The sequence below is a fragment of the Ursus arctos genome, unplaced genomic scaffold, assembly GCF_023065955.2.
Source record: "Ursus arctos isolate Adak ecotype North America unplaced genomic scaffold, UrsArc2.0 scaffold_2, whole genome shotgun sequence".
Classification (NCBI taxonomy): domain Eukaryota; kingdom Metazoa; phylum Chordata; class Mammalia; order Carnivora; family Ursidae; genus Ursus; species Ursus arctos.
In genome coordinates this window covers 33,412,028-33,535,440 of record NW_026622874.1, presented here as the reverse complement: position 1 = coordinate 33,535,440, position 123,413 = coordinate 33,412,028, and the positions used below count along the sequence as shown (strand labels likewise).

Sequence of the window (123,413 nt, the reverse complement as noted above, 5' to 3'; positions counted from 1 at the left end):
GTATTTACCTTACTAATTTTCATCATGGTGATTTCTTATCCTTTTAGTAGCTGCAGGATCTGTAGTGATGCTCATTCCTGATGTTGATAATTCATAGCTTCTCTCTCTCTTTTTTATTTTTCTGACCAGTATGGCTATAGGTTTATCAATTTTGTTGATCTCAAAGAACCAGCTTTTGGTTTCATCAATTTATTCTTCTCTTTACCTTTTCATTGGTTTCTGCTTTGATCTTTATTTCTTCTGCTTACTTTGGGTTTAATTGGATCTTCTTCTAATTTTTTAAAAAGATTTTATCTTTAAGGAAACTCTATGCCCAACATGAGGCTCAAACTTACAACCCCAAGATCAAGAGTTGTGTGTTCTCCCAACTGAGGCAACCAGACACCCGTTAACTGGGTCTTCTGATTCTAGTTTCTTAAGGTAGAAACTGAAGTCATTGACATAGATCTTTCTTTTTTTCTTTTCTTTTCTTTCTTTCTTTTTTTTGGGGGGGGTTGTGGAGAGAGACAGAGATGGGGGAGGCGCTGAGGGAGAGGGAGAAAGAGACTCTTAAGCAGGCTTCACGTCCAGTGCAGAGCCCAACATGGAGCTCAGTCTCACGACCCTGAGATCATGACCTGAGAGCCACCCAGGCACCCCTCTTCTTTTCTCATATAAGCAGTTAGTACTATAAATTTCTCTGTAAGAACCCCAGTACTGGCATTCCACAAATTTCAATATGTTGTGCTACAATTTCATTCAGTACAAAATACTTCCTAATTTCCTTTTCAAGCTCTTCTTTGGTCCATGGGTTATTTAGAAGTGTGTTATTTAATTTCCAAGTATTTGAAGGTCTTTTCCAAGTCTACTTTTGTATAGATGTCTAACTTAATTCTAGTGTGAACAGACAACATGCTTTGTGTGATTTGAATCCTTTCAAAATGTATACATGTTTTGTAGTTCAGAATGTGGTATCTTTCTAAATGTTCCATGTACACTTGAAAAATACTTGAGTATTTTGCTGCTGTGGAGTGGCCATTTCCTACATATGTCAGTTAGGTCAAGTTGGCTGCTGGTATAGCTCCAATCTTCTCTATCCTTGCTAATTTTCTATTTGTTTTATCAATTATTGATAGAGGGATATCAAAATTCCCAATTCTCATTGTGGATTCATCTATTTTTTCATGAAGCTTTTGGTTTTTGTTTCGTGTATTCTGAAACTCTATTATTAGGGACATCAATGTTTAGAATTTGTATGTTTTCTTGATGAATTGACCCCCTATCATTATGTAATAATCTTTATCTTTGATAATGTTTTGTTCTCAAGCATAATTTCTCTGATATTAATATAACCACTTCATCTTTATTTTTCTTAGATTAAATTCTAAAATAAATTCTGAGAACCAAAGTGAGACACTTTGGATGAATTTTTAGTAGTTACATTAAGAAAAGTAAAAATAAACAAGTGAAATTAATTTTAATAATATATTTTTTAACCCAAGGTTTGAAAAATATTCTCATTTTAACATGTAATCGATATTTTTTATTTATAACACATCTAAATTTGAACTAGCCTCATTTCAAGTGTTCAATAGCCACATATGGCTAATGGCTGCTGTATTATATAATGCAATTCTAGGCTTTCTATGTAAATGTTAACAAATATTAAAATGTGTTAATGTTTTCATATTTCTAGGGGTATATTTGACTTTTTTAAGTGTACCTTGGAATCTGGAAGACATAAAGGAGAAATATGCAGAGAACATAATGCCAGGTACAAGAAAGGAGAATATTTATCTACAAGTAGGCTATAAAATATTACAGGAATCCCAGTACCGTAAGTGAAGAGGTAATAGAAATGAAAATTACTCACTGCTCTAATTCCTCCAGCTCTTGAAAATGCACATAGTAATGGTGAGTTACCACAACTTGAAATATCGAGTTCCTGGTTCAGAATGTTGGTAAATGTGAGTGATGAACTTTTATCCCAAGTCATACAGAACAGCTGTTTAGTGCTATGAGCACCGGCACAGATTTGTGGAACTAGATGTGAGGCAGGAGCAACTTAGGCCTCTGAAGGGTTGTAGTGAGAGTGGAATGAGTGTATTGGGTGGATTCACTGTCTCTGATCAGGAAACTCTTCAGAGCAAACCTGAGGCCTGGGATGGAGACCACCTTCTTATGGCAGATGCCAAAAATAAATAAATAATAAATAAATAAATAAATAAATAAATAAATAAATAAATGGCCGTGGATGCTTTCTGTCTCTGTATTCACATCCTTAATAATCCCTCCCATTAGAGGTAGAGTCTTTCCTCATTCCTTGAGGGTTTGGGCTGCCTTTCATTTGGTTTGGCCAATGGGACAAAAGTAGCAAAAAGGATGCAGGCAGTCTCGCACATCATTGTGCGTCAGGACTTGCCCTGAGGCTGCTCTTAGAAGCCCGTGTTCTAACAATTTTCTCTATCCATGGCTACTTCCCTTCAAAACACTGTTACCTCAACAAGTCTCTTACACATTTCTCTCTCAGAGAAATTGAGAAAAGACAAAATCTAATCGTTATTTTGAGGCCTATTCTTATCTCCCTCATCGCCCTCACGCTGAACAATAGTTCTGCCAGGGGCACCACACATAATGTCTCTGAAACCCCTCGTTTCCTTCTCCCATGCTTGGCCTGGTTTGTCACAACCATGGGGAAATCCACACTCTCACGTGGGGTACGCTAGTCACACCCAGTACAGAGAGAAGCTCCTTGGTACCAGACGTTCTATAGCAGCACCAGAATAAACCTTCCATCCCACTTCCTTTCCATCCCCACTCACATCCCAAGTCCAGGTTTACCTCCATGTGATTGGAAAGAATGTGCTGGGTGAGTATCCCTTCAAGATCTGCCAGTTTTGCCCGAGTCATCTCCTGCAGAGGCCACACCAACCACCACCTCAACAAAACAACAAAAAGCAAATTATTTCATGTGTCAAAATCCCAATCAGTCTTTGTTAGCTGAATGTGTCCCATATATAATGAGCCCCATGAGATGCCTGGGGTTGATACTTGACAACTGCCAAGTTGACAACTGCAATCCCTTCTGTGCTTTAGCTTAACAAACTGCTAACAAATGACAAGGGTATTTTGATGGGCCTTTGTGGCATAACAATCCTAAAATTTAGTTCCTTAAAACAACTATTTATAAACAAGGATTCTTCTGAGTAGTCTTTCTGGTATGTCTCAGGCTCTACGGGTCTTGCTTAGACTAGCTCATTGTCTATGGTCAGTTGGTGAGTGAGCTGGGGACCAGCTAGTCCCAGGGGCTTCACTCATGTGTCTGGCAATTGGTTGACTATCAGCTGAGCAAAGAAGGGGCACCTGTCTTTCCTTACCCTGCAGGATATCAATAGAGGACTGTTTTCAAATATGATGTACTTATAAACAGTGGAATTTACTCACTCATTCACCAATATTCATAGAGTGCCTACCGTGTGCTGGGCACTGTTCTAGTCACTGAAGATAGAGTCATGAATATTAAAAAACCGTTTAAATTTAATGCAGATATTAACAAGAATGAGGTGATTTATATGTACTGATATGAAAAGATATCTAAAATATGTAAAATGAAAAAAAGCATGTTGCAGAACGGCATGTATCATATAATTCCATTCGTGTAAGATATTCTTTTATTTATTTATTTATTTGAGAGAGAGAGAGAGAGAGCATGCATGCGAGTTGGAGGAAGGGTAAAGGAAGAGAATCTTCAAGCAGACACCCCACTGATCGCAGAGCCTGAAACAGGGCTTGATCCCAGGACCCATGAGATCATGACCTGAACCAAAACCAAGAGTTGGACGCTCAACCAACTGAGCCACCCGGGCGTACCCCGTGTAAGAAATTCTTACGCATCTATATAAATTACATACATATATACACAATTTCACAGTGATTATCTCTGGGATTTGTATTTGGGAGATGTCTAGGAAGAGAAAGTATTTGGCATTTTATACTCATGTAATATGAGTGTGTTTTTATATATAATAACCATAACTTGTGTGTGTATGTGTGTGTATATATATATATATATATATGATAGAAAATACCTGTGTAATTTTAAAGATTAACAAAAATTGTATTTGGCTGCTGAAGAGAATAAACACAGAGGGCAGCAGCTGGAGTGGCACCTCAGGGTAAGGGGTTGATTGGCTGCAGGAGACAGAGGGGAGAGTAGAGGAGATTGGCACGAGAAAGCCACATGGGTTTCCTGGTAAAGCTATAGTGGATAAGATTCAAAACTCAGCTGTGGAAAATGACCTCGGATGGGAGGATGGACATCTGCACTTTAGAGGGGGAAAGGTAAAAACAGGTGTGGACACTGTTTGGTTGTATATGAGGTGTATGCTCTGGCTTCTGTTTTCCCACTTAAGCAGGAGGTAAGGACATTTTCTCCAAGGAGGTCTGCATTTCAAGAGAGGAAGAGAAGGGTTGAAAACGTCGTAGAAAGTCTTAAGAGCAACCGGGTCTAGGATGGCCATTGGAAAGGGTGCTGAGTGAGGAGAATGTCACTAGAGATATGGAGCTCAAGGAAATGAGAGGCCAGGCCCTAGCTGGGGTAATTTCCTGACCGTACATGTCCCTGTTAGGGAGCAGGGGAGGGGATAGAGTGATGACAGAGAAGATGGAGTGCATTTGGCAAGGCATAATTCAGGTATTCCTGAGTCCCTTGGGCATATGGCTATTTATTGCCATCCAAATCCCCATGTGGTCTCTAATAATGACATCCCTGGCCCTCAGGAGATCAGAACTCTCTGCCTTAGCTCCTGCCTCCTGGGACCTGAAATTCCATCATTGGTCTGGTTGATGAGTGCACCAGGTCCTCCAAAGGGGGTGGAGAGATCACATATATTTTGCTGTAAATCTATGTTTCCTTTATCACGCCATTTACTAGGTCTTGTTTGTGGCCACATTCTATTCCCTGCCCCCCCTCCAAATATGGTCCCAAGAGAGGATCAGTCCTACTCGCTCCAGGAGGTAGCAACCCTTGAGGGCTCGTTAGGCAAGGTTCTGCTGGAGATGTTTTCCCTCTCACGAGTCCTGCCTCTACAGCCTCCCAACCCTCCCAGGGCTGCCCCTATTCCAAATTTCAGAGTTTATATGGGAGGGGAATGGAAAGTCATTGTAAAGCTTCTTATGTAATTTCTATCTTTAATGAGTAATACGGGTTCTTGGGATGATTGGAAGAGATGGCATCTTTAGCGTCCCGATTGAAGGGGAAGATGGAAGAAATTAGTGGTTATGCACACGGAACCTAACGTTCTGCTCCCAGAGGTCACAGGTGGTTCTGAACACTCTCTGGGGACAAGTCTGCTTACCTAGAACCTGTCAATGGATAATCCAAGCAATGAGGGTGCACTTCCAAAATGCTGAGTTGGGCCCAGTGGGTCTCCAGTGATGTGCCTACAACTGACATCCTTCAGTTCTTCACTACCTGTGACAATGCACGCAGACCAGGAACGCATGCACCTACCCCTGCCCGTGTGTCTCAGAAGAAACTGTCACATTCGATTGCACAATAGAGCAACTCTCCTCCAGCCCACAATACCGTCTTAGTGGTATAGATATCAGAGAGGTACCTAGTAACCTCAGTACTTGGCCACAATTTGAAAATCAGCTTTGTCCTGTGGAAGGCCAAATAGCTGAATGCCTCTTACAGCACAATTTCTGGCATCCCTCAAGGCCATATCTAATCACATGTAATCCAAGTAACAGGGATGGTAATGTATAAAAAGAAAGTCATTGAAATGTATAGTCACTACTGAACATTTTCTTTTCAATATGGGTAGTAGGCATTCTGGATGCAACTTGGTGAAAAGTCTCCTATGTGCTTCGTATTAGGATTCCTTCAGTCAGTTGAAGGATATCTACTACACATGTATTATTACAAATACCTCATATATATTACCGTGATAAATCACTGTTAAACCTATTGACTGTATGTACAAAAAAAATCTTTCAATATTTAAATACGTAGGGAAATAGTGACCGTTAATATTAAATATTGACAGTGCATTATAAGGACAGCTTGAGGGAAAACATAACTTTTCAGCTAACAAACATCTAATAAAATTAAATAATTGTACGAGGCAAAATAATAATTTGCATCAAAGTGATAATTTTTATGGAATTGCTTGATATGGTAGCACTCATTGTTAAACAAAATGATCTTTCATAGCTGTATTGAGTTATTTTATTTCCTTTAGGCCACTGTGTTTTTACACAAGTCCTCTAGCAACTCACCAAAGCAGAATGGAAAGGAGAACATCAATGCTGCCATTTCAAATGTGACAAAAAGAGAAAAAAATGTCCAAATGACATGTGACATTCATGATAAAGTATCATCAATCATAATGTAATAAACTATTACAAGACATGTGAAAAAAGGAAAAATTATTAAGAAAAAATGTCATAGTTCCCAAATATCTCGCTCTTCGGACTTCATTGGAGAATGAAGATCTGGAAAGTGTCACAAAGAAGCAGTACAGCAACCATGGGAACAGCCCAGCAGCTGACAGCGCTGAGAAATTCTTGATAAATGCTTGTTCCTGCATGAGAAAAGAAACCTTAAAAGTTCGACTATTCAATTTTCATAATATATTGGTGATAATTGTTCAACTGTCTTGGTTTACCCAAAATATCTAATTTTTCTCCCTCCAGCGTCCAAATGCATTCTGTGATCCTCGTAATAAGCTTTGGCCTCCACTTTGATCAACTCTTATACTCTGGTACTTGGCCTTCTGGCACCAGGCCAAAATGTATATTCGATGCACTCTTGGAGATCCGCTGTCCTGAGTAGTACACTCCCAACCTTACAGCCAAACTTCAAGTTTTCCCAGACACAGCTCAGTCTGCTTCCGGGGGCCACCTCGCCATTTTGCATGGCTTCACCTCCCAAGACTCAACATTTATATGACAATCCCTTTTCAAAGCTCTCCTCAGAGCTCTGCACATCTGTGTTCCCTGAACAGGGTCAGGCACAGTATATCAAATCGGTGCTGGAATAATTCCTTGCAGTTACCAAGAAAGCAGACAGAGATAATTGGGTATCAATTTGCTGGCACAGTGTTTTTTTTCTACCATGGGTTGGAACTTTCAGCCCCAACCCCTGACCTCAGGGGAGAAGTGTGGGGTTAGAGATTGAGTTCAATCACCAATGGTCAATGATTTAATCAATTGTGCCTCTATAATGAAGCTGCCATAAAAAAAACCAAACAGACAAGCAAAGGGCTGGGTTCAAGAGCGTCCAGGATGGTAAACGTGTAGAGATGCAGGGAGAGTGGTGCCCAAGAAGTCATGGCACCTCCTCACCCCTTTCTACATACCTTCCATTTGGCTGTTTCTGAGTTACATCCATTTATAATAAACTGGTAATCTCATAAGTAAAATGTTTTCCTGAGTTCTACACACTAATCTAGCAAATTAATGGAACCTGAGGAGCATGTCCTAGGAACCTGCAATTTATACCCATTGGTCAGAAGGACAGGTGACAACCTGGACTTGTGATTGGCATCTAAGTGGGGGTGGGGAGCAGTCTGGTAGGACTGACCCCTTAATGTGTGGGAGCTGACGCTACTGCTGGGTGGATAGTGTCGGGATTGAGTTGAATTGTCGGGTATCCAGCTGGTGTCGCAGAATTGCCTGGTGTGTGGAAACGCCACGCATCTCGTGTCGAAAGTGAACGGTGTTGTAGTGAAGCACTGAGAAGAGGGGAGACACAGGAGGAGTGTGTTTTTCTTTAGTGGAATAAAAAAGCCTATTAGTTTCATCCTTGTGCATGTATATGCTGACGTCCTTTAGAAAGAATGAATTCACCAGCCCTTGCTGGTTGCGTCAGGTCTCTGTGGAGATGTTCGTGAGATGGGAAAGCATGTTGCTAAAAGCCGTGACTCCATCAGAAAGAACCATCTGGCTGACAATCCCTTGTATTTGGCAGTTAGAATTCTGAAACCATAGAAAGCACGACACTGTTGTCTGGAAGAAGCAATTTAGTTTATTATCTAAATTTAAACGCCCTAAATATACTTCCAAAGTAGTTTCCTAGTTTGGAAAATTACCACAACAACAGAAACAAATAAAATCTAAAGAGAGAATATAAACAGTGTCAAAGAAGGAAACACTTTCAGCAACATAAAAACCAGAAATAAAGTTTGCTAAACAGTATATGATGTTTCCATGAGTTTTCAAGCACTATTCAATGACTGTATCTGTAAAAGGGACTGCTAGCCTTTGTGAACAAGACTGATGATTTTTAAATGAAAGATAATTCCAAATAAACTGCTATGCTCCTTGCTGTGTAATGTTAAGAAAGCAGACTCTGGAATCCACTAGCCACTCAAATTCTGGGTCCTCCATCTACCTGCTGTATGTGCTAACCTCTTGCGTCTCAATTTCCTTATTCATAAAAAGAGGATTTAAAAATATTATTTCTTTCATAGAGCTCGGGCTCCTTACGAAACTGATATTAACAGAACACCTACTATGTACTTCTATAATCAGGTAGAATTTTTTTTAAAGGCTGATGCCTTGCGGAATTTATATTCTGTAAAGAAAAGACAGAAAAGGAGCAGTAGGCATAATAAACAGGTAAATAGTACCTTAGAAAGGGAACGTTGCTATGGAAAAGAAGTATAGCAGGTTAGGGTGATTAGAAATAGCAGAAGTGGGTGGGGGTGTGACTCGAAGTAAAATGGTAAGAGTAGAATTAAATAGTTTGAGGAACAAATGAAATAATGGATATAACATACTTATCACAGTATGTGATATATTGTGAACAATATTAGCTGTGATGATGAGAATGCTAAGGATGATATCATGAATCCTGAATTATAAGTTTTAACATAAGGTAACAGACATTTTTTATTACTAAAGGTCATCTTCTTCCCATTTTACTAAATAAGTACCGAACCATAGTTTAAAAAATACCAACTTAAGGTGGAGCCAGTTATTAAAACACCCACGTGTCACGCTCTGGTCCAGGATGCTCAGAGAACTCGTGGCTCTAAGAGAGTTCTGGCTACCACCCTGGTCAGATCGCATAGAGTTGGAAAGCAGTGTACCAGCTGTCCATCCCCAGATGTACTCTGTTCTTGCCACGGTTATATTGGAATTTTCATTGCATGACACTCATAGTAGAAAATACTTATGTTTCCTAAAAAGTGAAAAGTGGGCTTCCTGGGTGTGTCTGTGGAAATGTAGGGGTTTGTCAATTACCCTGGAAGATGGTGGGCAGAAGCAGGCACGCTGTATGTACATAGGGGTGTACAATATTTTGGCGTGTCTGGACTGAGAGATATGAAATTTTGGGGGTGGGACATGTCAGAAAGTTAAATTAGAACGATGCCATAATAACAGACTTCCAAGCATGTGAGAGGCTTGGAATTTACCCAATAAGTTATAGAGAATTATTAACCAATTTAAAAGTGGGAAATAATATAATCAGATACGCAATTTAGAAAGATTATTCCAGCTCCTGGTGAGAAGTTGGATTCCTTGAGACAAAAAAATGGGAGAGCAAATGTCATCATAAGAGCCATATGGACTGTGCGTTTACATTCTGGAAGTAATTAAATCAAGGCTTGGAAAGACTTTTAATGAAAATGGATGGATGGGCTTAAAGTCACAGCAGGATAGAAATTTCTCTTCTATGATAAAATAAGTAGGAGTAGACAATAGGGATTTCACAAGAAAAGGAGCTGGGCATGAAGTATTATCAAGATAGTTTGGTTTGTGGTAAGATAGGAGGGAATAAAGGCAAACCTGTTCAACAGGCCAGCCATGGGTGTGGGCTGTGGGCCTAGCAGGAAAGTCAGACGGTGCACGGCAGGGTTGGAGTCCCGCGGATTATTTTGAAGGGAAAGCAGAAGTGATGGTTTGGGTCTGGTTTTGTGTGTGTGTGTGTGTGTGTGTGTGTGTGTTTTGTTTTAGGTTGTAGGAGTAAATAGCAGGGGTGAAGGACACTGAAAGCTTAAGTATCAGGCTGGGAACAAAATTTGGCAATAGGGCCAGGAAGAATAAGCAAGAACAAATCCTATTGGTTAAGGGGGCTTGAGGTAGGTGGCAGAAAGATTCTAAGTTGATAGATGTATTCATCGTTTATTATATAGCTCATTTATTCAGAGTTTATTCCAAATAATCACTCCTGAATTTGATTAAATATTTACAGGTTGAGCAACAAATGTCTTCTAGAGCGTTTCCTTCTCCAATGAATAGAAAACACTTTGTTTTTGTCTGAATTCATGTTTATGAGTTGGTAGGATGAATAGGTCAGAAGTCCATATCCTGCTTTTTCAGGCTTCAGAGGCCAGAAGTGAGAAGTGGACCTTTTTATTTCAACTCATTCATCATTGTTTTTAAAGAGCAGGAAGTATGGGGTGCCTGGCTGGCTTAATTGGTGGAAGGTGTGGCCCTTGATCTCAGGGTTGTGAGTTTAAGCCCCACACTGGGTGTAGAGATTACTTAAAAATAAAAACTTTAAAAAAACACATAAAAAAATAAAGAGGAGGAAGCTGTTGTCATAATTTAGCAGGTTTCTTTTTCCTACTCATTAACTTTCGGACATTTGTCGTGCAGTTAGAATGGCTGAACTTACAATGACAAGCACACACCCTCAATAATGACCAAACATCTAATCTTCCATTTAGGAAGTTGTGTGTGGGGGGGGGTGGGGGATGGGGAGTTTCTTCTACTCTTCTGTGTTCTTCTAACTGATCTACTAATCAAATTGACGTGAACCCTGATCATGGAGAGAAGTAAGGGAGAGAGAGAGAGAGCAGCACACAGGGGATTGCACGACACTCTCAACTAGGAAAACAAGAAGGGCTGATTATCGTGAGTTATTACAACGAGCAGAGCTCGAAGACTGAGTGTTAGAGGTCAGTGACTTGGCTGGTATTGAGCCCAGCAGGCACTGCGCTGCTCCTGTGGAGGAGGTCAGAGGCCCGGGAGTGGAGGGTGCAATCTGAGGATCCCCTGGTATGGACTGGGAGAGCTGGTTCTCCCTTCTTAGAGTGCATCTGGGAGAGGTAGCACTGCCTCTCAGGGGACAAAAGAGCTAGCAGGTAGCATGGCACTGCCCCATTCCTGAGCACAGGGGCAGAGACACCTGGTGAGGGTGACTAACCTGGACATCAGCTCTTTGTTGTGCTTTATTCTAAACTTTAATCTCCTGCACATTGGCGCAATTGCCCTGGGACAAACCAGCACCAGCCCCAGTGAGGTGAGATCTTCCCCCAAAGGATGACCATGGGTCCACACCATGCCAGGTCCCTAAAATTTGGAGTTTTGAAATTCACCCGGCCTGCCTGAGATAAAACACAGGTGCACTGTGCTGCCGAACAGGCAGATGGCCCAGGCACAGACAGGGTGAAGGCAGGAATATGATGGATGCCTGGGATACACGAAGAGAAATTGTTCATTCTTCTGGGAGGGCTTCCCAGACAGTGTGGGGGGGTGCAATCTCCCCTCTCTGGGGATGAAGGAGAGGGCTGTTGCCATTTTTCTCCCCCATCCATCAGCACAGACTGACTTCAGTGAGCAGCGCTGTGCCAACAGCGGAGGCCAGAGCCGCTTACACCAAGCCCCGCCCCTCTGTGCTCTGCAGGTGCTTCTTTACTAGGGCAAGTGTGCCTGAGAACCAGAGCAGCAGGCTGCTACCCCAGAACACCAGTGCAAAGCCCCCCCACCACCATGTCTACTGACCACAGAGTGTGCAAAGCTTCAGCTCTATTGGAAATATCAGCAGGCCTCTTTTAACAAGCAAAACCAGAGCACACCTAGTTAAAACTCACTGCACTCTGGACAAGGTTCAAACACTACCCACTGGAGGCAGGGAGAAACTCTGCAAAGGATGGACCCGAGGGAAAGAGCAGCCAGAACACAGCAGCAGAGTGCACCCAGCATACACCAGAAACACGTCCTGAAGCATGAGGCGCTAGACAGCATATGACCTCTTCTTAGGAAAGCTATTACTCTCAGGAGCAGGAAACTTTCCTAAAACACAGGCTTTCCTAATACACAGAAGGCAAAGACCTAGACAAAAATGCCAAGATGGAGGAATTCATCCCAAAAGAAAGAATAACAAAAGGTCATGGCCAGGGATCTAATTGAAACAAATGTAAGTAATATGCTTGATCCAAAATTTAAAACAACCATGTTAAGAATACTCCTATGTTTGAGAAAAGCATAGAAGACACCAGGAAGTCTCTTACTGCAGAGATAAAAGACCTAAAAACTAGTCAGGCTGAAGTAAAAAATACTATAACTGAGATGCAAAACCAACTGGATGGAATGACCACAAGGACAGAAGAAACAGAGGAATGAAGAAATGATATAGAAGATAAAACTGTGAAAAATAAGAAAGCTGAAGAGGGAAAGAAAAATATCGAATCACAAATGTAGACTTAGGGTACTCAGCGACTCCATAAAGTATAATAACGTTTGTATCATAGGAGTCCCAGAGGAAGAGAGAGAAAATGGGGCAGAAGGCTTTCTTGAGGAAATTATAGCTGAAAACTTCCTTAATCTGTGGAAGGAAACAGACATCCAAATCTAGAGGCACAGAGAACTCCCATTAAAATTAACAAAAGCAGGCCAACACCAAAACATATCACAGTAAAATTTGCAAAATATAGAGATAAGAAAAAAATCCTGGGGCGCCTGGGTGGCACAGCGGTTAAGCGTCTGCCTTCGGCTCAGGGCGTGATCCTGGCGTTGTGGGATCGAGCCCCACATCAGGCTCCTCCACTATGAGCCTGCTTCTTCCTCTCCCACTCCCCCTGCTTGTGTTCCCTCTCTCGCTGGCTATCTCTATCTCTGTCAAATAAATAAAATAAATAAATAAAATAAAAAAAGAAAAAAAATCCTAAAAACAACAAGGGAAAATAAATCCTTAACTTACAAGAGAAGACAAATAAGGATATAGCAGCAGATCTTTCTGCAGAACTTAGCAGGCTAGAAGGCAGTAGCATAATATATTCAACGTGTGGAGTGAGAAAAATATGCAACCAAGAATACTCTATCCAGCAAGGCTGTCATTCAGAATAGGAGAGATAAAGAGTTTCCCAGACAAACAAAAACTAAAGGTGTTCGTGACCACTAAACCAGCCCTGCAAGAAATATTAAAGGGGACTCTTTGAGTGTGAAAGAAAGACCAAAAGCAACAAAGATTAGAAAGGAAAAGAGAAAATATCCGGAAATAATGACTTAACAAGTAATACAATGGCACTAAATTCATAACAATCAATGATCACTCTGGGTGTAAACGGACTAAATGCTCTAATCAAAAGACATAGGGTATCAAAATGGACAAAAAAAAATAAGATCCATCTATATGCTGCCTTCAAGAGACTCACTTTAGGGGCTCCTGGGTGGTGCAGCAGTTAAGCATCTGCCTTCGGCTCAGGGCGTGATCCCGGCGTTATGGGATCAAGCCCCACATCAGGCTCCTCCACTGTGAGCCTGCTTCTTCCTCTCCCACTCCCCCTGCTTGTGTTCCCTCTCTCGCTGGCTCTATCTCTGTTGAATAAATAAATAAAATCTTAAAAAAAAAAAAAAGAGACTCACTTTAGACCTAAAGACACCACCAAATTGAAAGTGAGGGGATGGAGAACCATTTATAATGCTAATGGATGTCAAAAGAAAGCCAGAGTAGTCATACTTATAACAGACAAACTAGATTTTAAACCAAAGACTGTAGCAAGAGGTGAAGAAGGGCACTATATCATAATAAAGGGGTCTATCCAACAAGAAGATCTAACAATTGTAAATATTTATGCCCCCAACTTGGGAACATAAATACATAAAATAATTAATAGCTAACATAAAGAAGCTCATTGATAATAATACCAAAATAGTAGGGGACTTTAACACCCCGCTTACAGCAATGGACAGATCACCTAAGCAGAAAATCAACAAGGAAACAATAGCTTTGAATGATACACTGGACCAGAAGGACTTACGGATCTGTTCAGAACATTTCAGAACATTTCACCCTAAAGCAACAGAATACACTTTTTTTTTTTTTTTTGAGTGCACATGGGACATTCTCCAGGATAGATCACATGCTAGGTCACAAATCAGACCCTAACAAATACAAAAAGATTAAGATCATACCATGCATATTTTCTGACCACAATGTTATGAAACTTGAAGTAAACCACAAGAAAAAATTTGGAAGGACTACAAATACATAGAGGTTAAAGAACATCCTACTGAAGAATGAATGGGTTAACAGGGAAATTAAAGAAGAAATAAAAAAATACCTGGAAGCAAATGAAAATGAAAACACAGCAGTCTAAAACCTTGGAGATGCAACAAAAGTGGTCCTAAGAGGGAATTATATAGCAATACAGGCCTACTTCAAGAAGCAAGAAAATCTCAAATACACAACAAAACCTTACACCCAAAGGAGCAAGAAAAAGAACAACAAATGAAGCCTAAAGCTAGAAAAAGAAGGGAAATAAAAATTAGAGCAGAAATAAATGATATAGAAACAAACAAACAAACCAAAAAGCCAGTAGAACAGATCTATGAAACTAGGAGCTGGTATTTTAAAAGAATTAATAAAATTGATAAACCCCTAGCCAGACTTACCAAAAAGAAAAGAGAAAGGAGGGGCACCTGGGTAGCTCAGTCAGTTAAGCATCCAACTCTTGATTTCAGCTCAGGTCGTGCTTTCAGGGTTGTGAGATCGAGCCCCATGTGAGGCTCCACGCCGGGCATGAAGCCTGCTTAAGATTGTCTCTCTCCCTCTCCCTCTGCCTCTCCCACCACTTACACAATCTCTCTCTCTATATATATATATAAATATATAAAATCTTAAGGAAAAAGAAAAAGAAAAGAAAAGAGAAAGGACCCAAATAAATAAAATAATGAATGAGAGAGGAATGTGATCTCTTCACAACCAACACCACAAAAATACAAACAACTATAAGAGAAAAGTATGAAAAGTTATATGCCAACAAATTGGGCAATCTGGAAGAAATGGATAAATTCCTAGAAACATATAAACTAGCAAAACTGAAATAGGAAGAAATAGGAAATTTCTTTTCTACCCATAACCAGCAAAGAAATTGAATCAGTAATCAAATCTCCCAAAAAACAAAAGTTCAGGGCCAAATGGCTCCCAGGGGAATTCTACCAAACATTTAAGGAAGAGTTAATATCTATCAATATCTAGTTAATATCTATTCTTCTTGAGCTGTTCCAAAAAATAGAAATGGAAGGAAGACTTCCAAACTCATTCTATGAGGCCAGAATTACCTTGGTTCCAAAACCAGACAAACACCCCACCAAAAAGGAGAATTACAGGCCAATATCTCTGAAGAACAAGGGTGCAAAATTCTCATCAAAATACTAGCAAATTGAATCCAACAGTACATTAAAATAATCACCCACCATGATCAAGTGGGATTTATTCCTGAGCTGCAAGGGGGGTTCAATACTTACAAATCAATTAACGTGATATACCACATTAATAAAAGAAAGGATAAGAACCATATGATCCTTTCGAAAGATACGGAAAAAGCATCGGACAAAGTACAGCATCCATTCTTGATAAAAACCCTCAACCAATGAGGAATGGAGGGAAGTGATTTCTGTCCTTTGCTAATAGATTTGGCTGTTCCTTTCCGGGCAAACCCAGACCTTTAAAGTGCAAATATCATCACAGTCTCAGGAAAGATTCATTGCTGACCTTTAGCTGTTTTTATTCCGGGATACTGGATGGCCAAACAGCTGGGTGAGATGATCTCTCCCTTTAAAAATACAACAACATTAAGTGATTTGTGCAACAATATTTTATTTTATTAATTTTATTTATTTATTTGAGAGAGAGAGCAGGAGTGGGGGGAGGGGGAGGGAGAAGCAGACTCCCCGCTGAGCAGGGAGCCCAATGTGGGGCTCAATCCCAGGACCCTGAGATCAGGACCTGAGCCGAAGGCAGACGCTTAACCAGTTGAGCCACCCAAGTGTCCTGGAGCGATTTGTTTTGAAGGTAGGAACAATAGTAGCAAACTGAACAATTCGGGACTGAGAATGCAATTGGCTTGGAGGCAGGATACGGAACAGTGGGCAGGAGAATTGCTTAGGACAAACTTTACCCAAGTCCAGGCTTCGTAGAATTGGTGATAGTTGTTTTTTTTTGACCAGATTTATTTTCAGTTTCTCAATGGCAATGACCTTCCGGATTGCAATCCAAATGACATAGGAAAAGCATCATTTAACAAGGCTGGCCATTCCCCACATTAATCATAATTTATGAAACTTCACCATATTATCTGTTCTGCTTTGTTTCCAATGACACTGTCATTGGGAAATGTGTTCTGTTCCCTCCCTTCCTCTGAAGGCTCTTGCCAGGGTGAAGAGTGAGAGCTGCAGGAACAAATCGAGTATCTCATGTTGAGACGGTCACTGGGCGGCTGTTCCCAGACGATGCCTGTCTGATTTTCCGGCAGTCAGGAGGACCGTGAAGATTAATAGCAGAACCGCACAAGCAGTTTACCAGTCGCACTCTAGGGTGTCAAATGTTGAGGGCATCAATGTAGTCTGATGGGACCGATGGAAGAGAAGGAAGGAAGAAACATTCATTAATCAAGCAAGGATGTCATGAGCGCTTAATATAGGCTTATTGAAGCAGGTGTTACTAGGAAATAAAGGGAAAGCTAAAACAAGGACTCCTCTCTCCAACAATCCCAAATCCACGTGGAGAAACAAAATATCTGAAGCAACATAACTCAGTGGAAGGTCAGAGCTGTTTTGGTCAAACCTCAGGGCCACGTACAGGAATTCGGGGCCAAGAGAGGGCATTTTAGCTGAAAGGCTTGTAGAGGAGGTGGGATTTGGTTTCGAACTTTATACTTAGTGATTGCCTCTTTCCATGGAGCATGCCTGAGAATTTTGAATAATGTAAATTTTCAAGACCCCTGGTAGTCCGATTAGGGGTGGAACAGAAGTGACACGTTACTCCCGTGGGTCAACAGGTCTGGGGGGAGGAAGATTAGCTTACATTTACAGAGTTCTGCTGATACGCCAACCTCAGAAGAAAAACAGTTTTGTTTTGTTTTTTTCAGGACAAAGCAGAACCCCGTCTTTGTGACTCTGGGAATGTATTTATGGACGACCGGAGCTTTCCAGCTCTGCTTCATCCAGCTCTAGCCTGGAGCTCAGCCGAAGCCTTTTTACAAACCCAGCAGTGTCTCTCTCCAAGGCCGGGAATTCAGATCAGACATTTCTCTCCATTCTTCCCAGGAGCCTGTCCCCATGTGAAGCTGTCGCAGGCATGAGACCTCCAAAAGCCATGCTCTTCGGGGGCTGGAAAGAAATAAACAGAAAAGGAACATTTCAACTGTGTGAGATTTCAACATGCCATGAGCACAGGGAATGGGAATTCTAAGCATGTTGAGCACAGAAGGGACTTCAAAACATGGGATGATGACTTTGTCCCGTTGAGGATGCCTGTGAATTCTCTCTTACTCCTACAGCAATGATCTCGGGTACTGGTTTCAGTGGTGTCTTAGTTCTTACCGATGCATGAGTCTCCTATCTTCCCCTTTTAGTTCTCTCTTAGCTCTAATGAAGAAACTAGGAGAGGTTTGAGGTATTCAAAAGGGGGTGATGTGCACCCTGCGTGGTACACTCTATAAGTACTTTCCCGGCAGCAATAGGTAGCTCTCGTGCTCCCTCCTCACCTTCACCTACAGGCACATATGTGTCCTGTAATATTATTGGCAAGCCCCAGAGGCCCGAGTGTGCCCAGAACGCACAACGTTTGGCCTCCACTGAGCCGCAGTGAGACACCTGCTTTAAAGGGGCCTAGCTGTTCCTGGCTGGAATCTGCCCTCCCCAGAGCTCTGCGCTTTAAATATTGTGGTAAGAGATTTCTCAGACACACAGTGAGATGGCTCCACTTGCGAGAAAATGTTAACTGAATTGGCAAAATAGAAGGATGTGGCAGTTGGTCAGGAGTTTCTTTGTGGCTTAGCGTCAAGAGCAACCAGATTCTCAGCTTTCTTTGGCAGTAAGACTGCTGATTCCAAAGAAAAGCTTCATAAAGCATTTATAACAGACACCATATGGGTGTGTTCTTTCTTTCTTTAAATTCCCTCCTACAGAGAGTTTATTTTTCCTTACTCACCCTCTTTTGGATACTGCTGAATCTGTTTAAAGAACTATAAATAAAAACCCAAATCCTCCCCATGAATTAGCCATAAAAGTTAGATATTTTTTTTCTTTTTTTCTTTTTTTGATGGGAAAGATGTTTTTTTTTCCCCAGAGACTTCTGTCTGGTTTACAAATGACAAACGACTTGCTCAGCATAATTGTCTTTGGGTAAGCTGGTTATACTCAGGGATGCCAGAGACAGGAGCAAGATATTACTTCTGCTCTGAAATATTCTGTATTTTTTTTCATTTTTTAACAAATTTAATTCCAGTATAATTAACATAGAGTGTTATATTAGTTTTGGGGGTACAATATCATAATGCAACAATTTTATACATTATTCAGTGCTCAGCATGGTAAGTGTACTCTTAATCTCCCTCACCTATTACACTCACCCAGTTCAGCTATAGTAAATAATGCTGCTTAAATATAGGGATGGATGTATCTTTTCAAATTAGTGTTTTTGTATTCTTTCATTAATACCCAGTAGTGGAATTACTGGATCATAATGTAGCTCTATTTTTAATTTTTTGAGGAAGCTTTATACTGTTTTCCACAGTGGCTGCGCCAGTTTGCATTCCCACCACCAGAGCAAGAGGGTTCCTTTTTCTCCACACCCTCACCAATGCTTGTTTCTTGTGTTGCTTATTTTATTTATTTTATTTTATTTTATTATTTTATTATTTTATTTTATTTTATTTTATTTTATTTTATTTTATTTTATTATTTTATTTGACAGAGACACAGGCAGCGAGAGAGGGAACACAAGCAAGGGGAGTGGGAGAGGGAGAAGCAGGCTCGCCGCTGAGCAGGGAGCCGGATACGGCTCATGGGGATCACGCCCTGAGCAGACACTTAAGGACTGAGTCACCCAGGCGCCCCTTGTGTTGTTGCTAATTTTAGCTATTCTGACAGCTGTTAAGTGATATCTTATTGTCGTTCTGATCTGCATTTCTCTGATGATGAGTGATGCTGAGTATCTTTTCATGTGTCTGCCGGCCATCTGTAGTCTTTGGAGAAATGTCTGTTCATGTCTTCTGTCCATTTTGTAATTGGATTATTTGTTTTTTTTGGTGTCAAGTTGTGATACTTTTTATCGGATATGTCATTTGCGTGTATCTTCTTCCATTCCGTAGGCTGTCTTTTAGTTTTGTTGATTGTTTTCTTTGTTGTACACAAGCTTTTTATTTTGATGTAGTTCCAATAGTTAATTTTTGCTTTTGTTTCCCTTGCCTCCGGAGACATATCTACAAAAATGTTGCTATGGCCGATGTTGGAGAAATTATTGCCTGTGCTCTTTTCAAGGATTTTTCTGGTTTCAGGCCTCACATTTAGGTCTCTTACCCATTTTGAGTTAATTTTTGTGTATGGTGTAAGGAAGTGGTCCAGTTTCATTCTTGTGCTTGTAGCTGTCCAGTTTCCCCAACACCATTTGTTGAAGAGATTGTCTTTTTCCCATTGCATATTCTTACCTCCTTTGTCAAAGTTTAATTGACCATATAATCATGGGTTTATATCTTGAAATATTTTGTACTTAGACCTTGCATCATCTATGCTTAAATTAATTAGAAAATGAATGTTTTACTGTCTTAGGGCCAGTAGTTTCTTTCCTGCTTTAAACTAATAATGCTTCCAGATTTTGCAACAAAATTCATTTGCAAAGCATGGGTAGATGGCCATCACCTGCTGTTTGTATAAACTGCATTTCTCTCCTTGATTAGGACTAGATGTATTTGCATATTTAGAGATGATTTCATTATCACGTTATACTATTCTGTAGTCCTAGGTCAACCAGTCATTTAACAGTGTTTCTTCTGTCCAGATGACACCCTCCTCTCAAGAAAAAATAAGTTCACTGCCAACTTTCCCATCTTTCCAGGAATATTTGGGGGTGGAGGGAATTAGATAAACTGCAGAAGTTTATAGGCCTTATTTATCCAAAGACTTTTTAGAAGATGTTAGTTAATACAGGCATTGTATCTTCCAGTGGTCTATAATAGAGGTCATTAGCTAAATGCCATAATACTGATGACTCAGGGGGGTGTTCAAATTCGTGTCAGCATTTGCCCTTGACATGGGTGCTCCAATCCCCCTGGACACTCACACGGATACAATAAAGTTTGAGTCTATGGAAGTAGTTAGAATCCACGTATGAACTTCATGTTAACTGAAGACTAAAAACCCCGCTTCTCTCCCCCTCCGGCTGCTGCTGAGCAACCTTGGGGCGTCCCAGGGGCAGAAGCAGCCAGCTGGGTTAGGCACGCCATTTGGTACCTAAACCACGGGGACTCTGTAACGCAGCACAGCCTATAATTCCCAAAGTGAGAGTCCAAGAGGGAAAGGGGAAATAAATAGATCTCACCTGAAGTACGTTCTAACCAGTCACAAGTCCCTTTGGAAGAAATCGGCTCAAAATGTCCCCGGGAGTTACCGAAGTTAGAAGAGCCCAGCGATCACCCCGTAAGAATAGGCAGACGCCAGCGGAAGGCAAAGTTTAGGTGAAACGCTCTTAACCTGGCCAAGGTCATTGCCCAAATATGCAATTATCCGGAGGAGAGTTCTACAAGTGTGGTCTGTGTGTAAATGGGGGATTTACAGTTTAGCTTTTAAAAAAATTGTTCCCAGCGGTGGCCATCTCCCGAGCCAGAATGAGGGTTACCAAGCAACAAGAGAAACAAAGGCAAGTTCCGAGAAGTTCATTAATCCTCACAGCTGCAGGGCTCTGCTTCACTATTCTCCACCCTAGTGGAGGAGACATTCCCAAGCAGAATTGATCCCTCTTCTCCCCGTCTCTGCCCTCCCCCACACCCTCATCTCCCACAGCACTCTGTTTATGCTGTTAATTTTAGCACAGAAGACTTTTGCCGTGATAACCATCGCTTTTAAGCGGTCTGTATGTTTTCCAATTAGATCACTGGCTCCTTTAAGGCAGGACACATGACTTTTTTTGTCTTACTCACTTAGTGCCCAAAACAGTATCTTCCTATACACGATAGGTTTACAATATAGTGAAAGTTAAGTACATATCAATTATTTTTGCCTATGAATGTTCCAACGTTCCTTTAAGGCTTATCTCAACAGCTCCCTCTTTCAAGAAGCCTTTTCTTATCTCCAAGGTGTTGTCATTTCCCTCTGAATTCCTTCAGAATTCCTTTACCTCTTCTGTGAAGCTTATTTTGCCCTGTAGACAGTCATTCCAGTTTGGCCTTAACTGTGTGCTCCTTCGGGATAGAAACCGTGGCTTCCTTGGCTCTATATCCTTGGATACAAACGCTTGCACAGACTTGTTCATTCACTTATTCATTCCTTCCTTCCGCGAATATAACTGAGTAGCAACTATATGGATTCTGTTCTAGAGCTAGACGGATAAATCGCATATAATAGACATGTCTCACGGAGCTTAAAGTCTCAAGGGGAATTTTGACAAGTAAAGAGAAAATTAAAGCTCAGTGGTTTGATGGGATACAGAGACATGAGATCACTTGACTCGGTTCAGGGGATTGGAGGAGACTTCCCTGAGGAAGTGACACTCATGCTGAGGTTTAAGGAATGAAGGAACTGCAGATGCAGAGACCAGGAAATGAGAGAGAGACTGATATATTTAAGATGGAGAAAAGTTTAAAAGTTCAAGCTGGCTCAAATGGAGAATGCTTGAAATTTACATCACATCTTTTTCTAGAAAACTGAAACCTACAGGAGCAAGGCATAAAAAGGAGAAACCTAAGTTCATATAGATGAATGAGCTAGCAAGAAATTCTGCCTCCCAGGTCAGCTCTCTCTCCTTTAAATATTTCTACTTCTGCATTTGTTTCAAGGCCAAGGCTCTTTTCCATCATTACCCTCATGGAAATCTATTCATGCAGAAAGTAAATACATGCAAGCATTTGATGACGCTTATGACGCCTCAGGTCATTCTACTTCCTGGTTAAACAGTGTTGGCTCTGATGGTTCATCCTTAAGAGAATAACTTGTTACAAGTTGGCAAATAAGTGCTTAGAAGTTAGAAAGTGAATATGTGGGGAACCTTTTTATAGTCTGTGAGCACATCGACCTGAATGTGACCTGGCAAAGTTGGTTTCAGGAAATCAACATCTAGATGGCTTTTGTTCTGCGGATCTACAAAGTTTCAACAGGGAAAGAGGAAATGGAACTATAAATAGACTGACCATATAATTTATCATCCCAACTGGGACACCTTCAGAGTCAAATCGAGAACGAAAAACAACTACGTATTAAGAAAACAGGGGCAAACTGGGACCACCCACATAAACTGGGGCATATAATCATTCTATCTATAACTAAAAAATTCACAGATTTAGAAATCTTCATGAGCATGGTTTCTCTCTGCTTTTATTCTAGACCACATTTTACAGAAGATACTCTGAAAATAGCTGATGTTCAAAGAATGTTAACTATATCCTAGATCACATCCCCTTCCCTCATCCATAGCAAATTGGGTCTTTCATCTCTAATTACAAAATCTCTAAAAATTACCCAACTACATAGTCAATATTTATGAGTATGAGATAATAAGCAGTATATATATTGATCTCTTCCCCTGATTCCTGCTAATAGCTGGTCTTTGACTCCAGTTCCTATGACACAGAGCCCCAAAACCTTGTAATTTCTCTAGTGATAGGAACATCTGACACAGGGCTTCTAAATCCCTTGGAATTTTGTAGGTGATAGGAGTGTCTTTTGTTCTAATGAGTCAACTCTTGGTTGGCTCTTGAATGGAGGCTGGTCACCAGAAAGACCAAGCCATGATTAGAAGCTTGAAACTTTAACCCCACCCCACCCCTCACTCTCCAGAGGAGAGAGGGGGCTAGAAATTAAGTTAATAATCAATCATGCCTACATGATGAAGCTTCCATAAAAATGCCTAAAGTGTGGGGTTCAGGGAGCTTCCAGTTTGGTGAATACATCTGTATGCAGGGAGAGTGGTGTATCCCAGCCCCACAGGACAGAATTTCCTGTGTTTAGGAGCCTTACAAACCTTGCCCTATGTATCGCTTCGTCTGGCTATTCATTTGTATCCTTTAAAATATCTTATGTAATAAATCAGCAATAGTAAGTAAATTGTTTTCTTGGTTTCTGTGGACCACCCCCCCCAGCAAATTATCAAACTCAAGGAGAAGGTTATAGGAACCTCAAATTTGCAGCCAAGTCAGATAGAAGGTATGAGCCACCTGGGGAACCACTACTTACAATGGGTGTCTAAAGTGGGGGGCAGTCTTGTGTGATTGAGCCCTTCACCTACGGAGACTATATTAACTTCACACAGCGTCTGAATGGCTTGGTACGGAAAACAAACACATCTGGTGTCAGAAGTGTTGTATGAGCAGAGGAAAACAGAGTTTTTACCAGTGAGACCCAGAACTACCTAACACTCTGGATCAGCATCGTCCCATAGAACTTTCTGCAGTGATGGCATGTTTTCTATGTACACTTTCAGTATAGTAGCCAGTAACCACGTGGACTATCGAGGAGTTGAAACATGGCTAGTATGATGGAGGAACTACGTTTTAAATTTGAATTATCATTAGTTGAAAAGTAAATGCAAACGGCTAATGTGGCTAGCAGCTGCCGTATTACATAATGCATCTCTAGATTGCCGGGAGTGAAAAGGATGACATGTGAATGGTACTAAGATAAAACCAGAACATCTTTCATTTTCTTGCCCAGTGTGTGCACACGCCACCAGGATCCTAGGAGGCCAAAGTCTCAGCCTTTCCTTTTGTTTGAGAATCAGTTTCATCTCTATTAAATATAAGAAAAGGAAAGACCTTAAAATACATAGACATCAAGAGTATTTGTGGAACAGAGCACGTATTTGCATATCCATTCTACTTGAAACACTGTGGAAAGAGTTTATACTAGTGCAAAAGATGTGACCGTGAACAAGAACTTCCTCATCCCATCCTATACGATGCTTTAAAGAAATGCACAATTTCTCGAGGAAGTCCTATTTCTGCCAGAGCCTTCTCTAACAGTATCTTAAGGCCCCAAAGCCCTCTCTCTGACATTTTATTCTTCTTCATAAAAGTGGTTGAGGCTCAAAGCAATTGATATTGGATTTCCCAATCTCATCAAATGTATCCCTCTCTTCTGTCCTCTTATTAAGCTCTTTGAACCTCCTCTGTGGCTCTTACTACTTTCTGTTTTGTGTTGGCTGTGTAAGTAATACAAACCAGTGAGAAGTGGATGCCGTGGAAGGTCGGTTCATCAGATTACCTCTCCTACTGGAGAATAAGTACTTTGAGGGCCAGGACTATTCCCTAGCATTAGGTACAGTTCCTCACGCATAGTAAGTTTGTTAGGAAATATTTGTTCGTTCATTTAGAAATTTTTCTTTGTAGATAACTCACATCTTGTAAAAATTAAGTTTCCAGAACATGAAATGAGATAAGGTAAATTCTTAACTTTGACAGCAAGCCTACTGTCAGAGTCATAGGAACTCATGAGTCCCTCCCAATTGTAGTGCCTCACAGATCAGTAATGAATATAAATAATGAATATAAATTTTAGGGTGTGGTAGACTGATGTTTTTCTCACTTTTTTTTCTTTTGAGAGAGAGAGCGAGCATATGAGCTGGGGAGTGGGGAGGGACAGAGGGAGAGGGAGAGAAAATCCAAGCAGACCCTGTGTTCAGTATGGAGCCCAACTTGGGCCTTGATCTCACGACCCTGAAATCATGACTTGATCCAAAATCAAGGGCTGTTCACTTAACTGACTGCGCCACCCAGGTGCCCCAAGACTGATGTCTTTCTCTTAAAATAGCAAGCTGGTACAAGTCTTTTGAAAAGTAATATGGAAATTTCTACCAAAAGCCTTTGATATAACAATTTTGTATTTGAGACTCATTCTTTCTTTTTTCTTATTTATCTTACAACAGGAAGTTGGTATCTCTTTAAAAATTGAAGTATAATTAACATATTGTATATATTAGTTGCAGGTATGCAGCATAATGATTCAACAATTCTATTCATTATTCAATGCTCATAGTGCTAAGTGTACTCTTAATTTCCTTTGTGTATTTCACCCATCCCTCTCTTCCCCTCTGGCAATCACTGGTTTGTTCTCTGTATTTAAGAGTCTGCTTTTTTGTTTGTATCTTTTTTTTTATTTCTTTATTTGTTTGTTTCTTAAAGAAACTCATTCTCATTGAAATAATTTTAAACCACTTTACTGAGGTATGATTGATATATCAAGGCTGTGCATATCTAACATATGCAACTTGTTCAATTTGGAGGTAAGTATACACCCATGAAATCCTCACCACAATCTATGCCATAAACACCTCCATCATCTCTAAACGTCTCCTCCCATCTTTTTCACTTATTATTAGTTTGTGTGTGTGTAATCAGATCACCTGTCATAAGATCCACCCCCCTACCAAATGTTCGAGCATACAATACGCATTATTCTTTACTATGTTGTACAGTAGAGCTCTAAGATTATTCATCTTGCATCACTAAAACTTTGCTCCCTTTGATGACTACCTTCCTGCTTTCCTCTCCTCCCAGACCTAGGCAATCACCATTCTACTCTCTATTAATATGAGTTTGATGTTTTTTAGACTCCTCAAAAAAGTGTATTATTTGTCTTCTATGTCGGCTTATTTCACTTATCTCACTTGTAATGTCCTCCAGGTTCATCGTTATTGTTGCAAATGGCAAGATTTCCTTCTTTTTTTAAGATTGAATAATATTCTATTGTATGTATAAAGATACGTCTTCTTTATCCATTCATCCGTCAGTGGACCTTTAGGTTGCTTCCATGTCTTGGCTATTGTGAATAATGCTGCAGTGAACATGGAGATCAGGTCGCTTCAGGATTATGATTTCATTTCCTTTGTGTATAAAACCTAGAAGTAGAATTGCTGGAACTTCTGGTGTACTTTTAAACTTTTTTTTTTTTAAAGATTTTTTATCTATTTATTTGAGGCGGGGGAGAGAGCAAAGAGGGAGAAGCAGACTCCCTGCTGAGCAGAGAGCCCAACACGGGGCTTGATCCCAGGACCCTTGGATCATGACCTGAGCAGAAGCAGACGCTTAACTGACCGAGCCACCCAGGTGCCCCAGTAGCTATATTTTTAATACTTGAGGAACTTCCATACTTTTTTCCATGGAGGCCATACAAATTTACATCCCCTGCAGTGCACGAAGGCTCCCTTTTCTTACCACGTTCACCAACACATGTTACTTTTCATTGTATTGAGAATAGTCGTCCCCCTAACAGGGACGAGGTGATATCTCATTGTGGTTTTGGTTTGCATTTCTCTGACCACTCGTAATGTGGAGCACCTTTTCTTATACATGCTGGCCATTTGTATGTCTTCTTTAGAGACATTTCCATTCAGGTCCTTTGTTCATTTTTAAATTTGAGTTATTTGGTTTTTTTGCTATCGAGTTATAGGAGTTTTTTTAATATATTTTGGGTATGAATCCTTTATCAGATGTACAGTTTACAAATACTTCCTCCCATTTCATAGGTTGCCTTTTCATTCTGTAGTTTCCTTGACTGTGAAGAAGGTTTTTAGTTTGATGTAATCCCATTTTCTATTTGTGCTTGTGTTGCCTTTGCTTTTGGTGGCATATCCAGAAAAATCATTGCCAAGGCCAATGGTATAAGGGTCCATCGATGAAATCATTTAAATACTGGGACACTGTATATAGAGGATGTTCATTTCTGCCTTATTTGTAATGGTGAAAAACTGGAAACCATCTAAGCATTCAACAATAGCAAAATGATGAATAAATTACTGACCAGTTATAGATGTACCGTTGTGAAACTATTTTAGAAGTTTTCATTGATATTGGAATGTTCACAATATACTATTAAGTAAAAATAATATAAGAAAAAAGTCAAGGGGAATGCACCAAGATACTGCATAATCACTTGTGATGGGTTTACCTCGATGTTTACCCCCTTTAATCCTGTATATTTTACTTAATGTCAATGATATTAAATATTTATGAGCATGTAATATGTGATTTGACATTAAGTATTTCCTCTTTTTTAGAGGTAATTCCAACTAACAGAGACTTAGGATAACAAACTTCTAGAAAGCCAAGTACTCAAAGATTATATGTTTTATTTGTTTGTTTCTTTTTTGTGAAGGTAGATGGCTTGCCATGTTTTAATCCAGCATCATGATTTTGAACAATAAGCTTAAATGCTTAATATTTTTGTGGTCTGATAAGTGAGAAATTGTCAGTAATGAGTTCCAAACTGAATAGTGACAAAAATATTAACACAAAAATAAATCTCAATTTTAATACATACTGATTTTTTATTTTTTTTGTTTTATGTATTTATTTATTTTTAAAAGATTTTATTTATTTATTCGACAGAGATAGAGACAGCCAGCGAGAGAGGGAACACAAGCAGGGGGAGTGGGAGAGGAAGAAGCAGGCTCATAGCGGAGGAGCCTGATGTGGGGCTCGATCCCATAACGCTGGGATCACGCCCTGAGCCGAAGGCAGACGCTTAACCGCTGTGCCACCCAGGCACCCCCATATTGATTTTTTTTAAATGGGTTTTGTAGGGGTGCCTGGTGACTCAGTCAGTTAGCATCTGATTCTTGGTTTTGGCTCATGTCATGATCTCACGGTTGTGGGATTGAGCCCTGCATCAGGCTGTGCACTGGGCACGGAGCCTGCCTGAGATCCTCTCTCTCCCTTCCCTCTACCCTCTTCCCTCTCCCCCTCCCTGCTCACACAAGCACTCTCTCTCTCTCTCTCTCAAAAAAAAAATGGGTTTTGTAAAATAATAAATAAAAGAATAGCTCTCTTAGGAAAACTAAAGCCAGTACAAACAATGGGATTAAATGATGGGTGTATTTTTATCATATTGTAAAGCCTCATCTTCCAGCCTAAGTCTTGCATCTTCATATCTCCCTGTGATGAATCTTGTGCTGCTTTCTGACCAGCAGATTTTTTTTAAATGGTCACTATTTGTGTAGGACATACAGTAAAAGAAAGAAACAATGGCAAATGGGAGAAAGGAAAGTGTGGGGAAGTCCGGATGTAATTGTGCAGGTGACGGTGTAGCTCTAGCAATGTCTTTGGTACCCCGAATGCCCATCAGTTCCAAGTTCACTGCACAAAGCTTTGCAGAGAGTAGACAATCAATACGTATTAAATGAATTAAAAACAGAGGGGGTTCATATTTCACCTACTTGGACCATTTGTTCTTTAGAGTTTTCTTCTGGTGAAATTTCCTCTTTCTAACAAGGTGTAATTTAAAGAGTAGGGGTTAAGAAAGAGTTAAAAATTGTAGAAAAATCTGAGAAAGGTATAAACACAGTCTTTTCCTGGAGGATTTGCCATTTAAAACTGCAGCTGTTTTAATGCCAGGTATCCTTGGTGGCCAGTGCCTCCTGAAAGCATAGAAGCTGCAGAGAACAGGGTTCAAGTGCTCCCTGAGGGCATGGCTTGTAGCTTTCCACTCATTATGGAATCCAGCCTTGAGAACCAGTGCCCTGACTGAGCCCATTGCTCGGCCCCACCAGAGAGAGACTGAAGAGGATCTGAAGAATGTAAAATGGAGGACATTTGGACATTTAAGGCATCTAAAAATTTTTAATTCATCCCTCATTTGGATATTAAAAAAAAGAGCCAGAGAACATATATTACAGGCCAGTAGCTAGGTTGAAGAAAGGGGTAGAAGATTAGATTGAACAAAATTTCCTTGGGGGTATGAGATATATTTATGGTTTTCCAGTTCTCTGACTGTTGGTTTCAATAATACCAAAAGGATCTTCTTTTTCTTTGCTTCCTCCTGATTTTTCCTACACTTTATTTCCTTGGTCCCTGAGGGAAATTCAAGGGTTGTCATAATTATGCCTAACATTTCAAAATCATGTTTAATTTAATCAAACCTATTTGCATGAACAGAAATAAGGGCTTTGGAGCCAGAGAACTTTGAATCTGGTCCCTCCTTCACTACTTCCTAACTGTGTGTTCTTGGGCAGCCACTTAACCTCTGGTTCTCAGTCTCCTTAGATGGACAAAGAAGATCAACGCTACCCACATCTAAAGATTTGTCGTGTATAGTAGCCCAGTGCCCGGTGCATTTATAGTCACTTGGTGGATTTCAGTTGTTATTATGCTCAACAAATCTGTTTCAGGCTCTCTACTATTTAATACATAACTCCTTGCCTCCAGAATCAAGATAAGATCAAAGGTAGACAAATACAGTGTAAGGAATAAGACGAGGCCATTAGAAAAAAGGAAAGGAGGAGAGAAGGGATCTGGGGAAGAAAGAGATCACAGGGATGAGCCACTCTCATACCTAGTTCATCAGACCCTCGCCACAGTTCTGTGATGGAGGTAGGAGAATGATGAATGCATTTGGCAGGATGGAAAAACTAAAACACAGAAAGGTCCCAGCTCCATTTCTGCTGCTAGAAAATGAAGTGATGTACTAAGAAAATTCTGAAGTTTCTTTCAAGGCTGTAATGCCATTATTCTTTGACTTTTTCCTAAAGTAAGCCTACTCGTCTATGAGATTTGACGCTAGAACTCACATTTCTTGATTCTCAGCCCAAGACTTTGTGCCGAGGCCAGAAGTGCTTGAGAACTAGGAGATTCTTGCTTCAGAGGAAAATGAAAATTTCAGCTGTGCAGAAATATCCATCTTTCTTTTCTCCTGGCACCGTTTTCACATGGGCTTAAAAATTCTCAGTACCATGTCCCTACCAATGTGTCTCCATGTGTGCCCATGCCTGAATAATGATTTCCAACTCCAGACGTCAGAGTCCTCGCACTCCGTTGTAATTACACCCAGTTCTTACATGCTTCTGGGGTTTGCTCGGGTCTCTGTCAGATTTCTCCACACTCATACTTCCCTCCATGCCAGAGAAAGCAACTCTTTTTTTACCTCTTGGTCGTATTTCCTTTCTTTTTAGTTGTTTATTGTCTTAAAAGAAGTCAGTCTTGCTTTCCAAAATAAATATTTAAAGTCGAAGTGCTACTCTTTTGTCAAGAGACAAAATAGACACGCTAACAGAAGAGCCTGTCACACACTGAGAAGAGTAAGAGAGGAGGCCATTTCTACTGGTGGGCGCGTGAGCACACATGTGAACGAACACTCGGCCTGTGCTGTACTTTATGGTTGGCTTCTTTAGACTCCAATTTGATCTGAAGTCCAAAGTGGCCTCAGCTCCCCAAAGACCTTAGGGCCTTATTTTGTTCCAAGCGACAATGCCATAGCAATGTCATGTTTGCCTGGTTACAAAGACTTCCACAGAGGCCAGCATATTCCTGGCAAGGTTTAGCAGGCACTGAATTTGAAATAAGTATCGGATCTCTGTAATTTGGTTCTGACTGCTTTTATTCAATGAATCTGTTAATAAGGATGTATGTAGTAAATCCCTATTATGTGGAGAAGGGGAAATAAATCCTTGACTAACTTTTTTAAATGGAGAAATTACATTTGCATTCAAGTTAAAAAAAATGACTTTTGGGTATGCTAAGTCATGTTTAAAAAAGAAAGGAATGGGGGGGTAATCAGAGGGGGGAATGAAACTTGAGAGACTATGGACTATGAGAAACAAACTGAGGGCCTCAGAGGGGAGGGAGGTGGGGGAATGGGATAGACCGGTGATGGGTAGTAAGGAGGGCACGTATTGCATGGGGCACTGGGTGTTATACACAACTAATGAATCATCGAACTTTACATCGGAAACCGGGGATGTACTGTATGGTGACTAACATAATATAATAAAAAATCATTAAAAAATAAAAATAAAAAAAAATAAAAAAGCCATTACTTTATTATACTTATGCAGTGAGAAGCACCTCAACATGTGGAACTTGTTCTTTTTGCCTTCAACCAGCACCTAAAATAGACACTGGCACCGAACAAATGCTACATGATGTGTGATCCACGTAAATGCTAAGAGCAACAGGACGTATGTATCATAAGAGAGACTATACATTGGAAAAACTAAAGGCCTTGAAGACGCATTTGGGATCTTGTAATTAACAACTTTGCAACCTGACCAAGTCATCAATATCCTTCTATGTAAAGTGGTGGTGATGAGAGCATCTTCAAAGTGTTACTGAGAAGACGTATGTGAAGATTACATGTAACTAAGGCATGGATGTGCCTAGCATAGTATCTGGCACATAATAAATGCTCAATGAAGTTTGTTAAATCAGAACTCACTGAATTTCAAAGAACGTACTGAAGAATGGGCATAATGAAAAGAAATGAGAGAGAATGTAGGTTAATAATTGGGGTGGAAGATGGATCTCAGAGATAAGCCAGGCCAGAAAGAAGAGGAAAAGAAAAGGTCCAGCGTGGCAGGAAGAAAAACTGGGTCCAGATGACAGGCTGTGGATATGGTAAGGGTGTCTTTGGGTCTTTGTGCTTGGTGAAGCCATTTTCTGACAAATTAATAAAATGATATTTACAGAAGTATATAGATGCTAATAAACTAAAGTGAATCTTAGTATTTCTGAATTTGTGGTAGCATTTTTAATCACTATATATTTTTTTAAATTAAAAGATTCTAAAAAGTAAAACCACTATTATATAAGGATCTAGATTCTGACATCCAAAAAGAGTTACAGTACTGGGTTGGAAACCACTTGTTCAGACTGAAAGTAAGGGACTATAAAACCTCATAGGTCTCACATGCTGGCCCAAGAAACTCCTTGATTCAAGTTATGCCACTGTGTGTGTTCTCCAATAGATCCGGTAGCACACTTTCATGAGAGCATGCACAAATTACATGTCAGCTTTACATATTTACATATGAAATATTAAAACTGCCCCCGTGATGATGTGAAAATGGTGTCAAGTCAATTATTATACATTATACCAATCGCACACAGGGCCCCTCGTGGAACTGAGGTCAAAAATGGTCTTTAAGTTGGAGGAGAGTTCCTGAAACTGCAGACAAACTGGATGGAGAAAGTATAATCATCTGGAAATAGAGCTATTGGAAAGTCCAAAGTCCTGAAGGGAAATCACTCTTCAAAAGGAATGATTCTTCATGTCTCTGTCTCTTACAGAGCTGGACTCAGCTAGCTTTAAGCTAAAAAGTTGTTTGCTTATTTTCACATAGGTCCTGGCGGGCCGCAGTGGGGTAGGGGGCAGTTCTGGGCTTGCAGTTAGAAGAGGCGGTCAGGAGTCAAACACTTTGGGTTCTATTTTCATTTCTTTTTTTTTTTTTTTTAAAGATTTTATTTATTTATTCGACAGAGAGAGACAGCCAGCGAGAGAGGGAACACAAGCAGGGGGAGTGGGAGAGGAAGAAGCAGGGTCCCAGCGGAGGAGCCTGATGTGGGGCTCGATCCCATAACGCCGGGATCACGCCCTGAGCCGAAGGCAGACGCTTAACCGCTGTGCCACCCAGGCGCCCCCCCTATTTTCATTTCTTACCAACTCCTTCTCTCCCTTCCCAGCCAGCTTACCTGTTGGCAAGAAATGGGTAAAAACTGCTGCCTCTCAATATTGTAAGCTTCTTTAATGAAGATGTTCTTTTAAATGATAATAAGGGGGGAGTAGTCTGCATAAATTATGAGGGATGTTAAGGATGTTAACATTAAGTTGCTGTTCCTGTTGCTAAAATAAGTATTAACTTGCCATTAAATACAGGCTCATGGGGTAAGCATCAGGAACATAGCCCCCTACAGGGATGATGGATACATGATGTAATCCACACTTATTCTGCTAGTCTTGGGTGGACGAAGAGCTTTAGGCCCAAGAATAAATGAGCAATATAGAAGGCCCAGCTGAACTCCAAAGATGTAAATGAGAGGCTAAGGAAAAGGGGACGGAGTCGAAGATTACCTGCATTTGTCAGGAGAAAATACAAGAATACCCAATGCACAACTTAGGCAAAGTCGACGTCAAGATAGTCTCTGTTTATGCCTTCGTCCTCTGTTCTCTCTTCTGTTGCCTCCAATATTTATTGAAATCTTAACTCTCTGTCAAGCTCTGGGGTAGGTCTTGTATTCAAGAGCAAGGCAGACATGGCTCTTCCCTCCTGGATCTGATAATTCATCTTTCTAGTCATTTCCTCCCATGCATTGCCCTGAGGTTGGTGAGCTGGGTCCCAGGGCCAGATCAAACCCCAAAGGGAGGGCATGGAGTTTCCCTAAATTGGGATGGGTATTCACACTGTGAGGTTTAAAGAAGCAGGACCTTTCAAGGGTAAGACTGATCTACGGCTCTAGAGGACAAGGTGGCAACGCTATTCAGTGGGGTCCATCCACCCACGAGGGCACTTCTTGTGAATAATTTCACCTTTTTTTTTTTTGTTTTCTCTTGGACTATGGTTACAATTATGTTTAGCCAAGAGTTTTTGTAGTTACTAATTTTGTTTTTGCTTGTCTTTTTAATTTCCTCTTACATCACAGGATCTCTATATGTACCCCCAACTCTTCAGAAAAAAATTGATGTATCAGGATAGCTTTGTCTGCATTTTTATATTTTATTTTTTTGTAAGTAGCCTTCATGCCCAACATGGGGCTCAAACTCAAAACCCTGAGATCAAGAGTCATGTGCTCTACCCACTGAGCCAACCAGGCTCTCCTGCATGGGGATAACTTTACATGATAATGTTGCAGGGAATAAATGGATGGAGAATTTTTTTTGGAAAGAAAAAAGGAAAGTGTGGCCTGCTGCACATTAACCCCTCTGCTAAAACCTAGCATGACTTTGAGGAGGCCGTGTCCATGTGATTTGGGCAGTGACTGTCAGCTGAGAGACGCTTTCTCTGGGTGGGCTTGGGAAAGAGGAGAAGAAGCAGCAATGCTGTGAGGCAGCCTCCAGGGCCTCAAGAGACAGAGCCTTTCTTCTAAAACACTAGCAAAGTGAACTGTGGAGGGTATGTTTGTTGGAGGAGGCTGATGCCTGCCTTAGAGCTGCTAATTAGAAGGGGAAATCCTCTACTGAAAGCGAAGAGTCAACCGGTTGGGGAGAAGGATAACTATTTGAGAAAAGTGGAAGAAGTAGGAAATAGGTGAGATTGAGGATGGCACGGAGTTGATGAAGAAACACGGTACTGGTTCTTCGGTTCAGATAGTTTGATGTCTGTTGGGTGTCTTATTTTCTCCAGAAGATCATCCGAAGAGGCAGATACAGGCAACAAGGGGGTCCACGGAGCTTTGGTGTTTGGCCAGGCAGGTACAGTGGAAGAACAACAGGGTACGAAAGTTAAGGGTGTTGGGAAAAAAAATGGAGAAGTAATGGGCCAGAGACTATCCATCAGGAAAGGAAGGAAGGAAAACAGGCAGGAGCTGAGAGGGGGTAGAAAGTAGAGGGATCAGTGAGTTGGAGGTCTCGGTGAGGACAAACAACTGTAGATTGAGAGTGATTGATTCAAGGTTATGTTCAGAGTCCAATGTCTGAAAAAAATGTTTTTGCAGCTGGAGCAATCCCAGGTGATGACAAGTCCCAGGGCGTGTCTATGGGAAGGGTGGCTGCAATAGGAGTTATTGGAAATGAATATGTGAAGGAAATAAATGTCCATCATGTCAAACATGGATATGATGTCATCCAGAAAAATGGGTGGATGTTGGATGGAGAAGAGTGTGGAATGTCAAAGTCTTCAACAAATCAAGAGCTGTGGTGAAGCGAGGTCTACAGCTGACATTGAGCAGAGGCATGGGACAGCATTGCTAAACGGAACAAACCATCGGGGCAGGGAAACGTTCTTATGTGTGGGTGGAAGAGAAATGATCTGAAACTACAGTGCAGAACAAACATGTTATTTACTAATAGAAACCACAGAATTGGTGAGGTTGGGTTGATATTTTTAACTTTTTCTTTAAGAAGAAAAATTTAAATAGAAAATGAATTAGCATGGTGTAAATGGCCTATATTTAGTTCCCTTGCCTGTGTATTTTCTTTAAGTCATGTTTTCTGCCTGTTGAGTACACCCTAGTTTGAGGCTCTCCCTTGTTCTGCTCTGTGCCCGGTAGACTGGTTTACTTGTTTGTACAGTCCTGTAATATATTACGACAAAGTATGTGATGCACTACACCCAGGTCCTTGTGACTCACGATTCTTTGGAAAGACTTAGAGACATTAAATCATTCATTTATGGCTCAGTAATCTGATATATTATGATTATAAGCCCGAGAGTTGATGGCTTCTATGTACACAAGCCCTGAAACAAAGTTCTAATGAAAGGAGAGAGAATTGAAGCAAATCTCTGTCCTTGACAGATTCACCCATTTATACATTTATTGAGTGTATCTCATACATCATGCACTGCTAGATAAAGTTACTTGCTAGGGACATAAGGGTGATTAACTCCCGATCTTTCTCCTTGAGAGGCCATGGTCTAGTGGAAGAAGTAATTACAGATCTTTGTTAAGGGCTGTGATAGAATATTGTAAAAAGCATTATGAATGTCTCCACGGAAAGGCCGTGGAGAATTTCCTGAAGCTGACAACAGTTAGCCTGCATCCTGAAGTAAGAAAATCTTAGGGAAGGGCCTAGTAGTTGAAGTAGAAAAGAGCACAGCATACAGGAAAGAACCAGGAGTTTCGCTGGGCTTTAGCATAGGCTATGTGGAGGGAAGAAGCAGGTATGGAGGGAGCCGATTCTGAGGGCCTTGAATGCCATGCTAAGGAGTCTGGCTTCTAATCTATAGAAAGTCAAGGGTATGTAGGATTTTACATAATTTTTTTAGATGGCAATGCTGGCAACATGGATTGAGAGGAGTAGGGATGAGGGTTGGGAGAACTCAAGTCCAGAAGATCAGTTAAGAGATTATTATAAAAGAAAAAAAAAAAAACACTTGTGTGGTAAAGGAAAAGAGAGAGAGGAGAATAGAGACGTTTAGAAGGTAGAACTCCTAGGACTTGGTGGCGGAAATGTACATTGAAAATGAGAGAAACATACAGGAATTCCACGATGACTGCAGGAGTCTGGCCCATGTTTACTTGGTGTTCTGTGGGGGCCATTAATTATGATGAGAAACACTGGAGGAGACACAGTTTTGGTTGCAGGATGAAGAAGAAGAGGGGAGAGTTGCTGGTTAGGGAGAAAGATGCAAACAACACTCTCAGAGGACAGATTTGAGATGATTCTGAGAAGTCCCAGCAGCGGTGGTTCTGCGAGTCTGGAACTCAGGAGACCGCAAGCATGAGACAGAGGTCAGTTCTGTCTGGTCAGTGGTTCTCCAGGCCGGGGAAGAAGATTGGCAACAGAACGCACGGGGCACGTAGATGCTCAGCCTGAGAGACCCGAGACGACCTTTGGAGCATCTGTGAAACAGACACAAATGAAATTAATTTTTCCCTTTAATTTCCTTCTTGCTACTTCTTTGTTGAAAAGAAGGAAAAGAAAAGAGAAAGTATTGTTCCCTTATCAGCATGAGTAGGATGGAAGTGGGTGCTGCTGCAGAGTCAGATAAGACACACTCCTTAGCAGATGAGAGACAGTGGGAGGGACAGAGAGCATGTATCATCAGAAGGAAACAGCCCTGTGTCACCCCTGGCAGTCTCCGTGTTGCCTAATCTTCTGACAGGTCCAGAAGGACTATAAACATGGTATTTTATGGGAAACTTCCGGATTTTAAAAACCCTGTGCATGAGTTCATTTATTCACCAATCTGTGTTGAGCACCTACTATGCGCCAGCACCATTCTAGAATCTGCAGACTTTGCAGTGAGTAGAGGAGACAAAAATCCCTTTCTTGGATGGAAGTTACATTCAAGAATGGGGACACATAAAATAAACAAAGGAAATGAGGGAAATATAGAGTATGTTAGTTGGGGACGCAAGCACGAAAGACATAGAAAGCAGGAGTGTGGGATAGGTGATGTTGGAGTGGGCTGCAATATTAAATAGGGTAGCAGAGAAAAGCCTTCCTGAGAAAGGAAGGTCTGAGTAAAAGCCTTAGGGAAGCGAAGGAGCCAGCCGCTTGGATAATTACTTTCATATTCACATGAAAGAGAACAACAATTGTCTCCAAGGTAGGACTTTGCCCAGTGAGTTCAAGGAGGCCAGTGCAGCAGACACACCGCGAGAGAGAGGAAGAGTCTGGAAAGATGAGGGGAGAAGTAAGGAGGACAGGATCCTCCTGGGTCTTTCAGCCACAGTGCGGGTCTGGGCCATTCTCCTGGGTGAGATGGGGAGTCACTGGTCCACTGGAGCTGAGGACGGACTCTGTGCTCGCTATGTTGAAAGCACTCTTCTACAGTCAGGGAAGGAGCGACTCCTTCTACTACTGCAGTAACTCTAGCTAGAAATGACACTGGTAGGGGGACACAGAGTCAGATTTGCCATGTCTTTGGAGGTAGAGACAACAGAATCTGCTACTAGAAAGATCCAACTGAGAGAAAAAGCTTATGATGCAGGCAAGTGGGGAGACAGTTGCTGCAAGAATGTCCTAGAGCAGGAGGGTAGGATGGGATCCAGGGCCGAGCGGAAGCAAGAGTGCACACGGAGCACTGGGTCCAGCCTGCAGGCTGCCGGTTTGCCATGACTGCATATTTTATCTGCTCATCCTGCAAACACACTGGACATTATGGATCCTTCACAACAGAAAAGACTTCCTTTGGGAATACTCTCCATATTCAGGTTTCTTCGTCTAAACATTGCCAAACTAAAGTTGCTACCCACAGTTTGTGGGACTTTGAAGGACTCACGCTCAGGAAATGGTCTATTGGATTTTGGCTCAAAGAAATAAAGACGAAATTGACTTCAAATTGCATCATCCCCACTAGAACTCACATTTCTTTTAAACATTTTTGTCTCGGTCCGTGAGGAATAGATAGCTACATCGTTTGAGCTACTAGATTAAAACTACTGATATTTCTCGAAGAACTTGATTTGTGAAGTATATGTTGTTATCATCCCAGAAAAATTCTTAATTTGGAACACCCTTTTGGAAGCTTAGACTCATCACATATTTGGAATGGTGTAAACTTCAACTAGAAGTAAAAACTTCAGTGCTCTATGCCCAGATCGAGCACCTCTGATCCCTGGCAACCCTTCTGGATTGGCTGCCTTAGAGAAGGAAGGCTCCCCCTGGAGCCCTATTACTTTATCCACAAGAAATACTCCCATCAAAGGGTCAGCCAGCCCAGTTCCTGGCACAAAGTGGAGTCATGATGACTAGTTGCTTAATTAATGCATAAAAAGTTAGTCCTGACTACTCCCTGAAGCACTGCTCCATTAGACCCTGGACTTCGAATTAGCATTTTTTCATATGATTTTATTGAGAAACATGGCCAGACTTCGAAGATTTTCTTCCTTTCTTTTTAAATTTTTATTTTGATTCCAGTGAATTAGTATACAGAATTATATTAAATTCAGGTGTACAATATAGTGATTTGACACTTCCGTACACCACCTTGTGCCTATCATGGTTTTCTTTTATAACTCATGAGTTAGTGGGCTTTTCAGAAGACAAACATTGATGCGTCTTGTTGCATTTTATTTATTTTTATTTATTTTATTTTTTAAATTTAAAATTAATTAGTTAACATACAGTGCATTATTAGTTTCAGAGGTAGAGTTTAGTGATTCATCAGTTGCACATAACACCCAGTGCTCGTTATGTCAAGTGCCCCCCTTAATGCCGGTCACCCAGTTATCCCATCCCCCCACCCACCTTCCCTCCAGCAACTCTCAGTTTGTTTCCTAGAGTTAAGAGTCTTTTACGGTTTGTCTCCTTCTCTGATTTGCATTTTAGGTACTATTGGGGATAAGAACAGCCCACACTCCAAGCCATTTAAAAGGAAAGAGCTAATTTACAGTTTGCCTTAGTTGCCAGATGTGGGGGTTTCTTTCCCCCTAGGGACAAAGATTTTCCAACTTATGCCTCTGTTCTGCATTTTAAATTGACATCCAGTTTTTTTTCAAAGTTCCTAGCCGGATGCTAAATAAATATTGGCTGATAAATTGCTCTCTGTTCTTTAAGTGATAATAGCATCACATGAGATGGTTAAGCTGTAAATCTATCTATCTATCTATTTATCTATCTATCTATCATCATCTATCTATCATCGACAGGGACTTCCAGTTTAAAATGATAAAAAATGAATATTCATGCTTATGTCTACTCTTTCCCCAAATTCCACTGAAATGACAGTAATTTTTTCAAAGGCATAGGAACACATGAGAATGACAATGGGTAATGAGAGGCAGGAAGGTATTCGAATGGTCACTGATTAAGCAGAGAGGAGAAACCTAACTGCCTGCATAGGGAGAAGCCTGTCTTTTATGCTGAAGAACCTCAGAAAAGCTGAGAAGTTGGAGGCACCAAGAACCTCTGAAGATGGAGGATGAGGGTTTGGACTGAAAATGGGAGACCAGGTTGAAAAGCTATGTAAAGCGGTTGGACCCCAAGGATCCTTCTCAAACACAGAGCATCCAGGTGACTACCCCATAGGAGGCAAGGGGGGTTAAATGGAAAAAATCAAATCAGAGTAATTCTCAACTCTCCAAGGAGAAAGATTTTCGAACTAGAAAGTATGGGGCAGATATTATTAAAATGCAGCTAAATTGTAAGAACTTTAAGTAGAATATCTGCTTTTTAAAAAAATAAATTCACATTACTAGATTCAAACAACTTACATCCCAGAACAATCAAATACTTCACAATTATGATCTTGAATCAGCTATAGGATTTCTTTTAAAATGAAAATAAAGATTTCTAGAATGGATAGTAATATATGCTCAATACGGGAAATAGAAAAATAAATAGAAGAAAAAGAAAACATTTCATTATCTGTTACAAAGTTATTTGTATACATGACTCTAAATAATTATACAACATCCAATAATGTGAGCATATGTCCTAAAAGGTGTTTAACCAAATATAATGGTATTTTTAAAAAAGATTTATTTATTTATTATGGGGGGAGGGGGAGGGGCAGAGGGAGAGAAAGTCAAGCAGATTCCGTCAGTGCTGAGTGTGGACCCTACTTGGGGCTCGATCCCAGGACCATGAGATCATGAACTGAGCCAAAATCAAGAGTCAGAGTCTTAACCATCTGAGCCACCCAGGTGCCCCCAAAATGTAATGGTATTTAAATACATTCTAAATTTTCTTTTTACATAGTGTAATCTTTCTGCTTAAGATCTTTTTTCTGTATGTGAATTACCTCCTTAGGCTAGTTTCCTAGATAAAAATCTTTGAGAAAAACAATGGACAATGAAATAAATGACCAGTTTAAACATAACTTCTATTTACGAGGGGATCAAATAGTTAAACAGCAAAACCTTCGTGAGGCAACAGAATGACCGTTTTTTAACCACACTGCTGCCCCTGAAGGACAACTGATAATGACTCCTGGGAAATTAACCAGAGCATAGAAAACATCTAAGGAAGCAAACTAGGGTTGGTAATTAACATCAAAAGCACACTATAGTTACACCTATATTTGTGTGTTTTTATGTTGCATTTAGATTTACATGTATCTACATTTAAATTAGCTAAGGGTGTGGACATAGTCGATTCGGAAGTATAGGTGCAATTATTCTTATCATATTGTTGTTTTAAATTCTGAATTAATAGAAACAGTAGACGTTATTAAGAAGAGATATCTGAGCCAGTTAGTAGCCCCTGATATCTGAGCCAGTTAGTAGCCCCTGGCACCGGTAGTGAAAATTCTGGTGCCAAGTGAGTACTGGTGCCTACAGGGATCATTCTGCAGGATGTTGTGAAGTGTGAGTGGCCTGAAGCTCAAAGCACCAAATCTGAGGTCAGATGATTTGGGTTCAAGTTTTGTCCCAATCACTACCAGATGTATGACTTTGGACTATTTAGGTAATGCTTGAAATTCACTTGGGAGGTGGCCCTAACATCTACCTCACAGACTGGATCTGCGGATTAACTGGGATGTCAATGAAAAATGCCCCAGAGGCCATAAAGTTTCTCCCACATATCTTAATTGTTGCTGTCATCACTTCCATCCTCCACATTATCCTGGCACAAGATTTAGTGGGGATTGGCTGAGCAAGGGAGAGGTCATTTGCAAAAGAGCCAGAAACTCTCCTCACTAGCTCTGAAAACATCACCAGCTCCTCAGATGGAGTGGTAAGAGCAGACCAGGATGGAAACCATATGGATAATGGAATCTCCTTCATTCTTATTTGGTGGAAAGTCACACTGGGAGCTCCCATGGTTGTCCTGGTAATGGTGGGCACTCTGATTTGATCCTGTGCCTCTCAGAATATAATAAACAACCAGGGTTATACCATCCAATCAAAAGGTTGATCGAACATGCTTATGATTTTTTTTTTTTTGTCCTATCAATTTTCTTGTACCTATGTAATAATTCAGTTTTTGGAAGTCAGCAAAACCCATTCATCTTGTTCCATATAGGCTAAGACTATTTCATAAGCAGGGTTAACATTACTTAAAACTGATCTACTAAATTAGAGGGCAAAAAAGGCGAAAAGTGTGTGTGATTGTGCTATCCTTGGCATAATGACTTACTTGGTTCTTTGTAGCTAAAGCCCACAAATTCCAGAACTGAAGTCTTTGAATTCATTTTGTGGTTTTTAATCAACTTTATTGAGGTGTAATTTACATAAATGGAATTACAGATTGGAATTACAAATTACAAATGGAAACATTAAATTTTTTTTTATTTGAGTATAGTTGAGACACAATGTTACATTAGTTTTAGGGGTGCAACGTAGTTATACATTATGCTATGTTCACCAGGAGTGTAGCTACTATCTGTCACCATACAGTGCTATTACAATAGCATTGACTATATTTCTTATGAATTTATTCCCATGACTCACTCATTCCATAACTAGAAGCCTGTATCTCTCACTCCCCTTCACCCATTTTGTCCATGCCCCCACCCCCACCCTTTTGACAACCATCAGTTTGTTCTCTGTATTTATAGTTCTGATTCTGCTTTTTGTTTATTCATTTTTTTAGATTCCAAAGGTGTAAGTGAAATCATATGGTATTCGTATTTCTCAGTCTGACTTATATCACTTAACATAATACCCTCTAGGTCCATCCATGTTGTCACAAAAGGCACAATCTCATCCTTTTTTATGGCTGCATAATATTCCATTGTATATCTGTACCACATCTTCTTTATCCATTCATCTATGGATGGACATTTATTCAGTTTGATGAGTTTTGATAAATGTATAGATATGTAATGTAACCCAACCCCAATCAACATATATATAAAGAACATTTTCATTGCCCCCCAAAGTTCCCTCTTGCCCTTTTGTAGTCAGTCCTCCTACCCTTTTGCACTCCCTACTCTAGACAGTCACTAATCTGATTTCTGCCACTGTAAATTAGTTTTGTACGTTCTAGAACATCACATAAATGGAATCATATAGTATATTTATTCTCATGCGTCTAGCATCTCTTGCTCAGGATGTTTTTGAGATCTGTCCATATTTTGTATATCACCAATTTGTTTCTTTATAGAGCTGAGTAGTTGTATGGAAGTTCCAGTATTTGGAAGTATAACAATCGGTTTATCTCTTCAGCTGGTGATGGACATGTGAATTGTTTTCACTTGTGGCTGTTATGAATAAAGCTGCTATAAACATTAATGTGCAAGTCTTTTGTAGACATGTTCTTACTCCCCTGGGTCAACACTCAGAAATGGAATTGTTGGGTCATAAGGTAGTTGTTTAATTTTATAAGAAGTCACCAAAGTGTTTTCCAAAATGGTTGTATCATCTTATATTCTCATCAGCAAGGAAGGAGAGTCATTTCAGTTGTTCTGTATCCTTACCCACACCTAGATTTTTTCAGTCTTTTAAATTTTTGGTTATTCTAGTGGGTGTTTAGTAGTAACTCACTGTGCTTTTGATTTGCATTTCCCTGGTGAATAATCATGTTGAGTTTTGATTCTTCCCCTGTGCTTATTTGGGCCATTCCAATATCTTCTTTTGTAAAATGTCTCAAAGCAACAGATGTGGAGGCACCGAGGTGAGGGTAGACAATGGTACCATTCTTTGAGGTAAAGCGGATTTGGCTTAGGGAGACAGGTGATGAGTATGAAAATGAGCTCACGTCCATAGATCTCCTGTATAAACTCAAAATCGTCTTATATAGGCTCTTTCCTCCTGGGAAATTCTTTCTTCTCTTTTCTACCTATTAAAATTCTGATCTGGTATACAGGTCAGGGAAGGTTTATCTAGCTATGAAGTAAGAGAGAAAGATGGCCAGAGGTCAAAATAATGTCTTCAGGGCTAATGTTAACATATCTGCAGGATTTAGTGAAGGAGTCCATAAATCCTCGGGTCATAAAGAAGATGGACTAGTAACTATAATTTAACAAACATTTATTCAGTGCCTACACTGTGCATGGTATTTCACTAGAGAGTAAAAGACACAAAGATAAATTAGACATTATACTTGCCCTCGATAAGTTCAAATCTCCCTGGGATTTAGACTTGAACCTCAATTAGCCTATACATGGCAGAATAAACAAAGAAAGTACCAGCAAGGAAAGTCCAAGGGCTTTAAAACTTGAGGATTGATGTGCAGGAGGGAGAAAGAAAGGGTATCACAGAAGTCTTAGAGGTGGAGGTGGTCTTTTCCTCCTCTTGAGGAAAAGAGTAGCATTTTCGAGACTAATTGCAATCATTGTTTGTTTGAAGTGAACTGTCTTCTTTACAGCAGCCTGTTTGGTTTTGTGTAAGAAAGTGCAATTTGTCCTAGGGAAGTGCTCGTCATTTGAGTAAATGACTTTTATTTGACAACTGAAAGAAAAGTGGTAGGAAAATTTTTACCCACTAATGAATACTCCTGAGACATATCAAGGAAACACTTAGCCTTAATTATGCACCAGCGACTATAAGGGGACACACGTAGTGGAAGGAGCATAATTTCAGAACTCCTTAGACCTGGGTTCAAATCTTGGGTTTGCTATCTACATCCTTCGGTCCAGTCGTTTTCCCTCTGAACTTCTGTTTCCTCAAGTCAAAGTGGATGTTGTAATAGTTTACTCACGGCGTCGAGGTAATGGGTAAGCAGGAAGGTTAGGTCTCAAACTAAGAGCACACAGTACGTGATCCTTAAATGCAAATTTCTTTCTTCTCTCCTCATCCTTGTGTGATTCTCATGAGTGTAATGCTGCTTCTTAATCTGAAAGATCATAAATCAAGGCAAACAAAATGCAGATGGACTACATTGGAGGGAGGGAAAGAGAACAATGTTTAAACAAATCTGGACCTTTGCAAATGACCTAATCTTTCCCAAAGAACATATTCCACAGGGTGGGGAAAGAATAAGGAGAAAAACTGAATGATCTCAACACTATTAGCATCTCTTCGGGAAATTTTCTACTTCTCTTACAGATTTTTCGGGTTCCGTGTCATGACATGTCCCTTTTTATAGATTACATGCGCAGTGGGCAAGTTCTGTTATATGAAGTGTTCATTCATGTCAGTCGTTGCTCTCCATTATTGCTAATATTTATGGTGCTAGTATTTTGTTACATGGCCAAGCCACACACCAAATGCTTACATATGTTATCTAATTTACCCTTCGCAGAAACTCTAAGAGGTAGGTAACACCATCACACCTGTTCCCCGAATGACGAGTGTGTGTGGTACGGAGCAGTTTGAAAACCGGGCCGCACAGGAAGTAAGGGAGCAATGACTGACTCATGTCAAATTAAGTCAGTTTGGCTCCCAAACCCTCCCACTCTGTCCCAGTGCTATGTTGTCTCACACACACACACACACACACTCACATTTACACACATACGTACACCACACACACACAAATACACAGACATATGGCACACACACACGCACACACACACCCCACATAATTTTTCTGGCTCCTGCCACCCCTTCCCCCACTTGGGCAAAAATTCACTACAATCTCAGGAAATTAGGGCTTGGCAAAGAAACAGTTGCTTATATGAGTCAAGCATTACACTTCCGTTGAACATTGAGCCTTTCCTCACACACAGGAGGCCGGAGGCAGGGCAGGTGAAAATGTCACATGGTAGGAGGCCACTTGACTAGGGGCTGCTAAACGTTTACTTCGTGAGAAAAACCAAACGCAGAATCTGCTGTAGTGAGCTGGCAACTTGATTAGTGAAGTCCTGGAGAATGAGCTTCCCGCACGAGAAATGGGTCTGCCGCTTTGCTTTTTAAAAATACATCACTTACATATTATATACAATGGAATATTACTCAGCCATCAGAAAGGATGAATAACACGATCTGCATTGACATGGAAGGAACTGGAGGGGTTCTTCTAAGTGAAATAAGTCAAGCAGAGAAAGACAATTATATGGTTTCACTCATCTGTGGAACATAAGGAATAGCGCGGAGGCCCACAGCGGAAGGGAGGGGAAAACTGAAGGGGAAGAAATCAGAGAGGGAGACAAACCATGAGAGACTCTGGACTCTGGGAAACAAATTGAGGGTTACAGAAGGGAGGGAGGTGGGGGGACATAATAAAAATTTTTTAAAAATAAAAAATAATAAAAAATATACCATTTATTCTGCACAGTTCACCTGCCCTCCTTTGCAGCTGCATGGCAAAATACCTCAATAAAAAGTTTTTTTGTTTTTCCTCGGCCATGTTAAGATTAGCTGGAAATCATTCTAGGCTGAGTTCTGAATGCGAATATGAAATAGGTAATCTCTTGGACTGGAGGCCTAAAGACACACGGAGTACTTTGGGTAGTGTAGAGGAAGGGACTGGGTCTGACAATGTAAGCAGGGGATGCCTGGAAGAGCCAATGCCTGAGCAGTTTAACAGGGTCTAAGATCCCAAGCCCAGCTCCACCCCCACACGCCCTGTGGTTTGGGGCTAGTTACTTAACTTCCCTAAACACCAGTTGACTCACCTACGACTAGAGTGATAATATTTAGCTCACAGTTTGGTATCCCTGGGCTTTCAGGAAATTGCACATCCTCTTCTTTTTCCACTCCCCTCTCCTTCTGCTGTAGTGTCTATACTCGAATGTGGGGGATTGCCTGTTTGCGTTTCAGTTTACACTGTCTCCCTTGGCCACATTGCCTGCAGCCCTGTCTCGTCCAGGCTCCGACTCAGTCTCCCCATAACCTACATCTGCATGCGGACACCTGCCAACACGGTTTACATTCAGCCAGTGTGCAGCCAAATTTGTTATTTCTTCCCTAAATTCCCTCTTGACTCTAGAATGGATAGTTCTTCCAAATAGGGCCCCTGGTCTCACAGACACCAAACCTCTGAGTCATCCTTAATGCTCTTTTTTTTTTTTTCTTATTCCTTATCTTATCACACAGCAAATTCTGTGGGTTCTTCCTTCAAAACTTTGATCAGAACAGACAGGAACACTTACGTGGTTATAGTAATTGTGTCAGGGGGTTCGTAGAGTAACAAGACTGTGTCTTTATTATAGATTTATTCATTTGAAAACTAAAATTAAAGGCATTTCCATTCTCCAAACTTAACAGCCTGAACTACCACAGAGTTAGGGAAATTGGGTCTCTCCTGACAGAGTTGCTCCCGTGGCAGAATCTCCCGTACAACTTCCAAGCGAACCTTGGACTTCCCTGCTTAAGATCTTCAACAGTCCCTCAGTGCTTCTGAGTCACTGGAAAGGAAGAAGCCTCACGTTTAAAGCTCTCACACCTCTTGACAGCCTATGTCTCAGCCTCTTCAACCACTTTCTTCCATTGCTCTAGTTCGCTCGCCCACGTTCTCCCTTAGGCCTCTAACTATTCTTGGAATCAACTAACCTTTTCCTGACTGCAAACACATGCTCATACCATTCTTATCACCTTTCATAGTTTTCCCCTATTGCACTGATGTTCATTCATCATGTTTAGCTGAATCACTAGGCCGTTAGCCTCCTTCACCCCAATGGCCATGGCCTTTTCTCTCTTTTTTGATCCCCTTCACTACATTGACGGTGGTATTCTCATCGCATTAATCACATAAAACCTCCCCAGTAGATTGTAGATTCTTAGACACAAGGGATGTGTTGGCACATTTTTAATGTGCCTCTGAATCCAGTGAGCTCCCCAGCTTGTTCAAAGTCTTTGATTGAGTCATTATATGGTTCCTGGGACAGGGTGAGAGCCATGTTCCTTAAGCTCTGCCAAAGTCATTGACTTATTTGCTATTTTTAAAAATATTTTTGACCTAGTTACATAAACTTATTGTTTTGGAATTGGAAAGCTCTTTAGAGACTATTTCAGCCCCATACGCTTGCTTCCTCGGTATAGGAATGGGGCCTTAAGGGGCAGAGTGACTCACTGAGAACACACGGCTGGTTTTTAGAGGATCAGTTATGAAGACTTGGGTCAAATGTTGATGCCAGAAGCAGCTGGGTTCCCAAAGCACCTCCCAAAGTCCCGAATTCAGTGTCTTCCACACAGAAGAAACTTCGCCAACTGGGTGCAATAAAAAGAATGTAGTGATGTAGATTTGGAGAAGTACAGATTTTGAAATTCGACAAATGTGGTGTAGTTTCAGGCCTGGTCACTTATTAGCTGCATGGATTTTGGAAAATTACTTGGCTTGTCAGCTTTTTTCCTCATCTATAAAATGTGGGCAATTATCTCCACTTGGTGAAGTGGTGTTGGTGGAATGGTGTCATGTGTATGAAGTGATTGGAACACAACACATGGGAGTCATTATTTAAAATAATTCTCAGTAAGTTGCAAACTTGCATATTTCATTTTTCTTAATGCAAAGAATTTCATCACAGATTTTTTTGCTAAGTCGAGTAAATGGATAGTGGATTTCTTTCTTTCCCTTTGCTCTCAGAATGTTGTAATTTTTGGGGGTGGTCATAATATTACTAAAGAGTCCCACCCAGTTGTTCTCGGAAAAGTTCCTTTTTTTTTTTTTTTTAAGTCTTATCAAGAACAAAATATTTTAGAAGGTGAGTGTGTAGAGCACTTACTGCAGCTAAACTGGGTGCTAGAGATTTTTTTTAAAAAAACACTATCCAGAGCTCATTGTTTTCCTGGATAAAAAGGTATTACATTCACTTAATAAAGACTTAGAGAGCTCTAACGGGCCTTTAAGTTAAGTCTTCAACAGCTCCATAACTGGCCTTGACCTTCAGCTCTTTTCCATAACACCACCTTGCCTTTCACACCAATTCTATGAGCTCAAGCAGGAATGAAGATGGCCTGCCTATAATGCTAGGACACACAAGAACAGTGGGTAAGGTCATGGGAGAGTAAACAAAGATCTGGTATCAATTCTAAAACACTGCTGGGCACTGACATATGTTGTGTTTTTATATCACCTACGGAAGTAAAAACAAGGTGTTTTCATATCAAATAGGAGGAACATGCTAGATAATTTTATTTTTTATTTTTTTTAAAGATTTTATCTATTTATTTGAGAGAAAGCGTGAGAGAGAGAGAGCAGAAGAGGGAGACGGAGAGGGAGAAACAGACTCCCTGTTGAGCAGGCAGCCGAAAGCAGGGCTCAATCCCAGGACCCTGGGATCATGACCTGAGCTGAAGGCAAATGCTTAACCAACTGAACCACCCAGACACCCCAATGCTAGATAATTTTAAAAGTTCCTCTACTCAGCTTCTAAACTCTAGAATGTTTTAATACTTGATAGGTTTCCATGAAAACCTATAGGAGTTCCTTTCTCAGAATCCCTATACAATTGGCTCCAGGACTGGGTAACACACGGTTCATTCAGTTCACTACAGTAAGCATGAGCCAGAGAAACCGAGAAATCTGTTGTTTTCCTTCTTATAAAGCTCTAACTGAAAAAGAGTGATCAAAAACATTTAGGAAAGAAGATCATGACTGGATGCCACAAATACCCCCACATCTGATCCATGGACCAAAGCGTATTTCCAAGTCAAGGATTTCATTTAACCAGGGAAGGTTAAGAGGGGATAAGAAACCCAGGATGGACTCGGCTAACCGGACTCAGGTGAATTACTAAAGGGAAGTGTTCTTGGAGTTACTGTCCATGGAGATGAGTAACTGGACTTTCTATCAATGTCCTTTTGTGTTTTTGACAGGGACAGTGCCAGCCTGAGGGGGAGGGGAGACCTTTACTCTGACCAGTCCCATATAGATTTGTGCTGCCCAGTGTCATCACCTGGAAGGCTTTAATAATCCTGCTGTCCCATTCCCATCCCCAGAGATTCTTATCTAACTAGTCTGAGGTGTAGCTTGAACATCAGGATTTTTTTTTTTTTTTAAAGCTCCCCCTAATGTGTGGCTAGTCTTGCAAACCACTGGAATATGCTTAAGGTCTTCTAACAAACCTTCCTCTTAAAACCACCACCCGATCATTTAGTTTTCTGGCGTTTGGTTTTTGTTTTGGCATTTTTCTCCCCTCCCATCACACACTTACTCTCCACAGGATGGTGTATTTCTCCCAGCAGGACTAGAATACTCCCAAAGTGGAATTCATGAGCTGTCCTTGGTAAATAAGGAGAACCCTGGCGGGGAAAGTGATTCCCACCCAAACAGAGTATGAACAATGGTCACTCCTTGCTGTATTGCTTGACCTGTTTTCTTGGGCCATTTCCCACTTGCTGTTTTCAGATTACCGAGTGTACTAGGAGACAACACACTTTTTTTCCTATTCCTTGTTGGCAGACCTCCAGCTGAAGTCACCAGGTCCCTGGGTGGGCACACTTCCTCAGTTTCCAAGGGCTACCTGGGAATCCACCGCACCTTCTGCTCAGCCTGGCAGCACCCAAGAACGCTGAATTTCCTCTTAACCTAACTTCTATCTCCGGGGAGCGAAGCCCTCGCCACTCGAGCCGCGCTCCTCTGCTCCGTTCCCCCCAGCGTTTTGTTTACTTGGAAAGCAGATATTTACATTTCCAGATGGGAGCTCCTCACAGGCCCCACCCTAGCAAAGAGAGAAAGTCCAGGAGACCGGCCAGAGAGCCCTTCTCCCGGCCCATTACCCCCTTTCCCTAGTCTAGGGTCTCTAGGGGAGGGAGCAGCCAGAGCCCCCCGCCCTCGCCCTGCCCAGCACCTGGTGCAAGCCACTCTCCTCCACCCGTCTCACCGCCCCACCCTTTGTGATTCAGAGCCCCAGCCCCGCCCAGGCGCTAATTTAACGCGCCTGGCGGAACAGCGAGGCGCTGCTGCGGCTTTCAGCTCCTTGCCGGAGCCAGCTTCCACTCACTCCGGGTCCCGGTCCCCGCGCGCCATGTGTCTCGTTGGCGGGCTGACTGCGCCGCCGCCGCCGCTGCCGCTGCTGCTGCTGCTGCTGCTGCTGTGTCCACCTGCCGTGCAGGGTGAGCGGGAGCTGGGGGGCCCAGCCCCGCTGGGTGAACCCTTAGGCTGGTGGGAGGGGCGGGATCCGTCTCTGCGACGACCGAGGAATCTGGGGACCTGGGGAGGGGAGGAATGTGGGCACGGGTAAATTGTTCCCGTAATCCTCTACCCTGAAGGCTCAGGGCTTCCTACTAGCAGGATCCCGTGGGGACAGGGAGAGGATCTCCGCTGCCAACCTGCAGTTTGGGGTCTTGCTGTGCTGGACCCCAGCTAGCAGGACTTCAGGAGTGAGGCGGGGACCGTTGAGGAAGCGCGGGCTGAGTTTGCGGAGCAGCCAAACCTGGCGAAGCCGAAGGGCAGGACTCAAAGAGTGAATTCTGAATCCCCCAACATCTCTTTAAGGGTGGGAGGCCAGAGTTGGTCCCTCTCACCTCTTAAGCAGAGTCCAGTTGTGTGCTGCCCGGGACGCTACACGTTAGCACGTCTTCGCTTCCAGGTGTAACGTTCCACGGGAGCGTCTGTCTTTACTGCGTGCTTAGTAACAGTATCAACGTGGAGATCAATTCTAAACCACTTTTTTTTTTCAATAATGAAAGGGAGGGGTTGATTCTGTCCTTATTTTAGTACTGAATTGACAAGACAGGCAGCCTAGCAACTTCTTGGTCTGTCGCTTCAGCAACTGGATGGAAATGTTACATGTGCCTCAAAAGCCTTGGCTGCTTCCCTTACTCCTCTTGCAAAAGGAATGTTGCTTTGAACTGAAAAGTGTTATTTCCTTCAGTTCTGGGTTTTTTGTTTTTTTGTTTTTGTTTTTGTTTTTCTCTCCCTAGGTGACTGCAGCCTTCCCCCAGAGGTACCTAATGCCCTACTAACTTTGGGAGGTGTCTCGAGTTTTCCTGAAGGAACCACACTAACATACAAATGTAATGAAGGCTTTGTAAAGGTTCCTGGCAAGGCCGACTCAGTGGTCTGTCTCAACAATGCATGGTCAGAGCTGGCAGAATTTTGTAACCGTAAGTTCTTCATTTTTGTATATATAAGTTACGGGAATGGACTATATCTTGCTAGTTTAATTTTATCCCTCTTTAGCATGAGTGGTAATTGATAGTTTTCAAGTATTATGAAATCCCATGGTATATACACCTGGCACTTCACACTGCAGCTAATTGACGACATTACTTCTCAGAATAGGTCCTGCTTCTTCATTAATAGGTTTGGGCATTCTGTTGTTGTTTCTCCGCAACCCCCCCCCCCCAACACTGTACCTCCTGAACTAATAGAGAAAATAAACAATAGGTACAATTTAGGGGGTGAATTATATATGAATAGGTTTGGCAATCACCTCACGACACATAACATAGGTCTTCTGTGTTCTTAAATTTCATTTTGTAAAGTAGGACTCCCCAAATAGAACTCTGTGCTAGCATTTCAAAAAGTTCTCTGTATTTCCCTCAAAATCTAGCACTAGACACATAGTCCTATATTAACTTTGACAGAGACAAGTAAAGATAAAAGATGAGACTTGGTTCCTAACTTTGGACAACCTGGAGTCACAGAAGGTACGGGAAATAGAGAAACTGCCATAAATGTTTTGTGAAATCAGCTTGAACCTTTGCGTTTTGTGTGTGCAGGATAGAAAGCAGTGGTTGAAGTACTTAAGCCTTCACGCGTATGCTGTTTTAGAGTTTATAAGGGTTCTATGTAGCTGACTCCACCCCATGAGTGGAGTCGGGACTCTTACCTCCATTTTTCAGTAAGGAAGTAGTGTCAGGGGAAATAGTTCCCCAGAAGTTAAGTAACTTCTTGAGATCAGCAGTTCTTATGCAGGAGAGCCAGGGTCCAAACTTGTCTTTGTACTATAAATCCGAAGTCCCTTCCACTGTACCATGCCTCTACACATTCACCTTTGCCTGGATGTTTACTGTTTATAAATACTTTTATGTACACCGTGGGCTCATCTGATCCGTGGCCTTCTGGGTTGTGGTGAGGATGAAATGAATTTATATGTATAAAACACATAGAAGTGTGTTGTGTGTTTGTACAAACAACAACAATAGTGCTGTTATTGTTATTGCTAATCAGAACATTAGCCCCGGGAGTCTAAGGAAATACTAGTTCTCCTCTCACCCCTGTCCTCCTCAGGGAAGGTAAGCGGCAGTGCCTGCATGTGCCTAAAATGGGTCAGATTTCCTGAATTGTGGGCAGAGTGATATCTAGGTACCAGATGTACGAAGTAGGGAACAAAAGAATAGATGTGAATATGCTTGACACACCGTAAATGTTGTAGTGATATCAATATAGTTAAATACCAAATATGTACAAAGAAGTACAGAAAAAGGGGGATGGAAGGACCAAATAATTCTGGTTAATTAAACATAGATTATCAAATAAGGTGATATTAGTTATGTTGTTGCTTTTGTTAATACTTTTAGGTAGCTGTGACGTTCCAACCAGGCTACTTTTTGCATCTCTCAAAACGTCTTTTACCAAACAGAATTATTTCCCAGAGGGTTCCATTGTGGAATATGACTGCCGTCCTGGCTACCGGAGGGACTATTCTCTCTCAGGAAAACTAACTTGCCTTCAGAATTTTACGTGGTCCAAACCAGATGAATTTTGTAAAAGTGAGTATAATTTTACAGAGTATTCGTAATCATGTGGTATTTGGGGAAACAGTAATTCTTCCTTCATTCATGCTGGAAGTCTATGTGTATCTACTATTACTTTGAATGATTCTGAAAAGAACCATTAGAGTGATTTTATAATTCTGTTTTATAAATCAGGCCAACTAAACACTTGTGAGACGGGAGTATTAATTTACTCACAGATTTCACATTTAATTAGTTTAAGGTTACCTAAAATGTAAGAAGCATATATTCTAAATATGGTGCTTTATTTGAAACTTACAAAATGCAGGCAGGATTTTACAAGTCTAAGGATTAGAATTGTCAATAGTTCAGATGATGAATTTGCATAGAAGTGCCTGATAATTTAATGAAAAAAAAATCGATTTGTGCTCTCTTCTAGGAAAATCATGTCCTAATCCTGGGGATTTAAGAAATGGTCGTGTCAGCATACCAACTGACATATTATACGGTGCGTCCATCTCCTTCTCGTGTAACGAGGGGTAAGTTTTGGCATACTATATATTTATACTCTATGTTTAACAAATGTCAAAACAGATTTAGGACTTAAGATGGAAGTTTTTAAATTTGTGGTCAGTGTTTACAAGCTAGTGTCATTAAAACAATTCCTCTGCTCAAGGATCTTTCATCATGAGCTCATCATGGTTAAATTTAATAAAATGGGGGCAAGAAAGGACAATTTCTTGTAACACCAAATTCTCTCAATTGTTAGATTTCTGTACGTATAGGATTCATTGTAAAATTTTTAATGTGATTAGTAAAGGAAAAAACTTGTAATATGTTGGCACTTACAGAAATTAAATCTTTCAAGTGTTCCAATGAAACTAATCCTTACTTTACCTAAATAATGAATTTGCATATTTTTTTCTGTATGCAAACTGCCTGTTACAAAATATTGTGTGTTAAAAACATTTACTCCTAGTGTAAAAATATCATGCTGACCTGAGGTCTTTTCTAAGTTCCCTACATAGGGAAAAGGAACTCACTCTTTGGGTATCATCAGTGTCTCAGAGACTGATGGAAATTTCATGTCCATTTTCTCATTAAATATCCGCATATTGAATTATGATATTTTACTCTGTGTGTGTGTGTGTCCCTGCTGTCTATAAAATAAAAATATCAACATCGTGCGTCTCCTGTATGAAACAGAGATGCTTAGATCATTAATATGATTATTGTCAAATCTGGGGAGTACTTTGAGCCCTTAAAATATAAATATGTTCTATTATCCTATGAAGCCTCTGTTTATCTTTTAGAATTCAGAAATATAAAATATTCAAGCATCTATATCACTTTAAAATGTTTCAAAACACTTTCCTGTTTTCGCCCAAGTAAAAAACGTTTTGCATGTCTTATACTTTTTTACCCTTTGGATATCACCTTTTTTTAATTTAATTTTTTCTTTTCCTTTAAACCGCCATGTGAACTTTGATCAACTATTGTTTTGTTTCCGTCTACTGGTGTAGTAAATATTTTAAGATGATGTTTTGGAGAATTTAAGGGAAGGCAAACAGGTGGATGGGACCTAACTTTTTTCTCCCCTTGTTGCTTCAGGTACAGGCTAGTTGGTGTTCCTTCTAGTTACTGTTCCCTTGTAGATGACGGTGTTGGGTGGAGTGATCCGTTGCCTGAATGCCAAGGTAAGACTGAAAAAAACCTAAGCACTCTAGTTGTGAGGCTGAATAGTCAATAGTAAATTACTTTCTCTCATGAAGAATTATCCAATGTAGCAATGTCTTAACTAATTTAAAGATCTCTATTAGCGATGTTTCTTAATTTATTAGCTGTGGTGATAAAGGATTAAAAAACCCCAACAAATTCCAAAACAAACAAATAAACAAACAAAACAAACAAAAAACCCCCAGCAAACAGGTGTATATTGTGGTTGGTCATTTATTACCCTACCTTTCCTTCTAACAATCAAGCAAAATAGATAACAGGGTTTTTCTTCCCCCATTATTATTAATTTTATGAATTAAAATACTCTTGATCAGAGAGTTTATATGACCTGACCCTACATCCCAAAATAAGTGGCAAGAGAAGGCCTTTAACCCAGATCTCTGGACGTCAAACCCATCATTTTTCTAGGACTCAGTGTTGCCTCTTTTAAGATTATGAACTGAGCTAATTATCTGTAAATGTTTTGAAATGGGATTGATTTTTCATGATTAGAGAAATAAGGTTGTACAACAACGAAGAAATATGATCTTTGCATTTGAGAATCTTATCTTCTCAGAGGGAGAGTAGGGCATAGAAATCGTATCATAAATGCATGTATCCAGTCAAATTTATATCCACTGGAGACATATGTCTCCTGAAAATTGAGAGGAGTAAAATATGTGCAATATATTTCTTTTTTTTCTTTTTTTCTTAAGAAAAAATGCAATGCTTAAAAATGTAAGCTTTATGATTTCTCCCATCTTTGCTAAAATTATTGCTGAGTTCAAGGTTTTGGTGTTATCAGGAGCAGAAAGCTAGACTGGACTTAGTGGATTTGACAAGTGCATCTTGATTGACGCCCTGCGGGAGGGAATGCATGGGGTCAGTTGATAGGAAGACACATAAAATGAAGTCTTGCCAAGCAAGAGCTTGCAGGGGTAAGCTGGTCACACCTAGGTACTCCTTACAGGGCACACCACCTTGAGCGCTGCCGTCCTACGTCTGCTACTTCCCTTTTTCTCATTATTAGTACTTCGAAATTTTCAGCATTACCACCCACCACCCACCTTTCCCATTTCCACCATCTAGTAAGGGATGTTGTAAGTGATGCGAAAGTGAGTTTGGACGGCAAACGTACTCGAATAGGTATCCCCTTCTGGCACTGTGAGAAGCCTCTGATGCATGCAAATACACAACTTGGACTACACACCCAAGTCATGTACCTGGGACCTTGTCCCCTCGCCCACGGCACTGAACTTTGGACTACAGGTGCACACATCAGCAGTATAGACTCTTCTCGACCATCGGGATCATGTGACACATACAGTAAAGTTGGAATGACACAGAGAAGTTTAGCGTGGTCCTTGCTCCAAGATGACACAGAAATTTATAGTGTTCCATATTTAAAAAAAAAAAAAGAATATGGACAGGGAGAAGGGACCCTTTCAGGCCCTGCAGGGGGGAATTCCGAGGGCCAGTTTCTAGAGCATGATTTACAGTGGGGTGGGGGAGAAGCTCTCCGTAAGCATACCCTCAGCCCTGCCCATACCCCACTGTCAGGGAGAAGCTCAGTCAGAGGAGGGCCACAGCATGGCCTCGTAAAGTGTGAGAACTGGGGCAGGAGTCCCACTTGCCTGAGTTCAGAGGTGACACTGATTGCAATGGCCCCCATCCTCCATTCTTGGACTCCATTAATATTTCATCCACACTCTACCCAGATTGATCCATCTGAAACACGGAAGTGACTTATCTCTTCTGCCTTAAGGCTTATACATGTCTCCTCATCACTTACAGAGTCCAAACTCCTTAGTAAAGCATACAGGGGAGCCATGGTCTACTCACTTCACGCTATGTCTTCCCTCATACTTTATGCTCTTTCCACAAAAAGCTGCCCACATCTTTCCTTCTGCTGCTGCCTCCGCCTGGAATGTCCTTCGGTCCCTTCTTTGCTTAGCTGTTCTTTTTCCTATGTTTCTTTTCTTTTCTTTTCTTTCTTTTTTTAAATTTTCTTTTTAAGGGGTTGCTCTGATAGACCTTCTAGAAGCTTTCCCTGACCTCCCTGATGGTTAACTGTTCTTCTCTCTTTCTACACCATCGTGCACACTTCTGTGATGAGTCTCACTATTTTGTATTTAAATGAAAATCTTTGAATCTTTTTTGTCACTGTATTTTATTTTATTTTATTTTATTTTAAGATTTTATTTATTTATTTGACAGAGAGCACAAGCAGTGGGAGCAGGAGAGGGAGAGGGAGAAGCAGGCTCTCCGCTAAGTGGGGAGCCCGATGCAGGCGCAGACGCTTAACCAACTGAGCCACCCAGGCACCCCCGTTACGATATTTTAAGACCTAAGACTTAATATTTTATTTAGTTTTGCAATTCTGTTTCTAGAACAATGCCTGGTATGTATTAGGTGCTCAGGAAATCTCTGAATGGCACTGATGGTGATGTGTAATTGTCATGCCCCTTAGCCCCGTGTAAAGCAGATTAATCTGCTCTTGCTCCTTGCTTTCATCAGTGGCCTAAAAGTAATTTATAGGTTTTCTAATACGCTATGGTTACTTAAGGCCACTTGATGTGACATCATTGATGTACACAAGTGATCCCATTGCTTTCCTGGCTCTAGACAATGTGGAGCTGTTGCATTTATCAGGGCTACTGCCGTGGCGGGGGGGTGGGGCTCTTTTTATAATATGACTAGAACAACTCTGCTTGCACCTGTTTTCCGAATGCACTGCTTAATACATGTACTTTAAGTGAAAGGCTGTGCTTTAATAAATGCTTAAAAAAGTTTTATCCTAAAAGTCAAAATGTAATCCTGCCACTTCTGATATTTCGCTGTGTCAGAATCATCTGTTCCTATTTCCCAAGGATGCCCCTTGACTTCTAGGGCCCTTTCACTTGGCATCATTTCCCCGTGGAATGCAGAGCAATGGCCTCTTCTCTGCTCTCTTAGCAGAAGGGTGTATCTCAGTATTAAACTCAAGTTCCATTTCCTCCTTAAAATCTCCGTCCTGCTTTCACCTCTGAACTCTGGCAGTATTTGCTTTTTCTAGCACAATTTGACATGTAATGTGTGAGGACTTCATTGTAATTTTTGCTTCACATATACGTTCTAAATCTTATTTCTATACATTGGTCTCAAAGTGAGCATTCATGTTTTATACCATTTGTATCCAAAGCTCCAAATAACATGACTCATTACTTAATAGGTATTTCTGAGCTCCCTGGTCGATAGTGCTGAATTTAGAAAAATGGTAGATTTTTTTTTTTAAGTAAGTTATTTAACATGTTTTAATCTTGCTTATTAAAGTAAGTAATTGGCAGTTTTATTAACGTAAAATATGTTGGAATTTTTTTAAAGAAATTTTTTGTCCAGAACCACCAGAAATTAACAATGGATTCATTCTGGATCTACGGGACACTTACGTGTATCAACAGGCTATCAAATATAGATGTAAGGAAGGCTTCACCCTGATCGGAGAGAACTCTATTTATTGTACCGTTAAAGGTGACCAAGGAGAATGGAGTGGCCCGCCACCTGAGTGCAAAGGTAATGAGTTTGCGTTGTTGATTTTTGTTTTATTTTTACCTTTAGGTCTATATATGGGCTACAGAGATTCTATGAACTCCCTAAGAAATGAATGGAAAATGCGGTACATATATGCATATTTGCGTTTTTCTGGGGGGCACGATTTTTCATCAGATTCTCAGAGAGGTCTATGACTTCCAAGGAAAGAGGAACCACTGATATGGAGGATATGTGGTAATATATGAATAAATAAATAAATATATACACGCACATAGCATATAGCGCCCACACATGTACACGTAACATGTCTCACGTTTTTAGTGAGTTAGCTTACATTTGCTATTTCTTACCATATCACCTTCAGTAAGTTAATATCAATACAAAAGGTATATAAAATGGTTTATTTTATTCAGTTGGGAGGGAATCTTTGACTAAACTGAGGGATCTAGATAGTGATCCCAGGAGGCGGTATTTTTTTAAGCAGTGTGATATGTGAGTGCCAGTGCGACTCGAACTCCTTTTATAATTATACTTGGAATTATGTTAGCATGAATTTCTAAATAGCAGTGCTTGTTAAAAACAGTTATTTGTTATAAATAGTATACATCAACAATGAAGTAATATTAAAACCATGCAGACAAATACGAAATGTAAAGTAAAAATCTCTCTGTCCCTAATCCTTCTCTCAGAAGTAACCATGGTTAACAAATGTTTGCATTCGATTCTAGAAAATAAACATACCTATCCATATTTATTTTTTTAATCATAGCAGTTATATGGATATATCAATTATTTAACCTATTGAGGGGAATTTAGTTTTTGATTCTAGTTTTTTAAATTATTCTTACAAAAGATGCTGTGGCAATTATTGGGCATCTGGAATCGTGCAGGTGTACATTTTGTACAATAAATTCCTTGCAGGGTAGTTACTGGAGCGAAGGCACAGCGTCCCCGTGCTGGCTCCGCACCCTTGTTGATAATGGCTATTTTGATGTGGCGATGTGACAGCTGCCTGGTGAAAATTTCATTATATTGTTAGAATTAATTTAATTATGGGAGAAGTTTGATATGTGTTTGCTTCTTAATCTGGCTATGTGATACCCTTCATATTTATTTTCCCCTGTTTTATTAAATTATCAGTTATTTAGAGCTTACAAGTCTAGGCTAGTCCCCAAGTAGGCCATGGTAGGCCAATATTTCCTTTACAATAACTACAAAATCAGGGAAGATTTTTTCCTTTTTTAAGTCCTATCTTGAAAGGCACGAGACACAAGGGTGGGAACAACCAGGCCTGAATGAATTAGAATTCCTGGGGGTGGAGCAAAGACAAGCCACTCTGGGCTGGAGATCCATCGTGACTCCCATAAAAGACCACTGCCAGGAAAGAGAGAAACTGGCAAAGCTTTTAGTGGTTGTGGTGGGCTAGAAAAATATACTGAAAATTGAGGTCCTCAATGCAGAGCCAGTTTTTCACTCCAAGGGTCATTTGCTGATTTCTGGGGCTGCAGGGGACACTGGGGAGTTAGACCCAAAGCCTCCAAAGTACAAAATGAAATCTCTCAGCTCCTTATGGTATTTGGGCAACAAATATCAGAGGAAGAAGCTTGGATCAAGCACACACTCCTGTCCCCCTTAACACATTTGTGCCCATTTTGAAGCTGTGTGGGGAAGGAGGCTAGATTGCTGGGCGGGGGACCCCCGAAGGACAGACCTGGCTCTCCCACAGTTTCTTGGGGCTGAGGAAACAAAGATTCCCAGGCTGTTGAGGAAAAGCCCAGAGGGACAACTCCCAAGGAACAGAGGCAAGAGTAGAAGTAGACTGAGTCTTACTAAGGCTGAGACCCAGCTCAGTCCCTCATGGGCTGAGGATGTGATCACCTCCAACCAGTCTGCCTATCAGAAAAGGGGACCTCTCTTGGAAGATCATACCATCTGAAGGTTTTATATACAACGTCTGTAATATAATAAAACAGTATTAGACATGGAGAGAAGCAAGAAGTTATAACCAAATCAGGGGAAAATAAATCCAATAAAAGAGATCCAGATAATTGAGTTAACAGATGAGGACTTTAAAATTATTGGTTAATATGGTTAAGGTATTAAAGGAAAAGAGAAATAGAGAATTTCAACAAAGAACTAGAATCTATAAAAATAAAGTAGACATTCTACCAATATAAAATCTAAAATGAAGAGCACAATTGTTTGAACAGTCATTGGGACGCAGTATTTGGAACAGGAAAAAAGATTCATTAATAAAGCCCAGAAGCACAAAGGGAGGCAGATGTAAAATATAGATAAAACCTTAGGAGATATTTGAGACATGTGAAACTGTTCTAACATAGGTTAGCTAAGAGGAGAGACAGAGAAAGAGAGAAAGAGGAACAGAAGTATTCCAAGAGATGACAGAATTCTCCAAAACTGATGAAATACATCAACACATTTCAAAGATTCTCAGGACTCTTAGAATAAAAATAAAACCACTTCCTGGCATGTCGTGGCAAAAATTTTGACAACTCAAAACAATGATAAAAGCACCAGGAGACAAAAAGACAGCATTATCTTCAAAGGAATAACACTAAAACTGATCACAGGCTTCTCGACAAAAATTGTGGAAGCCAAAGACAATGAGAAGAAATCCTTCAAGTTAAGGATAAGAAAATGACTGCTCACCTGGAATTCTTTACCCAATGGATATATCCTTTAAAACTGAATGCAAAATGAAGATGGTCTCATATGAAAACTAAGGGAACTTGTCACCAGCAGACCAGACCTGCCCAGAATGACAAAGTAAAAGCATTCCTTCAAGTAGAATGAAAATAATCCCAAGTAAAACATGAAAATGCAAGAGGAAATGAAGAACACTAGCCAAGGTACATGACTAGGACTGTACAAAATGATAAATGTATCGTCTTCTGGGGTTTGACGTGTACGTGCAATACAAGTGTATAATAGCAACAGAGCAAAAGGCAGGAAGAGGTAAATTGAATTTAAGGGTTACAAGGTTCTGGCAATACTAAAATGTTGTTAAAATGTTAATTTGCATAGTTGACTTATAGTCTAATATATACTGTAATCTCTAGGGCCGCCATGAAAATAATAGTGAGAGAAAGTATAAATCATAAGCTAACAAAGGAATGATAATGAACACTTTATCCAAAAGGAAACAAGAGAGGAAGGGAAACATAAACTAGATGGGTGGAAGAGCTGACTGATAGTAAAGTGTTTGCTATAAACCCAACTATATCAGTAATTACACAGAGTGTAATTTAAGTAAGGTCGTCAGACTGGATTAAAAAAAGAAAACCTATTTGCTGGCTACAGGGGACACAATTTAATGATAAGAATACTGAATGGTCAAAAGTAAAGGATGGAAAAATATACTTTGCCAACAACTACCAAAAAAAAAAAAAGCTGGTGCAGTTCTCATAATATCAAAGAATACTTTAAGATACAACAGTTCATAATGCTAAAGGGGGTCCATTCAACAGGAATCTATCACAATCTACTATCTATGAGCACTGGAAAAAAAGCTTCAATCCACATGTAGCAAAAAACAGACAGAAAGAAAAATAGATAAATCCATGATTATAGTATGAGAATTCTACGCACTTATTTCAATAGCTGTTAGAATAAGCAACCAAAAACCAATAAGAATACAGAAGCAACAGTTAAACTTCTTAAAAAATTGACATAGTAAGAGCATTGAACCCTGTAAGGACAGAAGGAAAAGTTTTTTTCAAGTGTGCATGGAACATTGCCCTTAGGCTGGGCTCTCAATCACCATGTAGTTCAGAAGATTGAAATAATCTGGAGCGCGCTGCTGGCGATGGAATTAAACTAGACACCAAACAACAAAATGGCAAAAGGAGAAAAGTGATTTCCCGGAAACTTACACCATACTAACACGCACGTCTTCTGGATCGAAAATGAGAACTAGCGTGGTAGAGCAAAGGATCAATTTCATGTGGGAGCACCTTACAGGAAAAGTCCGTGTAAATCGTATCCTAACAATACCATCTACCATTTTTTGAGGGCTCAGTCCTGCGCTACCGGCTAGGTATTTTCCGTGAGTTATCCCGTCCCCACCGTCCTCTGAGGGAGCTACAGGAACAGAAATAAATGAGGGCGTGGAGCAGGATGTGTGTGCTGGTGGCGCAGAAATGTGGCAAAATGTGTTCCTTCAGGGACAGACGTTGTGGGCAATAACCTACCTAAATTATTTCTCTCCTTCCTTACAATAAAGTTCTCAAATCTGCTTTGTTTTTATCCTCGTTGTAGAGATGAGAAAGTCACAGCTTAGCAGCATTAGAGAAATCGACAGCAGTCTCCAGTGTGGGTGAAGCCAGCAGCCCTTCTCGGTGCTGCCTTACGAGGGAGTGTGTAAGCAACCCGAAGTCTGACAGGCACTGAAGACCTAAAATTGTACTAAATTGTTAGAGTTGCGATTCTCAGAATAGGATCTTAATCAAGGTCACACTTCAGATGTTTGGTACCTGATCTGCAATCCAAAGAGGGACTAAACTAATATGTGTCACGTTGGTACCCAGCACAAGAGGAAAAAAGTTATTTTTTTCAGATTGACTGTATTACTTGAATAAAGAAGTGAAACAGAACAAGTTCCCAAGGCCACTAACATGTCCTGAAAGCATTGGGAAAAAGAACTATGTTGTGATTATCTCTGTCTGTCCAGTGGTTCTATCTGGTTCTTTGGTCTTGGCATGAGCAAAGGAAAACATTTTGTGAGAGAAAATGTCTTAATTTGGGGTGTGTCACAGAATGAGATCACTGGCAACTCTGACTTTGGTTTCTTTTCTTTATGCAGGAAACAGTTTAAGAACCTCAGTACTACTTTGGTGTAAAGTACTTTAGTTCTCTACAGGTATACTTTATATCAAAGCGAAAATAATGCAGTGTTTCAGTTCCTTGGGAAAATCATAATTAGACTTGGTTTCCTAAAAGTCATATTCATATTTAGGTATTTGTGGGGGAGAAAGAGAGAATTCATAGAGCAAGCAACTTGTTCCTAAGTCTTAACTTGACAGCATTATTAAGCTAATATTTTTTAACATTTTTCTTCCTCGTAAGGTTCTCAGATTTCTAAGGTCACACCACCAGTTCAGAAATCCACCACAGTAATTGCATCAGCTACAAAGCCCACATCAACTCCTCAGAAACCCACCACAACGAATGTTCCAAGTACCAAAGCTCCATCAACTCGGAAACCCACCACAGCGAGTGCTCCAAGTACTGAAGTTACATCAACTCAGAAACCCACGACAGTGAATGTTTCAGGTACCAAAGTCCCAACAACTCCTCAGAAACCCACCACCATAAATGCTCCAGCTACAAAGGCCCCATCAACTCTTCAGAAATCCAACACAGTAAACGTTCCAGCTACAGAAGTCCCATCAACTCCTCAGAAACCCAACACAATAAGTTCTCCAGCTACAGAAGCCCTACCAACTCCTCAGAAACCCAACACAGTACATGTTTCAGCCACAAAGTTCCCATCAACTTCTCAGAAACCCAACACAGTACATATTTCAGCTACAAAGGCCCCATCAACTCCTCAGAAACCTGACACAATAAATTCTTCAGCTACAGAAGCCCTACCAACTCCTCAGAAACCCAACACAGTAAATGTTTCAGCTACAAAGGCCCCATCAACTCCTCAGAAACTCAACACAATAAATTCTTCAGCTACAGAAGCCTTACCAACTCCTCAGAAACCTAACACAATAAATTCTTCAGCTGCAGAAGCCCTACCAACTCTTCAGAAACCCAACACAGTAAATGTTTCAGCTACAAAGACCCCATCAACTCCTCAGAAACCCAACACATTAAATGTTTCAGCTACAAAGTCCCCATCAACTACTCAGAAACCCAACACAGTACATGTTTCAGCTACAAAGACCCCATCAACTCTTCAGAAACTCACCACAGTAAAAGATTCAGCCACAGCCAAAAAATCCCCCATATCAAATGCTCAATCTACAGAGACCCCACCAGCAGCCCAGAATCCCATCATGGCAAATGTGTCTGCTACACAGGCCATGCCAGCCACCCATAGATCCACCACAGTGAAAGCTTCATTTACACAGAGTCTTCCAGCAACACGAAAGTCCACTGCTGTACATGCCCCAGTGACTAAGGGTCTCCATACAACAAAAAGATTGACCTCTGCTCATATTACAGCAAAACAGAGTTCAGCTACTCCCAGGACAACCAACGCACCTAAAGGAAAAGGGACCGTCTCTTCAGGTTAGTTGACACAACTCAGGTTTTCCTGAGTAGGGATCTAAGGTGCTATGGTGGGAAGAGTTTTCCATACTAATGCTCTTGACTTTCTTCAGAGGCAGATTGGGAGTATGCTTGGGCAAAACATTTTGCAATAATATAGAAAAAGATTGGGGCTCCATGAAAACAATGCTAAATTAAGCTTGGCAAAGAAATTCTGTTTTTTATATGAGTTTTAGGGAGTCCTTGAATTCTTCAAGACCCTTCAGAGAACCAAATATGTACCATCCTTATGGCCATTTTCTTGGTCTGGTTTATTGATAGAGACCCATCCCTTAAGTTTGCTGAAGGGTCTCTTGAGATTCCGTAGAGTTGCTAATGTGTTAAAGCATCTCAACACTGTCTTCTAAGTAACTGAAAAGACAGAAATCTTTGAAATAGTCTATATTTACACAAGGGTCTTTAAATGACAATTTTTATAAAAGTGGACTAAAATATGCTGTAGACTTCAGTAATACACATTGAGTGAATGAATGAAACTCTTCTTACCAGTTCCTGCTTCTTCAGGCTACCGTGATGTCCCCTTGTCTATTAACTTACCTAATGGATAGCCAACATTTCTATAGACATTCTTATTCTCTATTCAAGATACCTATTTTTATTTCAGTTTCTTGGAAAATCTCAACAGGACTGTGAGCCAGGAGATAATTTAAAAAAAATTTTTTTAACTTCTTAATTGAAGTCAACACACACATACACACACACACACTGCATAAAACACCCATGTATGACTCAATTACTTTTCTAAAGCAAATATTTTTGTAACCACTACAAATGTCAAGAAATCAACTATTAGCAGCCCCTCAGATTTGCCCTCTCACTTTCCAGATGCTCTGTTGATGATCTTGAACTCCATCCTCTGACTTATCCTCTTACTTAGCCAATATGACCCCTGCATTCTGCTCCCTACACTGCATGGCCTAGGACTTCACTCACGGCAAATATGCAAACCTCATTCCATACCGTTCTCCCTCTTCTGGCTTTGACCCATTTCTGCCTGTCTTCGTTTGCCCACCAGGCCTTCAAATCATGTTATGATTGCTTTTCCAGATTTTGTCCAGAGTTCATAACTGCTGTGATGAAGTCTGTTTTGCCATCATCACCCAGATAATTTTTTAAGACTTTGGAACATTACAGATATCCTTCTTGAAATTTCCTTTGTATATTTCATGATTCCCTTCCGTAAAAAGCCAAATACATGCGCATACACAAAATCTTAACCCAGCCCTCCCCGTTTTTGATCATTCTTCGATGGTATCAAATAATCATGGTGTTTTTTTTAAATAGTTTTACACATTGTGACCATATTTTCATATACTTCACAGTTGTTATCTCGAAGCCTTTTTTGCCCTTACCTGACTATTTTTAAGAATTTAAACATTACAGATATTATATGATGTACCACTTCTGTTTCTCTCCCTCTGAGGCACTGACTGCCCTGAGCTTGGTGCGTAAGCATCCTATCTATGTTTTAATTCTTATGCTGCAGGTGTGTATCCATTCCTACCTAGTACATGATATTGTTTTTTTTTTTTTTTGTAATTTACATAAGCAGTATGTTGTATATTTCATTATCTAACTTGACTTTTGGCACTCCACATCGGTTTTATAGCTTGTGTTCACACCTTTAGATCTAGTCATTACTTTAACACTTGTAGGAGGTTACTGACTTCTTCCATTTTTATGACCTGTCTGGGCCTAAAAGTTTTAGGTTGAATATACCTGATTTTTCATAGAGCAAGGCAACAAGAAAGAAGTCTTGCCCTATGTAAATTTTTTAGAGTGCTTACTTTGTTGAAATATTTCTGCAAAAAAAAGAATACAAGATAATTTAACAGATGTAAATGAAACCTGAAAAAAAATGAACTAAACCTGAATCAATAATTATGATGAAAATACAACCAATATTTGGGGTCAAATTTCTCTCTTTTATGCCATTAATTTATTCTTCAAATCTCATATACCATTTTATGCTCATGTTGAAAAAGAAAGTAATTGCTGCCACTTGCTTGCTATGCCTTATAGTTAGTTCTGTGTACCATACACTTCCCCTCCCTGGACACAAGTCCTTGAGATAACCTTGTGACATAAGCCTTTTTAGCTTCATTTTATAGACGACGAATTTAGAGACTCAGAGATTAATTTGTATGATTCATATAGTGCCCAGTTAATAGGGAGAAAGTTGGCAGTTTTAACACCTATTTACTCCAGATCCTGTGCTCTTTTCTACTGCGTAATGTCACCTGTCTCAGTGGTACTTTTGAGTAAATCCATTCACTACTTAGGAGAGCAGCATATTATATTTATTTGAAAGTAATTTTTGCAGTGCCCCATTCATAGTCCTTGAAAGGTAAAAAGTTAAGGTGCTGTGGTAATTTGAGCTTTTGATAGAGTCTGCTGAGAGAGACTTCAGTTTCTGATAGTTTCTTTTTTTTTTTTTTAAAGATTTTATTTATTTATTCAACAGGATAGAGACAGCCAGCGAGAGAGGGAACACAAGCAGGGGGAATGGGAGAGGAAGAAGCAGGCTCATAGCGGAGGAGCCTGATGTGGGGCTCGATCCCATAACGCCGGGATCACGCCCTGAGCCGAAGGCAGACGCTCAACCGCTGTGCCACCCAGGCGCCCCTCTGATAGTTTCTTGGTCATAGGATTGGATCGTGATTATTTACTACATAAGCTTTCAAACTTGTTTCTTGCCATCAAGTCCTATAACCAAATTATATGGTGTTTGTTTCAGTATTCACTAACTCTTTATCATGTTTCACGTTTTTAGTGTTGACTCTTTGAGTAGATATAGGCACTGCTGTATCTGTTGCTTAATATATAACTGTGTTCATAAATTTATTTATAATTTCTTTTAGTTATGGAAATCAGAGTTACTTTTGAACTTTCAAGTACACTGTGGATATATATGTTAAATTGCTAGCAAATCAGTGGCTTTACTTTTTTTTTTTTTCTTTCCTTTTTTTTTTTTTTTTTTGTAATTCTTTTTTCTTTTTTTTTCTTCAGATGCCGCCATCATTGCAATTGGTAAGTTTGGGTCTTCGGCAGTTAAAAAAAATTGTCATCGGTGTGGGATGTACAATCCATATTCCTGGAAGAGAATATTGTCTTTTTACTGTCTTAGGAATACTATTAAAATGAAATGTTTAAGGGTGTTGAGGAGAAGTCGGGTAAATGCAGTTTATCGACGTGTTTGGTGGACACCGTTAGGTACCCGGTATGTTCCTACGTATTCCCAACCATGTTCTTGTTCCAAGGGAATTTTAGGGCAACTTCAGATCATTTGGCCAGCCAGTCAAGTATCATTGACTGCCTATTGTCTCAAAGCATCATCATTCTAAGGGGCCAAAAACAACAAGAAGGAGGCTGTTGTCAATACAGTTTTTAAGCCTCAAATATTTTATAAGTACTCACAAACTACTCCTTGACCGTTTCTAGACTTCTATTCCAAATAAGCCAGAATGCTACCTTTGATTACATCCTCTTCCTTTTCCCTTCCCTGTCAGTGATTTAAAGCAAAGATAGCTTTAAAATTATTCTGTTGCTATGGGCATAAGGGTATATCTGTGTTGCAATTTCTTCTGCCTTTGTTCCAGTCCTTTTTTGTTGTTCATAAATATTATTTGATGTTATACATTTTAACAAGAAGATTAGTAACTCTTAAAGAAGATGGTAAGAGAAATGTTTAAGAAGCAATACAGCTTAGTTGGTATATTAATAAGGAATGCCCAATAGAAAATATACACTTATAAAAAAAAAAGTGACTATTTTTAAATTACATCCTTATAAGCTAAAGTCTCCTATCTATGCATGCATGAATGAGACAAGGGATTGAAGCTGAAAGTAGGTATTTTATTATTATTATTATTATTATTATCATTCTTTTATATTTTGAATGAACCTCTCCTTAGCTAAACTACTTATCTTGAAAGAACTGAACAGTTGGAATTCACTTTGTTTGTTTGATATTTTAATAGAAATAAATGTATTCTGAATGAAAACTTCATGATTTCATCATTTAATGTGAACAGTGATGAGTTTAGTCGATGGGCTTTTTCTCACCTGCTCAGTGGCGTCCGATGAAGGTGTGAGGTGCTTATTTTCTCTGAAATTCTTGAAGTATGTACTATATGATTTCCCAAAAACTTTCCCTTAAAGTTAGTTGCAATTCCAACTTGTGCTCAAAAATAAAGAGGAGCTCTTTCCCTCTTAAATCAGACATGTGGCAATATTTTTCTTTGGGATCTTATAGTTGCAAAATATAAACCTAAAAATTATCTTAATTTCTTCAATTTATTTTGTGAATCGGAACACTTTTCTCATTTTATTTTTATTTTATCAATTTTTAAAAAATCTGTTGTTGAGACACAATGTTGCATTAGTTTCAGGTATACAGCGTAGTAATTGGGTAAGTGTGGGCTGCGCCCACCCCAAACGTAGCGGCCTTCCGTCACCATACGATGCCATTATAATGTCATTGACTAAATTCCTTACACTGTGCAGTTTATTCCTGCCACCTGTCTTATTTTAAAGATCAGCAAACTCTACTTACAAAGAAATTGCTTTTCTTGATTACACTGCAATGTTAGTGACATAGATGATACTAGAACTTTGGAAGTATTTGAATTTTTTCCTATTCAATTCTGCTAAGAAAGAGAGACTGACTAATCTCAGAACTTCCTTATTTGCCACTAAGTGAAGACTTTATTGTGAGGCCTATAGCCACTCTTCGGCTGGCTCTGTATCAGTGTTTCTCAAAAATCTTTTTTTCATTATTGCCCTCTCCCCCTCAGGGAACTTTTCAGACTTTTTTTTTTTCCCCTAATCACCGTCCCCCCCCCACCACCCAGTGAAATTTTACTACCACAGATATACTGTAAATCTATTTACATTCTTTATGTGTTTCTATACTTTATACATAAAAGAGTAAGATTTTGTTCACCCTTTTGGGATAACGCCACTCCCATTGAGAATACATGCTCTGTATAGTTGTATTTTGTTTTTGCTTTTGTTTCTGTTTTTGTTTTTTTATGCCAGCATTTAAAGAAGACAGGCTTGTGTTTTCGAGTCAGCCAGACCTTGGTTTGAATTTTGTGGGTTCTTTTTTTTTCTTTTTTTTAATCTAGTAATTACTCAACCCAAGTGATTGAACTTAATCTTTCTGAGGCCCAGTCTTCTCATTTATGGTCCCTATTTAAAGTCTTTGAAGCTTAATGAGATAATAAATATGAAAACTCCGGCATAGTCCTAACCATTGAGTAAATATTAGCTTAAAGTAGTCATGCAGTGCAGTCACTGGCATTTTCCTGAAATGGGTTTCTGACCGTTTTATCATTCCCTCTGGCCACACCAAAGAGTAAAAATAGTCCTTTATTAAGGTAATATTTGCATTTTTGCTGTGTGGCAAGTACTCTACTGGAATTTTTATGGTTTTTTTTTTTATGATTTTTATTTATTTGTTTGACAGAGAGAGAGACAGCCAGCGAGAGAGGGAACACAGGCAGGGGGAGTGGGAGAGGAAGAAGCAGGCTCCCAGGGGAGGAGCCTGATGTGGGGCTCGGTCCCAGAACTCTGGGATCACACCCTGAACCGAAGGCAGACGCTTACCGACTGAGCCACCCAGGCGCCCCATGGAATTTTTCTGTTTTTATTTTACTTTTCAAAGGACCTTATAATGTATCTATGTCCCATTTTTAATTTTTTAAAGTTTTTTACTTTTTAAAAAAGATTTTATTTATTTGACAGAGAGAGAGAGCACAAGCAGGGGGAGTGGCAGGCAGAGGGAGAAGCAGGCTCCTCGCTGAGCAGAGCCCCCATTCAACTCTGGGCTCCATCCTAGGACCCCGGGATCACGTCCTGAGTGGAAGGCCGCTGCTTAACCAACTGAGCCACCCAGGCGCCCCTCTATGTCCCATTTTTCATCTGAAAGAATGATTTTTGCAAGATTTGCAACTTGCCCAAGGTCACACCTCTGTTAGGTGCTTCAGCAGAGGCAGGCGACTCGTTTCTCCAGCACGAGATACTTGAAACGGTAGAAAGATTCTTGTCCTATGTGAAAATCTGCACAACTCAAATTTGACAATGAATGTAGTTCTGATTCTTTACTGCCCCCCCCCCACCATCGTTGAAACCCTATTTCGTGATGTTCATAAATCTCTTATGGGGATTCATAAGTCAGTTGAAGGAATATTTAAGAAAAAATGAAAGACTACTCAGGGACATATCTAAAATGCTCTTTCTGTATCCTTCCAATACCACATGCTGATTAACTGGGGCTCTATACATCCACCAGCGTGTGGCATATGGTACTGACGAGCCCAAGTGCAGGCGTACTTTCAAGAATCTTGAATCCTCAGTAGTAATTTGAAGTGTGTCAGATACTATGATGTCAGGTCCTCACTGTGTCTTATTAAACCTGTCTCTCTGTAGGATGAACTTAAATCCCATTTTAAAGTGACTTCAATTATCTACAAGTAATTCAAAGTTAAGAAATCAGACAACATAATCATCTGATTTTTCATTGATCTGCTTAGGCTGACAAGAGAAGCATTGAAGTTCCCTCCCTTAAAAAATACAGAGGCACAGGAAATCCAGTGATCATAACAAAACCCTTCAAGGGTCCTATGGATGTTGCCGAGGAAGTGGTGTTAGATTCTGATTTGTCAATCTGAAAATTTGAGGTTTACTGAAGCACATTCTTTTTCGTTCTATAAAAGTCTCTTTCTGGTGTGACTTCACCTGTCCACAGACCTCAGTTCCTTTATTCTGTTATGTTAAGGACGATTGTAAGGAAGAACAACCTATTAACAACTTTTTTAGTTTTGCATATAAACTGCACTTCCGCTTTATTAGATGCGGAAGTGCGACCTTTTGAAGTGACTGGACAAACCCACATTTCTTCAGAAATAGAACCTTTAAATTTATACCAGATCTTATATGTGGAATTCTGATTCAGGTTCTTCAGGAATGAAGATAATACTGTGTATATTAATGTAATACCCATCTAGTATAAATTGTATTTGAACAACCTCAGGTATTTTTCTTGAACATACTATGAACAATTAAAATCGTGACCAGAACCTGGGATTAGAAACCAGTTTTTCTCTGTTGATAAACTGTTCAGTTTATCCTTTGTTGGTCTCAGTTTTCTCATCTGCAAAAAGAAGATCATTCAATGCAATTTAATAAATATTTTCTAAACACTTCCTACTATTTGCCAAGTACTGTGCTGGTTATTGGAGTGATGGGATATGAGGTGGCAAACTGCTTTACAATGTCTTAAACATTGTAAATATCATTCTATATAGTGAGAAACATTGCTAAAATACTCCTTTTAGTTGGAGAAACCCATTTCCTGAAATTATATAATTGTCCTACCTAAAAGCTCTTCAATTAACAATTAAGAGCATTGGTATCATGATTATAATTTCATTGTGACATTTATTCTGACTCGTAAGTCTTAAATTGACCTTGATTCACCCTTGGGTTGGTTTTTCCATAGGTACCAAGTGAATTTTGAGATCATAACTATTGCCTTTATACTTTAAATTCTTCTTTATTTATAACTTGGAAGGTAATACGCCTATTAGTTTACTGAAGAATCACTTATGTAGAATCCTGTTTTTTCATATTTCTGTATTTTGATCTAGCTTCCTGTGAAAACATGAGTCTCCGCGCACATTCTTCTAGAATTACATATGTGCCGATCAGTATTCTAAGAATAAGATTTTGGTTCTGCCATCAAGATACTTTAGATCACTTTAAAATTTTCTGTCTTCATTTATCATTCAAATTGAAAATGGGATGGTTTTACAACCCTTGAAAATGGTGGAGTTAATGGGAGTGGTGAAGGGAAAAGAAACCCCAAATTTTTGAGGAGCCATGATTTATTTTACGAATACAGTCTTTCCAAGCTAATGATATGGTGCTAGGGGATCAGTTAAAGAAATTGGGTAAAATACTGAAAAAATTTACCTGTGGTAGAAATAGCTGTTTTGTTCAATCATGTATCCATATGATAGTACAATTGTGTGACATGACTGTTTTGCTGATGTGGAACCAATTTGTGATTTGGTTGCTTTCCTAGTGTCATCTGTCATTTCCTTTGCAATACAGATCCAAAGACTAGAGCTCAACGACATTGCAGGGTGAGGTAGGGAGGAAGAGGGAGACCAAGAATGGTATGGAGAAAGGGCACACAGGTGGTTTGGAGAAGAAAGACTGTGTGTAAAAATCAAACTATAAAAATTATGGATGACCAACTTATTTGACCAATTATTTTTTTATCGGTCAACTCAAAATAGTGCATTTAATCTCAAAAGGAAATATTAGCTTTCCTAAATGAAATCGTATCGACAACAGACTAAACACTGAACAGCATACTCTGTAAACAACGTAAATATTTTAACCTCCATGCACGGGTGACATTACCTTCCCTGTGAGGGAGAAATGCCTACAGCTCTTATCTTTACGAGGAACCAGAGTAAATGGCTTTCCCATTAACCACATATGTAGCCCTCCCCTCGCGGAGACTCAGTTCACTCATCCACACAATGAGAGTGAACTCTAAGATACCTTCTAGTGCGAAAATTATGTAACTCAGTCATCATGTTTGAACGACGATGATCAAAGCACTTACAATTGAGCCTGGTAGGGGTTGAAACACTTCAGAAACCTCTCCAATGGGTTAAACACATTTTATTTGAGCATGGTGATACTTCAAATATTTGATTTCATTTTTCTTTGACCAAAAGCAGGATAAACAGCGTGCCATTTTTACTGTCAAACTAGTGACATACGAAAGGCACACACAAAATGTGATTCGTGTCTCCTGTTTTTCTTTAACTTGGCTCATAACCAGTGTGTTTGTCATTGTGAAACTGCGTTGTATCTGTACTTGCTTGTGTTTCTATTAACCGTGTTACCAAATTTTTTCCCCCTCAAGGACTTGTTGCTGGTACTGTAATTGGTACCCTAATTCTAGTCAAAATTTTCTGGCACTATGGAAAATCAGGGTGAGCAGAAATTCTGATGATTTAAAAAAAATGTGTTCTTAGCTTTTCTCCAGTAAAACTTGACACTCTATCAGAAGGTAACTCTCTTAGCTTAATTGTGTTTTTTGACATGCTCTCTCTTTATTCCTTTTCTCTGTCATTACTGCCCTGGGTGAACAGATAGATTTGTGTCTTTTTTGTCTTTTTTTCAATTTTTCAGTGGATTCAAGGACATTAACATGTCAAAGGAAAGTGATTTGAAAGCCACATTCTCACCTTGCAATCTGTTAATCAACTCACCTTGTTTCCCTACTCAGTCCAATTTCTGGTCATATATGTGTGTTGCGGAGAAGCAGAAACCCAGGGAAAAATCAGCCTCTAGCAGGTTTGGCAGGTTGCCTGTGATTAGGCCTTTTTTCTGAGTTGTATTTATGAAAACATACCGAAACAGATATAAACAGCCCAGGAGCCTAATTGCTTGATTTGAATCGTCCCAGGGCTGAAGTTTACGGGCTGAAGTTTACGTGCTTTGTGACAACAGGCAACTTCACTTCTCTGATGCTCCTTTTCTTAACTTGTAAATTGGGGGACATATAACACCTGCTTCAGGGGACTGTAGTAAGGATCAAATGAGCTGTCCCCTGTAAAGAAGGTAGAACATTGCTTGGCACATAGTAAGCCCTCAGAGGGTAGAATGCAGCACATAGGGAAAAAACCAGTATTATTTGAAATATCTGATCTGCATGCAATGTGCATGTTAAGTATGATGTCATAGCTGGCTCTGACCCATCCTATAGACACAGGATTATTTCAGTTCACCCTCGTCTGTTTTATAGATTTTACTGTTCAGAAAACTTATATAAACTTGAATGATTTCTAAACTGCCCTAATGCCTATTTTTTTTCACTCATTAAAAATAACTCTACTTTAATGCTGCCACTAACTGGCCTGTTTTAATTTGGGGGCTGATGTGAGCTGTCTACTTTTTACCCTCTGTAACTCTTACCTTTCTCCTTAGATTAACGGTATTATTGAAGCCTATTATAAGCTGAAGTATGTAAATGTTCTTTAAGTCACTAAGTGGTTCAGTCTTTTAGTAAAATTATCCTGCTACTGGGTCCTGGGCTTTGTGGGCTTTTAAGTAGATATTTGTTTACTGCCAATAAAGTATTCTAGATGCTATAATAGCAAATGTAGTGAAATAGAGCTTCAGATTTTTCAGAAACTTTTTAAGAATGTGGTTTAGAGTCCACCAAAAACAAACAGAATTCGAAGTCATACAAAGGGAGTTAAGTTGGTTCAAATGCTTGAGCAAAACTACTGTGGAAAAACAGTAAACCACCCCCTGGGTACTTCCTTGCCCTCGTTCTGGCTCTCCTTTTGATTTAGAGCATTATGGGTTTACCTTGCAAAGCCTGGCACAGCCTGGCAAAGCCTGGTTTCCCTGGCAAAGCCTGTGGGGCCTGGTAGGTGAGGGGGAGGGAAAGGAATGTGGAGTTCACTGGGCGCTCTCTGGGCGGTTTCAGTTTCTTTACATACTTTTCAGTAAAATATTGGCCATGATCGTTCCAGTGGGATTAAAGGTGCTGAAACATAGAGGAGGGAATATTTGTTTTGAATTTCACTGGGGTTTTGCAGTAAACCGAATTCCTCTATTTCTGAATCAGAGGACACTCATACAAACCCCTAAGAAAACACTTGCCTTTTTCATGTGCACTTAGAAAACACTCCACTTGCCTTTGTTTTGGAAGTAAAAGCTGTTGAAGTTAAGAGCTAACTTCATATGTTCCTGGTTATGCTCCTGATCTCATACTGATTTAATTAAAAATTGGATCTTAATAGGGGCAGGGAAAAGAGTTGATGAGTGGGAAGGTGATCACGTACCCTCACTTGGTGACCCTTGGCGTTTGCCCACCAAAGGATTTCCTTTCCTCTCTTAGAAATGTAGGGTTCCGTAAGTTTTAGTTAAAAGGGATGTGATTGTAAAGAAATGCTAATACTGCTTTTCGGTTGAAATTAAAATTATATAATTCAATTAGTGTTTTCCTTCTCTACTGTTCAGCTCTTATTACACTCATGAAAACGGCAAAGCATGCAAAAATAATAAGCTTTGTAATTTAACTGTGACTGGTGCTGCCTCAGAAGTAAGACGTTCTGGTAAATCAGAAAAGGTATATGGTTTAATAAAGTCACATTTCTGTGTCTTGCAAAATGTCCATCAGTACAGCTGATGTAGGTTTTATCCATGACTGTTCAAGGATAATAGGGGCTCAGACCTCTATTATTTCATCAGACTGGTTTTTCTTTCTTGAGTGAATGACTAACATACTGGATCTCTCATTAGCATGATGTGTCCTCCATTCTCCGCTCATCATCTCATCTTGTGTTTTGCATTCAGTTTCTTGAAATGATTGGCTGCTAGCAATGCCACAGATATTTGGGGGAAAAAAACGAAAGGTGGATACATTAGGGCTTAAAAGTAGGAATGCCTTCATTATGACTGTTTGCGTCATGAGATGATTGGCTTATATTATATTTGTTTCTCCTTTTTTACTTGGTGGCTTTTAGAGTTTCCAGTGTGTAGGAAATATTAAGATTTGTTTTATGGTATCTTTTGTAAGTCATGCTTATAGATCTTATATCTCCTTTACGTTATACAAAATTATGACACAAAAATAACTCAATATAAACTTATCCGTGAAGCATTCTAGGTGTCTTCCTCGAGGTGTCTTTTGATGAAACTTTTCTCTATGGCATGTGTCAGGGGTTTTCATTGACTTTTAATCTGGAAGTATCTTAACCGATTCTAACTTGGCTACTTAAATTTCAAGAAACTAAAAAAACTCAAGTGTCATATTTTAGTTGGTGTCGCTAGAACTACGACACACTAAGATCCACACTGGCTGAGGCTGGATGACTTACTAATTTTGCCTTTGTTTTGCATGGTGCACTAACTGATTAATTTCCATTGTTTATCGCATAGTAACCCAAAGATTAATGTGTATCATCAGTCAATAAAATTATTTTGATGTTGACTTTCTTTTTTAACTTTCAGGACACACATGTGTAACACTGACAGTCTTGTTTATGACGCTAGTAACCATTGGCTAGCTGATTTAGCCGAAGAAGAGTTAAGAAGAAAGTGCACACAAGTATGCAGACTATTTCTAGTTTCTTAGACCTTTCTGGAGGAGTGGACAAAATAAATGTAATAGTGTTCTTCGTTTCACATGCTATCATTGTCTTTAAGGTGCATAGGAAAATCATCGAAGCAAGGAGAAGCAAATCTGTCATGGGACACTCCCAAACCTCTTGAAAATAGAACAACTTGCAAAATTTCGAGTGATTACACTCCTCAAAATGTAGGAAAGTGTGGAGGTTCGGTCAGACTTAGAACGTGAACATGAAAAAAGGAAATGCATGATTTTTTTTCACTAGATGTGTAACATTTTTTTTTGTTTACAAAGGAAATCAAAAATTAAAAATTAAATACAGTCATTGGATACTTGGAAAGAAACCAAAAACCTAAAATCAGTCTCTTCTGAGCAAACTTGCCAAAGAGAGATGAACCATATTATAAAATAACCCTTGACTGTAGGGCGTTTTCTTTTCTTATTCCATTGAAATGAGTCTAAATGGGTTAACAAAATATTTTAAAGGAAAAACATGCTCATGACCCAAGAGCACTGATTTTCTTGGGTTAGTTGGTGGCAGAGAAGGAAGAGAGAATGAAGAAATAACTCTTTGTCACACAGTACAGGTATCCAATCAGGACTCAGCCTCTCACTTGTAAATAAAATGGATTGGCTATAATTTTGTTTAAGGACAATCTTTTTTTTTTTTCCTCTTGGAGAAGGACCCCTATGAAAGGGTGAAAAGTATCTTCATTAATTTAATGTCTCTAAAAATATCCAGAGATATTATGATATTTACACAAGAGAAGAGTCTATATTTCTGAAGTGAGATGTTCATAGCCAAATTGTAAATCTTATTCTTTTGTAATATTGACGTTAATTTATTTATATTTATTTATGTCAGTGAATGCATTGGTTTTACATGTATAGCAAGACAAGTTCAAGAAGATATGTAAAGAAAAATTTATTTTCCCTAAATAGAAATAAATAATTGATTACATTTTTTGTCTCATGTAGTATTTGAAATTTATTTTCTTAGATATAAATAATGCATTTCTAAATAAGAGATTCTTCTCCTGCCTCCCATAAGTAGTTTAGAATGCTGTCCTTTGCTTCTCCTGGTGTGAAACATTTTCATTTACTTTGAAATTTTACCCTATTGTACTTTCTCAAGCATGCCATATTCTCAGAGTTGGTCCCTTGTTCCTGGTTTACCTAAGGGCAATCACATTAACTTCTAGATTCTTATACATTCTTATCGTCTTACCAATTATGTTTAAGTGTTGGAATAGACTAGAATATTCACATAACTAAATTTAATTATTTTGTCATATTGTTTCGTCTATTTTGCTGTTGAAATATTTTAAAGTAAATTCCATATACATCATGGTATTTTGCTGTAAATGCTTCAATATGTATTTCTAATAATAAGGACATATTTTCAACCAAACCACAATCATCACAACTAACAAGATTAACAATAACTTCCTAATAGTTTCTAATATTAGGAAATTCTTTTAACTCTCCTAAAAGTTCTGTGTATAGCCACATACCCAACTACTAATTCATTTGTTTATCAATTGGGAGGGTCTCCTCTGCCTACGCTGTGACAGTCTGGTGCTTCCTAGGGTAGTAGCAAGGATAACACTGACTCAGTTTTTCAGAAAAACACCTGAGAGCCTACTCTGTGCAGGTTACCATGTGCTAGGTGTGAGCTTTTCAAGATAACTGCAATACAGTGGCTGCCTTCAATTCACTTAGAGTCTATCACAGGAAAACCCAAACTAACGCTTACTGAGAGAAAGAGTGTAGAATTACAAGTGTTATAGTCATCACCCGTACAGAAGACAGGGAGGACCTAAGCTGTCTTTGCTACATGGGTGAGTGGTGGGCAGAGAGGCATTCAAGACAGGATGTGAACTAGGGAAGGACAAATAGAGGAGATTCCCCGAGCAGGAATGGAGGCTGCAAACAATGCGGCAGTTCCAAAGGAGGAAAGGCTCGGAGAGAAGACGTGTTTAGTGTAGAAGTAAAAATTATAAGTTCCCAATATTTACTCTGCCTTGGTTAAATTTAAAGTTGGAATCAATGAACACAGGTTCATAATAGCAAGAATTTTAGACATTGGACAATACCGAACTTCAGCCGTACAATACACTGCATTAGCCTCTATAGCTTATTATTTCGATAAAGGTAAAGCTGAAAAAAATATTTAACAGTTATCTTGAAGAAAATAATATAAACAGTAGGCAGATTGTGGGTAATGGCATTTTCTTGTAGGATTTATAACTCCTTTGTGTCCTGTTGTCATGAACTCGAATAATTTTATTTTTTCCCAAGGCAAGCTCTCCTGTGAGATTATACTTTGATTTCAAAGATCGTGTTGCCTTTACTCTTGAGACTGATGCTGGTTTGTTGCGCCAACTTTTACATGCTTACCACAGAAGTTTGCCTTTTATTAGATTTAACCTACTATCACTATCAGATTTCTTGGAACACTTAAACATTAATAGTTTTTGTCTTACCACACCTTAGCTTTTTTTTTTTTTTTTTTTTTTTGGTTAATGCCAAAGTGGAAATGCCTTATTTCCTATCCCAACAACTTGAGTGTTCCCTCCACTCCCTTGTCTAAATTAAGATCAGCATCTTCCCTAAAGTCAATGCTTCCTTTGCAAACCACCCCAGTACTGGCTGGTTCATTTTCATACTCCGTGTGCCTCAGTGTTGAGAGAAGTGGTGGTATTCTTTTCCTTATTTATTTCCCATTGCATCTACTTCCGTCCATCTCAAGTTTCCGAAATATTCTTTAAAAAGAGTAACTATTCTTTCACTCTAGTAGGGCAACTTACTAAAATGCTTTCCCCTATAGTTTTCTCTTTCTCAGTTCCAAGCAGGTAGCCACATTTTGGTCTTCCTTGCTACAGGGGAACATCATGACCTGTGGAAGCAGAACCACTTAAAGACAGCTCTCTTTCTTGCTATTCTTCTCTGAAATCCTGTACTCTCATCGTGGACTAACTAAGCTGTGGGGAGGGAGGTGGAAGCAGAATCAGGAAGAGAGAAGATTCCTGTGAACCACAAAGAAGACATATGTTGCTCGAAGTCTCTGATTCAAGCATCCTGACAGTTTCTAGGGTGGGGAGGTAAAGACTCAGAGGTGAGTGATGGGAACTATAATGTCATATTTTGAAGTTGGGACTAGCAGGGTTTGTTAAAGGATAAGGTGTGCAGTTAAAAAGGAAAGAGGAATTAAGGATGACACCAAGGGTTTTAACTTGATCAACAGAAAGGCGATTGTCCCTCTTTCCTAATCTTACTTCCCTTAGGAAAGACTTCTGTAACAGAAAGATCAGGAGTTTGTTTTTATATATGGTAAGTTTGAGATGCCTTTTAGACATCAAAGTGGAGACGTTATATAAGTAGTCAAAAATACAAATCTGGAGCTCTGAAGTGGGGTCTAGGCTTGAGATATGTATTTGGGAGTCATCAATAAGAGACCATGTGGCACAGCGGTTGGGCGTCTGCCTTCGGCTCAGGGCGTGATCCCGGCGTTATGGGATCGAGCCCCACGTCGGGCTCCTCCGCTGGGAGCCTGCTTCTTCCTCTCCTACTCCCCCTGCTTGTGTTCCCTCTCTCGCTGGCTGTCTCTGTCTCTGTCAAATAAATAAATAAAATCTTAAAAAAAAAAAAAAAAGAGACCACGTTTCAACGAACCCAAATGGAAAAAGCAAGATGAAGACTTATGTTCAACTAAGGGTTTACAATATGGAGGTCATTGGTGGTCTTGAGCAAAGCTCTTTCAGTAGGGTGGTTGCAATGAAAAGCCCAGATGGAGGGGCTAAAACAGAGACTGGGATAAGAGAGATTGAAGATAGACAATACAGATAAATATGGACAACTTTTTTGAAGAGTTTTACAGAAAAGTTCAGGCAGAGAAATATTTGCTGGAACATACTGTATGCTCAAGAGAGATTTTATTTTATTTATTTATTTTTAAAGATTTTTATTTATTTATGTGACAGAGAGACAGCCAGCGAGAGAGGGAACACAGCAGGGGAGTGGGAGAGGAAGAAGCAGGCTCCCAGCGGAGGAGCCCGATGTGGGACTCGATCCCAGAATGCCGGGATCACACCCTGAGCTGAAGGCAGACGCTTAACAACTGCGCTACCCAGGCGCCCCGAGATTTTATTTTAAAATATGGGGAAAATAATATCATGTTGTATGCTGATGGATATGATGCAGGAGAAAGAAGGAAGAATTTCTAAAGCCCTTGAGATGGGGAGAGGTAATTGACTCCATCCTGAGAAGTGACATAGCTAAGTCGTTAAGAGCATGGATTTTGGAGACAGACTACCTGAGCTCAACTCAGACTCCTGCCATTTAACAACTGGGTGACTTCAGGAAAATTCCTTATCTATGTACCTTAGTTACCTATCTATAAAGTGCCTTTCTAGCTGTAAAGTGGGAATACATAGAATTGCTATGAGCATTATGAGAATTCAGTTAATAAACAAAGTGCTTAGAATAGTGCCAACCACATAGGAAGTGCTCAGTAAGTTTTAGCTCTTATTAGTGCACAAATGGAGAGGAATCTATAAATATGTAAAGTGGCACTGGAATGAGATTTGTTGTGGAATTGCCTTTCACAGCACTTGCAACTCTGCTGGCCCAAACATATCTATGTATGGAATATCGGTAAGGGTTTAGGAATCCCGTGTTCTCTGCTTTCCCTCTGATTCTTATATTCTCAGCCTCATTATAGCCAACACCCTCTGTCACAAGTATTATGGATCTGCCCCTTTTTGTTCACTTTCCTCCATGGCCATGTCAGAATGACCATGCGTGGAGGTTAGAGGCTCTGTTCTCCTTGGAGTATACAGCTGTTACAGCCCACTTACTGCCTGTGAAATTCGGGGCACCCAAAAGCTTGACCAGCCAAATGTTTTCTAAGTCCAGGATCTTAATTTCTTTGACTATACAATTCCCTCAAAAACTCAGTGGGCTTCTGATCTATTTGCTTCCAGTGCCTGCTACAGGATAGTTGCCGCTACCAAATAATTAACTAAATTGAATTCTCAATCCTGATCTGTTTCTTTACCTCCTACTCACCGTCTCATTCTTTCCCTTATTTCTGCAGGTTCTCACTCATGGGGGCTTACTTCCTTGTGTGCTCAATTGCCTTTGTACTGTCCATTCCTCTTTGCAGAATTACTTGCTGGGATTTGCTAAGGCATAGGGTGAAGATACTCTCTCCAGATATACTTTAGTTTACCATCTACCAAATTTATTTGGCAGTATCATTTGGGCACTACCTTAAACCACGTTTAGAACGTGGTCTTTCCTGACCCACCCAAGTGTTGAGAACTTGGGCTGGGAATCCTCACCATGACTGGGCAATTGCCACAAATTCTCAGGGTTACGTTTTTATGTTTCTATTCATTTTTTTATTATGTTATGTTAGTCACCATATAGTACATCATTAGTTTTGATGTAGTGTTCCATGATTCATTTTAAATTTCTTCTGCTTCATTCAACACTATGGCCACCTTCCCTACCATCTTCTGCGGTGGGGTTCGGAAAAGGCCTGGTTTACTTTTGGTTCACTCTGAACCTGAGGGTAGAGTCCTTTACCAGTCGCTGGACCAAAGAAATTAAAAGGATAAACGTAAGTTTTCTGATATCAGTAAATGACCCTAGGGCAGATTTAATTTTGTTGCTTTCTTTTCTAGGTTAGGTTTTGCAATCAGAGTTACCTCTGGCAGTCCCCATGCTATTTTGTTGGCTTATCAACGGGTTTAAGATAATTTCTAATGTTTGAAATCCAGTTACGTTGGTTGCTTCTTGGAGAGCAATTAGTCCAAATCTTAGGCCACCGCTATTGAAAAATAGAATTCCTAAGCACAATGTATGCTCTCGTCATATATTCCTATGAAAAATGAAATGTCAAAAGAAAAAAAAAAGGACACATCAGAATGATGCAATACATGTAAATTTAAAATATTAAGTCAAAGAAAAATATACACAGTTGACCCTTCCTCGAGCAACATGGGTTTGAAGTGCATAAGTCCACTTACATGTGATTTTTTTTAATAGTACAGTACTGCAAATGTATTATCTCTTCCTTTGCTTTTCTTAACATTTTTCTGACTTACTTTATTATAAAAATACAGTAAGTAAGGCATGTAACATGCAAAATGTGTATTAACTGACTATGTTATTAGTAAGGCTCCTGGTCACCACCAGGCTTTTAGTAGTTATGTTTTGGGAGAGTCAAAAGTTATACATGGATTTTCTACTATGTAGGGATTCAGTCTCTTTCCCCTGCATTGTTCAAGGTCAAATGTAACTTCAAGTGTTATAACTTGTGAATAATCAAAAACATTTCAAACTGTACAAGAAAAATTTCTCATTGATAGGGCCATCAAAGATTTTGAAAAGATTCATTAAAGACGCATAATCAGGAATTATATAGAGCATTTCAAGAGCAAAATTCTATATAAAAAGTTACATAAAGTCTACATAAGTGAGAAAGCTGAAGTTTGAAAATATTTAAAAATTTGAAAATATTTTATTTGTAAATTTCAAATACATTCAATATACAAGACCTTTCCTTATTCTTGTATTTTATTATTCTTATCATAACTATGTGATATTTCTAATGTAATGAATTTTTTCATCATGTCCTAAATAGGGGTTCCCAGATACCTTCAGTTTATCATTGGATGACATAGAAATATCACAGTTTTCTATTTGTGCCCAGATATGAAAACAGATGGAAGTATTGGGAGAGGGCGAAATCAAGACCCAAAGGAACATCTTAATTAATAAATATAGAAGGAGCTGATTTTATTATTGAGCAAAGCAACTATAATACAAATAGGAATACACGCAGGGAGCCAACAACTGGTCACAGAGCCATAGAGGATTTTCTTCTCTATTTACACAAAATTAAAGCTACAGTCACTAAACGCCGTCCTAGTTTTAGTAAGCAGTCTGCAGGGATTTATTTTGTGTCGGTGGTTACATGGAGTGGACTCTGCCACTCCAGTCTTTCCTAATTCTTTTTTTTTTTTTTTAAGATTTGTATTTAATTATTTGAGGTGGAGGAGCAAAGGGAAAGGGAGAGAGAGAATCCAGAAGCAGCAATCCCGTTGAGCACAGAGCCCAGCGCGGGGCTCACTCTCATAACCCCGAGATCACCACCTGAGCCTAAACCAGGAGTCTGGAAGCTCAACTGACTGCGCCACCCAGGGGCCCTGAATCTTTCCTAATTCTTTATCAGGCTTGTTCTGATATTCAGATCTTCATAATTCTTTATCAAAATCTTCTATGTTCGCCCCAACAGTATAACTAGTTCATCTGATTAGCCATTCTCTTCAAAATTCTTTAGTGTAGTTAGAGTAAGCTCCGTTTCCACACAAAGCACTGTGTGCAGGGCTCCGAGGAATTTTTTTTTGAGAATCCCCTGTCTATAAATGCAATTTGGCTTAAAAGCACATTACAAAATCCACGATCTTGTGTGAAGTATAGTCATTTATTGATGAAAATTTAGAATAATAGGTAGAGGAAAAGTACTTAATTTTGTGTTTATTGTTTAATCAATGTACATGAAATTATTCATAGCATCCAGGTACCATCTCTGTTGGTTTGGATCCTAGATCCCCCACATTGTTTTATTGCTAAATGTGCCTGGTGTACTACTCCTGGGTAGTTTTATATCTCCTAGTGGCGGGAAAATATGGCAACATTGTTACTACTCACAATGCCATAATTCTTTAGAAGCTATTCGTGTTGATATAGGTCTTCTTCCTTCTGTGGTTCCCTAATCCCGTTTACTCATTTTTAATCATATCATTATTCATTATAGCAATCATTCATTGTGCCACCTGGGAACATTGCTTCCAATGACATTCAAAGGTTGTTACTGTGCCTCCCTGACGATAACCACAAATGCAAGTGTTACCCATTTTCCGGACAGTGAAAATGTAAACAATACTTCATTTTCTAGTCGTGTTGTATTTACCCTCTGGAGTTTATGGTACGTGGTATATCTTAACCTATGGTGTGACTCTTTAGGTCATAATCACTGCATTCTTGGAATGGGAACTCTTTCAACGTGGACTGCATCTGTGCCTTCCACACCTTGCCATCATCTGGAAGGACAGGCAAGGGTCTGTGGATGGAGTAAAAAAAGCAGCCATTAATATAAAGATTACCCATTTTTTCCCAGCGTGGCCTAAGGCTGAGCAAGGACAGCATGGCAGCCCCACATGAATTGGAGGCAAGAAAGGACATTGAAAGGAGGGGTTATTGGCTTTGAGGAGCAATGGTCTGGAAAATTCTGAGGGGGAGATAGAAGTGGTCACCTCTGGAGATCTGCCTTCACATGGCCAGCAGAGGGAGTGGGTGACTGTTCTGGGTGCCACCGAGGGGACACAGAAGATAAAGGACATCTGCTACCGCTCTCGCCATCCGCAGGTGCCATATTCCAAGGTGCTACGGGTGGCACCACAGTTGGAAGAAATAGGTGAGAGCTGTCACAGGGGCCCACACGCACATATTTGCAAGCCCCAGGGCTGGTGGTGGTTGGTCGTCTAGAGCCTTAAACTAGAAGGATATGAATAATTTCTAGTAGATCTAATCCAAAGATAACACAAGCTCGGTTTCTTCAATGCAATTTATAAAAAGAAGTACATGAAATATATAGTTACATACAAACTACACCAAAAACAATTGGGTCTTTACTGCTTCAGGAGGAGTTGGCAGAGTGTAGCAGAGTCTCAGTGGTCATTTCATCATGGGAGTATCAAGTTATCACTTGCAAGATGGCTGCTATGGGCTGAATTGTGTCCACTCCAAATTTCATATGTCGAAGCCCTAACTCCCCAACTCTTTGGAGATTGGGCCTTTGGGAGGTAATTCGTGTCAAGAGGTCACAGGAAAGGGCCTCATGATGGGATTGGTGCCCTTATAAGAAGAGACATCAGAAAGCTAGCCCTCTCTCTCTGTCTCCCCCGCCGACCACCCCTGTATGAAGACGCAGTGAGGGGGTGGTCAGCTGTGAGCCAGGAAGAGAGCCCTCACCAAAACCAACCAAGCTGGCACTCTGATTTTAAGCTTCCAGCTTCCAGAATGGTGAGAAAATTAATTTCTGTTATGTAAACCACCCAGTCTATGGTATTTGGTTATAGTAGCTCCAGTAATGCAATAGCTAGATATAGAATTCACTATTTATTTTGTGTTTGTTTATAGAACACTAAATAATTTTACTTTCATATATTTTAAAGGGACATTTTTTTTTTAAAGATTTTATTTATTTATTTGACAGAGAGACAGCCAGCGAGAGAGGGAACACAAGCAGGGGGAGTGGGAGAGGAGGAAGCAGGCTCATAGCAGAAGAGCCTGATGTGGGGCTCGATCCCACAACGCCGGGATCACGCCCTGAGCTGAAGGCAGAAGCTCAACCGCTGTGCCACCCAGGCGCCCCTTAAAGGGACATTTTATATATTAATCTTTAAACTGAAAAGTATATCGAGATCTTTAGCAATGTGATTTTGTGCAAGATTTTTTAACCTTTCTGTTTCCTCATTTATAAATCTTCCAGTAGAACTTTATAGAATTTTTATAAGAATGAAATCTGCCAATATTTGTAGGGTGGTTAGACTAGTGCCTGGCCCAATATGCTATGTGCTTATTAAATTAAATGAAAGTAAAAATAACGAACATTTCTAATGTTATTTATATGTATATTATATTTCTAAATGTGGTGTTTTTATTATAAAAACCAAATTAGGCCTAATGCCTTCCATGTTTGTTTTTCTCCTCTGGCCTCTTCATGACTACTAATTATTGGAATGTTGCTGATTAATGTATTATTTTCTGTAGAAACACTGAGGCCTTTAAACCATAGATTTTCCTTTTCCTCACCCAAAACTCCTGAAAGGATAGAAAGCTTTTATACCAGGACAGAAAAACATTTTAATTTTTAATTTAGATTTTTCTACACAGCTAATATGTATGTATTCTATTTCTCTTCTCATCAAAGTATACTATTATCTTTAGCCAATGGTGTTAGAACATTTGAATTACCCAGTATTTTTATTTGCAAGGTAACATTTAGGAAAAAAAACATCTTAAGACTTTGTCCCTTGAATATTCATTTCTTTATTGTATATAAATAGTGGTTGTCTTTGCAAACACAGTGATTGGAAGATAGGTGCTTCCATTTTCTTCAAACTAGAGAGGTTTCTGTTGTTGTTTCATTGTTTTTGTTTTTATTCCAGAAAGAGTACATTTAAAACATTCAAAATGTTCTCTTGATTTCTTACATTTTTTTTGAAGTCTTAGAGACTCTTCTCTGATTTATACATGCATTTAGTGGTCTTTTTGTACTAATATACCGTTGCATTTGGAAAACATTATTGTCTTTCTATTAAAGAACTAGGCACATAAACGGTTCTTGATCAACGTTCCCTCCTTGCTGAACTGGGTTATATTCAGAATATATCAGGGTTGTCTTCAATATGCCCGTTTCACTTCTCAGGTAATATGCGGACCCTGAAAGCAAAGTGCTTCTAGAAGGCTGGAGACCCTGTTTAGGACTCATGAATTTCACCTGGATTCCCCACTCCCCATCTTTTAATTCATGGACTTTCATTCAGAGAAGAAAAAACAGATCATCTTTGGTAGTAGAATTTCATCAAATGCTTGGGCAACAATGTGAAGGTTTTGACCATCCTTTTTTGTCCAAAGGGAAAAAAAAAAAAAAAAAGCAAACGATGAGCCAGGGCAGGGAGAGGCTGTTCAACTCAGAGGTGCCTATCACTGCCCTGAGTGAGCCTCAGGGCAGCCGGCCATCAGAGAGCGTGTTGAGTCACCAGGGGGTGGCAGTGCTCCCTGTGTCTACAAAGCTCCCGCACTCCGCTGCTGGGGGGGGGGGGGGCACATTACAGAAACAAAACCTCCCTCTGCTGGACCCTCAGCTCGCCCTAAGAAAAAACACCTGTTTCCTCTCTTTTACCAGATCAGGGTTCCCAGTTTGATAGGTGAAGTATCAAACCAGAAATGGGGAATTAAGCAGTTTAACCATCTTTCTTTAAATTCAAAAGCTTGCAGATGTCCTCAAGTCATTAAAAAAAAAAAGATCTGAATCCTATGGATCCAACCTCAGTGACAACCAGCTGCTGGGACAGATGGCAGCAGACAGACGGTCTTCCCTCTGAGCCCCAGATGGAGGTTACTCTCACCTGTTAGCACACACTCCACGTCAGTTTAATCATTCAGTCCCCGGAGAGTTGTTAATTTAAAAGAGAAAAGAACTCTTAATTCTCTGTTTGAATAAGGAATCCAACAAGACACTGGATTTTACTTTATCTTTTGAATAATGGGGAAAAAGAAAATGTCAAAGCTCTTCCTTAAAAAGAAGGCTCACAAGTATTTATTTATTTAGAGAAGGGAGGGCAGAGGGAGAATCTTCATCAAACTCCACCATCCAGCAGGGAGCCGGGCACAGGGCTCGATCCCACGACCCTGAGATCCTGACCTGAGCTGAAAGCAAGAGTCCGATGCTTAACTGAATGAGCCACCCAAGCACCCCGGCTCACAGGTATTTGTATCTTCAACAAAAGAGATACATGATTGTAAGTATATAACCAAGGCTAATATTATTAAAGGAACCAGTTAGAAGCCCATACTTTCAGGGACTATGTTACAAACCATAGGATGACTTTTATGTAATACAGTTCTGAGACTCTTTGTTGGAGAGATTGGCAGAAATCCGTTCCAACCAGGCGAGCACACAGTTAAGCAGCCAACCCAGGCTTTCCCCTCCTGAAAGTCCCACTCGGAAACAAAGGTCTTTCTAAGTTTAGGTAATTTATAACAGGACAGTATGCCACACTGCTCTAAGAAAACAGTTATTTACTGTAAGAAAAAAAAATTCAAATCAAGACAATGGAACTATTTGTCATGGAAAGTTTATTTTTTTAAAAAAGCCCTGTGTTGGGCGCCTGGGTAGCGCAGTCGTTAAGCGTCTGCCTTCGGCTCAGGGCGTGATCCCGGCATTCCAGGATGGAGTCCCACATCGGGCTCCTCCGCTGGGAGCCTGCTTCTAAAAAAACAAAACAAAACAAAACAAAAAACCCCTGTGTTGTGTTTAGGTTTCAGGAAAACTAGGACTCACCTAGCTTGATCATGTCCCTCAGAAAGAGGAACAAGTGAAGTTGTTTATCAGCAACAACAGGAAGGCAGGAGTTAGGCTGACTTTGAGATTTACTGTGATTTCGTAATAGCCATTGTTTTATATCTCTAATTATTTGAAACAAGACTTGTCAAATTTTAAAATTAAATTAATCATGAAAGGTTTTAATACATATTTCAGAGTAGATAAGGCAATATAGTGAAATGTTTGAGTAGAGAAACAGATCTAACATCATACCAAATTTAACTTAGGATGTACTTGATATCTTTAGTCAGTAGAAGAAGAATAGAGTATTTTATAAGAATGAGGCCAGCATAAATGCATATTGTTTTGGAAGACAAAAAGATTGCTGCATCACATCATTTACTTAAGTTAAATCCAGGTAGATTAAGCATCTAAAATTTAAATGTGTATATATCATTTTATTATCTTTATGTGAAAGTGTATATATACGTGTAAATATGTGATAAGAATTGAGAATAACAATGGAATAAACTTAAACAATACCAGAAAACCAAAATTTCTAAAGAAAAATAGTTGATTACCTTCAAAACTATATATGGCGTAAATCACTATAAATGTAAGTTAGAGAGAACCAATATAATAGATAACAATTCACAACCAATATAATAGATAACAAAGTAGTATCTACTATAAAATGAATTCTGCAGTTAAAAAGATAAACACTCAAATAGGAAATTGGATAAAACAACAAATACAGAATTAGAGAGGAAAAATTGCATATACATAATAAAAATATGAACAGAAGTTCAATCTCACAGGTATTCGAAGATGTGCAAGCAAAACATTATAAATTAATTTTCATTCATCAGATCGGCAAAATTTTAGGCATTCAGTATTAAAAACATTTTGGTAAAGCAACTTACACATCAGTGATAGGAGTGTCTGTTTCAACAATTGGACAGTAATCTGTCAGTAATGATCACATTTAAATACAGATGATGTTTAACCTAGAAATCTCGCTTTTATGATCTATATCCTATAAAAAGATGCATATATTAATTTATAAAAACATATATACACATATAAGCACGTAATGTACATAAAAACACTTTCACTGTAGACAATAACTAGAGACATAATAAAGGAAGATATTTCTAGTTTGAAGATAGTCTTGAATCTACAGAGTGAAAAGAAGTTTAGGCAGAATTGATGAAGTAAATGCATCCATCTAGGCTTATTCTGAAAAAAAATTTTTTTTAATTCCATGATGGAAAGTATCACTACATAAGTTTTTATTAGATCTTTTACCATTCTTAAATAGAAAACTGGGTTCTAGACACTGTTCTAATAACTGTACATATGCAATCTGACTTCATTCTGTTTTTACAACTGACCACCTTCTGTTGTTCAGTCGCAGGGATTTGAGGTATTAATATACGGTATCTGGAAATTACGTGGAACATTTACACATGTCAAGCTTTCATATTAATGAAATAGTAAAAATTTAAACAAGTATATAAGAATGTCAAAAAATTTATCACATTGTATTACTAATGTATATGTCCCTTCCCATAGGAAGGGAGGGTGAGGGGCTTTTTTTCCTTCTTTTAAACAGGCACGTGAACTTTGATCACTTATGGTTATGTCTCCATCTAGTGGTAGAAATGAATTTCAAGTGTTTGTATAATAAGGGCAGGGTCGCACTGGGAAACACCTGAAGCGTTGAATAAATAGGAATTACTGTGGCTGCTGTTGGGTAAATGTCATCAGGGTCTCCACAGTTTATCTTGTTATGTAGGGAGGAAATATTTTCTGCTGACTGAAAACTTTATTTAAATTTTACTTTATTCAAATTAGTAGTGTCCGGTTTTTAGAATATTAACAAGATCCTTTTGTGTGAAGTCTAAAATTCTAATATAAAAACGTATATGAAAGATGCTAGTGGTGCAGCCACTTGGGAAAACAGTATGGAGGTTCCTCAAAAAGATGAAACTAGAGCTACCCTACAACCCAGCAATTGCACTACTAGGCATTTACCCCAAAGATAACAAATGTAGTGATCCGAAGGGGCACCTGCACTCCAATGTTCATAGCAGCAATATCCACAATAGCCAAACTATGGAGAGAGCCCAGATGTCCATTGACAGATGAATGAATAAAGAAGATGTGTATATATATAAAATGGAATACTCAGCCATCAAAAAATGAAATCTTGCCATTTGCAACAATGTGAATGGAACTAGAGGGTATTGTGCTAAGCAAAATCAGTCAATCACAGAAAGACAATTATCATATGATCTTACTCATATGTGGAATTTAAGAAACAAAACAGAGGATCATAGGGGAATGGAGGGAAAAATAAAACAAGATGAGGGCAGAGAGAGAGACAAGCCACAAAGACTCTAATCATTGGAAACAAACTGAGGGTTGCTGGAGGGAAGGTGGGTGGTGGGATGGGGTAACTGGGTGATGGACATTAAGGAGGGCATGTGATGTGATGAGCACTGGGTATTATATAAGACTGTGAATCACTGAACTCTGCCTCTGAAACTAAGAATATACTATATGTTAATTGAAAAAAGTTCACTTATTTGAAAGTGAAAAAAAATGAAGATGCTAGTGGTTCTTACGTCTGTGATGGAGTCAGTTAGCTATCTGACCATTTTGGCAAGCCATCCTCAAGCTAAATTTTCGAGCTAATGTTATTCACACTTACATATCGCCCTCAGACTTTTGTTTTTAAGATTTATTTATTGGAGAGAGAGAGAGTGTGTGCACAAGGAGGGGGAGGGACAGAGGGAGAGAGAATCTCCAGCAGACTCCCCGTTGAGCACAGAGCCTGACTTGTGGCTGAATCTTGTGACCCCGAAATCATGACTTGAGCCAAAATCAAGAGTGGGACACTTAACTGACTGAATTACGCAGGAGCCCCTGCCCTCAGACTTTCTTAAAAATAAAATGGTTTCAGGTATAAAATGTAGATGAAACCAGAGAAGGAGACAAACCATTAGAGACTCTTAATCATAGGAAATAAACTAAGGGTTGCTGGAGGGGAGGGGGGGTGAAGGGATGAAATAACTGGGTGATAGACATTAAGGAGGGCATGTGATGTCATGAGCACTGGGTATTATATAAGATTGATGAATCACAGGCCTATACCTCTGAAAACAATAATACATTATATGTTAATTAATTGAATTTAAATTTGAAAGATTTTTAAAAAGGTAGATATCTTTGTAATGACTCTCCTTCGTTTACTAAGTGAATCTTTCTGAGCCTTCATTTCTTTATCTGTAGCAGTATCAACATTTGAGAACCGTCCAATACTTCCTGCATTTATACACATGGTGTCTCTCAACACTTCCCACAACTTTGCCAGGAGGTAGGAAAAATGTTTATGTCTCTGTCTTCTGATGAAGGACATGTGGTGTAAAGAGGTCTTAAAACTAATCCAATCTCAATAAACAAGTAAATGTCAGAGATGGACATGTACCATAGATTTCCTGATTCCAAATTTAGTGCCTTTTATGAAACCTCCCCTCACTTGCAATTATGATAATTAAATGAGCTCATATTTGTACAACTGCTTAAATCCAATAGGAATATAAGTCACTATAAAATTACGTAATAAAGAGAACAATGAGGTTTTTGAATGTGAGAAGGTTAGCGGGAGATAAGAGAAAAATACTTCAGAAAAGTACATATATCAAGCTGAATGGAGCTGGCCATCAACATAAAAAATGTCCAGAAATTTGAGAGGCTTTATGTACATACAATTTATACGGATACATATTTTATATCTTCTCACACTTTTTCTACACCACCTTCCTAAAATACCATTGGGTTAGTTATTGCTACATTAAGATTTCTGCCATAAATTCGAAGAATGACAAAGAGAAGATGCTATGCAGTCCAACAAACAAGAAAGAAAGAAACAGGCTAAGCGTGTGTCTTTGTTAACTGTCTTTATGAGGCACCATGTGTACGGAGTGTGCATGTGCGTGGGGGCTGGAGGCCGGCTGCGAAGATGACCAATTCTGGTTCTTTTCTTTAAAAAGTTCTTATTTCTCTTGTTCTTACTTTCGATTTCCATTTCATTCTATTCCCATCAAAGGAATTGTGAGTTGAATAAAACAGTGAGACGACGGAAAGGGAAGAGAGATGGAGCTGAGTCACAGCCTTCTGTGGTCCCGTCAAGGTTCCCTACCATCTGAACAAGTCTCCCCAAGCCCACCTGGAGGTCCACTGTGCTTTCCAGTACCTTCAGAACCTGCCGTATGGACTTGTAGAGAACACATTCTGAACATACCCTACACAGAAGAGCAACTGAATTGTAACCTCGATTTCTCTTAACTTCTGTCACCTGCCCTCCCACCTCATGTGCTCCTTTCAACAATAATGAGAAGGAAAACCCAAAGATCTCATGTCAAACTTAGTCTTCCTTCTCAGACAGTACTGAACACAAAAGGGACTGGAATTACTTGTGGTTCTGATAGTCCAACCAGATGCATTCAAAACTAATCACAGATTGTTACTTTAGAATAAATATAAGGTCTTAAGTTGAGTTTGTAAACTTCCACTTTCTTCCTTCCCATCACAGGTAATAAGTACAGGCTAGCCCATATCTATTTTCCTGCCCCTGGAAAGGTTCCGTTATAGCTGAACAAGTCACTTCTCCACCTGATGTCAGTATTTCCTTAATTGTCTTTCACAGGTAAGCCGGCTCTGAGCGTGTTCTCCAGCCCAGAAGAGCTTTTGAGTTGTAATGGAAAAAACCATGAGGCTGGGTGTCAGGACATCAGATTGCAGTCCCAGCTGTCACTGAGTGGTATGACCGCCTGTGTTTCAGGACCCCAAGGCCCTCGCCTGCAAATTAAATAAGTTATACTGAAGACTAGCAAAGGTTTCTTCTAGCATGGGTAAGCGGACTCTACAGTCTCATCAAGAGCTGGAAATTAACTCCTGGCCTTGGCTTCAAAAGTCCCTGGTACAGGAATGAGTCACCTCTCTGGGCAATCCCTGCAGATGAGTAAAAATAACTGAACCAAATTAGTATAAGTTCTTCCGAGAAAGGATCCCTCCTTCCCTTTGGGTTTAATGTTCTGTCCACAGAATTAATGTTTTGTCTTAAAGTGCCTAAAGGATAGACTCAACTTGAGGGATGTCTTTACCTGTCTCTGGAGAATCTCCATTATCATTGCTGGTTTCCCTCTTAGTAAACTTTAATCTAATTTTTACAATGTCATGGAAGTCACAGATATTTGGGTGTTTTCAGCGTTTTCCAATATATAGCTTGAGTTTTTTCTTTACGGTTTCTTCTAAAAGCCCTCTAGGAGGGAGGAGTTGCCCGTGGGATGGAACACTGTCCTCAGTTTGACAATAAGGCCCATGGAGCTTGTTCTGCTCAGTGCTGAGGCCACTGGGCTCTTAAGCCTGTCCTCACCCCTTGTACTGAATCCTTCTGGAGAGAGGTTTCCCCGATATTCGGATGCAGGAAGCTGGCACCCAAATAAATCATTTCCCAGCTGTGCTCCTCAAGTGTCTCACATTGGCATCGTGCCCCCTTTCTCTCTGTGCCCCCCCCTTAGAAAAGTTTTCTAAAAGAATATCCAGAGTCCCAAGTTTTCCAAATGATTCGTTTCTTTGCAAAAGCAACGAGACGTTCCTCCTCCTTCGGGAAATCTGGGGCAATCCAGTTGCGTAAATTTCCAACTAAGGGTCTCTCAGGGATTTTCTTAAAATGAGGAGGAATGGGGTGCATCCAACTACTCCCGAAGTCTCCGGCTGAGAGGTCAACCAGAGGTCCCTCCAGTCCCCATGCTATACAGCCCTCTGGGAGACACCCCCACCCCCCGCTCCCCGTACAGCTACCAGCAGCGAGTGTGAGGGGGTTTCAGAGCTTCCTCCTTACAGAAGGAGCCCCTGCTTCCACATCTCACTCTGCTCTGGCTCCAGATCCGGAGGATGTCCCTTGGGGGTCCAATAACAGACTCCCGAGAGAGCACCACCACCCACTCCTTCCTGGCCCCCCGCATCTCCATTCGGAAGTTTTGTTTCTTACACTCTTTGCTACACATTTATGATGTCATTCTCTCTGCCTCTTTGTGTATCTGAATTACTTCATGATAACCAATAAAATTTAAAAGGATCGGAGGATCTATTTTGTCACTTCCCATTTTAGCAAATTGAAGCACTGCCTCTTTGGGGAAGTATTATTTTTTTATTGAGATTTTTTTCTAATGCTCTATTTTCTTAGCAGGTTAATAGAGGAAATCAAAAACATCTACTGGTTGAGGGATTGTCTACGTATTTAAATAGCCAAGAGTTATCTTCAGTCCAATAAAAAAAGTGAAAGTTTGTCTTACATTTTACTTTAAAGAAGTTGAACTTAATAAACACAAGTTCTTTAAAAAGTTTTAGAAATTTTCCTTCTGTTCTTTTCAACAGATACTTACTTTGCACTGCTTTAGGCTGGTGTTGCTTTAGGTGTCCCAGAGTGCAGGAACTAAAGCTCCACGTCACGTAAGGACCTTATAATCACACATCATGATATAAAAAATTCACCACTGGCACTGAGAATTCTCTCTGGAACAAAGCAGGAGATAAATAATACACTCATTAAAAGTTAAAGAGTATGATTCCAGGAACTGTATGACTCGAGAGGCAGTAAGATGTAGTTCTTAATACCACACATCCTTCAAGGCAATATGGTGGACAGGACTGATTTTTGAGGCTTCCCATCCCATGCAAAAGGCTTGGAAAAACAGGATACAATAAACCCAAATTAATTTTTAAAACAGCTGAGCTTGAAATTAAGAATGGGAAGTCCCCAGGTAAAAGAACAAATAGAATATTCAAAATCAATGCAGTGAGCAAGAGCTAAACCCGGTGACCTAGGAAGGAGCCAGAATGAAGTAAATCCCTATGGGGACCGTGGTTTTAGCACATACGAAGCTCTAGACTTGAGTCCAAAGTCCCAGGCAACATTGCCACCTAGAAATGGGCCTTTCTGTAAATCTGAGAGAATACCCAGCTCACTAAGCCAGCGAGGCAGCAAAGAAGCAAGAGGGTGGAGAAAAAAGAAATAGGAAACCTGCCTCTGAAACTCGCTCGGTGTGTTGTATGAATTTGCATTACCCTGTCTATCTGGAAAACCCCAAATGATAAGTTTTATAAAAACTGAAACCTTTGGGGCCTTGACAGATGGAGTCAAATGTGCTCCTACCACGGAGAAAACCTCCACAAATCAGTACACTTGATTCCCGTGGAACTAACTCCCACGGAAGAAGAATTCCTAATACAAATGTGTATCCCACAAGAGGAGACAAAGAACTAGGGAAGAGAGAGAGTGCAGTAAATTAGATGACTCCCATCCAAAGAAATAAGATAAGAGAAAAACACGAACATGGCTAACAGTAAGGACGTTTACAATGTTCAAAGGGAAGTAAAGAGTGGAAACCATAATATAAGAACAAGACATAATGAAAAGGATCAGATCTGTTTTTTTAAAAAAGAAGAAAACAAATTCTAAAAATTAAAAATACAGTAATTCACACTTCCAGATCTGGCCAGACAGCCTAACTGGTCCCAGATGTGCCCTGATACCATGAACAACTAGTACACCGGATAAAATGCACACAGCAAGTTTCAGATAGTAAATCACACAGAGAAAAAGAGAATCACTCTGGCTCCTAAGTGGACACATATTTTGGGTCACCACAGGGAGAGGGAAAACCCAGGCAGAACACAGTGGGCTCAAAGATTTTAAGACATAGAGACGAGTGTGCAGGGAGTCTGAAGGAGCAGGAGTTCCCGGGGGGGTAGCAGAGTGGAGAGAGCCACACACAGAAAGAGCTCCAGGAATCCCCAAGGGGTCACCCGCCCAAGACACCGTACACGAAGCAGCCCTGGACTGCGATCGTTGTGAGAAGGGAAACAGACAGGGTGAGCTTTACCGCGGGAACAGCTGGACACAGTCACCAAGCTACAGGGCAGGGCGCCAGCAGCCTCGCTGAGCCGACGGGCAGAGATTGGAGTTTGGGGGGCGTGAGGTGGCTGGAATTGCTGGGCTGAGCATCAGAGAGAAGACAAGCTGCTCAGCAATCAACAGAAGGATACTCTCAAGTATTTGGCTGAGTACTAGCTACACATGTATGAGAAATCACCCGAAGCCAGAGAAATGAGCACGGGAAGGACAAAGGCAGAAAATTCCCGAGGCTCAGCATGGCTAGGAACAACCACTGGCAAGAGTAGGGAGACCGCAATGCAGAGGGCATCAGGTAGAAACCTAAAAGGTATTGCCCTACCATGAAGGTTAACTTAACTCTAAAGACTGTTCCGAACCCACTTAATAAAACTTAAGAACACAAAAACACAAATGTGTTTTTAAGGATTTTTTTTATTGTGGTAAAACTTACCATTTTAATCACACTTAAGCATTATAATCCCGCAGCATGAATTATATTCACCATTTGTGCCCCATCACCACTGCCCATCTCCAGAACTTTTTCATCATCCCAAACTGAAATGTTGTGCTCATTGAACAAGAGCTCCCTATCCTCTCGACCTTCCAGCCCTTGGTAACCTCTGTTGTACTTTCTGCCTCTATGAAGTTGTCTATTGTAGGGACCCCACATAAGTGCAATCACACAGCATTTGTCCTTTGGTGTCTGACTTATTACATTCAGCATAGTGTCTTCTAGGTTCACCCGTGTTGTGGCATGAATCAGAATTCCATTTCTTTTTAAGGCCGAATGATATGCAATTGTATGTATATGTCACTTTTTAAAAAAATCCATTTTCTGTTGATGGACATTTGGTCTGTTTCCTCATTTGGGCTATTGTGACTAATGCTGCAGTGAACGTTGGCATACAAGTATCCACTGGAGTCCCTGCTTTAAATCTTTGGGCTATACACCAAGAAGTGAAATTGCTGGATCGTATGCTAATTCTGTGTTTAACTTTTTGAGGAGCTGCCAAACTGTTTTCCCATAGTGGCTACCATTCTACATTCCATCAGCAATGCATAAGGGTTCTGTTTTCTCCACGTTCTTTTTTTCAACCTCTTAAGTCAATTTAATTTTAATTTAATTAATTTAATTAAATTCTTCCTTCCCAGCTGATAGAAAATTCCTCTTCACTCCTTCCTGGGCCCTCCACACCCACCCCAGGGCTGTCTCAAACTCCAAGGGACAGGGTATTGGGGGTTGAGCCTTTGGTTCACGCTGGTTATCACTGAAATGTTCTTTGCCGTTGTCTGACGAATTCGGGAATGGCAACTTTCTGTTGTTTCCACACCATCTTTGAGACATGAGACATTTCTGTAAGGCAGGGAATGCAGGGTCAATAAGTTCTTCTGCCTATGCAGAGTATGCAGCCATCTCCCTGGGAAATCACACAAGACCTCAGCACTACCAGAAAGCTCGTTCTGGTCCCCTGTCCTCTGAAATGCACAGACCCCTCTCTCAGTCCCTAGAAATCACTGCTTTCTGGAGGCAAGATTCACCCCTGTCCTCCTCCTGTTTCTTCCAAACCCCCAATTTCTCTTAATAATTTTGCAAACCTTTACACACTCAAACCAAACACCGGAAATCTTGCAAAGAACTTCTGGCTTCCTGCTGACCACATACTTTCCCAGAAGCAAGGTAGCCCATTTAGTCAGTAACTTGATCAATTGAATGGGGAAGGAAATGGGGAAATTTGGGAGGGTGGGTGTCACTAATACTTCAAAATATAATCCAGATAAACAACCAATTCAATTTAAAACAAAAACAAAAATAAAAACTTACCCATGCTTATGGAGAAAATCTGAGAAATGCAATAAATATAAAGAAAAAAGAGAAATTATTTATAATCGCACCATCTAAAGGTAATGCTTTGAAATATATCCTTCTAATCTCTTCTCAGAACACAGAAATCTGCTTTGCAACTTTAAGTTCATACAACGTAAGTGTTACCGTTCAACATTTTAAGGTCACTCTTTTTTAAATAACTAAAGAAAATATTTTAAGTTTCTAATTCATGTGATTCCCAGAAATCTAGTGCCCTCTGCACTAGTGCTGAGATTTCTGAATGACACAGAACCTGCTTACTTTCTCCTGATTCTTTTTCACCCATGGTTTCAAGTTTTCTCTAGCCTGCTCTGTGCTGTCCAATATGGTAGCCATTAACCACATGTGCCTATCTGAATTCAAATTAGTTAACAATTCAGTTCCCCCGTCACATTAGCCACATTGTAAATATTCAATAGGTGCAGGGGACTAGAGGCGGCTATCATATCAGACAGGGCAGATATGGAGAATTCCATCATTGCAGAAAATTCTGGATGGTACTGTTCTGGATCCCTAAACTCATCTGACTCCTCTACAGCTTCTGTTACCATTTCTCTTATCACCTAGCTTCCACTCCAGGATTCTCCAAAACACCAAAACTACATTGCTGCTGCATCATTTAAGGGGGGGGGGAAGTATTTTATAAAGGTTTAGCAATAGCAGAGAGACATTATTGCAAAAACAAACAGGAAAATGGCTTAAAAACAAATAGCAGGTGTTACTATTGCTCAAGTTCACTAACCTCCAGGTCTAAGGTTTAAATACAACCAACTGGTTAACCAGGTGGCCCCAGTTCTACAACTGATGGGTAAAGCAACCATCATGTTTTTATCCAAATGTTAACTGATTTCTAGTATTTATCATGCTCTTCTTACTATGTAATAAACTGCAAGTTTGTAAGAGAGTAAATAAAAATTCTCATCAGGACAAAATGAAATTTTTGTAACTAAAATATATGCATATAAATATATATGATGTAAAGTTAAAAATTAAGATCAAGTATTCTTATGGAATTAGATGTTCATTTTCATTACAAAAGCAACTTTTCCTTAGTCCCTGGCACTGCTATATTGTTGACCTTCCTTTTGCTTCTCTCTTTCTGGATCTAGTGCCCCTAAACCTATCTTTTCAAGCTACCAATGCAAAAACTGAAAACTCTTGTTACATTATTCTGCTGAGCAATTTGGCTACTAATCTTCCTAAATCTCTCCCATCTAGACTGGCTGTGGCCTTCCTTTTCTGAGCTTGAGAACCCCCTTCTTCGATCCTTCCTAAAGAGAAGAACAGTTTTTCCCTAAGAAGAATTTCGTCATTCCTCTAAAATGCTGAGGCAGCCACAGTGATATTTGGTTTTATAACTGACAATTTTTTCTTTCTGCTTCATGCTGCCTTTTTTACTTCTCAACATTTCATAGATATTTGTATAATTATGTTTTGTAGCTGTTTGTAACAGTCCCTGGATATAGCCTACTTTACTTAACTATCCCTTATCACTGGAGAGTTAGGTATTTTATTGGTTCGTTTTGATCTGACTACAAATGAAGAGATTGGTAACTTTTGGATTATTTCTTTAGGACAGATTTGTAGAAGCAGAATTATTTGATCCAGAATGATTTAGGAAACATTTACTACCCTCCCACTGTAGAGGAATCCACATCCCCATATTCTCCCATTGCTGTTGGGGTTGGCCCTGAGACTTGCTTTGCTCAGCACAACCTTATCTCATTTGACATAAGCAGAAACCTCAAACACGCCTCTACATTTGGGCTTGCCCCCTCGCATTTTCATAATCTGCCACGAAAAAAGCATGCCCTCTATGGCCACTGAACTTTCGACTGTGCCTTAGAATGAAAACATCTGGGGCAGGCTTGTATCCAGAGTACAGTGTGGAGCCAAGCTCAACAGACTCTCTCTAAAGCAGAGTCACCCAGCTGAGCCCATCCTAGATCAGCCAAACTGTAGTCAACCTGCAGGAGCATGAGCATGAGAAAAAACCCTGGTTTATATGGCAGTGAGTTTTAGGATAGGTAGGTAGCTGCACAGCATTATTGTAGTGTTAGCTAACATACTTTGCTTATTAAGATTTGCATCCAGTAACAAGGTTTACAAAATATCCTTGAGTCAGGGATTCTAGCCGGAATTTATGGCTCTCTTTCCAGAAAACTCAAAAGACAAAACCTTTACGATGATGAAAGAGCTTTTAATTATACAACCGAGACCATAACCTAAGCTAAACTAAACTGAAAATATTATAACTCAAGGCATTAATTTGATAGCTTCAAAATCTGTGGAATTTAGTTTGTCAACCCTGGGCAAGAGTCACTGTGATGATTTTCAAAATCTCATGTTCTTAAATGACTTTGCCACTTGAGCAGGATAGTAACTCTGCAAGAAAACACCTGGGTAACTTTGCTACAGACTCCAGCCACGCAGCATGCCCTAGACACAACCAAACAGCTCCAAGCTTGGGAGATTTGTGAACAAGCAACATGTGCCTCATGCATCTGAGGAGGAATTAAATGTATTTCTTATTTTTGCATTGCCTATAGAGCTAATTTTGATGGAAATTAAGAGACTCTAAGGACTGTATGGTCTATTGACTGATTCCAAGTGTACTGGAGAATTTGGAGAAAGAAAAAGATAAGCTCAAGGCTTTAAATTCTCAATTCAAGGTTAGTATAGGGAAACAAGAAAAAAATGTTCAATGCCATGGAAAAAAACAAAACAAAACTATCTCTTATAGCCAAGGAGTCACAAGTTCTGAAAAACCAACGTCAAGTCAAATTCAAAGGGTAGCCAAGTTACAGCGCAATGAGAAATATTTATTTTGAAGAAGCTTTAATGAATTCTGCAAAGAAATTATGAATGCCGATCCTTACCAAGACCCACCTCAACCAGTTGTCATTTCTGCTAGACCAATGCCATTTTCAAATTCTATCAGTTTCCAGGGTTGGGTACATATGTGATCCGAGAGGAGGAATGATATGCATGAAAAGAATTTCAAGTTTTTTTCCAATTTATATCCACAGAAACCTGGGATATATGAATGGGAGTGGAGCCTCACAATTTTTGATTAGGGTGGAAGAAATACAGCATAATATTTTGCCAGATTTTACGTGGGTGCACTAACAAGAGATTCTGAATTTGATGTATTCACTTAGGCAACTAGAAGTAGCTCTAACAGGTAACTCTATTGGTTGACTTAAACCAAATTCAAAGGTGGCCCATGCTGAATAAATTGAGATGCCAGGACTTCCTTGGTCTGTTGCAGAAGAAGGTATCTAAACACTAAGGAAATTTCTGCTTCCAGGAAAGATGGGGAAACAGGACTGGATTTGCCCTCCCGTGTGTAACAATTAAAAAAAATGGATGAAATATATAAAATAAGGATGTAGAAGACACTGGGCATCAGAGAACAAAGGACAGTGACCCTGTGATGTGGAGTGTCGTGAACTCCATGAGTTGAAGAGACGATATTGAGTCAGGGGAGACCATAGGACCAAGGAAGGTAGAGTTCACAGGACAGTGACACAAAGAAGAGAGAATTGCACACAAAAGGACACTGGAGATCTATAGAGGGCCCTTGAGTATTCAGCTAATTACCAATCAATATATACAAGTGAAAATAATACCTGTGGCCAGGGGAAAAGGCACCCAAAAAGATTAACTATAATAGTGTCTACTGCTCCCAAAAAGGTAGGGACAGCTTCCATTCTCAAAGGCTTGACGGGAAAACATCAAGATTCGTGAGGCAGTATGTAGAATAACAGAAGATTTTGATTCTGTAGTAAGAATAACTAGCCTTAGATTGAGCACTGCTCTTGTCCCACCCAAAAACAAACAAACAAACAAACAAACAAAAACACAACAACTTAAAAATAAGATGCAAAAGGATCAGTTTTCAGGTAGGTTAATTGCACCCAAGAACAAAACTCAAGAATATTTGTAGAAGTACAAAAAATATCTAGTAACCAATGTATAGCATATATTCATAATGTCTAGCACTCAATAAAAAATTATCAGCTCTGTAAAAGCAAGAAAATACAGTCCATAATGAGGAAATAAATCAATTAAAACCTACCCAGAACTGACACAGATGTTAGAATGTAATACATGTCATTTGAGTTCTCAGAATAAGTTAAGAGAACAAAAAAAGTTAAAGAAATAATGGCCAAAAATTGTATTAATTTCCTGAAAACCATGATGCACAGATCAGAGAAGCTCCATGAATCCCAAGCACAAGAAATGTGAAGAAAAAAAAAAAAACAAAAACGACACCAAGACACACCGTAATCAAATTGCTAAAGCCTAATTATAAAAATAAAATCTTAAAAGTAGTCAGAGACAAACATCTTATGGACAGTGAAATCATGGTAAGGGTGACAGCAGTTTTATTGTCAAGAGACAATGCAAGCAAGAAGACAGAAAGAGAAAAATTGTCTTTAAAGTGCTAAAAGTAAAGCTGGCAAACTAGAATTTTATAACCAGTGAAAATAGCTTTGAAAAATAAAGGCAAAACAAATATTTTTTTCAGACATACTGAAAGGATTCATCATGAGCCCACTTGTACTCTAAGAAATGTTAAAGGAAATTCTTCAGGAAAAATGGAAGTACTGACTTAGACAAAGGAATGAAGAGCACTGGAAATGGCCAATTGATTAAGGTTGGCTTTTGATATAAATTAATGGTGAGTGGAATTTTGACTCAGGTCCATATCAAAGTGAGTCTATGTGGTCCTGGACACATTTCATAGATATTATGCAATTCTTGAATGCATGGTTGGAATATACATACTCAAAAACTGGAAGAATCCAAATATTGTTCCTCTGAGTGGTGTACTGAGGACTATTCTGGTAGGAAAGTCAGAGAAACTAGCTAGTGGAAACCCCTAGAACTGCCACTACTTACCAAAGAGTAAATTAAAAGCAATCTCATTTCCTGGAGAACTTGCAGATATAAATGCAACCATCAAAGATCTAAAGGATTCAGAGCTCATGTTTTCTACATCTTTATTCAACTCACCTGTTTGGCTTATGCAGGAGAGAAATCGTCATGAAATGATATTGGCTTAGCATTAACTTAAGGAGATGATAATGCCAGTTGATGGTGCCAATCAGCACACCCCCTTCTATCTGCTACGCAGCTGTTGATCCAGAAAATATTTTTCTCTCTGCCTGTTAGTAAAAAACACCAGAAGCAGTTTGCTTTCATTTGGCAAGGCTGTCAATACACCCTTTCTGTCCTACTTATTGTTACATCAACTCTATCCCTCTGTCTCACTTTAGTCTGTAGGAACGTTGATCATTTCTCCATTCCAAAGAATATTAACAGCTCTGTGGCATGACTTAGGAAAAGAGAGAAAGCTAGGAGGATAGTGGTAGAAGGTGAGGCCAGAAAGATCAGCAAGAGCCAGACAATTCTGCTTCTTGTAGACCAATGATTTAAAGAATGTTAAGGATTTGGGGTTTTAGCTTAAAAACAATGGGTGATGGGCGTTAAGGAGGGCACTTGATGTAATGAGCACTGGGTGTTATTTGCAACTGATGAATCACTAAATTCTACCTCTGAAACAAACAAACAAACAAACAAACAAACAAAAAACAACGGCAAGTCTTTAAAGATATTATAGCTTGATGGAATGGCAAAAGTGAGGGGGAAGGCAATGTTCTTTTTAAAATGTCATTATTGGAGCTGGGTGGCTCAGTTGGTTAAGTGGCTGCCTATGGCTCAGGTCATGATCTCAGGGTCCTGGGATTGAGCCCCTGCTCAGCAGGTAGTCTGCTTCTCCCCCTCCCTCTACCCCTCCCCACTGCTCGTTCTCTCTCTCTCTCTCTCTCTCTTTAAAATCTTTTTAAAAAAGAGTGAGGAAGAAAACAATTTTAAGGTTGCCGTGCAAGGTGGAAAACCCATTTAAAATTGGTTACCCTGAATTTATCCGTGATTGTAACCTGCAGTTGATGAAGAAGAAGTTGAAGAGAAAGTGGAAAATAGGGCTTTCTAAACACTTGTAGTAGGAAAACAGAAAAGCAATGTGTTATGTTATTGGCAGGAGTGCTGTTGAGTTTGTGGTTTATGGTCTGTTCACTGATTAAGGAACTGAAGAAAGAGTGGGCAGGTGGATTTGGGGGACGGGGGTGACAGAGGCCATAATGTGGTCAAAGTTCAAGAGTGAGTCTTTAAATAAGTAAGCTCAACACAGAGGGTATAGACAGAGAGAAGGATATTTGACTTAGTGGCTTTGGAAGTGGTGTGATATTATGACATAATCCGGTCTAGGATGTTACCAAGGAAGTAGTTTGTTAAAATTATCTACTCGAAACCATGCTAAATATTAACCTCGCTCTTCAAGTTAGTATAATGACAATAATATTTTAACCCTAACATTGGGGTTTATACGATTAAAAAAGAAAACAAATCCACTAGGGATAGGTTTGCATGTTCAGTCTCTGAATCAGTTCTCATAGAGTTCATTTACATGTCATCAACTGGTAGTAACTGTGAAATTTTATATTTAGGGTGCATACTTCCTCTCAATGGCATTCAGATTTCTCTTACCTATTTACCAGTTTCCTAAGGCTGTGATCTCACAACCTTGGCTGATCATCAGAATCACCTGGGGAGGTTTTAAATTCAGAAGTTCCCAGCCTGCCCCACGGTTAACTAAATTCGGCTGTTCTCAGGTCAGGCGTGGGAATCTGTATATTAACAAAATCTTCCCAAGTAATTTTAATAATTCACCACAGATGGCAGCCAAGTCCCCAAGAGATGGGGAAGGAGTCTGGCTCTGACTTCTCAACTCCTCAATACGAACTTCTAGAGCTAGACGTCTTCAAGTACCCAGCTGGAATGCTGAATGCAGGGGATACAAACTAGAAATAAATGGAGCCAAAATTTACATTTCAGGAAGCTAATTTGTGGATTTTGAATAATTTAAAGATAGTAAGACATTCCCTTACTTTATCTTTTCATCTTAAAAAAAGGAAGAAGGGGCTACTTCACAATTTCTCTATGAATAACATTCAGATACACGTAACTGTATTGAAACATTACTGTATAATAATTATATGATAGACTTTACCATAAAATGGTATAATTACTTATGATATTGATTTCAAGGTTTCCTTATTTTTATATTCTCCTCCATATCTGATTTTTGGCAACTGGAAAAAGAGAGATAAATTGGGAAGCTATTGTAGAAGACTGTGTTAGAGATGATGATGGTGGAAACTATAAAAATTGTAAAAGGAATCCAAAGAAGAGAAAACGTTGAAAGTGATTTTAAGAAAGGATGGAGACAATGTGGGATTGGGAAGGGTGTCTTCTGATTTTGACAGAAGCTCTGAATCTAGCTTTGTATGAGTTTTACCTTTAAGTGCCACTAAGTAGAAAGCTTTTTAATTTTGATTTGAAGACTATATTTAGTCTTATTTCGAATCGTATGATTATTCCTAACATTAACTTATTCTCTAACAAAAACACAGAGATTTAAAACCAACTTTCAGAGTGGCTGTTGTCACACTCTTTAACCTCAGGACCAGAAAAAGAAGAATCGAAAAGCAGATGCAATGTACCTTGGTTCCTATTTCCTACGGGAACTCTTACAAGAATTTAAGATAAAACCCATGGGGGAAGGGAGGAAGTGAACTTAATTATGTAAGTCAGATAAATCAGAGAACACCTAGAGTCAAATAGTAATAAGACTCACCAACTCCAGATAGAGGAGATTAAACCCTTTTAAAGTCCACATGTTTAGAAATACAGTCAAGGTCTATAATACATTACTGAATATGCATGATCGTGAAGCGCATGCATGATCTATGAGTTTCTCCTTCAGTTAAACTCATTTGACTTTTACTTTAATCCTTACAAAATAACGATTCCTTGAAAGTGATCATTGTACCCTAAACAGAAGCCTGACTTTGGCCCTGTCAGTGACTTGAAAGGTTTATCGATGGCTTGTGTAAAAAATTTGTGATTGATATGAAGTAGGAATGAATAACCAGAGCTGGTTCAAAGAATGAGGATGCAGAATAACGTTGACCTAGGAAAACTTTAGATCAGATCTAATATGAAGAAATGTTACAAATGTATCTTATTTTAAATACTGGTACTTAATTTTTAAAAAATCTTTAGATGTTAAGGGCGCCTGGGTGGCTCAGTCATTAAGCGTCTGCCTTCGTCTCAGGGCGTGATCCCAGAGTCCTGGGTTCAGCCCCACATCAGGCTCCTCCACTGGGAGCCTGCTTCTTCCTCTCCCACTTCCCCTGCTTGTGTTCCCTCTCTTGCTGGCTGTCTCTCTCTCTCTGTCAAATAAATAAATAAAATCTTTAAAAATAAATAAAAAATCTTTAGATGTTAAAATGCATAAGTCCGGCATGGGAACTAATGTGGATTAAGAGCAGCACATTGTGAAAACAACTTCAGGTTTTAATTAACTCAATATTAGCCAATAATGGGTAGAAGAGTATAAGTCACTTCTGTTATCTTGGAACGCATCCATGCAAGTATAGTGTTCAGGAAAAGGGTCTCATTCTCCTCTTTTACTGATTACACTGCATGGTGCTGAGTCCACCACACTCTAGGAGGAGCATAAGCAACCTGAGTTGTATCCAATTGTGGATGAAGACAATGGTACAAGAACTCGAATCCATAATATAATTAATTAAAGAAGTAAAATGCCTGTAGAAGAAAAAGACACAGCTGGTATCAGAACGTGAAGTAGCATTAGATTCATTCTGTGTAGTTCCAAATGGCAGGACTCAGTAAGGCCAATGGGTAAAAAAAGCAGCTAGACAAATTTTGTCTCCATGCCAAAACAGGAATGGAGATAATGCCTTAGCAAACTTCAAGCCTAAGAGGAAACTAGTAAAGCTCTTCTGGCATAATACTAACACAGAGAGTCTTGCAGATGGCAAAGGAATGAAATATTCAGTGGCCTTCAAAAATTATTCAAATATCGGTGCCAAACTGCAAAAGAGTCACCTGGAAGATTATTATAAACAAAAGTTGTAGATCCCTCACCTGGGGCTTCTAAGTTATTTGAACTAATTTACGTTGTAGCCCAGGAATCTTCATTTTTATCATGCTTTTGGGTGATTGTGATGACCAGCCATGTTCAAAAGCCACAGAATAATAGTATTTCTAAAAATATATTCATACTCTAAATGCTATCATTCCAAATACTTACAAAAGATAATGCTATTGGCTAAACTGTCTGATGAAATATTCAATAAGGTTAAGATTTAATTTATATTTATTAATTTGTCACCAGCTAACTTGCAAGAATATTCTAGAAATGTGATCTGAAAGAGAATTTGGAAGAATTAAGAAACAAAAACAAACACGAGTTTGTTTATTGTCTAATTATTCCTCTAGATTAACTAGAAACATTGGTGTTTGCTAGATATTATGGAAGTTCTGGGGTCAAATATAATACCCCTTTGCCATCTTACAGAAAGCACCGGTCTTTCTTAGTCTGATATAGGGATTTTCCAAAAGGGAGCAAAGGATCTTTTGTCCCAATAGCCAACTGTATTATCTGATTGCTACTCATTAAAAAAAAAATTAGAAAAAAACTGCTATGATTAAAAGTTTCATGAAACACAGATGTCCTTATGTCCTTAGTCAGCATGAACACAAGCCAGTAAAACTCAGGAACTGTCTCTGTGATATCTGCTATCTACGCCTGGATTCTGGTCGCTGTGTGTCCACAGTCACGGGGTAGGAGGCACCAGGACATCAGACAGTAATTTGCTTCCAGAGAGCACGGAGAGCTGAACTAAAAAAGCTGGAATGTAGTCAGAGATTCCATAGATTAGGCCATTGCTTTCCCACCAACTCTCCATTCGTCATTAGGGGTTGAGAACCACTGATGAGAACATGGCTATCCAACAGCTCTGACCTGCGCTCTGTGGGCCCAGCATTCTTCCTTGGAGAGGAAGACGCCCTCAGGCAGAGGATCGCAGGGTTTTCAGTCAACAGCCTCCAATGTAGAGGTGAAGTGACAAGGGCTCTGCTGGAGGCCTCTTCATGAAGGACATAGGCTGACCCTCAAGGCCAATCTCTGTGCTTCGGTTCTTGTCTCCTTGTGTGCACTTAGAGATTTTGTTACTTCTTGCTTCTACCTTCTCTGCACTGTAGATTTTTAGTCTATATTTCCCCACAAACCCTGGTTCCCTCTGCCTGGCTCTCAATAGCGTAAGCCCACTTGGAGATCTCGTTGTCATCTTCAAAATTCCAAATCCTTTCTCATGGTCCTAGAAAAACTTTATTCTTTTTACAAATATTTGTTAACCCCTAACTATGGTGCCAGGCACGGCCTAGGTAGTGGAGATAGATCAGTAAATAAACTAGATTTGCCTTCACAGAGTTCGAAGTCTGAGGTGAATATAGGAATGTCGGCAAACAAACAGATGATTCCAGAGTATGAAAAGCCCTGGGTTATTGGGCAGTCCAGAAACTAGGGGATGACAAAGGAACATAAGCCTGGATGAAGAGTCGGGAATGCTTCGGGAATGAAGTCGGGAATGAAGAAGTAAGATATAATTGAGACCCAAAGAATGAGTAGATGTTAATGATCTTTGTCAAGATTGTTTTCCCAAGACCCAGGACAGGGCCTAGAGCACAGTAAATTCCCAATTAATGCTTGCCAAATGCACGAATGAAGAAAAAAAACCTTTCAGACTGAGATAAAAATATATGAGAGTCCAGGTTTTCTAGCTTCCGATACAAACCACCTCTGTTCCAATGACATATAGTACCTTTCTCATTTAAAAATATTTAAAACATACAGAAAAAATAGTTAGAATAAAAAACTGCAAACCCAATACCAAACTTTGCCAAATCTTACCATTTTGTAAACCTGCTTCGGATTTTTTGTAAAATTAAAGATATGAATTTAGGTGCCCTAGACACTCTTGTCAAATCCAATTTCTCTCTTTCCCCTGAAGAACGCCATACATTTGTCTGTGCTAGCTTTCTCTCTTTCTCTGCTTAGAGGTAACCACTATCCCTACAGGGGTAGTCATTATTTCTATGGATGTTTATCCTTTTACCAAAAATGGATGCATTTTTACAATGGATATAAAAACAGTATTGTTTTGTATATTTATAATTTTTATATAAATGGTATCATCCTCCATGTAGCTGGCAATTTTTCACCTTTGCTTGGGTATGTTTTTAAGAATTATTCATGTAGATACATGTGGTTTTAAATCAACCATTTTCACTAATGTATAAGTTACATAAATTTGTATAAATGTAGATTTCATACTCCATTTTCTCTTGGGTATATACCTAGAAGTAGAATTGTTGGGTCCACTTGTATATGCATCTTTAACTTTACTAGATGACCACAGTATTCTCTACAGAAGTTCTTATTTGGGACACCTGCATGGCTCAGTTGGTTAAGCATCTGTCTTTGGCTCAGGTCATGATCCTAGGGTCCTGGGATCGAGTCCCGCATCAGGCTCCCTGCTCAGCAGAGAGCCTGCTTCTCCCTCTCCCTCTGTAGCTCCTCCTGCTTGTGCTCTCTCTCTCTGACAAATAAATAAACAAAATCTTAAAAAAAAAAGTTCTCATTTCATTTCCCACCAGCAGGGTGTGAAATTTCCCTTCATCAACACTTGGTATTATCAATACCAACTTAAAATTTTCGCCAATCTGATAGGTATGAAATAATATTGGTCTTAATTTGTAATTCCTTATTACTAGTTAGCATCTTTTCCTACATTTATTGGCCATGCAGGTTTCCTTTGTAAGGAAATAAGAGTCATGAAATATTTTAGCTAGCACGACAAATGTATGGTGTTCTTCAGGGGAAAATATTTCAAAACTATGTTTATCAGTGGAAATGTAGAACTAAATACCATTTGATAGTGAATTCTTACAAATTAGATTGAATTATAGGGGGAATATATGAAAAGTATACTGACACGTAAAAGCAGAAAGTAGAAAAATGTATGCAAGTAAATGTTTTAGGCAAGCAAAGGATTTGGATGGAACATTGGAAATTATTTAAAGGAAGGAATTCCTCTATCTCATTGGCAAAGGAGATTGATTTTTCATTGTTTTTATAAACTCCTCATTTTATCTAGCAGATAAATTCTGTCTCATTATGAGTTCCATAAAAAGAGGGGTTGTGCACTGTCACTTTCTACAGCGAATGGTGCTTCCAGAAAAGAGAGATTTCACTAAAATTGAAATCTTTTGGGAGCCAGAACATGTATGCAATCATTTTGTTATCCACAGACACTTAGAGCTACCCTTTGGGATCACTCAATTACACTAGAATGAGAGTCTTGTCTCATGAGAGAGTTTTGTCCAGCAATTAGAATATTGCCTGGCCCGCACCATTTGTTCAATAAGTATTTGTTGAATGAATGAATGAATGAATGAGTGAAACACAAATGAATAAATTGATACTAACATGTAAGATATTATTGCCCTTGCCTGTGATTCTTCCAAAAATAAATTTGCTTTCCCTGTCAGAACCCATGGGAACATGGCTCTTAAATGGCAAACAGAAGGGAACAGGATATGAGAGCAGGATGGACCAGTTCTCTTGGAAACTCTGCTTTTAAAAATCTCTGAGGACTTACAGCCCCTTCAACCATCAGAAAACTAAAGATAAGCATAAGATAAACTGAATTACATTTAATACACACGCGGAGTTTCTGGTAGATTTTCTCAAACTAAAAATCCTTTTCAGGTGGAAGGCTCACTGTGGCAAAGCAGTGACCACCTGGTTTTCAAAGAAACTGTTAGCCTAGATGTTGGCAGCCTTCTTCCCCACCACTGACTGTACCCCGGGGGGAGGTCGACGCTACAACACCATTGTTGTCCATTGATTTTATCGACATGACCACAAAAACACCAAGCTGCTTGATAAGTACTCAAAATTCTTCAAGACCTTCCCCTCTGTAATATGGTAATACTGGCAGAAATCGTTTATGAAGCAGTAAAAACACAGAATATTGAGCTGAGGAAAAGAACTGAAAGCACGTTAGCCATGAAGAAGGACGTCATGCAAGGAAAAAACTATGTGATGCATTATTACATGTTTAAACTGGGAGACTGACCTGCTGCTCAGCCGAAGCTTCTTTCCTTTTCCAAGTAGACTTATGCGAAGAGAATGGGAAAATCGTGACAGTTGAAGTTTTAACAGTTGAAGAAACTTACATTATTCAAGGTACAGGGACAGAGTGATGCAATGTGGGAGTAATTCAGAATTAATGCAGTAAAAGGGAGAAATAAACAAACAAAACCTTTCACTGAGGGCTAAAACAGAGCCTCTGCGTGTGGGTGAGGTAGTCCGCTCTACCCGACGCTAAAGTAGAGACTGGTGTCCAAGCTGGGTTCCCAGCCCGGGGTTCTTTCTGCCTGAGGGAGGGAGCCCTGTTCCAGACATTGTTGCAAGGTCGTACAAAGTCTAGCAAGCAATTTTCGGACTACTGGTAGACTTGCAAAATCACCAGCCAAAGCAGCAGCAGCAGCTTATGAAACAAAGGATCCCTAGCGGAAAAAGTCCAAGTCTCATCACTTGGAGCAAGTTTACATTTTATTACTTAGTCTACTTCTTATACAAAGCCTTTTGGAGAAGCAAAGTTGTAGGTGTGTGATTTACAGTATACTGGTGAATTTTTGTCTGTGACTTAGGATGGCTGAAAACAGCCACAATGTTAAAAGCTCAATGGTTCCAAATAGGAATAGAGAATATGTTTCATTGTAGTAGCTCATGAATAATTTCATACACTATTTAACCTTGATGCATGAGCTGTTTTCTTTCCTTCTGAAGGAAGAAAGATTTTATTTTCTTTTATTTGCCACCTATTACAGTAGAACTTAAAATGGTTGCTCATTACCACTTAAAACTATTTGTCGCTGGCAAGAATTTATAGACTTTCTGGAAGATTTACAGTTTGGGGATGAGAGTCTAAATTTCTTATCTGCTGTCAGTATTGATTTTGTGTATCTTTGCTCCATATTAATTGGCATCAAAAGTGAGATTGTGTATGCGTGTGTGCATCAGTATATTGACTGTCAATTGTCTTGGGATTCCAAGTTGCAAACCCTTTATGATCTTTGACCTTTCCATCTACCTGCTGTATTTGCAAATATTAGCTATCATCCATCTACTTCTACCAAATGTACATAAAAATAGCATACTCTCCAATTGTTTTGATGATCTGGGAGGTTTAAAAAGGGATCTTTGGAAATGTTTATAAAATGAAGTTTTTGTTATGTTGATTGTTGCCATGGTTTGTTATTGATTCTGAGTTTAATTGCCTTCATTTTAATTTTCAAACCTTACGGATGCAAAGGAGCATCCTAATTTGGAACTTGTGTACGTGTGTTAAAATTGCTTTAGGAAGTTGCCTTAGGAAGTATCAACTTTTTGAGTATATCATTACTTTTGTCATGAACAAATTAATTTTTTCACCGAGCCATTTATACCATTTGTTATATTCATTACCAATTTTAGAGCTTTTAGACTGTGATAAATTTCAAAACCACTTTACTTGCTTACTCTTTGTCTTATTTCTGGTGTCGAGAATAATTCTTTCTAATTTTTCTTCATACACAAACTGAACTCCAACTTTGGAAAATGTGCTTCCTATTAGAATACCAAATGCTCTTGGGTTTTCAAAAAAGCCACTTTGTTCTTTTGTAAGCTTATATATGTATTTTAATCAACTACTAGTAATCTGTATAACTTGGCATTGTCTTTCCCTGATCTTCAAATTTCAGTAAAAATTTTTTAAAAAATACTTGATTGTTGAGAAAAATAGAGAATGTGATTTCTTTTTAATGACATTAGGTCTTTAGTGTTTGAAACTTAATTTAGTGTCATCAGTAAATTAATTTCCTCGAGTTCTTTTTAAAGCAACTCCAGACAAGGAAAATCAACTACAGGAATTTTTCCCATGTCAGGAACAAGTAGAAATAAAGACAGTGAGCCAGTAATTCAGTGTCTACTTGAAACCAAAGATCTTTATTTACATGAAAATTTGGATAAACCCCAAGTAATAGAAACAGAGGAGGTATGAAGAAAAAGTGGAGAATTCTGGAAGGAGTGTGAAAGGGCACCCTCCCGCACTTCTTAGTAATCCCCCATGGCTCTTCCGAATCGGGCCATCCCGGGAGGCACGGATAGGCCACAGATGACTGCAGTCCGGCTCCGTGGCAGAGGCGTGGGCGCGATGCGTGTGGTGAGTGTCCTGTACCTCTGAAAGCTGTACGTGTCAAGTCTTTGCTTCAGTTCCCCACAAACACAAGATCTGAAATAGGTTAGAAACAGGTAACTATGATATGCAAACCCACAATTTTTGCAGGAAGTTAGGTCCAAAGGGTAGCAAAATCTCTTGGGCCTTGACTTGAAGGAATGAGAATAGAAACGGTGAGGAAATGTCTGTAAGGATCTAGGTACCCTAGAAAGCCCCTATAATGTCCCTGTCCTCTAGCCTCCTGACCGGCCCACATCATTATCACCACGAGCACTACCAGATGGTCTTAAGGCAGTAAAATGCAAATTGATGTTTGACCGTTTTTGTGAACAAGTCATTCCTTGATTGGTGTTATGTAATAGAAGTGTTCTGAGGCAACTCACTATCGAGGGCACTGGTTCTAAACTGAGGACTCACAGAAATAGTTAAGTGGTTTGTGGGGGTGGGGGGATTGTCCTAGCCAGGATCTAGACACTGATTCTACTCAATCTGATATTACATGAATCCTGCCTTCCAAAAGGGAAAGAATATTCTTCTTTATGTGACTTCTGAATGGAACTTCTTTCACCATTGAGAGTCCAGCATTACACATTCCTAAGCCAGTGTGGAAACCCCCCAAAGGGAGCAGTTCCTCTTCTGCTTTTTAAATGAATTGACCAAATTTTTTTTTTCCAGGAAATCTCTAGGAATTGACCTTTTTTTCTTTTTCTTTTTCTTTTTTTTCTTTCTTTTTTCTCTTTCTTTCTTTCTTTCTTTCTTTCTTTCTTTCTTTCCTTCTTTTTCTTTCTTTTTTTCACATAACACTTTTTACTGTATTCAAGAGACTCACATTTCAAATACTGTTAATTTAATTAGGTGGTAGAAACATCGCAGCTGTTTTTAAATTCCATATTAATGTCATAACAGGATTAGTGTCATGACAGTTTATTTTAAACACTATTTGAGTTGGAAAAATTAAGCCTCATGGAGAATGACTTTCTTCTCCTGTGGCTTTATGGGTGCCCACACAGCCACCGTACATATGTGTTCTTGGCAATTCCCCAAGAGGTTCAGGCCCCAGGCACTGTCATCACTGAAAACCACAACTTGCAGATGTGTTAGACCCATGTGTACATTGGCACTTGCTCTGTGCTGAGCAAGGATCCCACCCACAACCTATGGTCTAAGGCTAACTGAAGCATGGATATAATTCTTTTGTAAGAAATAGGGACTAGACAGAAATTATTTAGGGTGATTTGATATCAGTCTCTATTATTATTCTCCAGAAGCTTGGAAGTTCTCAAACTGATCATAGGGACATAGATAATATCTTTTGGTAAATCACAGACTAGGAAGCATTTTGCTAGAGACTTCTGGGTTGGTCCATTCAACAACCTTAGCTGGTACTCTTGATGCATCTTCAGTAATGACCCCTTGTACATTACCAATATTCACCATTACTTTTATTTTTATCTCTTTCTGTTCTTAATCACTCTCACTAATGATTTGTCCCCTAATTAGACTTTATCAAGAATAGGACTTGTCTCTTGTTTATTTTTTATTTGATTGATTTTTAATCTTACTTTTAGTATCACCTTCCTGCTACTTTCTTTGGTTTTTGTTTTCTGACTTATTGAAATAGATGTTTTTCAGACTTTCTTCTTTTTTTTAATAATAATTTTTTTTATTATATTATGTTAGTCACCATACAGTACATCCCTAGTTTTTGATGTAAAGTTCCATGATTCATTACTTGCATATAATACCCAGTGCACCATGCAATACGTGCCCTCCTTACTACCCATCACCAGCCTATCCCATCCCCCCCGAAGCCCTCAGTTTGCTTCCCAGAGTCCATAGTCTCTCGTGGTTCACTCCCCCTTCTGTTTACCCCCCCTTTCTTCTTCCCTTTCTTCTCCTACTGATCTTCCTACTTCTTATGTTCCATAAATGAGTAAAACCATATGATAGTTGTCTTTCTCTGCTTGACTTATTTCACTTAGCATTATCTCCTCCAGTCCCGTCCATGTTGCAGCAGATGTTGAGAAATCGTTCTTTTTGATGGCTGAGTAATATTCCATTGTATATATGGACCACATCTTCTTAATCCAGTCATCTGTTGAAGGGCATCTCGGCTCCTTCCACGATTTAGCTATTGTGGACAATGCTGCTATGAACATTGGGGTGCATAAGGCCCTTCTCTTCACTATGTCTGTATCTTTGGAGTAAATACACAGTAGTGCAAACACTGGATCATAGGTTAGCTCAATTTTTAACTTTTTGAGGGACCTCCACACTGTTTTCCAGAGTGGCTGTACCAACTTGCATTCCCACCAACGATGTAAGAGGGATCCCCTTTCTCCACATCCTCTCCAACAATTGTTGGAGAGGAAAAAACTGCCTTTTCGATTCTTGCCATTCTAACTGGCGTAAGGTGGTATCTCAAGGTGGTTTTGATTTGAATTTCCCTGATGGCTAATGATTTTGAACATTTTTTCATGTGTCTGTTAGCCATTTGTATGTCTTATTAGAAAAGTGTCTCTTCATATCTTCTGCCCATTTTATGATTTGTTTATTTGTTTCTTATGTATTGAGTTTGAGAAGTTCTTTGTAGATCTTGGATACCAGTGTTTTATCTGTAGTGTCATTCGCAAATATCTTCTCCCATTCTGTGGGCTGCCTCTTAGTTTTTCTGACTGTTTCCTTGGCTGTGCAGAAACTTTTTATTTTGATGAAGTCCCACAAGTTCATTTTATCTTTTGTTTCTCTTGCCTTTGGAGATGTGTCATGAAAAAAGTTGCTGTGGCTGATGTCATAGAGGTTGCTGCCTATGTTCTTCTCTAGGATTTTGATAGATTCCTGTCTCACATCGAGGTCTTTCATCCATTTGGAGTTTATCTTTGTGTATGGTGTGAGAGAGTGGTCAAGTTTCATTCTTTTGCATGTAGCTGTCCAATTTTCCCAGCACCATTTATTGAAGAGACTGTCTTTTTTCCACTGGATGTTTTTTCCTGCTTTATCAAAGATTAGTTGCCCAAAGAGCTGAGGGTCCATTTCTGGGTTCTCTATTCTGTTCCATTGGTCTCTGTGTCTGTTTTTGTGCCAGTACCATGCTGTCTTGGTGATCACAGCTTTGTAGTATAGCTTGAAATCTGGCAACGTGATGCCCCCAGCTTTGTTTTTCCTTTTCAACAATTCCTTGGTGATTCAGGGTCTTTTCTGGTTCCACACAAATTTAAGGGCTGTTTGTTCCAGTTCTTTGAAAAATGTCATTGGTATTTTGATTGGGATGGCATTGAAAGTGTAGATTGCTCTGGGTAGCATAGACATTTTAACTATATTAATACTTCTGATCCATGAGCATGGAATATTTTTCCATCTTTTTGTGTCCTCTTCAGAACGTCTTTCAAGAGTGATTTGTAGTTTCTAGAATATAGATCCTTTACGTCTCTGGTTAAGTTAATTCCGAGATAATGTATGATTTTGGGTGCTATTGTAAATGGAATTGATTCCCTAATTCCTCTTTCTTCAGTCTCACTGTTCGTGTATAGAAATACAACAACTGATCTGAGCATTGATTTTGTTTCCCGCCACATTACTGAATTGCTCTATAACTTCTAGTAGTTTGGGGATGGATTCTTTTGGGTTTTCCATATAGAGTATCATGTCATCTGCAAAGAGAGACAGTTTGACTTCTTCTTTGCTGATTTGGATACCTTTCATCCTTTTTTGTTCTCTGATTGCTGTTGCAAGGATTTCTAGTACTATGTTGAATAATAATGGTGAGAGTGGGCATCCTTGTCGTGTTCCTTATCTTAAGGGAAAGGCTTCCAACTTTTCCCCATTGAGAATGATATTTACTGTAGGCTTTTCACAGATGGTTTTTATGAGATTGAGGAATGTGTCCTCCATCCCTACACTCTGAAGTGTTTTAATCAGGAAAGGATGCTGTATTTTGTCAAATGCTTTTTCTGCATCTATTGAGAGGATCATATGGTTCTTGACTCTTTTCTTGTTGATATGATCTATCACACTGATCGATTTGCAAATGTTGAACCACCCTTGCATCCAGGGATGAATCCCACTTGGTCTTGATGGATAATCCTTTTAATGTACTGTTGGATCCTGTTAGCTAGGATCTTGTTGACAATTTTGACATCCATATTCATCAGGGATATTGGTCTGTAATTCTCCTTTTTGATGGGGTCTTTGCCTGGTTTAGGTATCAAGGTAATACTGGCCTCATAGAATTAGTTTGGTAGTTTTCCTTCTGTTTCTAATTTTTGAAACAGCTTCAGGAGAATAGGTATTATTTCTTCTTTGCATGTTTGGTAGAATTCCCCAGGGAATCCATCAGGCCCTGGAGTCTTGTTTTTTGGGAGGTTTTTGATAACTGCTTCAATCTCTTCATAATTAATCGGTTTGTTTAAAAAATCAATTTCTTCCTGTTTAAGTCTTGGTAGTTTATAGGTTTCCAGGAAGGCATCCATTTCTTCTAGGCTGTTTAATTTATTGGCATAAAGCTGTTGATAAAGGTTTCTAATGATCCTTCCTATTTCATTGGTGTTGGTTGTGACCTCTCCTTTTTCATTCATAATTGTGTTAATTTGGGTCCTTTCTCTATTCTTTTGAATAAGTCTGGCCAGTGGCTTATCGATCTTATTTATTCTTTCAAAGAACCAGCCTCTAGTTCTGTTGATCTGCTCTACTATGCTCCTGGTTTCTAATTCATTGATCTCTGCTCTAATCTTGATCAACTGCTTTCTTGTGCATGGATTAGGCCTGTTCTTCTGTTCGTGTTCCAGCTTCTTGAGGTGAGAATATAAAACCTGCATTTTAGATTGTTCTATTCTTTTGAGTGAGGCTTGGATGGCTATGTATTTTCCCCTTAGGAATGCCTTTGTAGTGTCCCATAGGTTTTGGACTGTTGTGTTTTCATTCTCATTGGTCTCCATAAATTGTTTAAATTGATTTTTGATTTCCTGGTTTATCGAATCATTCTTGAGCAGGATGGTTCTTAGTCTCCAAGTGTTTGAGTTTCTTCCAAATTTTTCCTTGTGATTGAGTTCCAATTTCAAAGCATTGTGGTCTGAGAATATGCAGGGAATAGTCTCAGTCTTTTGGTATTGGTTGAGACCTGTTTTGTGACCCAGCATATGGTCTATTCTGGAGAACATTCCATGTGCATTTGAAAAGAATGAGTATTCTGTTGTTCTGGGGTGTAGTGTTCTATATATATCTATGAGGTCCATCTGGTCTAGTATAACATTCAAAGCTCTTGTTTCTTTGTTGATTTTCTGCTTAGGTGATCTGTCTATTACTAATAGTGCAGTGTCGAGGTCCCCTACTATTAGTGTATTTTTATCTATATGTCTCTTTATTGTGGTTAAGAGTTGGCTTGTGTATCTTGCTGCTCCTCTGTTGGGGGCATAGATATTTATAATTGTCATATCCACTTGTTGGATACATCCTTTAAGAATAATATAGTGTCCTTCTGTATCTCTAACTACAGTCTTTAGTTTAAAATCCAATCTCTCTGATATGAGAATTGCTACCCCAGCTTTCTTTTGAGGTCCATTGGCATGAAAAATGATATTCCATCCCTTCACTTTCAGTCTGGATGTATCTTTAGGTTCAAAATGAGTCTCTTGTAGACAGCACATGGATGGGTCATGCCTTTTATCCAATCTGCCACCCTGTGGTGTTTTATGGGAGCATTTAGGCCATTCACATTGAGAGTGACTATTGAGAAATATGATTTTAATGATGTCATGTTGCCTGTAAAGTCTTTGTTTCTATAGATTGTAAATTTATGTTCTGTATCACTCTTGGGGCCTTTTTACTTTTATAGAACCCCCCTTAATATCTCCTGTAGGGCTGGTTTCATGGTTACGAAATTGGTCAGTGACTGGAGATTCTGTAGGGTCCTTATCTCTCCATCAATTCTGAATGACAGCCTTGCTGGATAAAGAATCCTTGGCTGCATGTTTTTCTCTGAAAGAGCTTTAAAAATGCCCCCCCAACCCTTTCTCTCACTCCAGGTCTGTGTAGACAGGTCTGACGTAATCCTAATATTTTTACTTTTGTACGTGAGAAATTTCCTTGCCCTGGCCGCTTTCAATACTGTATCCTTGGATCTAATATTTGCGAAATGCACTATGACGTGATGTGGCATAGGTTTGTCGTGGTTGAATTTGGGAGGGGTCCTCTCTGCCTTTTGGACACAAATGCTTGTTTCCTTTGCTACTTTAGGGAAGTTTTCAGCTACAATTTGTTCAAATATCTCTTCCAAACCTCTCTCTTTCTCCACCCCCTCAGGGATGCCGATGATTCTGACATTGGAACATTTCATTGAGTCAGTAATCTCCCGTAACCTACATTCTTGAGATAGGATTTTTTTGAGCCAAGTTTCTGTTTTAGCTTTCTCTTCTACCATCCCATCCTCCAATTCACTAATTTATTCTTCTGCCTCATTTACCCTGGCCGTCAGAGCATCTAGTTTTCACTGTATTTGATTCATAGTATTTTTAATTTCTTCCAGATTCGCTCTCATTTCCGCCCTTAGAGATCCTATATTCTCGTTAATATTTTCGTTAATATTTTTTTCAAGTCTACACATAATCTTTTTTTTTTAAAGATTTTATTTATTTATTTGACAGAGATAGAGACAGCAAGCGAGAGAAGGAACACAAGCAGGGGGAGTGGGAGAGGAAGAAGCAGGCTCATAGTGGAGGAGCCTGATGTGGGGCTCGATCCCATAACGCCAGGATCACGCCCTGAGCCGAAGGCAGACGCTTAACTGCTGTGCCACCCAGGCGCCCCTCAAGTCTACACATCATCTTGACCACTGTTACTCTGAATTCCATTTCTGATAATTTGGTTATATCCATATCTATCTGTTCTGTGGCAGAGGCCACAGACTCATTATCTTTCCTTTGCTGGGGGGGATTTCTCCTTCTTGTCATTCTGATAAGGAGAGGTTGCAGGGTTGCCCAGAGCCCAAATTATTGACCAGGACCCAGGCAGTGTGTTCTTGTTTTATAGGGACCTTAGGGATGTGGGCTTCTTGATTTTTCAGCCTGCCTTCTGGAGGAGGGGCCTGCCACGCTGATACTCAGGCAACCCTGTTTGGGTAGAGTCTCCGTGTCCCCTGCAAGGGGGGATGGGGATGGGCACAATGTGAGCTGGTATTTCCGGGCTTTTGTTCTCTGGTGGCTTTCCCTGGCAGTTTGCTGTGCCTCCTCTGAGAGTCAGAGCAGCAGTGGCTGAATCCCAGCCTTTGTCTCAGAACAGAGAGATCGCAGTCCGCTCTCCACTGAGCTCTTCTGGCCTCTTTAACTGTTTCTGTTGGTGCTGCTAAAAACCCTGCAGCCGGTGTCCCAGCCCTCACTTCCAGGGCTGGCATGTCTCTGTTCTTTGTGTTTCTAACACTGCCAGCTGCCCCAGGCACACTCCTGAGCTCCCTGTTTCAGTGAGGTTCGCTCGCACTCCAGAGCTCCAGTTTTCAGTTTGGACGCATGCACGTTCCCGGACTCACGGTCTCAATCTGCTCTCTCGCGGGTGCCGGTCCGAGAGTCCGCCCGCTCCCCCGTGCAGGTGGCTACCGCTTCCGGGCGCCCAAACGCGGCGGCTCCCTCCCCCTTCCGTTTATCTTCAGATATCTGTGCGTGGATTCACGGCTCCTCGCTTGGTACCTCAGTATTCAGCGCTGGAGATGTTCGTTTGTAGAGATCCAGATGCATCTTCCTGCGTCTCAGGCTGATTCCGTGGGTGTTCAGAATGGTCTGATACCTATCCAGCTCGACTCAGGGGACAGACTGAAAAAGGGGACCCCTACTCCTCCGCCATCTTAACTCCGCCTCAGACTTTCTTCTTTTCAATATCCATGTAACTTCCTTCTAGAACCCGCGTTAGCTTAATCCCACAAATTTGAAGCGATATGTCCTTTATGGCTTACTTTGAAATACATATAAATATATGTTAATTTCTATTATGCTTTTTCTCTGCTGCATGTATTATTTAAACATGTCTATCTTAATTTTCAAACATATGGACTTTTAAAATTATTTATGTTTTAGTTACTGATTTTAGGCTTAATGATATTTAAATAAAAAAACATAGACTTCATGATTTCCATCTTCGAAGTTGTTTGTAATTTTTAAAATTTTTATTTTTAAGTTTTTTTCTTTTTAAATTTTTATTTAAATTCTAGTTAGTTAACATACAATGCCATATTGGTTTCAGGAGTAGAATTCAGTGATTCATACAACACCCAGTGCTCATCATAACAAGTGCCCTCCTTAATACCCATCACCCACTTAGCCCATCCCCCACCCACCTCCCCCCATCAACCCCCAGTTTGTTCTCTATCATTAAGAGTCTCTTACGGTTTGTTTCCCTCTCCCCCCTCCCCATGTCCCATATGTTCATCTGTCTTGTTTCTTAAATTCCACATATGAGTGAGATCATACGGTATTTGTCTTTCACTGATTGACTTATTTTGCTTAGCAAAATACCCTCAAGTTCCAGCCATATTATTGCAAATGCAAGATTGCATTCTTGTTTATGGCTGAGTAATATTCCTTTGTACGTATATATACCACATCTTCTTTATCCATTCATCAGTCGATGGACATTTGGGCTCTTTCCACAGTTTGATTATTCTTGATAATGCTGCTATTAACATTGGGTGCATGTATCCCTTCAAATTAGTATTTTTGTATCCTTTGGGTAAATCCCTAATAGTGCAATTGCTGGATTATAGAGTAATTCTGTTTTTACCTGAAGAACCTCCATACTGTTTTGCAGAGTTGCTCCATCAGTTTGCGTTCCCACCAACAGTGCATGAGGGTTCCCCTCTCTCCGCATCCTCACCAACATCTGTTGTTTCTTGCATTGCTAATTTTAGCTATTCTGACAGGTGTGAGGTGCTATGTCATCATGGTTTTGATTTGTATTTCCCTGATGAGGAGTGATGTTGAGCATCTTTTCATGGGTCTTTTATCCATCTAGATGTCTTCTTTGGAAAAAATGTCTATTGATGTCTTCTGCTCATTTCTTAACTGGATTATTGGGGTGCTGAGTTTTAAAATTTTTAGTTTTAATGAAAAATAGTTGACATACAATAGTATATTAGTTTCAGGTGTACAACATAGACCACAATACTCCTTCTGGGTTACCCAGCTTAATGAAAAAATTTTAGGTCAAATTGCTTACCTTGTGCAATTTCCTACAAAGTGTAGTTTCCTGGTTGTAGTAAAACTTGACATTTGCCCTCAATGCAACCTGCCTTGTGATCATGCCTACATGAGGAAGCCTCCACAGAATCTCAATAGTTCAAGGTTTGGAGAGCTTCCAGGTGGGTGAACACATCCACATTGGAGGGGTATGATGCACTCCAACTCCAAAGGGACAGAAGCTCCTGTGCCCAGGACTCTCCCACACCTCATCCTATTTCTTCATCTAGTTGTTCAGGTGTATCCTTTATCTTCTCCTTTAATAAACTGGTAAACCTAAGTGTTTCCCTGAGTTCTCTAAGCCACTCTAGCCAATTACTCGAATCTGAGGAGGAGGTCATTGGAAGCTTTGATGTATAGCTATTCAGTCAGAAGCACAGGTGATAACATGAGC

General features: G+C 39.6%; 1 protein-coding gene, 1 long non-coding RNA gene and 1 pseudogene across 10 annotated transcripts; 2 read left to right on the top strand and 1 right to left on the bottom strand.

Annotated features, from left to right (window-relative positions):
- Positions 1 to 41,707: 41,707 nt before the first annotated feature.
- On the bottom strand, positions 41,708 to 50,474 carry LOC130544291 (uncharacterized). Its single transcript, XR_008960462.1, has 2 exons — positions 50,231 to 50,474; positions 41,708 to 44,238 (listed from the first exon to the last, which is right to left on the bottom strand). It is a non-coding gene; the product is annotated as an uncharacterized LOC130544291 (long non-coding RNA).
- CD55 (CD55 molecule (Cromer blood group)) lies at positions 50,008 to 93,781 on the top strand. 9 transcript variants are annotated; one of them, XM_057315373.1, is made up of 11 exons: positions 50,008 to 50,342; positions 51,153 to 51,335; positions 52,755 to 52,946; positions 53,350 to 53,449; positions 54,522 to 54,607; positions 57,990 to 58,178; positions 63,243 to 64,418; positions 67,467 to 67,487; positions 73,405 to 73,474; positions 76,509 to 76,605; positions 76,704 to 77,587. In XM_057315373.1, exons 1-11 carry the CDS (start codon positions 50,255 to 50,257, stop codon positions 76,767 to 76,769), a joined length of 2,268 nt encoding a protein of 755 aa, XP_057171356.1. In that variant the 5' UTR covers positions 50,008 to 50,254; the 3' UTR covers positions 76,770 to 77,587. The 9 variants fall into 9 exon arrangements, 8 of the variants coding, with proteins under 8 accessions (XP_057171356.1, XP_048080986.1, XP_057171357.1 ...); XM_048225029.2 differs by adding an exon at positions 75,516 to 75,624 and having other exon boundaries at positions 76,509 to 77,587; XR_003311986.4 differs by lacking the exons at positions 73,405 to 73,474; positions 76,704 to 77,587 and adding an exon at positions 75,516 to 75,624 and having other exon boundaries at positions 76,509 to 76,595.
- LOC113242612 (U6 spliceosomal RNA) lies at positions 55,934 to 56,033 on the top strand (annotated as a pseudogene).
- Positions 93,782 to 123,413: the final 29,632 nt, after the last annotated feature.

What these genes read in the sequence shown, in the direction of transcription:
- CD55 (XM_026480753.4), top strand. Translation starts at nt 50,255, where the DNA reads ATGTGTCTCGTTGGCGGGCTGACTGCGCCGCCGCCGCCGCTGCCGCTG. An exon ending in GCTGGCAGAATTTTGTAACC is followed by an intron (nt 51,336 to 52,754) that starts GTAAGTTCTTCA and finishes TAATACTTTTAG; the next exon opens with GTAGCTGTGACGTTCCAACC. An exon ending in CCCGCCACCTGAGTGCAAAG is followed by an intron (nt 58,179 to 63,242) that starts GTAATGAGTTTG and finishes CTTCCTCGTAAG; the next exon opens with GTTCTCAGATTTCTAAGGTC.